The sequence below is a fragment of the Bos javanicus genome, chromosome 4 (genome assembly GCF_032452875.1).
Source record: "Bos javanicus breed banteng chromosome 4, ARS-OSU_banteng_1.0, whole genome shotgun sequence".
Lineage (NCBI taxonomy): Eukaryota > Metazoa > Chordata > Mammalia > Artiodactyla > Bovidae > Bos > Bos javanicus.
In genome coordinates this window covers 232,334-376,512 of record NC_083871.1, presented here as the reverse complement: position 1 = coordinate 376,512, position 144,179 = coordinate 232,334, and positions in this window count along the sequence as shown.

Genomic DNA, 144,179 nt, shown 5'->3' with positions numbered 1-144,179 from the left:
GATAGCCACGTGATCAGTGCGTATTCAGTCACGTGATCAGTGTGTGATTAGTTACGTGATCAGTGTATGATCATCCAATAATCAGTGCATGCGCAGTCACGTGATCAGTGCATGATAGCCACGTCATCAGTGCATGATCAACCACTTTATCAGTGCATGATCACCCACATGATCAGTGCATGATCAGTCACGTGATCAGTGCATGATCATCCACATGATCAGTGCATGATCAGCCACCTGATCATTGTATGATCAGCCATGTGATCAGTGCAGGATAGCCAGGTTATCAGTACATGATCAGCCACGTCATCAGTGCATGATCAGCCACGTGATCAGTGCATGATTAGGCACGTGTTCAGTGCATTATCAGTAATGTGATCAGTGTATGATCAGGCACGTGATGACTGCATGTACAGCCACGTGATCAGTGTATGATAAGCCACGTGATCAGTTCCTGCACAGTCACGTGATCAGTGTATGCTCAGCTTCGTGATAATTGCATGATCAGCAACGAGATCAGTGCATGGTCAGGACGTGATCAGTGCATGATTAGTCACGTCTTCAGTGCATGATCAGTCACGTGATCAGTGCATGATAGCAACGTGAACAGTGCATGATCAGCTACGTGATCAGTGCATGATAGCCAGGTGATCAGTGCATGATCAGTCACATGTTCAATGTATGATCATCCACATGATCAGTGCATGGTAGCCACGTGATCAGTGCATGATCAGTCATGTGATCAGTGCGTTATCAGGAACGTGATCAGTGCATGATCAGTCACGTGATCAGTGTATGATCAGCCTTGTGATCAGGGCATGCAGAGTCACGTGATCAGTGTATGATCAGCTTTGTGAACAGTGCATGATCAGCCACGTGATCAGTGCATGATCAGGAACGTGATCAGTGCATGATCAGTCACGTGATCAGAGCATGATCAGCCACGTAATCAGTGTATGATCAGCCACGTAATCAGTGCATCATAGCCACCTGATCAGTGCATGATAAGCAAAGTGATTAGTGCATGATCATCAATTTGATCAGAGTATGATCAGCCACGTCAGCAGTGCATGATCAGGCACATGATCAGTGCATGATCAGTCACCTAATCAGTGCATGATCAGTCACGTGATGAGTGCATGATAGCCACCTGACCACTACATGATCAGCAACGTGATTAGTGCATGATCAGCCACATGATCAGTGCATGATCAATCACGTGATCACTGTATGATCAGCCATGTCATCAGTGAATGCTCAGTCACAGGATCAGTGCATGATCAGCCACGTGATCAGTGCATGATAGCCAAATGATCATTGGCTACAGTTACGTGATCAATTCATGTGCAGTCACGTGATCTGTGCATGATAGCCACGTGATCAGTGCATGATTAGTCATGTGATCAGTGTGTGATCAGTCACGTGATCAATGTATGATCATCCAATAATCAGTGCATGCGCAGTCATGTGATCAGTGCATGATAGCCACCTGACCAGTGCATGATCAGCATCGTGATTAGTGCATGATCAGCCACATGATCAGTGCATGATCAATCACGTGATCACTGTATTATCAGGCACGTCATCAGTGCATGCTCAGTCACATGATCAGTGCATGACCAGCCACGTGATCAGTGCATGATAGCCAAGTGATCATTGCCTACAGTTACGTGATCAATTCATGCGCAGCCACGTGATCAGTGCATGATAGCCTCGTGATCAGTGCGTATTCAGTCACGTGATCAGTGTGTGATTAGTCACGTGATCAGTGTATGATCATCCAATATTCAGTGCATGCGCAGTCACGTGATCAGTGCATGATAGCCACGTCATCAGTGCATGATCAACCACTTTATCAGTGCATGATCAGCCACATGATCAGTGCATGATCAGTCACGTGATCAGTGCATGATCATCCACATGATCAGTGCATGATCAGCCACCTGATCATTGTATGATCAGCCATGTGATCAGTAATGATGGCCAGGTTATCAGTACATGATCAGCCACGTCATCAGTGCATGATCAGCCAAGTGATCAGTGTATGCACAGTCATGTGATCATTGTATGATCAGCTTCGTGATCAGTACATGATCAGACACGTGGTCAGTGCATGATCAGTCACCTGATCATTGCATGAACAGGCACAAGATCAGTGCATGAACTGCAATGTGATTAGTTCATGATCAGCCAGGTGATCAGTGTATGATCAACCACGTGATCAGTGCACGATCAGCGACATGAACAGTGCAAGATCAGCCAAATGATCAGTGCATGCAGTCACGTAATCAGTGTATGATCAGCTTCGTGATCAGTGCATGATCAGCCTCGTGATCAGTGCATGATTAGGCACGTGTTCAGTGCATTATCAGTAATGTGATCAGTGTATGATCAGGCACGTGATGACTGCATGTACAGCCACGTGATCAGTGTATGATCAGGCACGTGATCAGTTCATGCACAGTCACGTGATCAGTGTATGCTCAGCTTCGTGATAATTGCATGATCAGCCACGAGATCAGTGCATGGTCAGGACGTGATCAGTGCATGTTTAGTCACGTCTTCAGTGCATGATCAGTCACGTGATCAGTGCATGATAGCAACGTGAACAGTGCATGATCAGCTACGTGATCAGTGCATGATAGCCAGGTGATAAGTGCATGATCAGTCACATGTTCAATGTATGATCATCCACGTGATCAGTGCATGATAGCCACGTGATCAGTGCATGATCAGTCATGTGATCAGTGCGTTATCAGGAACGTGATTAGTGCATGATCAGTCACGTGATCAGTGTATAATCAGCTTTGTGATCAGTACATGATCAGCCTTGTGATCAGGGCATGCAGAGTCAGGTGATCGGTGTATGATCAGCTATGTGATCAGTGCATGATCAGCCACGTGATCAGTGCATGATCAGGAACGTGATCAGTGCATGATCAGTCACGTGATCAGAGCATGATCAGCCACGTAATCAGTGTATGATCAGCCACGTAATCAGTGCATCATAGCCACCTGATCAGTGCATGATAAGCAAAGTGATTAGTGCATGATCATCAATTTGATCAGAGTATGATCAGCCACGTCATCAGTGCATGATCAGGCACGTGATCAGTGCATGATCAGTCACCTGATCAGTGCATGATCAGTCACGTGATGAGTGCATGATAGTCACCTGACCACTACATGATCAGCAACGTGATTAGTGCATGATCAGCCACATGATCAGGGCATGATCAATCACGTGATCACTGTATGATCAGCCACGTCATCAGTGAATGCTCAGTCACAGGATCAGTGCATGATCAGCCACGTGATCAGTGCATGATAGCCAAATGATCATTGGCTACAGTTACGTGATCAATTCATGTGCAGTCACGTGATCTGTGCATGATAGCCACGTGATCAGTGCGTGATCAGTCATGTGATCAGTGTGTGATCAGTCACGTGATCAATGTATGATCATCCAATACTCAGTCCATGCGCAGTCATGTGATCAGTGCATGATAGTCACCTGACCAGTGCATGATCAGCAACGTGATTAGTGGATGATCAGCCACATGATCAGTTCATGATCAATCACGTGATCACTGTATTATCAGCCACGTCATCAGTGCATGCTCAGTCACATGATCAGTGCATGTTCAGTCACATGATCAGTGCATGATCAGCCACGTGATCAGTGCATGATAGCCCAGTGATCATTGGCTACAGTTACGTGATCAATTCATGCGCAGTCACGTGATCTGTGCATGATAGCCACGTGATCAGTGCGTGATCAGTCATGTGATCAGTGTGTGATCAGTCACGTGATCAATGCATGATCATCCAATAATCAGTGCATGGGCAGTCACGTGATCAGTGCATGATAGCCACCTGCTCAGTGCATGATCAGCACCGTGATTAGTGCATGATCAGCCACATGATCAGTTCATGATCAATCAGGTGATCACTGTATGATCAGCCACGTCATCAGTGCATGCTCAGTCACATGATCAGTGCATGACCAGCCACGTGATCAGTGCATGATAGCCAAGTGATCATTGCCTACAGTTACGTGAACAATTCATGCGCAGCCACGTGATAAGTGCATGATAGCCACGTGATCAGTGCGTATTCAGTCACGTGATCAGTGTGTGATTAGTCATGTGATCAGTGTATGATCATCCAATATACAGTGCATGCGCAGTCACGTGAGCAGTGCATGATAGCCACGTCATCAGTGCATGATCAACCACTTTATCAGTGCATGATCAGCCACATGATCAGTGCATGATCAGTCATGTGATCAGTGCATGATCATCCACATGATCAGTGCATGATCAGCCACCTGATCATTGTATGATCAGCCATGTAATCAGTGCATGATAGCCAGGTTATCAGTACATGATCAGCCACGTCATCAGTGCATGATCAGCCACGTGATCAGTGCATGATTAGGCACGTGTTCAGTGCATTATCAGTAATGTGATCAGTGTATGATCAGGCACGTGATGACTGCATGTACAGCCACGTGATCAGTGTATGATAAGCCACGTGATCAGTTCCTGCACATTCACGTGATCAGTGTATGCTCAGCTTCGTGATAATTGCATGATCAGCCACGAGATCAGTGCATGGTCAGGACGTGATCAGTGCATGATTAGTCACGTCTTCAGTGCATGATCAGTCACGTGATCAGTGCATGATAGCAACGTGAACAGTGCATGATCAGCTACGTGATCAGTGCATGATAGCCAGGTGATCAGTGCATGATCAGTCACATGTTCAATGTATGATCATCCACGTGATCAATGCATGATAGCCACCAGATAAGTGCATGATCCACCACGTGATCAGTGGATGATCAGCCTTGTGATCAGTGCATGCAGAGTCACGTGATCAGTGGATGATCAGCTTCGTGATCAGTGCATGATCAGCCACGTGATCAGTGCGTTATCAGGAACGTGATCAGTGCATGATCAGTCACGTGATCAGTATATGATCAGACACGTGATCAGTGAATGATCTGTCACGTGTCCAGTGTATGATATCCACGTGATCAGTTCTTGCGCAGTCATGTGATCAGTACATGAGAGCTAAGTGATCAGTGCCTGATCAGCCACGTGATCAGTGCAAGATCGCCACGTGATCAGTGCATGATTATTTAGGCGATCAATGTATGATTAGCCACATGATCAGTGCATGAGAGCCACGTCATCAGTGCATAATCAGTCACATGATCAGTGCATGATCAGGCAATGGTCAGTGCATGATCTGTCATGTGATCAGTGCATGCCCAGTAACGTGATCAGTGTATGCTCAGCCAGGTGTTCAGTGAATGATAGACTCGTGATCAGTGAATGATAGCCAAGTGATAAGTGCATGATCAGTCAAGTGATCATGGCATGTGCAGTCATGTGATCACTGCATGACAGCTACGCACTCAGTGCATAATCAGTCACGTGATCAGTGCATGATAGCCACGTAAACAGTGCATGAAGAGGTACGTGATCAGTTCATGCACAGTCACGTGATCAGTGCATGATAGACTCCTGATCAGTGCATGACAGCCACGTGGTCAGTGCATGATCAGTCATGTGATCAGTGCTTGTGCAGTCTCGTGTTCAGTGTATGATCAGCCACGTGATCAGGGCATGATAGCCACCTGATCAGTGCATGATAAGCAAAGTGATAAGTGCATGATCATCCACTTGATCAGAGTATGATCAGCCACGTGATCAGAGCATGATCAGCCAGGTAATCAGTGTATGATCAGCCACGTAATCAGTGCATCATAGCCACCTGATCAGGGCATGATAAGCAAAGTGATTAGTGCATGATCATCAACTTGATCAGAGTATGATCAGCCACGTCATCAGTGCATGATCAGGCACGTGATCAGTGCATGATCAGTCACGTGATCAGTGCATGATAGCCACCTGACCACTACATGATCAGCAACGTGATTAGTGCATGATCAGCCACATGATCAGTGCATGATCAATCACGTGATCACTGTATGATCAGCCACGTCATCAGTGCATGCTCAGTCACAGGATCAGTGCATGATCAGCCACGTGATCAGTGCATGATAGCCCAATGATCATTGGCTACAGTTACGTGATCAATTCATGCGCAGTCACGTGATCTGTGCATGATAGCCACGTGATCAGTGCGTGATCAGTCATGTGATCAGTGTGTGATCAGTCACGTGATCAATGCATGATCATCCAATAATCAGTGCATGCGCAGTCACGTGATCAGTGCATGATAGCCACCTGATCAGTGCATGATCAGCACCGTGATTAGTGCATGATCAGCCACATGATCAGTTCATGATAAATCACGTGATCACTGTATGATCAGCCACGTCATCAGTGCATGCTCAGTCACATGATCAGTGCATGACCAGCCACGTGATCAGTGCATGATAGCCAAGTGATCATTGCCTACAGTTACGTGAACAATTCATGCGCAGCCACGTGATAAGTGCATGATAGCCACGTGATCAGTGCGTATTCAGTCACGTGATCAGTGTGTGATTAGTCACGTGATCAGTGTATGATCATCCAATATTCAGTGCATGCGCAGTCACGTGATCAGTGCATGATAGCCACGTCATCAGTGCATGATCAACCACTTTATCAGTGCATGATCAGCCACATGATCAGTGCATGATCAGTCATGTGATCAGTGCATGATCATCCACATGATCAGTGCATGATCAGCCACCTGATCATTGTATGATCAGCCATGTGATCAGTGCATGATAGCCAGGTTATCAGTACATGATCAGCCACGTCATCAGTGCATGATCAGCCAAGTGATCAGTGCATGCACAGTCACGTGATCATTGTATGATCAGCTTCGTGATCAGTACATGATCAGACGCGTGGTCAGTGCATGATCAGTCACCTGATCATTGCATGAACAGGCACGAGATCAGTGCATGAACTGCAATGTGATTAGTTCATGATCAGCCACGTGATCAGTGTATGATCAACCACGTGATCAGTGCACGATCAGCCACATGAACAGTGCAAGATCAGCCAAATATTCAGTGCATGCAGTCACGTAATCAGTGTATGATCAGCTTCGTGATCAGTGCATGATCAGCCACGTGATCAGTGCATGATTAGGCACGTGTTCAGTGCATTATCAGTAATGTGATCAGTGTATGATCAGGCATGTGATGACTGCATGTACAGCCACGTGATCAGTGTATGATAAGCCACGTGATCAGTTCATGCACAGTCACGTGATCAGTGTATGCTCAGCTTCGTGATAATTGCATGATCAGCAACGAGATCAGTGCATGGTCAGGACATGATCAGTGCATGATTAGTCACGTCTTCAGTGCATGATCAGTCACGTGATCAGTGCATGATAGCAATGTGAACAGTGCATGATAGCCACGTGATCAGTGCGTATTCAGTCACGTGATCAGTGTGTGATTAGTTACGTGATCAGTGTATGATCATCCAATAATCAGTGCATGCGCAGTCACGTGATCAGTGCATGATAGCCACGTCATCAGTGCATGATCAACCACTTTATCAGTGCATGATCAGCCACATGATCAGTGCATGATCAGTCACGTGATCAGTGCATGATCATCCACATTTTCAGTGCATGATCAGCCACCTGATCATTGTATGATCAGCCATGTGATCAGTGCATGATAGCCAGGTTATCAGTACATGATCAGCCACGTCATCAGTGCATGATCAGCCACGTGATCAGTGCATGATTAGGCACGTGTTCAGTGCATTATCAGTAATGTGATCAGTGTATGATCAGGCACGTGATGACTGCATGTACAGCCACGTGATCAGTGTATGATAAGCCACGTGATCAGTTCCTGCACAGTCACGTGATCAGTGTTTGCTCAGCTTCGTGATAATTGCATGATCAGCCACGAGATCAGTGCATGGTCAGGACGTGATCAGTGCATGTTTAGTCACGTCTTCAGTGCATGATCAGTCACGTGATCAGTGCATGATAGCAACGTGAACAGTGCATGATCAGCTACGTGATCAGTGCATGATAGCCAGGTGATGAGTGCATGATCAGTCACATGTTCAATGTATGATCATCCACGTGATCAATGCATGATAGCCACCAGATAAGTGCATGATCAACCACGTGATCAGTGGATGATCAGCCTTGTGATCAGTGCATGCAGAGTCACGTGATCAGTGGATGATCAGCTTCGTGATCAGTGCATGATCAGCCACGTGATCAGTGCGTTATCAGGAACGTGATCAGTGCATGATCAGTCACGTGATCAGTGTATGATCAGACACGTGATCAGTGCATGATCTGTCACGTGTCCAGTGTATGATATCCACGTGATCAGTTCTTGCGCAGTCATGTGATCAGTACATGAGAGCTAAGTGATCAGTGCCTGATCAGCCACGTGATCAGTGCAAGATCGCCACGTGATCAGTGCATGATTATTTAGGTGATCAATGTATGATTAGCCACATGATCAGTGCATGAGAGCCACGTCATCAGTGCATGATCAGTAACGTGATCATGGCATGCAGAGTCATGTGATCAGTGCAGGATAACTACGAGATCAGTGCATAATCAGTCACGTGATCAGTGCATGATCAGGCAAGTGGTCAGTGCATGATCTGTCATGTGATCAGTGCATGCCCAGTAACGTGATCAGTGTATGCTCAGCCTGGTCTTCAGTGAATGATAGACTCGTGATCAGTGAATGATAGCCAAGTGATAAGTGCATGATCAGTCACGTGATCATGGCATGTGCAGTCATGTGATCACTGCATGACAGCTACGCACTCAGTGCATAATCAGTCACGTGATCAGTGCATGATAGCCACCTAAACAGTGCATGAAGAGGTACGTGATCAGTTCATGCACAGTCACGTGATCAGTGCATGATAGACTCCTGATCAGTGCATGACAGCCACGTGGTCAGTGCATGATCAGTCACGTGATCAGTGCTTGCGCAGTCTCGTGTTCAGTGTATGATCAGCCACGTGATCAGGGCATGATAGCCACCTGATCAGTGCATGATAAGCAAAGTGATAAGTGCATGATCATCCACTTGATCAGAGTATGATCAGCCACGTGATCAGAGCATGATCAGCCAGGTAATCAGTGTATGATCAGCCACGTAATCAGTGCATCATAGCCACCTGATCAGGGCATGATAAGCAAAGTGATAAGTGCATGATCATCAACTTGATCAGAGTATGATCAGCCACGTCATCAGTGCATGATCAGGCACGTGATCAGTGCATGATCAGTCACGTGATCAGTGCATGATAGCCACCTGACCACTACATGATCAGCAACGTGATTAGTGCATGATCAGCCACATGATCAGTGCATGATCATTCACGTGATCACTGTATGATCAGCCACGTCATCAGTGCATGCTCAGTCACAGGATCAGTGCATGATCATCCACATTATCAGTGCATGATAGCCAACTGATCATTGTATGATCAGCCATGTGATCAGTGCATGATAGCCAGGTAATCAGTACATGATCAGCCACGTCATCAGTGCATGATCAGCCAAGTGATCAGTGCATGCACAATCACGTGATCATTGTATGATCAGCTTCGTGATCAGTGCATGATCAGCCACGTGATCAGAGCATGATCAGCCAGGTAATCAGTGTATGATCAGCCACGTAATCAGTGCATCATAGCCACCTGATCAGGGCATGATAAGCAAAGTGATGAGTGCATGATCATCAACTTGATCAGAGTATGATCAGCCATGTCATCAGTGCATGATCAGGCACGTGATCAGTGCATGATCAGTCACGTGATCAGTGCATGATAGCCACCTGACCACTACATGATCAGCAACGTGATTAGTGGATGATCAGCATATGATCAGTGCATGATCAATCACGTGATCACTGTATGATCAGCCACGTCATCAGTGCATGCTCAGTCACAGGATCAGTGCATGATCAGCCACGTGATCAGTGCATGATAGCCAAATGATAATTGGCTACAGTTACGTGATCAATTCATGTGCAGTCACGTGATCTGTGCATGATAGCCACGTGATCAGTGCTTGATCAGTCATGTGATCAGTGTGTGATCAGTCACGTGATCAATGTATGATCATCCAATACTCAGTGCATGCGCAGTCATGTGATCAGTGCTTGATAGCCACCTGACCAGTGCATAATCAGCAACGTGATTAGTGCTTGATCAGCCACATGACCAGTTCATGATCAATCACGTGATCACTGTATTATCAGCCACGTCATCAGTGCATGCTCAGTCACATGATCAGTGCATGTTCAGTCACATGATCAGTGCATGATCAGCCACGTGATCAGTGCATGATAGCCCAATGATCATTGGCTACAGTTACGTGATCAATTCATGCGCAGTCACGTGATCTGTGCATGATAGCCACTTGATCAGTGCGTGATCAGTCATGTGATCAGTGTGTGATCAGTCACGTGATCAATGTATGATCATCCAATTATCAGTGCATGCGAAGTCACGTGATCAGTGCATGATAGCCACCTGAACAGTGCATGATCAGCAACGTGATTAGTGCATGATCAGCCTCATGATCAGTTCATGATGAATCACGTCATTACTGTATGATCAGCCACGACATCAGTGCATGCGCAGTCACGTGATCAGTGCATGATAGCCACGTCATCAGTCCATGATCAGCCACGTAATCAGTGTATGATCAGCCACGTAATCAGTGCATCATAGACAACTGATCAGTGCATGATAAGCAAAGTGATTAGTGCATGATCATCAACTTGATCAGAGTATGATCAGCCAGGTCATCAGTGCATGAACAGGCACGTGATCAGTGCATGATCAGTCACCTGATCAGTGCATGATCAGTCACGTGATCAGTGCATGATAGCCACCTGACCACTACATGATCAGCAACGTGATTAGTGGATGATCAGCCACATGATCAGTGCATGATCAATCACGTGATCACTGTATGATCAGCCACGTCATCAGTGCATGCTCAGTCACAGGATCAGTGCATGATTAGCCACGTGATCAGTGCATGATAGCCAAATGATCATTGGCTACAGTTACGTGATCAATTCATGTGCAGTCACGTGATCTGTTCATGATAGCCACGTGATCAGTGCGTGATCAGTCATGTGATCAGTGCATGATCAGCCACGTGATCAGTGCATGATAGCCAAATGATCATTGGCTACAGTTACGTGATCAATTCATGCGCAGTCACGTGATCTGTGCATGATAGACACGTGATTAGTGCATGATCAGTCATGTGATCAGTGTGTGATCAGTCACGTGATCAATGTATGATCATCCAATAATCACTGCATGCGCAGTCACCTGATCAGTGCATGATAGCCACCTGATCAGTGCATGATCAGCAACGTGATTAGTGCATTATCAGCCACATGATCAGTTCATGATCAATCACTTGATCACTGTATTATCAGCCACGTCATCAGTGCATGCTCAGTCACATGATCAGTGCATGACCAGCCACCTGATCAGTGCATGATAGCCAAGTGATCATTGCCTACAGTTACGTGATCAATTCATGCGCAGCCACGTGATCAGTGCATGATAGCCACGTGATCAGTGCGTATTCAGTCACGTGATCAGTGTGTGATTAGTCATGTGATCAGTGTATGATCATCCAATATTCAGTGCATGCGCAGTCACGTGATCAGTGCATGATAGCCACGTCATCAGTGCATGATCAACCACTTTATCAGTGCATGATCAGCCACATGATCAGTGCATGATCAGTCACGTGATCAGTGCATGATCATCCACATGATCAGTGCATGATCAGCCACCTGATCATTGTATGATCAGCCATGTGATCAGTGCATGATAGCCAGGTTATCAGTACATGATCAGCCACGTCATGAGTGCATGATCAGCCAAGTGATCAGTGCATGCACAGTCACGTGATCATTGTATGATCAGCTTCGTGATCAGTACATGATCAGACACGTGGTCAGTGCAGGATCAGTCACCTGATCATTGCATGAACAGGCACGAGATCAGTGCATGAACTGCAATGTGATTAGTTCATGATCAGCCACGTGATCAGTGTATGATCAACCACGTGATAAGTGCACGATCAGCCACATGAACAGTGCAAGATCAGCCAAATGATCAGTGCATGCAGTCACGTAATCAGTGTATGATCAGCTTCGTGATCAGTGCATGATCAGCCACGTGATCAGTGCATGATTAGGCACGTGTTCAGTGCATTATCAGTAATGTGATCAGTGTATGATCAGGCACGTGATGACTGCATGTACAGCCACGTGATCAGTGTATGATAAGCCACGTGATCAGTTCATGCACAGTCACGTGATCAGTGTATGCTCAGCTTCGTGATAATTGCATGATCAGCAACGAGATCAGTGCATGGTCAGGACGTGATCAGTGCATGATTAGTCACGTCTTCAGTGCATGATCAGTCACGTGATCAGTGCATGATAGCAACGTGAACAGTGCATGATCAGCTACGTGATCAGTGCATGATAGCCAGGTGATCAGAGCATGATCAGTCACATGTTCAATGTATGATCATCCACGTGATCAGTGCATGATAGCCACGTGATCAGTGCATGATCAGTCATGTGATCAGTGTATGATCATCCACGTGATCAAATCATGATAGACACCAGATAAGTGCATGATCAACCACGTGATCAGTGGATGATCAGCCTTGTTTTCAGTGCATTCAGAGTCACGTGATCAGTGTATGATCAGCTTCGTGATCAGTGCATGATCAGCCACGTGATCAGTGCGTTATCAGGAACGTGATCAGTGCATGATCAGTCACGTGATCAGTGTATGATCAGACACCTGATCAGTGCATGATCAGCCTTGTGATCAGTGCATGCAGAGTCACGTGATCAGTGTATGATCAGCTTTGTGATCAGTGCATGATCAGCCACTTGATCAGTGCATGATCAGGAACTTGACCAGTGCATGATCAGACACGTGATCAGAGAATGATCAGCCACGTAATCAGTGTATGATCAGCCACGTCATCAGTGCATCATAGCCACCTGATCAGTGCATGGTAAGCAAAGTGATTAGTGCATGATCATCAACTTGATCAGAGTATGATCAGCCACGTCATCAGTGCATGATCAGGCACGTGATCAGAGCATGATCAGTCACCTGATCAGTGCCTGGTCAGTCACGTGATCAGTGCATGATAGCCACCTGACCACTACATGATCAGCAACGTGATTAGTGCATGATCAGCCACATGATCAGTGCATGATCAATCACGTGATCACTGTATGATCAGCCACCTCATCAGTGCATGCTCAGTCACAGGATCAGTGCAGGATCAGCCATGTGATCAGTGTATGATAGCCAAATGATCCTTGGCTACATTTACGTGATCAACTCATGTGCAGTCACGTGATCTGTGCATGATAGCCACGTGATCAGTGCGTGATCAGTCATGTGATCAGTGTGTGATCAGTCACGTGATCAATGTATGATCATCCAATACTCAGTGCAGGCGCAGTCACGTGATCAGTGCATGATAGCCACCTGACCAGTGCATGATCAGCAACGTGATTAGTGCATGATCAGCCTCATGATCACTTCATGATCAATCACGTGATCACTGTATGATCAGCCACGTCATCAGTGCATGCGCAGTCACGTGATCAGTGCATGATAGCCACGTCATCAGTGCCTGATCAGTCACGTGATCAGTGCATGATCATCCACATGATCAGTGCATGATCAGCCACCAGATCATTGTATGATCAGCCATGTGATCAGTGCATGATAGCCAGGTTATCAGTACATGATCAGCCACGTCATCAGTGCATGATCAGCCAAGTGATCAGTGCATGCACAATCACGTGATCATTGTGTGATCAGCTTCGTGATCAGTGCATGATCAGTCACGTGATCAGAGCATGATCAGCCACGTAATCAGTGTATGATCAGCCACGTAATCAGTGCATCATAGCCACCTGATCAGTGCATGATAAGCAAAGTGATTAGTGCATGATCATCAACTTAATCAGAGTATGATCAGCCACGTCATCAGTGCATGATCAGGCACGTGATCAGTGCATGATCAGTCACCTGATCAGTCACGTGATCACTGCATGATAGCCACCTGACCACTACATGATCAGCAACGTGATTAGTGCATGATCAGCCACATAATCAGTGTATGATCAATCACGTGATCACTGTATGATCAGCCACGTCATCAGTGCATGCTCAGTCACAGGATCAGTGCATGATAGCCACGTGATCAGTGCATGATCAGTCATGTGATCCGTGTATGATCATCCACGTGATCAGTGCATGATCAGTCATGTGATCAGTGTATGATCATCCACGTGATCAATGCATGATAGCCACCAGATAAGTGCATGATCAACCACGTGATCAGTGGATGATCAGCCTTGTGATCAGTGCATGCAGAGTCACGTGATCAGTGTATGATCAGCTTCGTGATCAGTGCATGATCAGCCACCTGATCAGTGCGTTATCAGGAACGTGATCAGTGCATGATCAGTCACGTGATCAGTGCATGATCAGGAACGTGATCAGTGCATGATCAGTCACGAGATCAGTGCATGATCAGACACGTGATCAATGCATGATCAGCCTTGTGATCAGTGCATGCAGAGTCACGTGATCAGTGTATGATCAGCTTTGTGATCAGTGTATGATCAGCCACGTGATCTGTGCGTTATCAGGAACGTGATCAGTGCATGATCAGTCACGTGATCAGTGTATGATCACCCACGTGATCAATGCATGATTGCCATGTGATCAGTGCATGATCAGCCACGTAATCCGTGCATGACAGCCACCTGACCAGTGCATGATCAGCAACATGATTAGTGCATGATCAACCACATGATCAGTGCATCATCAATCACGTGATCACTGTGTGATCAGCCACGTCATCTGTGCGTGTGCAGTCAGGTGATCAGTGTATGATCAGCCACGTGATCACTGCATGATAGCCAAGTGATAATGCATGATAGTTACGTGATCAGTGCATGCTCAGTCACATGATCAGTGCATTATCAGCCAATTGATCAGTGCATGATAGCCGTGTGATCATTTCCAACAGATACATGATCAGTGCATGCACAGTCCTGTAATCAGTGCATGATTCCCACATGATCATCGCATGATCAATAACATGAACAGCAAAATTCAGACACGTTATCACTGTATGCTCAGTCACGAGATCAGTTCCTGTTCAGCCACGTGATCAGTGTATGATCATCCTCGACATCAGTGCATGCGCAGTCACATAATCAGTTCATGATAGCCACGTGATCAGTGCATGATCGGTCACGTCTTCAGTGCATGATCAGCTACGTGATCAGTGCATGATAGCCAGGTGATCAGTGCATGATCAGTCAGGTGTTCAATGTATGACCAAAAATCAGTGCATGATTTTTCACGTGATCAGTGTATGATGTCCAAGTGATCAGTTCATGCGCAGTCATGTGACCAGCACAATATAGCTATGTGATCAGTGCATGATCAGCCACGGGATCAGTGCAAGATCGCCACGTGATCAGTGCATGATAAGTTATGTGACCAATGTATGATTAGCCACGTGATCAGTGCATGTTAGCCACGTGATCAGTGCATGAACAGTCACGTGATCAGTGCGTGCGCAGTCACATGATCAGTGCATAATACCTACGCCATCAGTGCATATTCACTCACGTGGTCAGTGCATGATCAGCCACGTGATCAGTGCATGATCAGGCACGTGAAGAGTCGATGATCATTCACGTGATCAGTGTATGATAGCCAGGTTATCAGTGCATGATCAGCCACGTGATCACAGCATGCACAGTCACTTGATCAGTGTATGATCAGCCAGGTGATCAGTGCATGATCAGCCACGTGATCAGTGCATGATAGCCAAGTGATCAGTGCATGATAGCCACGTGATCAGTGCATGATAGCCACGTGATCAGTGCATGATCAGTCACGTGGTCAGTGTATGATCAACCACGTGATCAATGCATGATAGCCACCAGATCAGTGAATGATAAGTCACGTGATCAGTGCATGATCTGTCACGTGATCTGTGTATGATATCCACGTGATCAGTTCATGGGCAATCATTGATCAGTGCATGATAACTATGTGATCAGTGCATGATTAGCCACGTGATCAGTGTATGGTCAGCCAGGTGATCAGTGCATGATCAGCCACGTGATCAGTGCATGCACAGTCACGTGATCAGTGTATGATCAGCCAAATGATCAGTGCATGATCAGGTACGTGATCAGTGCATGATCAGGCATTTGATCAGTGCATGATCAGCCACGTGATCAGTGCACGATAGCCACGTGATCAGTGCATGATCAGCCACAGGATCAGGATTGATAGCCACCTTACCAATGCATGATCAGCAACGTGATTAGTGCATGATGAGCCACGTGATCAGTGCATGATCAGCCACCTGAACACTGCATGATCAGCCACGTGGTCAGTGCATGCACAGATACGTGATCAGTGTATGATCAGCTTCGTGATCAGTGCATGATCAACCACGTGATCAGTGCATGATCAGGCACGTGTAGATTCCATGATCAGTCACGTGATCAGTGTATGATAGCCAGGCTATCAGTGCATGATCAGCAAATTGATCTTAGCATGCACAGTCACGTGATCAGTGTATGATCAGCCATGTTATTAGTGCATGATCCGCAACATGATTAGTGCATGATCAGCCACGTGATCAGTGTATGCTCAGCCACGTGATCAGTGCAGGATCAGCCACGTGATCAGTGCATGATCAGCAAAGTGATCAGTGCATGTACAGTCCCGTGGTCAGTGTATGATCAGCTTGGTGATCAGTGCATATTCAGCCACGCGATCAGTGCATGATCAGTCACGTGATCAGTGAATGATCAGCCTCGTGATCAGTGTATGATCATAAACTTGATCAGTGCATGATAGGCACGTAATCAGTGCATGATAGCCAACAGATCACTGCATGATCAGCAACGTGATCAGTGCATGATAGCCAAGTGATCAATGCATGATAGCTATGTGTTCAGTGCTTGCTCAGTCATTTGATCGGTGTATGATCAGCCACGTGATCAGTGTGTTATCAGGAACGTGATCAGTGCATGATCAGTCACGTGATCAGTGTATGATCAGACACCTGATCAGTGCATGATCAGCCTTGTGATCAGTGCATGCAGAGTCACGTGATCAGTGTATGATCAGCTTTGTGATCAGTGCATGATCAGCCACTTGATCAGTGCATGATCAGGAACTTGACCAGTGCATGATCAGACACGTGATCAGAGAATGATCAGCCACGTAATCAGTGTATGATCAGCCACGTAATCAGTGCATCATAGCCACCTGATCAGTGCATGATAAGCAAAGTGATTAGTGCATGATCATCAACTTGATCAGAGTATGATCAGCCACGTCATCAGTGCATGATCAGGCACGTGATCAGAGCATGATCAGTCACCTGATCAGTGCATGGTCAGTCACGTGATCAGTGCATGATAGCCACCTGACCACTACATGATCAGCAACGTGATTAGTGCATGATCAGCCACATGATCAGTGCATGATCAATCACGTGATCACTGTATGATCAGCCACCTCATCAGTGCATGCTCAGTCACAGGATCAGTGCAGGATCAGCCATGTGATCAGTGCATGATAGCCAAATGATCATTGGCTACATTTACGTGATCAACTCATGTGCAGTCACGTGATCTGTGCATGATAGCCACGTGATCAGTGCGTGATCAGTCATGTGATCAGTGTGTGATCAGTCACGTGATCAATGTATGATCATCCAATACTCAGTGCATGCGCAGTCATGTGATCAGTGCATGATAGCCACCTGACCAGTGCATGATCAGCAACGTGATTAGTGCATGATCAGCCTCATGATCAGTTCATGATCAATCACGTGATCACTGTATGATCAGCCACGTCATCAGTGCATGCGCAGTCACGTGATCAGTGCATGATAGCCACCTGACCAGTGCATGATCAGCAACGTGATTAGTGCATGATCAGCCTCATGATCAGTTCATGATCAATCACGTGATCACTGTATGATCAGCCACGTCATCAGTGCATGCGCAGTCACGTGATCAGTGCATGATAGCCACGTCATCAGTGCCTGATCAGTCACGTGATCAGTGCATGATCATCCACATGATCAGTGCATGATCAGCCACCAGATCATTGTATGATCAGCCATGTGATCAGTGCATGATAGCCAGGTTTTCAGTACATGATCAGCCACGTCATCAGTGCATGATCAGCCAAGTGATCAGTGCATGCACAATCACGTGATCATTGTGTGATCAGCTTCGTGATCAGTGCATGATCAGTCACGTGATCAGAGCATGATCAGCCACGTAATCATTGTATGATCAGCCACGTAATCAGTGCATCATAGCCACCTGATCAGTGCATGATAAGCAAAGTGATTAGTGCATGATCATCAACTTAATCAGAGTATGATCAGCCACGTCATCAGTGCATGATCAGGCACATGATCAGTGCATGATCAGTCACCTGATCAGTCACGTGATCACTGCATGATAGCCACCTGACCACTACATGATCAGCAACGTGATTAGTGCATGATCAGCCACATAATCAGTGTATGATCAATCACGTGATCACTGTATGATCAGCCACGTCATCAGTGCATGCTCAGTCACAGGATCAGTGCATGATAGCCACGTGATCAGTGCATGATCAGTCATGTGATCCGTGTATGATCATACACGTGATCAGTGCATGATCAGTCATGTGATCAGTGTATGATCATCCACGTGATCAATGCATGATAGCCACCAGATAAGTGCATGATCAACCACGTGATCAGTGGATGATCAGCCTTGTGATCAGTGCATGCAGAGTCACATGATCAGTGTATGATCAGCTTCGTGATCAGTGCATGATCAGCCACCTGATCAGTGCGTTATCAGGAACGTGATCAGTGCATGATCAGTCACGTGATCAGTGCATGATCAGGAACGTGATCAGTGCATGATCAGTCACGAGATCAGTGCATGATCAGACACGTGATCAATGCATGATCAGCCTTGTGATCAGTGCATGCAGAGTCACGTGATCAGTGTATGATCAGCTTTGTGATCAGTGTATGATCAGCCACGTGATCAGTGCGTTATCAGGAACGTGATCAGTGCATGATCAGTCACGTGATCAGTGTATGATCACCCACGTGATCAATGCATGATTGCCATGTGATCAGTGCATGATCAGCCACGTAATCCGTGCATGACAGCCACCTGACCAGTGCATGATCAGCAACATGATTAGTGCATGATCAACCACATGATCAGTGCATCATCAATCACGTGATCACTGTGTGATCAGCCACGTCATCTGTGCGTGTGCAGTCAGGTGATCAGTGTATGATCAGCCACGTGATCACTGCATGATAGCCAAGTGATAATGCATGATAGTTACGTGATCAGTGCATGCTCAGTCACATGATCAGTGCATTATCAGCCAATTGATCAGTGCATGATAGCCGTGTGATCATTTCCAACAGATACATGATCAGTGCATGCACAGTCCTGTAATCAGTGCATGATTCCCACATGATCATCGCATGATCAATAACATGAACAGCAAAATTCAGACACGTTATCACTGTATGCTCAGTCACGAGATCAGTTCCTGATCAGCCACGTGATCAGTGTATGATCATCCTCGACATCAGTGCATGCGCAGTCACATAATCAGTTCATGATAGCCACGTGATCAGTGCATGATCGGTCACGTCTTCAGTGCATGATCAGCTACGTGATCAGTGCATGATAGCCAGGTGATCAGTGCATGATCAGTCAGGTGTTCAATGTATGACCAAAAATCAGTGCATGATTTTTCACGTGATCAGTGTATGATGTCCAAGTGATCAGTTCATGCGCAGTCATGTGACCAGCACAATATAGCTATGTGATCAGTGCATGATCAGCCACGGGATCAGTGCAAGATCGCCACGTGATCAGTGCATGATAAGTTATGTGACCAATGTATGATTAGCCACGTGATCAGTGCATGTTAGCCACGTGATCAGTGCATGATCAGTCACGTGATCAGTGCGTGCGCAGTCACATGATCAGTGCATAATACCTACGCCATCAGTGCATATTCACTCACGTGGTCAGTGCATGATCAGCCACGTGATCAGTGCATGATCAGGCACGTGAAGAGTCGATGATCATTCACGTGATCAGTGTATGATAGCCAGGTTATCAGTGCATGATCAGCCACGTGATCACAGCATGCACAGTCACTTGATCAGTGTATGATCAGCCAGGTGATCAGTGCATGATCAGCCACGTGATCAGTGCATGATAGCCAAGTGATCAGTGCATGATAGCCACGTGATCAGTGCATGATCAGTCACGTGGTCAGTGTATGATCAACCACGTGATCAATGCATGATAGCCACCAGATCAGTGAATGATAAGTCACGTGATCAGTGCATGATCTGTCACGTGATCTGTGTATGATATCCACGTGATCAGTTCATGGGCAATCATTGATCAGTGCATGATAACTATGTGATCAGTGCATGATTAGCCACGTGATCAGTGTATGGTCAGCCTGGTGATCAGTGCATGATCAGCCACGTGATCAGTGCATGCACAGTCACGTGATCAGTGTATGATCAGCCAAATGATCAGTGCATGATCAGGTACGTGATCAGTGCATGATCAGGCATTTGATCAGTGCATGATCAGCCACGTGATCAGTGCACGATAGCCACGTGATCAGTGCTTGATCAGCCACAGGATCAGGATTGATAGCCACCTTACCAATGCATGATCAGCAACGTGATTAGTGCATGATGAGCCACGTGATCAGTGCATGATCAGCCACCTGAACACTGCATGATCAGCCACGTGGTCAGTGCATGCACAGATACGTGATCAGTGTATGATCAGCTTCGTGATCAGTGCATGATCAACCACGTGATCAGTGCATGATCAGGCACGTGTAGATTCCATGATCAGTCACGTGATCAGTGTATGATAGCCAGGCTATCAGTGCATGATCAGCAAATTGATCTTAGCATGCACAGTCACGTGATCAGTGTATGATCAGCCATGTTATTAGTGCATGATCCGCAACATGATTAGTGCATGATCAGCCACGTGATCAGTGTATGCTCAGCCACGTGATCAGTGCAGGATCAGCCACGTGATCAGTGCATGATCAGCAAAGTGATCAGTGCATGTACAGTCCCGTGGTAAGTGTATGATCAGCTTGGTGATCAGTGCATATTCAGCCACGCGATCAGTGCATGATCAGTCACGTGATCAGTGAATGATCAGCCTCGTGATCAGTGTATGATCATAAACTTGATCAGTGCATGATAGGCACGTAATCAGTGCATGATAGCCAACAGATCACTGCATGATCAGCAACGTGATCAGTGCATGATAGCCAAGTGATCAATGCATGATAGCTACGTGTTCAGTGCTTGCTCAGTAATTTGATCGGTGTATGATCAGCCACGTGATCAGTGCGTTATCAGGAACGTGATCAGTGCATGATCAGTCACGTGATCAGTGTATGATCAGACACCTGATCAGTGCATGATCAGCCTTGTGATCAGTGCATGCAGAGTCACGTGATCAGTGTATGATCAGCTTTGTGATCAGTGCATGATCAGCCACTTGATCAGTGCATGATCAGGAACTTGACCAGTGCATGATCAGACACGTGATCAGAGAATGATCAGCCACATAATCAGTGTATGATCAGCCACGTAATCAGTGCATCATAGCCACCTGATCAGTGCATGATAAGCAAAGTGATTAGTGCATGATCATCAACTTGATCAGAGTATGATCAGCCACGTCATCAGTGCATGATCAGGCACGTGATCAGAGCATGATCAGTCACCTGATCAGTGCATGGTCAGTCACGTGATCAGTGCATGATAGCCACCTGACCACTACATGATCAGCAACGTGATTAGTGCATGATCAGCCACATGATCAGTGCATGATCAATCACGTGATCACTGTATGATCAGCCACCGCATCAGTGCATGCTCAGTCACAGGATCAGTGCAGGATCAGCCATGTGATCAGTGCATGATAGCCAAATGATCATTGGCTACATTTACGTGATCAACTCATGTGCAGTCACGTGATCTGTGCATGATAGCCACGTGATCAGTGCGTGATCAGTCATGTGATCAGTGTGTGATCAGTCACGTGATCAATGTATGATCATCCAATACTCAGTGCATGCGCAGTCATGTGATCAGTGCATGATAGCCACCTGACCAGTGCATGATCAGCAACGTGATTAGTGCATGATCAGCCTCATGATGAGTTCATGATCAATCACGTGATCACTGTATGATCAGCCACGTCATCAGTGCATGCGCAGTCACGTGATCAGTGCATGATAGCCACCTGACCAGTGCATGATCAGCAACGTGATTAGTGCATGATAGCCACGTGATCAGTTCATGATTAGTCATGTGATCTGTGCGTGACCAGGCACGTGATCAGTGTATGACCATCCCAGTGATCAGTGCATGATAGCCACGTGATCAGTGCATGATCAGTAACGTGATAAGTCCATGATCAGTCACGTGAGCAGTGTATGATCAGCCACGTGATTAGTGCATGATCAGCCACGTGATCAGTGCATGATTAGGCAAGTGAAGAGTCCACGATCAGTCACGTGATCAGTGTATGATAGTCAGGTTATCAGTGCATGATCAGCCAAGTGATCACAGCATGCACAGTCACGTGATCAGTTTATGATCAGCCAGGTGATCAGTGCATGATCAGCCACGTGATCAGTGCATGATACCCAAGTGATCAGTGCATGATAGCAACGTGATCAGTGCATGATAGCCACGTGATCAGTGCATGATCAGTCACGTGATCAGTGTTTGATCAACCACCTGATCAATGCATGATAGCCACCAGGTCAGTGCATGATCAGTCACGTGAACAGTGCATGATCTGTCACGTGATAAGTGTATGATATCCACGTGATCAGTTCATGGGCAGTCATGTGATCAGTGCCTGATAGCTATGTGATCAGTGCATGATCAGCCACGTGATCAGTGTATGGTCAGCGAGGTGATCAGTGCATGATCAGCCACATGATCAGTGTATGGTCAGCGAGGTGATCAGTGCATGATCAGCAACGTGATCAGTGCATGCACACTCACGTGATCAGTGTATGATCAGCCAACTGATAAGTTCATGATCAGGCACGTGATCAGTGCATGATCTGTCACGTGATCCGTGTATGATATCCACGTGATCAGTTCATGGGTAGTCAGGTGATCAGTGCATGATAGCTATGTGATCATTGCATGATCAGCCACGTGATCAGTGCAAGATGGCCACGTGATCAGTGCATGATTAGTAACGTGAGCAAAGTATGATTAGCCACGCGATCAGTGCATGATAGCCACGTGATCAGTGCATGATCAGTCACGTGAAACGTGTGTGATCAGTCACGTGATCAGTGCATGATATCCACGTGATCAGTGCATGATAGCCACGTGATCAGTGATTGATAGCCACGTTATCAGTTCATGATTAGTCACGTGATCTGTGCGTGACCAGGCACGTGATCAGTGTATGATCAGCCACGTGAGCAGTGCATGATAGCCACGTGATCAGTGCATGATCAGTCACGTGATCAGTGCATGATCAGTCACGTGATGAGTGTATGATCAACCACGTGATCAGTGCATGATCATTTACGTGATCAGTGCTTGATCAGTCACGTGACCAGTACTTGGTAGCTATGTGATCATTGCGTAATCAGCCACGTAAGGAGTGCATGACAGCCACGTGATCAGTGCATGATCAGTCACGTGAACAGTGCATGATATGTCACCTGATCAGTGCATGATCAATTACGTGAGCAGTGCATGATCACTCACGTGAGCAGTACATGGTAGCTACGTGATCATTGCATGATCAGCCACGTATCAGTGCATGATAGCCACGTGACCAGTGCATGATCAGTTTCGGGAGCAGAGTATGATCAGCCATTTGATCAGTGCATGATAGCCACGTGATCATGCATGATCTGTCACATGATCAGTGTATGATCATCCACGTGATCAGTGCATGGGCAGTCATGTGATTAGTGCATGATATAGACGTGATCAGTGCATGAACAGTCTCGTGATCAGTGTATGATCAACGACATGATCAGTGCACGATAGCCAGGTAATGAGTGCATGATAGCCAGATGATCAGTGCATGATCAGTCACGTGATCAATGTATGATCAGCCAAGTAATCAGTGCATGGTAGCCAACTGATCAGTGCATGATCAGTCACGTGATCAGTGCATGATCAGTCACGTGATCAGTGCATGATCAGTCACATGATGAGTGCATGATCATCCACGTGATCAGTGCATGTGGAGTCATGTAATCAATGCATGATAGTGCCGTGATCTGTGCATGATCAGTCACGTGATCAGTCCATGGTCAGCCATGTGATCAGTGAAAAATAGCCACGTGATCAGTGCATGATCAGTCCCGTGGTGAGTGTATGATCAGCCAAGTGATCAGTGCAAGATAGCCACGTGATCAGTGCATGATCAGTCACATGATCAGTGCATGATCAGCCACGTCATCAGTCCATTATAGCCACGTGATCAGTGCATACAGTTACGTGATCAGTGCATGCGCAATCATGTGATCAGTGCATGAGAGCCACGTGATCAGTGCATGATCAGTCACGTGATAGGTGTGTGATCAGCCATGTGAACAGTGCATGCTCAGTCACGTGATCAGGGCTGCTGAGCTGCGTGATTACTGTCTGCTCATCTGCTTGACAATTGCCAGCTGAGCTGCACGATTCCTGCATGTCATCTCCTTGACAATTGCCAGCTGTGCTGCGTAATTCCTGCCTGCTCATCTACTTGATTATTGCCAGCTGAGCAGCATGATTCCTCCCAGCTGAGTTCCATGATTATTGCCTGCTGACTGATTCCTGCCTACTCAGCTATATGTTCATTGCCTCGAGAGGCACATGATCAGTGTATGATAGCAAACATGATCAGCGCATGATCAGTCACATGATCAGCACCATTAAGTCACTTGATCACTACATGTTAGTCATGTGATCAGTCCAGGCTCAGTCACGGTATCAGTGCATGATCAGCCACGTGATCAATGCATGATAAGCCAGGTGATCAGTGCATGATCAATTATGTGATCAGTGCATGATCAGTCACGTGACCAGTACATGGTAGCTACGTGATCATTGCATGATCAGTCACGTGATCAGTGCATGATCAGTCATGTGACAAGTACAGGGTAGCTACGTGACCATTGCATGATCAGCCACGTGATCAGTGCATGATAGCCAAGTGATCAGTGCATGATCGGTCAGGTGATACGTGTGTGATCAGCCACGTGATCAGTGCATGATATCCACCTAATCAGTGCATGATAGCAACGTGATCAGTTCATGATTAGTCATGTGATCTGTGCGTGACCAGGCACGTGATCAGTGTATGATTAGCCACGTGAGCAGTGCATGATAGCCACGTGATCAGTGCATGATCAGTCACGTGATCAGTGCATGATCAGTCACTTGATCAGTGTATGATCAACCACGTGATCAGTGCATGATCATTACGTGATCAGTGCATGATCAGCCACGTGACAAGTACAGGGTAGCTACGTGATCATTGCATGGTCAGCCACGTGATCAGTGCATGATAGCCAACTGATCAGTGCATGATCAGTCACGTGAAACGTGTGTGATCAGCCAAGTGATCATTGCAGGATCAGCCACGTGAGCAGTGCATGATAGACCCGTGATTAGTGCATGATCAACTATGTGATCAGTGTATGATCGACCACGTGAAGAGTGCATGAGTGCCACGGGATCAGTGCATGATCAGACACGTGACAGCTGTGTGATCAGCCACGTGAACAGTGCAAGATCAGCCACGTGATCAGTGCATGATAGCCACGTGATCAGTGCCTGGTCAGGCACGTGATCAGTGCATGAACAATTACGTGATCAGTGCATGATGACTCACCTGCCCAGTACATGGTAGCTACGTGATCATTGTATGATCAGCCACGTGAGCAGTGAATGATTGCCATGTTTTCAGTGCGTGGTCAGTTACGTGAGCAGTGTATGATCAGCCAAGTGATCAGTGCAGGAGAGCCACGTGATCAGTGCTTGGTCAGTCACGTGATCAGTGCATGATCTGTCAGGTGATCAGTGCATGATCAGCCACGTGACCAGTACATGGTAGCTATGTAATCATTGCATGATCAGCCACGTGAGCAGTGCATGGTAGACACGTGATCAGTGCATGATCAGTCATGAGACCAGTGCATGATCAGTCACGTTATCAGTGCATGATATTTACGTTATCAGTGCATGATCAGCCACGTGATCAGTGCATGATAGCCACGAAATCAGTGCATGATAGCCACGTGATCAGTGCATGATCACTCACGTGATAAGTGTGTGATCAGCCACGTGATCAGTGGATGATATCCACGTGATCAGTGCATGATAGCCCCGAGATCAGTTCATGATTAGTCACGTGATCTGTGCATGACCAGGCATGTGATCAGTGTATGACCAGCCAAGTGATCAGTGCAGGATAGCCACGTGATCAGTGCATGATCAGTCACGTGATAAGTCCATGATCAGTCACGTGAGCAGTGTATGATCAGCCACGTGATCAGTGCATGATATCCAAGTGATCAGTGAACGATCAATCACGTGATCAGTGTATGATCAGCCACGTGAACTGTGAATGCTCAGTCAGGTGATCAGGGCCTGCTGAGCTGCGTGATTACTGTCTGCTCATCTGCTTGACAATTGCCAGCTGAGCTGCACGATTCCTGCCTGTCATCTGCTTGTCAATTGCCAGCTGTGCTGTGTAGTTCCTGCCTGCTCAGCTGCTTGATTATTGCCAGCTGAGCAGCATGATTTCTCACCGCTGAGTTCCATGATTATTGCATGCTGACTGTTTGATTCCTGCCTACTCAGCTCTTTGTTTATTGCCTCCAGAGGCACATGATCAGGGTATGATACCAAACATGATCAGCGCATGATCAGTCACATGATCAGCGCCATTAAGTCACGTGATCACTGCATGATAGTCATGTGATCAGTCCATGCTCAGTCACGGTATCAGTGCATGATCAGTCACGTAATCAGTGCATGATCAGTCACGTGATCATTGCATAATTCGACACATGATCAGTGAATGATAGCCACCAGATCAGTGAATGATAGCCACGTGATCAGTGCATTATCAGTTACGTGATCAGTGCATGAACAGCCAAGTGATCAGTGCATGATAGCCACCTGATCAGTGCCTGATCAGTCACGTGATCAGTGCATATTCAGTCACGTGGTCAGTGCATGATCAGCCACATGATCAGTGCATGATCAGTTACGTGAGCAGTGCATGAACAGCCAAGTGATCAGTGCATGATAGCCACCTGATCAGTGCCTGATCAGTCACGTGATCAGTGCATGATCAGTCACGTGGTCAGTGCATGATCAGCCACATGATCAGTGCATGATCAATTACGTGATCACTGCATGATCATTCAAGTGACCAGTACATGGTAGCTACGTAATCATTGCATGATCAACCACGAGATCATTGCATGATAGCGACGTAATCAGTGCGTGATAGCCACGTAATCAGTGCTTGATCAGTCACGTGATAAGTGTGTGATGAGCCACGTGATCAGTGGATGCTATCCACGTGATCAGTGCATGATAGCCACGAGATCAGTTCATGATTAGTCACGTGATCTCTGCATGACCAGGCACGTGATCAATGTATGACCAGCCAAGGGATCAGTGCATGATAGCCACGTGATCAGTGCATGAGCAGTCACGTGATAAGTCCATGATCAGTCACGTGAGCAGTGTATGATCAGCCACGTGATCAGTGCATGATCAATACGTGATCAGTGCATGATCATTCAAATGACCAGTACATGGTACCTATGTGATCATAGCATGATCAGCCACGTGAGCAGTGCCTGATAGCCACGTGATCAGCGCATGATCAGTCACGTGATCAGGACATGATAGCCAAGTGATCAGTGCATGATCAGTTACCTGAGCAGTGTATGATATGTAACGTGATCAGTGCATGATCAGACACGTGAACAGTGTATGATCAGCCACATGATCATTGTTTGATATCCAAGTGATCAGTGAACGATCAATCACGTGATCAGTGTATGATCAGCCACATGAACTGTGCATGCTCAGTCACGTGATCAGGGACTGCTGAGCTGTGTGATTACTGTCTGCTCATCTGCTTGACAATTACCAGCTGAGCTGCACGATTCCTGCCTGTCATCTGCTTGACAATTTCCAGCTAGGCTGCGTAATTCCTGCCTGCTCAGCTGCTTGATTATTGCCAGCTGAGCAGCATGATTCCTCATAGCTGATTTCCATGATTATAGCCTGCTGACTGTTTAATTCGTGCCTACTCAGCTCTTTGTTTATTGCCTCCAGAGGTACATGATCAGTGTATGATAGCAAACATGATAAGCGCATGATCAGTCACATGATCAGCGCCATTAAGTCACGTGATCACTACATGATAGTCATGTGATCAGTCCATGCTCAGTCACGGTATCAGTGCATGATCAGCCACGCGATCAATGCATGATAAGCCAGGTGATCAGTGCATGATCAATTACGTTTTCAGTGCATGATCAGTCACGTGACCAGTACATGGTAGCTACGTGATCATTGCATGTTCAGCTGCGTGAGCAGTGCATGATATCCACCTGATCATTGCAGGATACCCACGTGATCAGTTCATGATTAGTCATGTTATCTGTGCATGACAGACACGTGATTAGTGCATGATATCGACGTGATCAGTGCATTATAGCCACGTGATTAGTTCATGATTAGTCACGTGTGCTGTGCATGACCAGGCACCTGATCAGTGTATGATCAGCCACGTGATCAGTGCATGATAGCCACGTGATCACTGCATGATCAGTCACGTGATAGTGCATGAACAATCACGTGATCAGTGCATGATGGTCCACGTGATCAGTGCATGATTTATTTCTTGATCAGTGCATGATCAGTCATGGGACCAGTACATGGTAGCTACGTGATCATTGCAGGATCAGCCACGTAGCAGTACATGATAGCCACGTAATCAGTTCGTGATCAGTCACATGAACAGTGCATGATCAGTCACCTGATCTGTGCATGATCAATTACGTGATCAGTGCATGATCACTCACGTGACTAGTACATGGTAGCTACGTGAACATTGCATGATCAGCCACGTGAGCAGTGGATGATAGCCAGGTGATCAGTGGATGATCAGTTACGTGAGCAGTGTATGATCAGCCAAGTGATCAGTGCATGATCAGTTATGTTATCAGTGCATGATCAGCCACGTGATCAGTGCATCATCAATTACGTGATCACTGCATGATCAGTTACGTGACCAGTACATGTTAGGTACATAATCATTGCATGATCAGCCAAGTGAGCAGTGCATGATAGCCACGTGATCAGTGCATGATCAGTCATGTGATCAGTGCATGATCAGTCACGTTATCAGTGCATGATCATTTACGTGATCAGTGCCTGATCAGTCACGTGACCAGTACATGGTAAGTACGTGATCATTGCATGATCAGCCACATGAGCAGTGCATGATAGCCACGTGACGTGTGCATGATCAGTTACATGAGCATTGTATGATCAGCCACGTGATCAGTGCATGAGAGCCACGTGATCAGTGCATGATCAGTCACGTGATCAGTGCCTTATAACCACGGGATCATTGCATGATAGGCACGTGACCAGTGCATGATCAGCCAGGTGATCTGTGCATGATAGCTATGTGATCAGTTCATGATTAGTCACGTGATCTGTGCATGACCAGGCAGGTGATCAGGGTATGATCAGCCACATGAACAGTGCATGATAGCCATGGGATCAGTGCATGATCAGTCACGTAATCAGTGCATGGTCACTCATGTGATCATTGCATAATTCTACACATAATCAGTGAATGATAGCCACCAGATCAGTAAATGATAGCCACCTGATCATTGCATGATAGCCACGTGATCAGTGCATGATCAGCCACGTGACCATTGCATGATCAATTAAGTGATCAGTGCATGATCAGCCACGTGATCACTGCATGATCATCCACGTGATGAGTGCATGATATGAAACGTGATTAGTGCATGACAGCCACGTGATCAGTGCGTGATCAGTCACTTGATCATTGCATGCACAGTCAGGTGATCAGTGCATGATAGCTATGGGATCAGTGCATAATCCGTCACGTGATCAGTGCATGATCAGCCAAGATATCAGTGCATTATCAGGCACGTGAAGAGTCGATGATCAGTCACGTGATCAGTGTATGATAGCCAGGTTATCAGTGCATCATCAGCCACGTGATAAGTGCATGCAGAGTCACGTGATCAGTGCATGATCAGCCAAGTGATCAGTGCATGCACAGTCCCGTGGTCAGTGTATGATCAGCTTCGTGATCAGTGCATATTCAGCCACGTGATCAGTGCATGATAGCCAAGTGATCAGTGCATGATAGACACGTGATCAGTGCATGATAGCCACGTGATTAGTGCATGATGAGTCAGGTTATCAGTGTATGATCACCCACGTGATCAATGCATGATAGCCACCAGATCAGTGCATGATCAGTCACATAATCAGTGCATGATCAGCCACGTGATCAGTGCATGATGAGTCACGTGATCAGTGTATGATCACCCACGTGATCAATGCATGATAGCCACCAGATCAGTGCATGATCAGTCACATAATCAGTGCATCATCAGCCACGTGATCAGTGCATGCACAGTCACGTGATTAGTGTATGATCAGCTTCGTGATCAGTGCATGATTAGTTACGTGATCAATGTATGATAAGCCACGTGATCAGTGAATGATAGCCACATAAACAGTGCATGAAGAGGTACGTGATCAGTTCATCCGCATTCACATGATCAGTGCATGATAGACTCGTGATAAGGGCATGATAGCCAGGTGATCAGTGCATGAACAGTCACGTGATCAGTGCACGCGCAGTCACGTGATCAGTGTATGAGCAGGCCACGTCTTCAGTTCATGATAGACAAGTGATCAGTGAATGATAGCCAAGTGATAAGTGCATGATCAGTCACCTGATCATGGCATTCGCAGTCATGTGATCAGTGCATGACAGCTACGCAATCAGTGCATAATCAGTCACGTGATCAGTGCATGATAGACACGTAAACAGTGCATGAAAAGCTACGTGATCAGTTCATGGGCAGTCACGTGATCAGTGCATGATGGCCACGTGATCAGTGCATGATCTGTCACGTGATCATTGTATGATATCCACGTGATCAGTTCATGCACAGTCAAGTGATCAGTGCATGATAGCTACGTGATCAGTGCATGATCAGCCAGGTGATCAATGCATGATCAGTCACTTGATCAGTGTATGATCAGCCACGTGATCAATGCATGACAGCCACCAGATCAGTGCATGAACAGTCACATAAGCAGTGCATGATCTGTCACGTGAACAGTGTATGATATCCACGTGATCAGTTCATGCGCAGTCGTGTGATCAGTGCATGATAGCTATGTGATCAGTGTATGATCAGCCAGGTGATCAGTGCATGATCAGCCACGTGATCAGTGTACAATCAGACACGTGATCAGTGCATGATCAGCCACGTGATCAGTGCATGATCAATTACGTGATCAGTGCATGATCAGGCACATGATCAGTGCATGATCAGTCATGTGATCAGTTCATGATCAGTCACGATATCAGTGTATGATCAGCCAAATGATCACTGCATGATCACGTAAGTGATCAGTGCATGATCAGCCAGGTGATCAGTGCATGATCAGCAAAGTGTTCAGTGCATGATCAGCCAAGTAATCAGTGCATGCACAGTCCCGTGGTCAGTGTATGATTAGCTTCGTGATCAGTGCATATTCAGCCACACCATCAGTGCATGATCAGTCACGTGATAATTGAATGATCAGCCTCGTGATCAGTGTATGATCATCCATGTGATCAGTGCATGATAGGCACGTAATCAGTGCATGATAGCCAACAGACACCTGCATGTTCAGCCAAGTGATCAGTGCATGAGAACCACGTGATCAATGCATGATAGCCACCTGATCAGTGCATGGTCAGTCACGTGATTAGTGTATGATCAACCACGTGATCAATGCGAGATAGCCACTAGATCAGTGCATGATCAGTCAGGTAATCAGTGTATGATCTGTCACGTGATCAGTCTATGATATCCACATGATCAGTTCATGCGCAGTCATGTGATCAGTGCATTATAGCTACGTAATCATTGCCTGATCAGCCACGTGTTCAGTGTATGATCAGCCAGGTGATCAGTGCATGATCAGCCACGTGATCACTGCATGCAGAGTCACGTGATCAGTGTATGTCCGCCAAATAATCAGTGCCTGATCAGGAACATGATCAGTGCATGATCAGTCATGTGATCCGTTCATGATCAGTCACGGGATCAGTGCATAATCAGCCAGGGGATCAGTGCATGATCTGCCTCGTGATCAGTGCATGATCAGCAACGTGATCAGTGCGTGCACAGTCACGTGATCAGTGTATGACCAGTTTCGTGATCAGTGATTGATCAGCCACGTGATCAGTGCATGATCAGGCACATGATCAGTGCATGATCAGTCATGTGATCAGTGTATAATCAGCCACGAAATCAGTGCAATATCAGCAACGTGATCAGTGTATGATCAGCCACGTGATCAGTGCATGATCATCCACATGATCAATGCATGCACACTTGCGTGATCCATGTATGATCAGCTTCCTGATCAGTGCATGATCAGCCACGTGATCAGTGCATGATCAGGCACGTGATCAGTGCATGATCAGTCATGTGATCAGTGTTTGGTCAGCCACGTGTTCAGTGCATGATCAGCCAAGATATCAGTGCATGATCAGCAACGTGATCAGTGCATGATCAGCCAAGTGATCAGTGCATGCACAGTCCCGTGGTCAGTGTATGATCAGCTTCATGATCAGTGCATATTCAGCCACGTGATGAGTACATGATAGCCAGGTGATCAGTGCATGATACCCACGTGATCAGTGCATGATAGCCACGTGATCAGTGCATGATGAGTCACGTGATCAGTGTATGAACAACCACGTGATCAATGCATGATAGCCACCAAATCAGTGCATGATCAGTCACGTAATCAGTGCATGATCTGTCACGTGATCAGTGTATGATATCCACGTGATCAGTTCATGTGCAGTCAAGTGATCAGTGCATGATACCTAGGTGAACAGTGCATGATCAGCCAGGTGATCAATGCATGATCAGTCACGTGATCAGTGTATGATATCCGCGTGAGCAGTTCACGCGCAGTCATGTGATCAATGCATGATAGCTACGTGATCAGTGTATGATCAGCCAGGTGATCAGTGCATGACCAGCCACGTGATCAGTGCATGCACAGTCACGTGATCAGTGTATGACCAGCCAAATGATCAGTGCATGATCAGGTACGTGATCAGTGCATGATCAGGCATGTGATCAGTGTATGATCAGCCACGAGATTAGTGCAAGATCAGCCAAGTGCTCAGTGTATAATCAGCCACGTGATCAGTGCCTGATCAGCCATGTGATCAGTGCATGCACAGTCACGTGATCAGTGTATGATAATCTTCGTGATCAGTGCATGATCAGCCACGAGTTCAGTGCATGATCAGTCACGTGATCAACGTATGATCAGCCACGTGATCAGTGCAAGATAGCCACGTGATCAGTGCATGATCAATCACGTGATCAGTGCATGTTCAGCGACGGGATTAGTGCATTATAGCCATGTGATCAGTGCATGATAGCTACGTGATCGGTGCATGATCAGCCAGGTGATCAATGCATGCACACTTATGTGATCCGTGTATGATCAGCTTCGTGATCAGTGCTTGATCAGCCACGTGATCAGTGCCTGATCAAGCACATGATCAGTGCATGATCAGTCATGGGATCAGTGTTTGGTCAGCCACAAGATAAGTGCAAGATCAGCCAAGATATCAGTGCATGATCAGGCAATTGAAGAGTCGATTTTCAGTCACGTGATCAGTGTATGATAGCCAGGTTATCAGTGCATCATCAGCCACTTGATAAGTGCATGCAGAGTCACGTGATCAGTGCATGATAGCCAGGTGATCAGTGCATGATCAGTCAGGTGTTCAATGTATGAGCAGCCACGTGATCAGTGCATGATCAGTCAAGTGAGCAGTGTATGATCAACCACGTGATCAGTGCATGATAGCCCCCAGATCAGTGCATAATCAGTCACGTGATCAGTGCATGATTTTTCACGTGATCAGTGTATGATGTCCAGGTGATCAGTTCATGCGCAGTCATGTGATCAGTGCATGATAGCTACATGATCAGTGCATGATCAGCCAGTGATCAGTGCAAGATCACCACGTGATCAGTGCATAATCAGTCACGGAATCAGTGCATGATCAGCCACGTGATCAGTGCATGATCAGGCACGTGAAGAGTCCATGATCAGTCACGTGATCAGTGTATGATAGCCAGGTTATCAGTGCATTATCAGCCACGTGATCACAGCATGCAAAGTCACGTGATCAGTTTATGATTAGCCAGGTGACCAGTGCATGATCAGCCACGTGATCAGTGCATGATAGCCACGTGATCAGTGCATGATAGCCACGTGATCAGTGCATGATAGCCACGTGATCACTGCATGATCAGTCACGTGATCAGTGCCAGATCAGCTACGTGATCAGTGCATGATAGCCAGGTGATCAGTGCATGATCAGTCACCTGCTCAGTGTATGTTGAGCCACGTTATCAGTGCATAATAGCCACGTGATCAGTGCATGGTAAGTCCCGTGATCAGTGTATGATAAACCACGTGATCAATGCATGATAGCCACCAGATCAGTGCATGATCAGTCACGTGATTAGTGCATGATCTGTCACGAATCCAGTGTATGATATCCACGTGATCAGTTCTTGCGCAGTCATGTGATCAGTGCATGATAGCTAAGTGATCAGTGCCTGATCAGCCACGTGATCAGTGCAAGATCGCCACGTGATCAGTGCATGATTATTTAGGTGATCAATGTATGATTAGCCACATGATCAGTGTATGATCAGGGCATAATCAGACCAGTGTATGATCATCAACGTGATCAGTGCATGATCAGCCCCGTAATCAGTGCATGCACAGTCACGTGATTAGTGTATGATCAACTTCGTGATCAGTGCATGATTAGTTACATGATGAATGTATGATAAGCCACATGATCAGTGAATGATAGCCAAGTGATAAGTGCATGATCATTCAAGTGATCATGGCATGCGCAGTCATGTGATCAGTGCATGACAGCTACGCAATCAGTACATAATCAGTCACGTGATCAGTGCATGATAGCCACCTGAACACTGCATGATCAGCAACGTGATCAGTGCATGATCAGTCACATGATTAGTGCATGATCAGCCACGTGATCAATGTATGATCAGCCACGTGATCAGTGCATGATCAGCCACATTATCAGTGCCTGATCAGGGACGTGAAGAGTGCATTATCAGTCACGAGATCAGTGTATGATAGCCAGGGTATCAGGTCATGATCAGACACGTGATCAGTGCATGATCAATCATGTGATCACTGTTTGGTCAGCCACGTGTTCAGTACATGATCAGCAAAGATATCAGTGCATGATCAGGCACGTGAAGAGTCCATGATCAGTCACGTGATCAGTGTGTTATAGCCAGGTTATCAGTGCATCATCAGCCACGTGATCAGTGCATGCAGAGTCACGTGATCAGTGTATGATCAGCCATGTTACCAGTGCATGATCCGCAACGTGATTAGTGCATGATCAGCCACGTGATCAGTGCATTATCTGCCACGTGATCAGTGCATGATCAGCAACGTGATCAGTGCATGATCAGCCAAGTGATCAGTGCATGCACAGTGCCGTGGTCAGTGTATGATCAGCTTCGTGATCCGTGCATCTTCAGCCACGTGATCAGTGCATGATAGACACGTGATCAGTTCAAGATAGCCACGTGATCAGTGCATGATAGCCACGTGATCAGTGCATGATGAGTCACGTGATCAGTGTATGAACATCCACGTGATCAATGCATGATAGCCACCAGATCAGTACATGATCAGTCACGTAATCAGTGCATGATATGTCAGGTGATCAGTGTATGATATACACGTGATCAGTTCATGCGCAGTCAAGTGATCAGTGCATGATAGCTACGTGAACAGTGCATGATCATCCTGGTGATCAATTGATGATCAGTTACGTGATCAGTGCATGATATCCACCTGATCAGTGCATGATAGCCACGTGATCAGTTCATGATTAGTCATGTGATCTGTGCGTGACCAGGCACGTGATCAGTGTATGACCAGCCAAGTGATCAGTGCATGATAGCCACGTGATCAGTGCATGATCAGTCACGTGATAAGTCCATGATCAGTCACGTGAGCAGTGTATGATCAGCCACGTGATTAGTGCATGATCAGCCACGGGATCAGTGCATGATTAGGCAAGTGAAGAGTCCACGATCAGTCACGTGATCAGTGTATGATAGTCAGGTTATCAGTGCATGATCAGCCACGTGATCACAGCATGCACAGTCACGTGATCAGTTTATGATCAGCCAGGTGATCAGTGCATGATCAGCCACGTGATCAGTGCATGATAGCCAAGTGTTCAGTGCATGATAGCAAAGTGATCAGTGCATGATAGCCACGTGATCAGTGCATGATCAGTCACGTGATCAGTGTTTGATCAACCACCTGATCAATGCATGATAGCCACCAGGTCAGTGCATGATCAGTCACGTGAACAGTGCATGATCTGTCACGTGATAAGTGTATGATATCCACGTGATCAGTTCATGGGCAGTCATGTGATCAGTGCCTGATAGCTATGTGATCAGTGCATGATCAGCCACGTGAACAGTGTATGGTCAGCGAGGTGATCAGTGCATGATCAGCAACATGATCAGTGCATGCACACTCACGTGATCAGTGTATGATCAGCCAACTGATAAGTTCATGATCAGGCACGTGATCAGTGCATGATCTGTCACGTGATCCGTGTATGATATGTATAATCAGCCACGTGAGCAGTGCATGATAGCCATGTGATCAGTGTGTGATCAGTTACGTGAGCAGTGTATGATCAGCCAAGTGATCAGTGCAGGAGAGCCACGTGATCAGTGCATGATCTGTCAGGTGATCAGTGCATGATCAGCCACGCGACCAGTACATGGTAGCTATGTAATCATTGCATGATCAGCCACGTGAGCAGTGCATGGTAGACACGTGATCAGTGCATGATCAGTCATGTGATCAGTGCATGATCAGTCACGTTATCAGTGCATGATCATTTACGTTATCAGTGCATGATCAGCCACGTGATCAGTGCATGATAGCCACGAAATCAGTGCATGATAGCCACGTGATCAGTGCATGATCACTCACGTGATACGTGTGTGATCAGCCACGTGATCAGTGGATGATATCCACGTGATCAGTGCATGATAGCCCCGAGATCAGTTCATGATTAGTCACGTGATCTGTGCATGACCAGGCATGGGATCAGTGTATGACCGGCCAAGTGATCAGGGCATGATAGCCACGTGATCCGTGCATGATCAGTCACGTGATAAGTCCATGATCAGTCACGTGAGCAGTGTATGGTCAGCCACGTGACCAGTGCATGATCAATACGTGTTCAGTGCATGATAGCCACGTGATCCGTGCATGATCAGTTACCTGAGCAGTGTATGATCAGCCACGTTATCAGTGCCTGGTCAGGCACGTGATCAGTGCATGATCAATTACGTGATCAGTGCATGATGACTCACCTGCCCAGTACATGGTAGCTACGTGATCATTGTATAATCAGCCACGTGAGCAGTGCATGATAGCCATGTGATCAGTGTGTGATCAGTTACGTGAGCAGTGTATGATCAGCCAAGTGATCAGTGCAGGAGAGCCACGTGATCAGTGCTTGGTCAGTCACGTGATCAGTGCATGATCTGTCAGGTGATCAGTGCATGATCAGCCACGTGACCAGTACATGGTAGCTATGTAATCATTGCATGATCAGCCACGTGAGCAGTGCATGGTAGACACGTGATCAGTGCATGATCAGTCATGTGATCAGTGCATGATCAGTCACGTTATCAGTGCATGATCATTTACGTTATCAGTGCATGATAGCCACGTGATCAGTGCATGATCACTCACGAGATACGTGTGTGATCAGCCACGTGATCAGTGGATGATATCCACGTGATCAGTGCATGATAGCCCCGAGATCAGTTCATGATTAGTCACGTGATCTGTGCATGACCAGGCATGTGATCAGTGTATGACCAGCCAAGTGATCAGTGCAGGATAGCCACGTGATCCGTGCATGATCAGTCACGTGATAAGTCCATGATCAGTCACGTGAGCAGTGTATGATCAGCCACGTTATCAGTGCATGATATCCAAGTGATCAGTGAACGATCAATCACGTGATCAGTGTATGATCAGCCACGTGAACTGTGAATGCTCAGTCAGGTGATCAGGGCCTACTGAGCTGCGTGATTACTGTCTGCTCATCTGCTTGACAATTGCCAGCTGAGCTGCACGATTCCTGCCTGTCATCTGCTTGTCAATTGCCAGCTGTGCTGCGTAGTTCCTGCCTGCTCAGCTGCTTGATTATTGCCAGCTGAGCAGCATGATTTCTCACCGCTGAGTTCCATGATTATTGCATGCTGACTGTTTTATTCGTGCCTACTCAGCTCTTTGTTTATTGCCTCCAGAGGCACATGATCAGTGTATGATACCAAACATGATCAGCGCCATTAAGTCACGTGATCACTGCATGATAGTCATGTGATCAGTCCATGCTCAGTCACGGTATCAGTGCATGATCAGTCACGTAATCAGTGCATGATCAGTCACGTGATCATTGCATAATTCGACACATGATCAGTGAATGATAGCCACCAAATCAGTGAATGATAGCCAGCTGGTCATTGCATGACAGCCTCGTGATCATTGCATGATCAGTCACGTGATCAGTGTATGATCAGTCACGTGATCAGTGAATGATCATTTCCATGATCAGTGCATGAACAGTCATATAACCAGTACATGTTAGCTACGTGATCATTGCAGGATCAGCCACGTGAGCAGTGCATTATAGACCCGTGATCAGTGCATGATCAGCTACGTGATCAGTGTATGATCAGCCATGTGATCAGTGCATGAGAGCCACGTGATCAGTGCATGATCACTCACGTGACAGGTGTGTGATCAGCCACGTAAACAGTGCATGATCAGCCACGTGATCAGTGCATGATAGCCACGTGATCATTGCATGATAGGCACGTGATCAGTGCATGATCAGCCAGGTGATCAGTGCTTGATAGCTACGTGAACAGTGCATGACCAGCCACATGATCAGTGCCTGATAGCCACGTGATCATTGCATGATAGCCATGGGATCAGTGCATGATCAGTCACCTGATGGGTGCATGATCAGTCACGTGATCAGTGCATGATCAGTAACGTGATCAGTGCATGATAAATTATGTGATCAGTGCATGATCAGCCAAGTGATCAGTGCATGATAGTCAGGTAATCAGTGCATGATAGCCACGTGACCAGTACATGATTAGTCACGTGATATGTGCATGACCAGGCATGTGATCAGTGTATGACCAGCCAAGAGATCTGTGCGTGATAGCCACGTGGTCAGTGCATGATCAATTACGTGATCAGTGCATGATCAGTCACGTGACCAGTACATGGTAGCTACGTGATCATTGCATGATCAGCCACGTGAGCAGTGCATGATAGCCAGGTGATCAGTGCATGATCAGTCACGTGATCAGTGCATGATCAGTCACGTGATCAGTGCATGATCAGCCACGTGATCAGTGCATGATGAATTACGTGATCAATGCCTGATCAGTCACGTGACCAGTACATGGTAGCTACGTGATCATTGCATGATCAGCCACGTGATCAGTGCATGATAGACACGTGACCAGTGCATGATCAGTTTCAGGAGCAGAGTATGATCAGCCATTTGATCAGTGCATGGTAGCCACGTGATCATGCATGATCTGTCACATGATCAGTGTATGATCATCCAGGTGATCATTGCATGGGCATTCATGTGATTAGTGCATGATATAGACGTGATCAGTGCATGAACAGTCTCGTGATCAGTGTATGATCAACGACATGATCAGTGCACGATAGCCAGTTAATGAGTGCATGATAGCCAGATGATCAGTGCATGATCAGTCACGTGATCAATGTATGATCAGCCAAGTAATCAGTGCAAGATAGCTACGAGATCAGTGCATGATCAGTCACATGATCAGTGCATGATCAGCCAGGTCATCAGTCCATTATAGCCACGTGATCAGTGCATACAGTTACGTGATCAGTGTATGCGCAATCATGTGATCAGTGCATGAGAGCCACGTGATCAGTGCATGATCAGTCACGTGATAGGTGTGTGATCAGCCACGTGAACAGTGCATGCTCAGTCACGTGATCAGGGCCTGCTGAGCTGCGTGATTACTGTCTGCTCACCTGCTTGACAATTGCCAGCTGAGCTGCACGATTCCTGCATGTCATCTCCTTGACAATTGCCAGCTGTGCTGCGTAATTCCTGCCTGCTCATGTACTTGATTATTGCCAGCTGAGCAGCATGATTCCTCCCAGCTGAGTTCCATGATTATTGCCTGCAGACTGATTCCTGCCTACTCAGCTATTTGTTCATTGCCTCGAGAGGCACATGATCAGTGTATGATAGCAAACATGATCAGCGCATGATCAGTCACATGTTCAGCACCATTAAGTCACTTGATCACTACATGATAGTCATGTGATCAGTCCAGGCTCAGTCATGGTATCAGTGTATGATCAGCCATGTGATCAATGCATGATAAGCCAGGTGATCAGTGCATGATCAATTACGTGATCAGTGCATGATCAGTCACGTGACCAGTACATGGTAGCTACGTGATCATTGCATGATCAGCCACGTGAGCAGTGCATGATAGCCCCGTGATCAGTGCATGATCAGTCACGTGATCAGTGCATGATCAGTCACGTGATCAGTGCATGATCAGTCACGTGACAAGTACAGGGTAGCTACGTGATCATTGCATGATCAGCCACGTGATCAGTGCATGATAGCCAAGTGATCAGTGCATGATCGGTCACGTGATACGTGTGTGATCAGCCACGTGATCAGTGCATGATATCCACCTGATCAGTGCATGATAGCCACGTGATCAGTTCATGATTAGTCATGTGATCTGTGAGTGACCAGGCACGTGATCAGTGTATGATCAGCCACGTGAGCAGTGCATGATAGCCACGTGATCAGTGCATGATCATTACATGATCAGTGCATGATCAGTCACGTGACAAGTACAGGGTAGCTATATGATCATTGCATGGTCAGCCACGTGATCAGTGCATGATAGCCAAGTGAACAGTGCATGATCAGTCACGTGAAACGTGAGTGATCAGCCACGTGATCATTGCAGGATCAGCCACGTGAGCAATGCATGATAGACGCGTGATCAGTGCATGATCAACTATGTGATCAGTGTATGATCAGCCACGTGATGAGTGCATGAGTGCCATGTGATCAGTGCATGATCAGACACGTGACAGCTGTGTGATCAGCCACGTGAACAGTGCATGATCAGCCACGTGTTCAGTGCATGATAGCCACGTGATCAGTGCCTGGTCAGGCACGTAATCAGTGCATGATCAATTACGTGATCAGTGCATGATCAGTCACGTGACCAGTACATGGTAGCTACGTGATCATTCCATGATCAGCCACGTGATCAGTGCATGATAGCCACGAAATCAGTGCATGATAGCCACGTGAGCAGTGCATGATCATTCACGTGATACGTGTGTGATCAGCCACGTGATCAGTGGATGATATCCACGTGATCAGTGCATGATAGCCCTGAGATCAGTTCATGATTAGTCACATGTTCTGTGCATGACCAGGCATGTTATCAGTGTATGACCAGCCAAGTGATCAGTGCATGATATCCACGTGATCAGTGCATGATAGCCCCGAGATCAGTTCATGATTAGTCACGTGATCTGTGCATGACCAGGCATGTGATCAGTGTATGACCAGCCAAGTGATCAGTGCATGATCAGCCATGTTATCAGTGCATGATATCCAAGTGATCAGTGAACGATCAATCACGTGATCAGTGTATGATCAGCCACGTGAACTGTGAATGCTCAGTCACGTGATCAGGGCCTGCTGAGCTGCGTGATTACTGTCTGCTCATCTGCTTGACAATTGCCAGCTGAGCTGCACGATTCCTGCCTGTCATCTGCTTGTCAATTGCCAGCTGTGCTGCGTAGTTCCTGCCTGCTCAGCTGCTTGATTATTGCCAGCTGAGCAGCATGATTTCTCACCGCTGAGTTCCATGATTATTGCCTGCTGACTGTTTGATTCGTGCCTACTCAGCTCTTTGTTTATTGCCTCCAGAGGCACATGATCAGTGTATGATACCAAACATGATCAGCGCATGATCAGTCACATGATCAGCGCCATTTAGTCACGTGACCACTGCATGATAGTCATGTGATCAGTCCATGCACAGTCACGGTATCAGTGCATGATCAGCCACGTGATCAGTGCCTGTACATTCACGTAATCAGCGCCTTTCAGTCACGTGATCACTGCATGATAAACACGTGATCACTCCATGCTCAGTCACGGTATCAGTGCATGATCAGTCACGTAATCAGTGCATGATCAGTCACGTGATCATTGCATAATTCGACACATGATCAGTGAATGATAGCCACCAGATCAGTGAATGATAGCCACCTGGTCATTGCATGATAGCCTCGTGATCATTGCATGATCAGTCACGTGATCAGTGCATGATCAGTCACGTGATCAGTGAATGATCATTTCCATGATCAGTGCATGAACAGTCACATGACCAGCACATGTTAGCTACGTGATCATTGCAGGATCAGCCACGTGAGCAGTGCATTATAGACCCGTGATCAGTGCATGAGAGCCACGTGATTAGTGCATGATCACTCACGTGACATGTGTGTCATCAGCCACGGAAACAGTACATGATCAGCAACGTGATCAGTGCATGATAGCCACGTGATCATTGCATGAAAGCCACGTGATCAGTGCATGATCAGCCAGGTGATCAGTGCTTGATAGCTACGTGAACAGTGCATGACCAGCCACATGATCAGTGCCTGATAGCCACGTGATCATTGCATGATAGCCATGGGATCAGTGCATGATCATTCACCTGATGGGTGCATGATCAGTCACGTGATCAGTGCATTATCAGTAACGTGATCAGTGCATGATAAATTATGTGATCAGTGCATGATCAGCCAAGTGATCAGTGCATGATAGTCAGGTAATCAGTGCATGATAGCCACGTGACCAGTGCATGATTAGACACGTGATATGTGCATGACCAGGCATGTGATCAGTGTATGACCAGCCAAAAGATATGTGCATGATAGCCACGTGATCAGTGCATGATCAATTACGTGATCAGTGCATGATCAGTCATGTGACCAGTACATGGTAGCTACGTGATCATTGCATGATCAGCCACGTGAGCAGTGCATGATAGCCACGTGATCAGTGCATGATCAGTCACGTGATCAGTGCATGATCAGTCACGTGATCAGTTCATGATCAGCCACGTGATCAGTGCATGATGAATTACGTGATCAGTGCCTGATCAGTCACGTGACCAGTACATGGTAGCTACGTGATCATTGCCTGATCAGCAACGTGATCAGTGCATGATAGCCACATGATCAGTGCATGATCAGTCACGATATCAGTGTATGATCAGCCACGTGATTAGTGCATGATCAATTAAGTGATCAGTGCATGATCAGCCACGTGATCAATGCATGATCAATTACCTGATCAGTGCATGATCAGTCACGTGACCAGTACATGGGAGCTAGGTGATCATTGCATGATTAGCCTAGTGAGCAGAGCATGATAGTCACGTCATCAGTGCATGATCAGTCACGTGGTCAGTGCATGATCAATTACGTGATCAGTGCATGATCAGTCACGTGACCAGTACATGGTAGCTACGGGATCATTGCATGATCAGCCACGTGATCAGTGCATGATAGACACGTGACCAGTGCATGATCAGTTTCGGGAGCAGAGTATGATCAGCCATTTGATCAGTGCATGATAGCCACGTGATCATGCATGATCTGTCACATGATCAGTGTATGATCATCCACATGATCAGTGCATGGGCAGTCATGTGATTAGTGCATGATATAGACGTGATCAGTGCATGAACAGTCTCGTGATCAGTGTATGATCAACGACATGATCCGTGCACGATAGCCAGGTAAGGAGTGCATGATAGCCAGATGATCAGTGCATGATCAGTCATATGATCAATGTATGATCAGCCAAGTAATCAGTGCATGGTAGCCAACTGATCAGTGCATGATCAGTCACGTGATCAGTGCATGATCAGTCACGTGATCAGTGCATGATCAGTCACATGATGAGTGCATTATCATCCACGTGATCAGTGCATGTGGAGTCATGTAATCAATGCATGATAGTGCCGTGATCTGTGCATGATCAGTCACGTGATCAGTCCATGGTCAGCCATGTGATCAGTGAAAAATAGCCACGTGATCAGTGCATGATCAGTCACATGATCAGTGCATGATCAGCCACGTCATCAGTCCATTATAGCCACGTGATCAGTGCATACAGTTACGTGATCAGTGCATGCACAATCATGTGATCAGTGCATGAGAGCCACGTGATCAGTGCATGATCAGTCACGTGATAGGTGTGTGATCAGCCACGTGAACAGTGCATGCTCAGTCACGTGATCAGGGCCTGCTGACCTGCGTGATTACTGTCTGCTCATCTGCTTGACAATTGCCAGCTGAGCTGCACGATTCCTGCATGTCATCTCCTTGACAATTGCCAGCTGTGCTGCGTAATTCCTGCCTGCTAATCTACTTGATTATTGCCAGCTGAGCAGCATGATTCCTCCCAGCTGAGTTCCATGATTATTGCCTGCGGACTGATTCCTGCCTACTCAGCTATTTGTTCATTGCCTCGAGAGGCACATGATCAGTGTATGATAGCAAACATGATCAGCGCATGAACAGTCACATGTTCAGCACCATTAAGTCACTTGATCACTACATGATAGTCATGTGATCAGTCCAGGCTCAGTCATGGTATCAGTGCATGATCAGCCACGTGATCAATGCATGATAAGCCAGGTGATCAGTGCATGATCAATTACGTGATCAGTGCATGATCAGTCACGTGACCAGTACATGGTAGCTACGTGATCATTGCATGATCAGCCACGTGAGCAGTGCATGATAGCCCCGTGATCAGTGCATGATCAGTCACATTAGAAGTACAGGGTAGCTATATGATCATTGCATGGTCAGCCACGTGATCAGTGCATGATAGCCAAGTGAACAGTGCATGATCAGTCACGTGAAACGTGTGTGATCAGCCACGTGATCATTGCAGGATCAGCCACGTGAGCAATGCATGATAGACGCGTGATCAGTGCATGATCAACTATGTGATCAGTGTGTGATCAGCCACGTGATGAGTGCATGAGTGCCACGTGATCAGTGCATGATCAGACACGTGACAGCTGTGTGATCAGCCACGTGAACAGTGCATGATCAGCCACGTGTTCAGTGCATGATAGCCACGTGATCAGTGCCTGGTCAGGCACGTGATCAGTGCATGATCAATTACATAATCAGTGCATTATGACTCATGTGCCCAGTACATGGTAGCTACGTGATCATTGTATGATGAGCCACGTGAGCAGTGCATGATAGCCATGTGATCAGTGCATGATCAGTTACGTGAGCAGTGTATGATCAGCCAAGTGATCAGTGCAGGAGAGCCACGTGATCAGTGCTTGGTCAGTCACGTGATCAGTGCATGATCTGTCAGGTGATCAGTGCATGATCAGCCACGTGACCAGTACATGGTAGCTATGTAATCATTGCATGATAAGCCACGTGAGCAGTGCATGGTAGACACGTGATCAGTGCATGATCAGTCATGTGATCAGTGCATGATCAGTCACGTTATCAGTGCATGATCATTTACGTTATCAGTGCATGATCAGCCACGTGATCAGTGGATGATATCCACGTGATCAGTGCATGATAGCCCCGAGATCAGTTCATGATTAGTCACGTGATCTGTGCATGACCAGGCATGTGATCAGTGTATGACCAGCCAAGTGATCAGTGCAGGATAGCCACGTGATCAGTGCATGATCAGTCACGTGATAAGTCCATGATCCGTCACGTGAGCAGTGTATGATCAGCCACGTGATCAGTGCATGATCAATACGTGATCAGTGCATGATAGCCACGTGATCCGTGCATGATCATTTACCTGAGCAGTGTATGATCAGCCACGTTATCAGTGCATGATATCCAAGTGATCAGTGAACGATCAATCACGTGATCAGTGTATGATCAGCCACGTGAACTGTGAATACTCAGTCACGTGATCAGGGCCTGCTGAGCTGCGTGATTACTGTCTGCTCATCTGCTTGACAATTGCCAGCTGAGCTGCACGATTCCTGCCTGTCATCTGCTTGTCAATTGCCAGCTGTGCTGCGTAGTTCCTGCCTGCTCAGCTGCTTGATTATTGCCAGCTGAGCAGCATGATTTCTCACCGCTGAGTTCCATGATTATTGCATGCTGACTGTTTGATTCGTGCCTACTCAGCTCTTTGTTTATTGCCTCCAGAGGCACATGATCAGTGTATGATACCAAACATGATCAGCGCATGATCAGTCACATGATCAGCGCCATTAAGTCAAGTGATCACTGCATGATAGTCATGTGATCAGTCCATGCTCAGTCACGGTATCAGTGCATGATCAGTCACGTAATCAGTGCATGATCAGTCACGTGATCATTGCATAATTCGACACATGATCAGTGAATGATAGCCACCAAATCAGTGAATGATAGCCAGCTGGTCATTGCATGACAGCCTCGTGATCATTGCATGATCAGTCACGTGATCAGTGCATGATCAGTCACGTGATCAGTGAATGATCATTTCCATGATCAGTGCATGAACAGTCACATAACCAGTACATGTTAGCTACGTGATCATTGCAGGATCAGCCACCTGAGCAGTGCATTATAGACCCGTGATCAGTGCATGATCAGCTACGTGATCAGTGTATGATCAGCCATGTGATCAGTGCATGAGAGCCACGTGATCAGTGCATGATCACTCACGTGACAGGTGTGTGATCAGCCACGTAAACAGTGCATGATCAGCCACGTGATCAGTGCATGATCAGTTTCGGGAGCAGAGTATGATCAGCCATTTGATCAGTGCATGATAGCCACGTGATCATGCATGATCTGTCACATGATGAGTGTATGATCATCCACATGATCAGTGCATGGGCAGTCATGTGATTAGTGCATGATATAGACGTGATCAGTGCATGAACAGTCTCGTGATCAGTGTATGATCAACGACATGATCCGTGCACGATAGCCAGGTAAGGAGTGCATGATAGCCAGATGATCAGTGCATGATCAGTCACATGATCAATGTATGATCAGCCAAGTAATCAGTGCATGGTAGCCAACTGATCAGTGCATGATCAGTCACGTGATCAGTGCATGATCAGTCACGTGATCAGTGCATGATCAGTCACGTGATGAGTGCATGATCATCCACGTGATCAGTGCATGTGGAGTCATGTAATCAATGCATGATAGTGCCGTGATCTGTGCATGATCAGTCACGTGATCAGTCCATGGTCAGCCATGTGATCAGTGAAAAATATCCACGTGATCAGTGCATGATCAGTCCCGTGGTGAGTGTACGATCAGCCAAGTGATCAGTGCAAGATAGCTACGTGATCAGTGCATGATCAGTCACATGATCAGTGCATGATCAGCCACGTCATCAGTCCATTATAGCCACGTGATCAGTGCATACAGTTACGTGATCAGTGCATGCACAATCATGTGATCAGTGCATGAGAGCCACGTGATCAGTGCATGATCAGTCACGTGATAGGTGTGTGATCAGCCACGTGAACAGTGCATGCTCAGTCACGTGATCAGGGCCTGCTGACCTGCGTGATTACTGTCTGCTCATCTGCTTGACAATTGCCAGCTGAGCTGCACGATTCCTGCATGTCATCTCCTTGACAATTGCCAGCTGTGCTGCGTAATTCCTGCCTGCTAATCTACTTGATTATTGCCAGCTGAGCAGCATGATTCCTCCCAGCTGAGTTCCATGATTATTGCCTGCGGACTGATTCCTGCCTACTCAGCTATTTGTTCATTGCCTCGAGAGGCACATGATCAGTGTATGATAGCAAACATGATCAGCGCATGAACAGTCACATGTTCAGCACCATTAAGTCACTTGATCACTACATGATAGTCATGTGATCAGTCCAGGCTCAGTCATGGTATCAGTGCATGATCAGCCACGTGATCAATGCATGATAAGCCAGGTGATCAGTGCATGATCAATTACGTGATCAGTGCATGATCAGTCACGTGACCAGTACATGGAAGCTACGTGATCATTGCATGATCAGCCACGTGAGCAGTGCATGATAGCCCCGTGATCAGTGCATGATCAGTCACATTAGAAGTACAGGGTAGCTATATGATCATTGCATGGTCAGCCACGTGATCAGTGCATGATACCCAAGTGAACAGTGCATGATCAGTCACGTGAAACGTGTGTGATCAGCCACGTGATCATTGCAGGATCAGCCACGTGAGCAGTGCAAGATAGACGCGTGATCAGTGCATGATCAACTATGTGATCAGTGTGTGATCAGCCACGTGATGAGTGCATGACTGCCACGTGATCAGTGCATGATCAGACACGTGACAGCTGTGTGATCAGCCACGTGAACAGTGCATGATCAGCCACGTGTTCAGTGCATGATAGCCACGTGATCAGTGCCTGGTCAGGCACGTGATCAGTGCATGATCAATTACATAATCAGTGCATTATGACTCATGTGCCCAGTACATGGTAGCTACGTGACCATTGTATGATGAGCCACGTGAGCAGTGCATGATAGCCATGTGATCAGTGCATGATCAGTTACGTGAGCAGTGTATGATCAGCCAAGTGATCAGTGCAGGAGAGCCACGTGATCAGTGCTTGGTCAGTCACGTGATCAGTGCATGATCTGTCAGGTGATCAGTGCATGATCAGCCACGTGACCAGTACATGGTAGCTATGTAATCATTGCATGATCAGCCACGTGAGCAGTGCATGGTAGACACGTGATCAGTGCATGATCAATCATGTGATCAGTGCATGATCAGTCACGTTATCAGTGCATGATCATTTACGTTATCAGTGCATGATCAGCCACGTGATCAGTGGATGATATCCACGTGATTAGTGCATGATAGCCCCGAGATCAGTTCATGATTAGTCACGTGATCTGTGCATGACCAGGCATGTGATCAGTGTATGACCAGCCAAGTGATCAGTGCAGGATAGCCACGTGATCAGTGCATGATCAGTCACGTGATAAGTCCATGATCAGTCACGTGAGCAGTGTATCATCAGCCACGTGATCAGTGCATGATCAATACGTGATCAGTGCATGATAGCCACATGATCCGTGCATGATCATTTACCTGAGCAGTGTATGATCAGCCACGTTATCAGTGCATGATATCCAAGTGATCAGTGAACGATCAATCACGTGATCAGTGTATGATCAGCCACGTGAACTGTGAATGCTCAGTCACGTGATCAGGGCCTGCTGAGCTGCGTGATTACTGTCTGCTCATCTGCTTGACAATTGCCAGCTGAGCTGCACGATTCCTGCCTGTCATCTGCTTGTCAATTGCCAGCTGTGCTGCGTAGTTCCTGCCTGCTCAGCTGCTTGATTATTGCCAGCTGAGCAGCATGATTTCTCACCGCTGAGTTCCATGATTATTGCATGCTGACTGTTTGATTCGTGCCTACTCAGCTCTTTGTTTATTGCCTCCAGAGGCACATGATCAGTGTATGATACCAAACATGATCAGCGCATGATCAGTCACATGATCAGCGCCATTAAGTCACGTGATCACTGCATGATAGTCATGTGATCAGTCCATGCTCAGTCACGGTATTAGTGCATGATCAGTCACGTAATCAGTGCATGATCAGTCACGTGATCATTGCATAATTCGACACATGATCAGTGAATGATAGCCACCAAATCAGTGAATGATAGCCAGCTGGTCATTGCATGACAGCCTCGTGATCATTGCATGATCAGTCACGTGATCAGTGCATGATCAGTCACGTGATCAGTGAATGATCATTTCCATGATCAGTGCATGAACAGTCACATAACCAGTACATGTTAGCTACGTGATCATTGCAGGATCAGCCACCTGAGCAGTGCATTATAGACCCGTGATCAGTGCATGATCAGCTACGTGATCAGTGTATGATCAGCCATGTGATCAGTGCATGAGAGCCACCTGATCAGTGCATGATCACTCACGTGACAGGTGTGTGATCAGCCACGTAAACAGTGCATGATCAGCCACGTGATCAGTGCATGATAGCCACGTGATCATTGCATGATAGCCACGTGATCAGTGCATGATCAGCCAGGTGATCAGTGCTTGATAGCTACGTGAACAGTGCATGACCAGCCACATGATCAGTGCCTGATAACCACGTGATCATTGCATGATAGCCATGGGATCAGTGCATGATCAGTCACCTGATGGGTGCATGATCAGTCACGTGATCAGTGCATGATCAGTAACGTGATCAGTGCATGATAAATTATGTGATCAGTGCATGATCAGCCAAGTGATCAGTGCATGATAGTCAGGTAATCAGTGCATGATAGCCACGTGACCAGTACATGATTAGTCACGTGATATGTGCATGACCAGGCATGTGATCAGTGTATGACCAGCCAAGAGATCTGTGCGTGATAGCCACGTGGTCAGTGCATGATCAATTACGTGATCAGTGCATGATCAGTCACGTGACCAGTACATGGCAGCTACGTGATCATTGCATGATCAGCCACGTGAGCAGTGCATGATAGCCAGGTGATCAGTGCATGATCAGTCACGTGATCAGTGCATGATCAGTCACGTGATCAGTGCATGATCAGCCACGTGATCAGTGCATGATGAATTACGTGATCAATGCCTGATCAGTCACGTGACCAGTACATGGTAGCTACGTGATCATTGCATGATCAGCCACGTGATCAGTGCATGATAGACACGTGACCAGTGCATGATCAGTTTCAGGAGCAGAGTATGATCAGCCATTTGATCAGTGCATGGTAGCCACGTGATCATGCATGATCTGTCACATGATCAGTGTATGATCATCCAGGTGATCATTGCATGGGCAGTCATGTGATTAGTGCATGATATAGACGTGATCAGTGCATGAACAGTCTCGTGATCAGTGTATGATCAACGACATGATCAGTGCACGATAGCCAGTTAATGAGTGCATGATAGCCAGATGATCAGTGCATGATCAGTCACGTGATCAATGTATGATCAGCCAAGTAATCAGTGCATGGTAGCCAACTGATCAGTGCATGATCAGTCACGTGATCAGTGCATGATCAGTCACATGATGAGTGCATGATCATCCACGTGATCAGTGCATGTGGAGTCATGTAATCAATGCATGATAGTGCCGTGATCTGTGCATGATCAGTCACGTGATCAGTCCATGGTCAGCCATGTGATCAGTGAAAAATAGCCACGTGATCAGTGCATGATCAGTCCCATGGTGAGTGTATGATCAGCCAAGTGATCAGTGCAAGATAGCTACGAGATCAGTGCATGATCAGTCACATGATCAGTGCATGATCAGCCAGGTCATCAGTCCATTATAGCCACGTGATCAGTGCATACAGTTACGTGATCAGTGTATGCGCAATCATGTGATCAGTGCATGAGAGCCACGTGATCAGTGCATGATCAGTCACGTGATAGGTGTGTGATCAGCCACGTGAACAGTGCATGCTCAGTCACGTGATCAGGGCCTGCTGAGCTGCGTGATTACTGTCTGCTCACCTGCTTGACAATTGCCAGCTGAGCTGCACGATTCCTGCATGTCATCTCCTTGACAATTGCCAGCTGTGCTGCGTAATTCCTGCCTGCTCATGTACTTGATTATTGCCAGCTGAGCAGCATGATTCCTCCCAGCTGAGTTCCATGATTATTGCCTGCAGACTGATTCCTGCCTACTCAGCTATTTGTTCATTGCCTCGAGAGGCACATGATCAGTGTATGATAGCAAACATGATCAGCGCATGATCAGTCACATGTTCAGCACCATTAAGTCACTTGATCACTACATGATAGTCATGTGATCAGTCCAGGCTCAGTCATGGTATCAGTGTATGATCAGCCATGTGATCAATGCATGATAAGCCAGGTGATCAGTGCATGATCAATTACGTGATCAGTGCATGATCAGTCACGTGACCAGTACATGGTAGCTACGTGATCATTGCATGATCAGCCACGTGAGCAGTGCATGATAGCCCCGTGATCAGTGCATGATCAGTCACGTGATCAGTGCATGATCAGTCACGTGATCAGTGCATGATCAGTCACGTGACAAGTACAGGGTAGCTACGTGATCATTGCATGATCAGCCACGTGATCACTGCATGATAGCCAAGTGATCAGTGCATGATCGGTCACGTGATACGTGTGTGATCAGCCACGTGATCAGTGCATGATATCCACCTGATCAGTGCATGAAAGCCACGTGATCAGTTCATGATTAGTCATGTGATCTGTTAGTGACCAGGCACATGATCAGTGTATGATCAGCCACGTGAGCAGTGCATGATAGCCACGTGATCAGTGCATGATCATTACATGATCAGTGCATGATCAGTCACGTGACAAGTACAGGGTACCTATATGATCATTGCATGGTCAGCCACGTGATCAGTGCATGATAGCCAAGTGAACAGTGCATGATCAGTCACGTGAAACGTGTGTGATCAGCCACGTGATCATTGCAGGATCAGCCACGTGAGCAATGCATGATAGACGCGTGATCAGTGCATGATCAACTATGTGATCAGTGTATGATCAGCCACGTGATGAGTGCATGAGTGCCATGTGATCAGTGCATGATCAGACACGTGACAGCTGTGTGATCAGCCACGTGAACGGTGCATGATCAGCCACGTGTTCAGTGCATGATAGCCACGTGATCAGTGCCTGGTCAGGCACGTGATCAGTGCATGATCAATTACGTGATCAGTGCATGATCAGTCACGTGACCAGTACATGGTAGCTACGTGATCATTCCATGATCAGCCACGTGATCAGTGCATGATAGCCACGAAATCAGTGCATGATAGCCACGTGATCAGTGCATGATCACTCACGTGATACGTGTGTGATCAGCCACGTGATCAGTGGATGATATCCACGTGATCAGTGCATGATAGCCCTGAGATCAGTTCATGATTAGTCACATGTTCTGTGCATGACCAGGCATGTTATCAGTGTATGACCAGCCAAGTGATCAGTGCATGATATCCACGTGATCAGTGCATGATAGCCCCGAGATCAGTTCATGATTAGTCACGTGATCTGTGCATGACCAGGCATGTGATCAGTGTATGACCAGCCAAGTGATCAGTGCATGATCAGCCATGTTATCAGTGCATGATATCCAAGTGATCAGTGAACGATCAATCACGTGATCAGTGTGTGATCAGCCACGTGAACTGTGAATGCTCAGTCACGTGATCAGGGCCTGCTGAGCTACGTGATTACTGTCTGCTCATCTGCTTGACAATTGCCAGCTGAGCTGCACGATTCCTGCCTGTCATCTGCTTGTCAATTGCCAGCTGTGCTGCGTAGTTCCTGCCTGCTCAGCTGCTTGATTATTGCCAGCTGAGCAGCATGATTTCTCACCGCTGAGTTCCATGATTATTGCCTGCTGACTGTTTGATTCGTGCCTACTCAGCTCTTTGTTTATTGCCTCCAGAGGCACATGATCAGTGTATGATACCAAACATGATCAGCGCATGATCAGTCACATTATCAGCGCCATTTAGTCACGTGACCACTGCATGATAGTCATGTGATCAGTCCATGCACAGTCACGGTATCAGTGCATGATCAGCCACGTGATCAGTGCCTGTACATTCACGTAATCAGCGCCTTTCAGTCACGTGATCACTGCATGATAAACACGTGATCACTCCATGCTCAGTCACGGTATCAGTGCATGATCAGTCACGTAATCAGTGCATGATCAGTCACGTGATCATTGCATAATTCGACACATGATCAGTGAATGATAGCCACCAGATCAGTGAATGATAGCCACCTGGTCATTGCATGATAGCCTCGTGATCATTGCATGATCAGTCACGTGATCAGTGCATGATCAGTCACGTGATCAGTGAATGATCATTTCCATGATCAGTGCATGAACAGTCACATGACCAGCACATGTTAGCTACGTGATCATTGCAGGATCAGCCACGTGAGCAGTGCATTATAGACCCGTGATCAGTGCATGAGAGCCACGTGATTAGTGCATGATCACTCACGTGACATGTGTGTCATCAGCCACGGAAACAGTGCATGATCAGCAACGTGATCAGTGCATGATAGCCACGTGATCATTGCATGAAAGTCACGTGATCAGTGCATGATCAGCCAGGTGATCAGTGCTTGATAGCTACGTGAACAGTGCATGACCAGCCACATGATCAGTGCCTGATAGCCACGTGATCATTGCATGATAGCCATGGGATCAGTGCATGATCATTCACCTGATGGGTGCATGATCAGTCACGTGATCAGTGCATTATCAGTAACGTGATCAGTGCATGATAAATTATGTGATCAGTGCATGATCAGCCAAGTGATCAGTGCATGATAGTCAGGTAATCAGTGCATGATAGCCACGTGACCAGTGCATGATTAGACACGTGATATGTGCATGACCAGGCATGTGATCAGTGTATGACCAGCCAAAAGATATGTGCATGATAGCCACGTGATCAGTGCATGATCAATTACGTGATCAGTGCATGATCAGTCATGTGACCAGTACATGGTAGCTACGTGATCATTGCATGATCAGCCACGTGAGCAGTGCATGATAGCCACGTGGTCAGTGCATGATCAGTCACGTGATCAGTGCATGATCAGTCACGTGATCAGTTCATGATCAGCCACGTGATCAGTGCATGATGAATTACGTGATCAGTGCCTGATCAGTCACGTGACCAGTACATGGTAGCTACGTGATCATTGCCTGATCAGCAACGTGATCAGTGCATGATAGCCACATGATCAGTGCATGATCAGTCACGATATCAGTGTATGATCAGCCACGTGATTAGTGCATGATCAATTAAGTGATCAGTGCATGATCAGCCACGTGATCAATGCATGATCAATTACCTGATCAGTGCATGATCAGTCACGTGACCAGTACATGGGAGCTAGGTGATCATTGCATGATTAGCCTAGTGAGCAGAGCATGATAGCCACGTCATCAGTGCATGATCAGTCACGTGGTCAGTGCATGATCAATTACGTGATCAGTGCATGATCAGTCACGTGACCAGTACATGGTAGCTACGGGATCATTGCATGATCAGCCACGTGATCAGTGCATGATAGCCACGTGACCAGTGCATGATCAGTTTCGGGAGCAGAGTATGATCAGCCATTTGATCAGTGCATGATAGCCACGTGATCATGCATGATCTGTCACATGATCAGTGTATGATCATCCACATGATCAGTGCATGGGCAGTCATATGATTAGTGCATGATATAGACGTGATCAGTGCATGAACAGTCTCGTGATCAGTGTATGATCAACGACATGATCAGTGCACGATAGCCAGGTAAGTATGCATGATAGCCAGATGATCAGTGCATGATCAGTCACGTGATCAATGTATGATCAGCCAAGTAATCAGTGCATGGTAGCCAACTGATCAGTGCATGATCAGTCACGTGATCAGTGCATGATCAGTCACGTGATCAGTGCATGATCAGTCACGTGATGAGTGCATGATCATCCACGTGATCAGTGCATGTGGAGTCATGTAATCAATGCATGATAGTGCCGTGATCTGTGCATGATCAGTCACGTGATCAGTCCATGGTCAGCCATGTGATCAGTGAAAAATAGCCACGTGATCAGTGCATGATCAGTCCCGTGGTGAGTGTATGATCAGCCAAGTGATCAGTGCAAGATAGCTACGTGATCAGTGCATGATCAGTCACATGATCAGTGCATGATCAGCCACGTCATCAGTCCATTATAGCCATGTGATCAGTGCATACAGTTACGTGATCAGTGCATGCACAATCATGTGATCAGTGCATGAGAGCCACGTGATCAGTGCATGATCAGTCACGTGATAGGTGTGTGATCAGCCACGTGAACAGTGCATGCTCAGTCACGTGATCAGGGCCTGCTGACCTGCGTGATTACTGTCTGCTCATCTGCTTGACAATTGCCAGCTGAGCTGCACGATTCCTGCATGTCATCTCCTTGACAATTGCCAGCTGTGCTGCGTAATTCCTGCCTGCTAATCTACTTGATTATTGCCAGCTGAGCAGCATGATTCCTCCCAGCTGAGTTCCATGATTATTGCCTGCGGACTGATTCCTGCCTACTCAGCTATTTGTTCATTGCCTCGAGAGGCACATGATCAGTGTATGATAGCAAACATGATCAGCGCATGAACAGTCACATGTTCAGCACCATTAAGTCACTTGATCACTACATGATAGTCATGTGATCAGTCCAGGCTCAGTCATGGTATCAGTGCATGATCAGCCACGTGATCAATGCATGATAAGCCAGGTGATCAGTGCATGATCAATTACGTGATCAGTGCATGATCAGTCACGTGACCAGTACATGGTAGCTACGTGATCATTGCATGATCAGCCACGTGAGCAGTGCATGATAGCCCCGTGTACAGTGCATGATCAGTCACATTAGAAGTACAGGGTAGCTACGTGATCATTGCATGATCAGCCACGTGATCAGTGCATGATACCCAAGTGAACAGTGCATGATCAGTCACGTGAAACGTGTGTGATCAGCCACGTGATCATTGCAGGATCAGCCACGTGAGCAGTGCATGATAGACGCGTGATCAGTGCATGATCAACTATGTGATCAGTGTGTGATCAGCCACGTGATGAGTGCATGAGTGCCACGTGATCAGTGCATGATCAGACACGTGACAGCTGTGTGATCAGCCAGGTGAACAGTGCATGATCAGCCACGTGTTCAGTGCATGATAGCCACGTGATCAGTGCCTGGTCAGGCACGTGATCAGTGCATGATCAATTACATAATCAGTGCATTATGACTCATGTGCCCAGTACATGGTAGCTACGTGATCATTGTATGATCAGCCACGTGAGCAGTGCATGATAGCCATGTGATCAGTGCATGATCAGTTACGTGAGCAGTGTATGATCAGCCAAGTTATCAGTGCAGGATAGCCACGTGATCAGTGCTTGGTCAGTCACGTGATCAGGGCATGATCTGTCAGGTGATCAGTGCGTGATCAGACACGTGACCAGTACATGGTAGCTACGTAATCATTGCATGAGCAGCCACGTGAGCAGTGCATGATAGACACGTGATCAGTGCATGATCAGTCATGTGATCAGTGCATGATCAGTCACGTTGTCAGTGCATGATCATTTTCGTGATCAGTGCATGATCAGTTACGTGACCAGTACATGGTAGCTACCTGATCATTCCATGATCAGCCACGTGATCAGTGCATGATAGCCACGAAATCAGTGCATGATAGCCACGTGATCAGTGCATGATCACTCACGTGATACGTGTGTGATCAGCCACGTGATCAGTGGATGATATCCTCGTGATCAGTGCATGATAGCCCCGAGATCAGTTCATGATTAGTCACGTGATCTGTGCATGACCAGGCATGTGATCAGTGTATGACCAGTCAAGTGATCACTGCATGATCAGCCATGTTATCAGTGCATGATATCCAAGTGATCAGTGAACGATCAATCACGTGATCAGTGTATGATCAGCCACGTGAACTGTGCATGCTCAGTCACGTGATCAGGGCCTGCTGAGCTGCGTGATTACTGTCTGCTCATCTGCTTGACAATTGCCAGCTGAGCTGCACGATTCCTGCCTGTCATCTGCTTGTCAATTGCCAGCTGTGCTGCGTAGTTCCTGCCTGCTCAGCTGCTTGATTATTGCCAGCTGAGCAGCATGATTTCTCACCGCTGAGTTCCATGATTATTGCCTGCTGACTGTTTGATTCGTGCCTACTCAGCTCTTTGTTTATTGCCTCCAGAAGCACATGATCAGTGTATGATACCAAACATGATCAGCGCATGATCAGTCACAATATCAGCGCCATTTAGTCACGTGACCACTGCATGATAGTCATGTGATCAGTCCATGCTCAGTCACGGTATCAGTGCATGATCAGCCACGTGATCAGTGCCTGTACATTCACGTAATCAGCGCCTTTCAGTCACGTGATCACTGCATGATAAACACGTGATCACTCCATGCTCAGTCACGGTATCAGTGCATGATCAGTCACGTAATCAGTGCATGATCAGTCACGTGATCATTGCATAATTCGACACATGATCAGTGAATGATAGCCACCAGATCAGTGAATGATAGCCACCTGGTCATTGCATGATAGCCTCATGATCATTGCATGATCAGTCACGTGATCAGTGCATGATCAGTCACGTGATCAGCGAATGATCATTTCCATGATCAGTGCATGAACAGTCACATGACCAGTACATGTTAGCTACGTGATCATTGCAGGATCAGCCACGTGAGCAGTGCATTATAGACCCGTGATCAGTGCATGAGAGCCACGTGATCAGTGCATGATCACTCACGTGACAGGTGTGTGATCAGCCACGTAAACAGTGCATGATCAGCCACGTGATCAGTGCATGATAGCCACGTGATCATTGCATGATAGCCACGTGATCAGTGCATGATCAGCCAGGTGATCAGTGCTTGATAGCTACGTGAACAGTGCATGACCAGCCACATGATCAGTGCCTGATAGCCACGTGATCATTGCATGATAGCCATGGGATCAGTGCATGATCATTCACCTGATGGGTGCATGATCAGTCACGTGATCAGTGCATTATCAGTAACGTGATCAGTGCATGATAAATTATGTGATCAGTGCATGATCAGCCAAGTGATCAGTGCATGATAGTCAGGTAATCAGTGCATGATAGCCACGTGACCAGTGCATGATTAGACACGTGATATGTGCATGACCAGGCATGTGATCAGTGTATGACCAGCCAAAAGATATGTGCATGATAGCCACGTGATCAGTGCATGATCAATTACGTGATCAGTGCATGATCAGTCATGTGACCAGTACATGGTAGCTACGTGATCATTGCATGATCAGCCACGTGAGCAGTGCATGATAGCCACGTGGTCAGTGCATGATCAGTCACGTGATCAGTGCATGATCAGTCACGTGATCAGTTCATGATCAGCCACGTGATCAGTGCATGATGAATTACGTGATCAGTGCCTGATCAGTCACGTGACCAGTACATGGTAGCTACGTGATCATTGCCTGATCAGCAACGTGATCAGTGCATGATAGCCACATGATCAGTGCATGATCAGTCACGATATCAGTGTATGATCAGCCACGTGATTAGTGCATGATCAATTAAGTGATCAGTGCATGATCAGCCACGTGATCAATGCATGATCAATTACCTGATCAGTGCATGATCAGTCACGTGACCAGTACATGGGAGCTAGGTGATCATTGCATGATTAGCCTAGTGAGCAGAGCATGATAGCCACGTCATCAGTGCATGATCAGTCACGTGGTCAGTGCATGATCAATTACGTGATCAGTGCATGATCAGTCACGTGACCAGTACATGGTAGCTACGGGATCATTGCATGATCAGCCACGTGATCAGTGCATGATAGCCACGTGACCAGTGCATGATCAGTTTCGGGAGCAGAGTATGATCAGCCATTTGATCAGTGCATGATAGCCACGTGATCATGCATGATCTGTCACATGATCAGTGTATGATCATCCACATGATCAGTGCATGGGCAGTCATATGATTAGTGCATGATATAGACGTGATCAGTGCATGAACAGTCTCGTGATCAGTGTATGATCAACGACATGATCAGTGCACGATAGCCAGGTAAGTATGCATGATAGCCAGATGATCAGTGCATGATCAGTCACGTGATCAATGTATGATCAGCCAAGTAATCAGTGCATGGTAGCCAACTGATCAGTGCATGATCAGTCACGTGATCAGTGCATGATCAGTCACGTGATCAGTGCATGATCAGTCACGTGATGAGTGCATGATCATCCACGTGATCAGTGCATGTGGAGTCATGTAATCAATGCATGATAGTGCCGTGATCTGTGCATGATCAGTCACGTGATCAGTCCATGGTCAGCCATGTGATCAGTGAAAAATAGCCACGTGATCAGTGCATGATCAGTCCCGTGGTGAGTGTATGATCAGCCAAGTGATCAGTGCAAGATAGCTACGTGATCAGTGCATGATCAGTCACATGATCAGTGCATGATCAGCCACGTCATCAGTCCATTATAGCCATGTGATCAGTGCATACAGTTACGTGATCAGTGCATGCACAATCATGTGATCAGTGCATGAGAGCCACGTGATCAGTGCATGATCAGTCACGTGATAGGTGTGTGATCAGCCACGTGAACAGTGCATGCTCAGTCACGTGATCAGGGCCTGCTGACCTGCGTGATTACTGTCTGCTCATCTGCTTGACAATTGCCAGCTGAGCTGCACGATTCCTGCATGTCATCTCCTTGACAATTGCCAGCTGTGCTGCGTAATTCCTGCCTGCTAATCTACTTGATTATTGCCAGCTGAGCAGCATGATTCCTCCCAGCTGAGTTCCATGATTATTGCCTGCGGACTGATTCCTGCCTACTCAGCTATTTGTTCATTGCCTCGAGAGGCACATGATCAGTGTATGATAGCAAACATGATCAGCGCATGAACAGTCACATGTTCAGCACCATTAAGTCACTTGATCACTACATGATAGTCATGTGATCAGTCCAGGCTCAGTCATGGTATCAGTGCATGATCAGCCACGTGATCAATGCATGATAAGCCAGGTGATCAGTGCATGATCAATTACGTGATCAGTGCATGATCAGTCACGTGACCAGTACATGGTAGCTACGTGATCATTGCATGATCAGCCACGTGAGCAGTGCATGATAGCCCCGTGTACAGTGCATGATCAGTCACATTAGAAGTACAGGGTAGCTACGTGATCATTGCATGATCAGCCACGTGATCAGTGCATGATACCCAAGTGAACAGTGCATGATCAGTCACGTGAAACGTGTGTGATCAGCCACGTGATCATTGCAGGATCAGCCACGTGAGCAGTGCATGATAGACGCGTGATCAGTGCATGATCAACTATGTGATCAGTGTGTGATCAGCCACGTGATGAGTGCATGAGTGCCACGTGATCAGTGCATGATCAGACACGTGACAGCTGTGTGATCAGCCAGGTGAACAGTGCATGATCAGCCACGTGTTCAGTGCATGATAGCCACGTGATCAGTGCCTGGTCAGGCACGTGATCAGTGCATGATCAATTACATAATCAGTGCATTATGACTCATGTGCCCAGTACATGGTAGCTACGTGATCATTGTATGATCAGCCACGTGAGCAGTGCATGATAGCCATGTGATCAGTGCATGATCAGTTACGTGAGCAGTGTATGATCAGCCAAGTTATCAGTGCAGGATAGCCACGTGATCAGTGCTTGGTCAGTCACGTGATCAGGGCATGATCTGTCAGGTGATCAGTGCGTGATCAGACACGTGACCAGTACATGGTAGCTACGTAATCATTGCATGAGCAGCCACGTGAGCAGTGCATGATAGACACGTGATCAGTGCATGATCAGTCATGTGATCAGTGCATGATCAGTCACGTTGTCAGTGCATGATCATTTTCGTGATCAGTGCATGATCAGTTACGTGACCAGTACATGGTAGCTACCTGATCATTCCATGATCAGCCACGTGATCAGTGCATGATAGCCACGAAATCAGTGCATGATAGCCACGTGATCAGTGCATGATCACTCACGTGATACGTGTGTGATCAGCCACGTGATCAGTGGATGATATCCTCGTGATCAGTGCATGATAGCCCCGAGATCAGTTCATGATTAGTCACGTGATCTGTGCATGACCAGGCATGTGATCAGTGTATGACCAGTCAAGTGATCACTGCATGATCAGCCATGTTATCAGTGCATGATATCCAAGTGATCAGTGAACGATCAATCACGTGATCAGTGTATGATCAGCCACGTGAACTGTGCATGCTCAGTCACGTGATCAGGGCCTGCTGAGCTGCGTGATTACTGTCTGCTCATCTGCTTGACAATTGCCAGCTGAGCTGCACGATTCCTGCCTGTCATCTGCTTGTCAATTGCCAGCTGTGCTGCGTAGTTCCTGCCTGCTCAGCTGCTTGATTATTGCCAGCTGAGCAGCATGATTTCTCACCGCTGAGTTCCATGATTATTGCCTGCTGACTGTTTGATTCGTGCCTACTCAGCTCTTTGTTTATTGCCTCCAGAAGCACATGATCAGTGTATGATACCAAACATGATCAGCGCATGATCAGTCACAATATCAGCGCCATTTAGTCACGTGACCACTGCATGATAGTCATGTGATCAGTCCATGCTCAGTCACGGTATCAGTGCATGATCAGCCACGTGATCAGTGCCTGTACATTCACGTAATCAGCGCCTTTCAGTCACGTGATCACTGCATGATAAACACGTGATCACTCCATGCTCAGTCACGGTATCAGTGCATGATCAGTCACGTAATCAGTGCATGATCAGTCACGTGATCATTGCATAATTCGACACATGATCAGTGAATGATAGCCACCAGATCAGTGAATGATAGCCACCTGGTCATTGCATGATAGCCTCATGATCATTGCATGATCAGTCACGTGATCAGTGCATGATCAGTCACGTGATCAGCGAATGATCATTTCCATGATCAGTGCATGAACAGTCACATGACCAGTACATGTTAGCTACGTGATCATTGCAGGATCAGCCACGTGAGCAGTGCATTATAGACCCGTGATCAGTGCATGAGAGCCACGTGATCAGTGCATGATCACTCACGTGACAGGTGTGTGATCAGCCACGTAAACAGTGCATGATCAGCCACGTGATCAGTGCATGATAGCCACGTGATCATTGCATGATAGCCACGTGATCAGTGCATGATCAGCCAGGTGATCAGTGCTTGATAGCTACGTGAACAGTGCATGACCAGTCACATGATCAGTGCCTGATAGCCACGTGATCATTGCATGATAGCCATGGGATCAGTGCATGATCATTCACCTGATGGGTGCATGATCAGTCACGTGATCAGTGCATGATCAGTAACGTGATCAGTGCATGATAAATTATGTGATCAGTGCATGATCAGCCAAGTGATCAGTGCATGATAGTCAGTTAATCAGTGCATGATAGCCACGTGACCAGAGCATGATTAGTCACGTGATATGTGCATGACCAGGCATGTGATCAGTGTATGACCAGCCAAAAGATATGTGCATGATAGCCACGTGATCAGTGCATGATCAGTCACGTGATCAGTGCATGATCAGTCACGTGATCAGTTCATGATCAGCCACGTGATCAGTGCATGATGAATTACGTGATCAGTGCCTGATCAGTCACGTGACCAGTACATGGTAGCTACGTGATCATTGCGTGATCAGCAACGTGATCAGTGCATGATAGCCACATGATCAGTGCATGATCAGTCACGATATCAGTGTATGATCAGCCACGTGATTAGTGCATGATCAATTAAGTGATCAGTGCATGATCAGCCACGTGATCAATGCATGATCAATTACCTGATCAGTGCATGATCAGTCACGTGACTAGTACATGGGAGCTAGGTGATCATTGCATGATCAGCCTAGTGAGCAGAGCATGAAAGCCACGTCATCAGTGCATGATCAGTCACGTGGTCAGTGCATGATCAATTACATGATCAATGCATGACCAGTCACCTGACCAGTACATGGTATCCACGTGATCATTGCATGATCAGACACATGACAGCTGTGTGATCAGCCACGTGAACAGTGCATGATCAGCCACGTGTTCAGTGCATGATAGCCAAGTGATCAGTGCCTGGTCAGGCACGTGATCAGTGCATGATCAATTACGTGATCAGTGCATTATGACTCACGTGCCCAGTACATGGTAGCTACGTGATAATTGTATGATCAGCCACGTGAGCAGTGCATGATAGCCATGTGATCAGTGCATGATCAGTTACGTGAGCAGTGTATGATCAGCCAAGTTATCAGGCAGGATAGCCACGTGATCAGTGCTTGGTCAGTCACGTGATCAGGGCATGATCTGTCAGGTGCTCAGTGCATGATCAGACACACGACCAGTACATGGTAGCTACGTAATCATTGCATGAGCAGCCACGTGAGCAGTGCATGATAGACACGTGATCAGTGCATGATCAGTCATGTGATCAGTGCATGATCAGTCACGTTCTCAGTGCATGATCATTTACGTGATCAGTGCATGATCAGTCACGTGACCAGTACATGGTAGCTACGTGATCATTCCATGATCAGCCACCTGATCAGTGCATGATAGCCATGAAATCAGTGCATGATAGCCACGTGATCAGTGCATGATCACTCACGTGATACATGTGTGATCAGCCACGTGATCAGTGGATGATATCCACGTGATCAGTGCATCATAGCCCCGAGATCAGTTCATGATTAGTCACGTGATCTGTGCATGACCAGGCATGTGATCAGTGTATGACCAGCCAAGTGATCAGTGCATGATATCCACGTGATCAGTGCATGATAGCCCCGAGATCAGTTCATTATTAGTCACGTGATCTGTGCATGACCAGGCATGTGATCAGTGTATGACCAGCCACGTGATAAGTGCATGATAGCCACGTGATCTGTGCATGACTAGGAACGTGGTCATTGTATGATCAGCCACGTGATCATTGCATGATATGCAAGTGATCAGTGCATGATCAATCACGTTCTCAGTGCATGATCATTTACGTGATCAGTGCATGATCAGTCACGTGACCAGTACATGGTTGCTACGTGATCATTGCATGATCAGCCACGTGAGCAGTGCATGATAGCCCCGTGATCAAGGCATGATCAGTCACGTGATCAGTGCATGAGCAGTCACGTGATCAGTGCATGAGCAGTCACGTGATCAGTGCATGATCATTTACGTGATCTGTGCATGATCAGTCACGTGACAAGTACATGGTAGCTACGTGATCATTGCATGACCAGCCACGTGAGCAGTGCATGATAGCCACGTGATGTTTACCTGATCAGTTCCGTGAGCCGAGTATAATCAGCCACCTGATAAGTGCAGGAAGGCCACGTGATCAGTACATGTTCAGTAACGTGAGCAGTGCATGATCATTTACATGATCAGTGCATGTGCAGTCACGTGATCAGTGCATGATAGCCACGTGATCAGTGCATGATCAGTCACGTTACAAGTACAGGGTAGCTATATGATCATTGCATGGTCAGCCACGTGATCAGTGCATGATAGCCACGTGATCAGTGCATGATCAGTCACGTGACCAGTACAAGGTAGTTATGTGATCATTGCATGATCAGCCCCGTGATCAGTACATGATAGCCACGGGATCAGTGCATGATCAGTTACGTAAGCAGTGTATGATCAGCCACATGATCAGTGCATGTGTATAAATTTTTTTTAATATTATTAGAAAAAAAAAATAATGGTGTGAATTTATTAAAAAAAAAAAGAAAAGAAAAGATACAGGTAAAAAAAAAGAAAAAAAAAAAACAGTGAATGATAGACACCTGATCAGTGCATTATAGCCAGGTGATCAGTGCATGATCAGTCACGTAATCAGTGCATGATCAGTCACGTGATCATTGCATAATTCGACACATGATCAGTGAATGATAGGCACCAGATCAGTGAATGATAGCCAACTGATCATTGCATGATAGCCACGTGAACAGTTTATGATCAGTCACGTGATCAGTGCATGATCAGCCACTTGATCAGTGCATGATCAGACACTTCAACAGTGAATGATAGACACCTGATCAGTGCATTATAGCCAGGTGATCAGTGCATGATCAGTCACGGAATCAGTGCATGATCAGTCACGTGATCATTGCATAATTCTACACATGATCAGTGAATGATAGCCACCAGATCAGTGAATGATAGCCAACTGATCATTGCATGATAGCCACGTGATCAGTGCATGATCAGTCACGTGATCAGTGCATGATCAGTCACGTGATCAGTGCATGATCATTTATGTGATCAGTGCATGATCAGTCACGTGACCAGTATATGGTAACTGCGTGATCATTGCATGATCAGCCCAGTGATCAGTACATGATAGCCACGTGATCAGTGCATGATCAGTTACGAGAGCAGTGTATGATCAGCCACGTGATCAGTGCATGACCAGGCACGTGATCAGTGCATGATCAGTCATGTGATAGGTGTATGATCAGCCACATGATCAGTGCGTTATATCCACGTGATCAGTGCATGATAGCCACGTGATCAGTTCATGATTAGTCACGTGATCTGTGCATGACCAGGCACGTGATCATTGTATGATCAGCCACGTGATCAGTGCATGAATACCACGTGATCATTGCATGATCAGTCAAGTTATCAGTGCGTGAACAGTCACGTGATCAGTGCATGATCCACCACGGGATCAGTGCATGATCAGTCACGTGGTCAGTGCATGATCAGTCACGTGATCAGTGCATGATCAATTACGTGATCATTGCATCACCAGTCACCTGACCAGTACATGGTAGCCACGTGATCATTGCGTGATCATTGCATGATCAGCCACGTGACCTGTGCATGAGAGCCACGTGATCAGTGCATGATCAGTCACGTGATAGGTGTATAATCAGCCATGTGATCAGTGCATGATATCCACGTGATCAGTTCATGACACCTACGTGATCAGTTCATGATTATCACGTGATCTGTGCATGACAGGCATGTAATCAGTGCATGATATCCACGTGATCAATGCATTATAGCCACGTGATCAGTTCATGATTAGTCACGTGATCTGTGCATGACCAGGCAGGTGATCAGTGTATGATCAGCCACGTGATCAGTGCATGATAGCCACGTGATCAGTGCATGAACAGTCACGTGACCAGTACCTTGTAGCTATGTGAACATTGCATGATCAACCACGTGAGCAGTGCATGATAGCCACATGATCATTGCATGATCACTTCCATGAGCAATGTATGATCAGCCAGGTGATCAGTGCATGATCAGTCAAGTTATAAGTGCGTGAACAGCCACGTGATCAGTGCATGATGAGCCACGTGATCAGTGCAGGATCAATTACGTGATCAGTGCATGATCAGTCACGTGACCAGTACATGGTTGCTACGTGATCATTGCATGATCAGCCACGTGAGCAGTGCATGATAGCCCCGTGATCAATGCATGATCAGTCACGTGATCAGTGCATGAGCAGTCACGTGATCAGTGCATGAGCAGTCACGTGATCAGTGCATGATCATTTACGTGATCTGTGCATGATCAGTCACGTGACAAGTACATGGTAGCTACGTGATCATTGCATGACCATCCACGTGAGCAGTGCATGATAGCCACGTGATGTTTACCTGATCAGTTCCGTGAGCCGAGTAAAATCAGCCACCTGATAAGTGCATGAAGGCCACGTGATCAGTACATGTTCAGTAACGTGAGCAGTGCATGATCATTTACATGATCAGTGCATGTGCAGTCACGTGATCAGTGAATGATAGCAACAGGTTCAGCGAATGATCAGCCACTTGATCACTGCATGATATCCACGTGATTAGTGCATGATCATTCACATGATCAGTGCATGGTCAACCACGTGACCAGTGAAGGATAGACACCTGATCAGTGCATGATAGCCAGGTGATCAGTGCATGATCAGTCACGTAATCAGTGCATGATCAGTCACGTGATCATTGCATAATTCGACACATGATCAGTGAATGATAGCCACCAGATCAGTGAATGATACCCACCAGATCATTACATGATAGCCACGTAATCAGTGCATGATCAGTCACGTGATCAGTGCATGATCAGTCACGTGATCAGAGCATGATCATTTCCGTGATCAGTGCATGATCAGTCACATGACCAGTACATGGTAGCTTCGTGATCATTGCATGATCAACCCGGTGATCAGTACATGATAGCCATGTGATAAGTGCATGATCAGTTACGTAAGCAGTGTATGATGAGCCACGTGATCAGTGCATGATAGCCACGTGATCAGTGCATGATCAGTCACGTAATAGGTGTATGATCAGCCACGTGATCAGTGCAAGATATCCACGTGATCAGTGCATGATCAGTGCATGATCAGTCACGTGATAGCTGTATGATCAGCCACGTGATCAGTGCATGATATCCACGTGATCAGTGCATGATCAATTTCGTGATCAGTGCATAATCAGTCACATAACCAGTACATGGTAGCTACGTGATCATTGCATGGTCATTCACGTGAGCAGTCCATGATAGTCACGTAATCAGTGCGAGATCAGTTACGGGAACAGTGCATGATCAGTCACCTGATCAGTGCATGGTCAATTACGTGATCACTGCATGATCACTCACGTGACCAGTACATGGTAGCTACGTGATCATTGCATGATCAGCCACGTGAGGAGTGCATGAGAGCCACGTGATCAATGTATGATCAGTCACGTGACAGGTGTGTGATCAGCCACGTGAACACTGCAGGTTCAGCCACGTGATCAGTGCATGATAGCCACGTGATCAGTGCATGATCAGTCACGTGACCAGTACAAGGTAGTTATGTGATCATTGCATGATCAGCCCTGTGATCAGTACATGATAGCCACGGGATCAGTGCATGATCAGTTACGTAAGCAGTGTATGATCAGCCACATGATCAGTGCATGATAGCCACGTGATCAGTGCATGATCAGTCACGTGATACGTGTATGATCAGCCACGTGAGCAGTGAATGATAGCCACGTGATAAGTGCATGATAGCCACGTGATCAGTTCATGATTAGTCACGTGATCTGTGCATGACCAGGCCCGTGATCAGTGTATGATCATTTACGTGATCAGTGCATGATCAGTCACGTGAACAGTGTGTGATATCCACGTGATCAATGCACGATAGCCACGTGATCAGTTCATGATTAGTCACGTGATCTCTGCATGACCAGGCACGTGATCAGTGTATGATCATTTACGTGATCATTGCATGATCAGCCACTTGTGCAGTGCATGGTAGCCACGTGATCATTGCATGATCAGCCACGTGAGCAGTGCATGATAGTCACGTGATCAGTGCATGATCAGTCACGTGATCAGTGCATGATCATTTATGTGATCTGTGCATGATTAATCATGTGACCAGTACATGGTAGCTACGAGATCATTGCATGTCCAGCCACTTGAGCAGGCATGATAGCCACGTGATGTGTGCATGATCAGTTACGTGAACAGAGTATGATCAGCCACGTGATTAGTGCCTGAGAGCCACGTGATCAGTGCATGATCAGTCACGTGACACGTGTGTGATCAGCCACGTGAACAGTGCATTTTCAGACACGTGATCAGTGCATGATAGCCACGTGATCAGGGCATGATCAATTATGTGAATAGTGTATGATCAGCCACGTGATCAGTGCATGATCAGACACTTCAACAGTGAATGATAGACACCTGATCAGTGCATTATAGCCAGGTGATCAGTGCATGATCAGTCACGTAATCAGTGCATGATCAGTCATGTGATCATTGCATAATTCGACACATGATCAGTGAATGATAGCCACCAGATCAGTGAATGATAGCCAACTGATCATTGCATGATAGCCACGTGATCAGTGTATGATCAGTCACGTGATCAGTGCATGATCAGCCACGTGATCAGTGCATGATCAGACACTTCAACAGTGAATGATAGACACCTGATCAGTGCATTATAGCCAGGTGATCAGTGCATGATCAGTCACGGAATCAGTGCATGATCAGTCACGGGATCATTGCATAATTCGACACATGATCAGTGAATGATAGCCACCAGATCAGTGAATGATAGCCAACTGATCATTGCATGATAGCCACGTGATCAGTGCATGATCAGTCACGTGATCAGTGCATGATCATTTATGTGATCAGTGCATGATCAGTCACGTGACCAGTATATGGTAACTGCGTGATCATTGCATGATCAGCCCAGTGATCAGTACATGATAGCCACGTGATCAGTGCATGGTCAGTTACGAGAGCAGTGTATGATCAGCCACGTGATCAGTGCATGACCAGGCACGTGATCAGTGCATGATCAGTCATGTGATAGGTGTATGATCAGCCACATGATCAGTGCGTTATATCCACGTGATCAGTGCATGATAGCCACGTGATCAGTTCATGATTAGTCACGTGATCTGTGCATGACCAGGCACGTGATCATTGTATGATCAGCCACGTGATCAGTGCATGAATACCACGTGATCATTGCATGATCAGTCAAGTTATCAGTGCGTGAACAGTCACGTGATCAGTGCATGATCCGCCACGTGATCAGTGCATGATCAATTACGTGATCAGTGCATGATCAGTCACTTGACCAGTACATGGTAGCTACCTGATCATTGCATGATCAGCCTTGTGAGCAGGGCATGATAGCCACGTGATCAGTGCATGATCAGTCACGTGGTCAGTGCATGATCAGTCACGTGATCAGTGCATGATCAATTACGTGATCATTGCATGACCAGTCACCTGACCAGTACATGGTAGCCACGTGATCATTGCGTGATCATTGCATGATCAGCCACGTGACCTGTGCATGAGAGCCACGTGATCAGTGCATGATCAGTCACGTGATAGGTGTATAATCAGCCATGTGATCAGTGCATGATATCCACGTGATCAGTTCATGACACCTACGTGATCAGTTCATGATTATCACGTGATCTGTGCATGACAGGCATGTAATCAGTGCATGATATCCACGTGATCAATGCATTATAGCCACGTGATCAGTTCATGATTAGTCACGTGATCTGTGCATGACCAGACAGGTGATCAGTGTATGATCAGCCACGTGATCAGTGCATGATAGCCACGTGATCAGTGCATGAACAGTCACGTGACCAGTACCTTGTAGCTATGTGAACATTGCATGATCAACAACGTGAGCAGTGCATGATAGCCACATGATCATTGCATGATCACTTCCATGAGCAATGTATGATCAGCCAGGTGATCAGTGCATGATCAGTCAAGTTATAAGTGCGTGAAGAGCCATGTGATCAGTGCATGATGAGCCACGTGATCAGTGCAGGATCAATTACGTGATCAGTGCATGATCAGTCACGTGACCAGTACATGGTTGCTACGTGATCATTGCATGATCAGCCACGTGAGCAGTGCATGATAGCCCCGTGATCAAGGCATGATCAGTCACGTGATCAGTGCATGAGCAGTCACGTGATCAGTGCATGATCATTTACGTGATCTGTGCATGATCAGTCACGTGACAAGTACATGGTAGCTACGTGATCATTGCATGACCAGCCACGTGAGCAGTGCATGATAGCCACGTGATGTTTACCTGATCAGTTCCGTGAGCCGAGTATAATCATCCACCTGATAAGTGCATGAAGGCCACGTGATCAGTACATGTTCAGTAACGTGAGCAGTGCATGATCATTTACATGATCAGTGCATGTGCAGTCACGTGATCAGTGAATGATAGCAACATGTTCAGCGAATGATCAGCCACTTGATCACTGCATGATATCCACGTGATTAGTGCATGATCATTCACATGATCAGTGCATGGTCAACCACGTGACCAGTGAAGGATAGACACCTGATCAGTGCATGATAGCCAGGTGATCAGTGCATGATCAGTCACGTAATCAGTGCATGATCAGTCACGTGATCATTGCATAATTCGACACATGATCAGTGAATGATAGCCACCAGATCAGTGAATGATACCCACCAGATCATTACATGATAGCCACGTAATCAGTGCATGATCAGTCACGTGATCAGTGCATGATCAGTCACGTGATCAGAGCATGATCATTTCCGTGATCAGTGCATGATCAGTCACATGACCAGTACATGGTAGCTTCGTGATCATTGCATGATCAACCCGGTGATCAGTACATGATAGCCATGTGATAAGTGCATGATCAGTTACGTAAGCAGTGTATGATGAGCCACGTGATCAGTGCATGATAGCCACGTGATCAGTGCATGATCAGTCACGTAATAGGTGTATGATCAGCCACGTGATCAGTGCAAGATATCCACGTGATCAGTGCATGATCAGTGCATGATCAGTCACGTGATAGCTGTATGATCAGCCACGTGATCAGTGCATGATATCCACGTGATCAGTGCATGATCAATTTCGTGATCAGTGCATAATCAGTCACATAACCAGTACATGGTAGCTACGTGATCATTGCATGGTCATTCACGTGAGCAGTCCATGATAGTCACGTAATCAGTGCGAGATCAGTTACGGGAACAGTGCATGATCAGTCACCTGATCAGTGCATGATCAATTACGTGATCACTGCATGATCACTCACGTGACCAGACATGGTAGCTACGTGATCATTGCATGATCAGCCACGTGAGGAGTGCATGAGAGCCACGTGATCAATGTATGATCAGTCACGTGACAGGTGTGTGATCAGCCCCGTGAACACTGCATGTTCTGCCACGTGATCAGTGCATGATAGCCACGTGATCAGTGCATGATCAGTCACGTGACCAGTACAAGGTAGTTATGTGATCATTGCATGATCAGCCCCGTGATCAGTACATGATAGCCACGGGATCAGTGCATGATCAGTTACGTAAGCAGTGTATGATCAGCCACATGATCAGTGCATGATAGCCACGTGATCAGTGCATGATCAGTCACGTGATACGTGTATGATCAGCCACGTGAGCAGTGAATGATAGCCACGTGATAAGTGCATGATAGCCACGTGATCAGTTCATGATTAGTCACGTGATCTGTGCATGACCAGGCCCGTGATCAGTGTATGATCATTTACGTGATCAGTGCATGATCAGTCACGTGAACAGTGCGTGATATCCACGTGATCAATGCACGATAGCCACGTGATCAGTTCATGATTAGTCACGTGATCTCTGCATGACCAGGCACGTGATCAGTGTATGATCATTTACGTGATCATTGCATGATCAGCCACTTGTGCAGTGCATGGTAGCCACGTGATCATTGCATGATCAGCCACGTGAGCAGTGCATGATAGTCACGTGATCAGTGCATGATCAGTCACGTGATCAGTGCATGATCATTTATGTGATCTGTGCATGATTAATCATGTGACCAGTACATGGTAGCTACGAGATCATTGCATGTCCAGCCACTTGAGCAGGCATGATAGCCACGTGATGTGTGCATGATCAGTTACGTGAACAGAGTATGATAAGCCACGTGATCAGTGCATGATAGCCACGTGATCAGGGCATGATCAGTTACGTGAATAGTGTATGATCAGCCACGTGAACAGTGCATGTTCAGACACGTGATCAGTGCATGATAGCCACGTGATCAGGGCATGATCAGTTACGTGAATAGTGCATGATCAGTCACGTAATCAGTGCATGATCAGTCACGTGATCATTGCATAATTCGACACATGATCAGTGAATGATAGCCACCAGATCAGTGAATGATAGCCAACTGATCATTGCATGATAGCCACGTGATCAGTGTATGATCAGTCACGTGATCAGTGCATGATCAGCCACGTGATCAGTGCATGATCAGACACTTCAACAGTGAATGATAGACACCTGATCAGTGCATTATAGCCAGGTGATCAGTGCATGATCAGTCACGGAATCAGTGCATGATCAGTCACGGGATCATTGCATAATTCGACACATGATCAGTGAATGATAGCCACCAGATCAGTGAATGATAGCCAACTGATCATTGCATGATAGCCACGTGATCAGTGCATGATCAGTCACGTGATCAGTGCATGATCATTTATGTGATCAGTGCATGATCAGTCACGTGACCAGTATATGGTAACTGCGTGATCATTGCATGATCAGCCCAGTGATCAGTACATGATAGCCACGTGATCAGTGCATGATCAGTTACGAGAGCAGAGTATGATCGGCCACGTGATCAGTGCATGACCAGGCACGTGATCAGTGCATGATCAGTCATGTGATAGGTGTATGATCAGCCACATGATCAGTGCGTTATATCCACGTGATCAGTGCATGATAGCCACGTGATCAGTTCATGATTAGTCACGTGATCTGTGCATGACCAGGCACGTGATCATTGTATGATCAGCCACGTGATCAGTGCATGAATACCACGTGATCATTGCATGATCAGTCAAGTTATCAGTGCGTGAACAGTCACGTGATCAGTGCATGATCCGCCACGTGATCAGTGCATGATCAATTACGTGATCAGTGCATGATCAGTCACTTGACCAGTACATGGTAGCTACCTGATGATTGCATGATCAGCCTTGTGAGCAGGGCATGATAGCCACGTGATCAGTGCATGATCAGTCACGTGGTCAGTGCATGATCAGTCACGTGATCAGTGCGTGATCAATTACGTGATCATTGCATGACCAGTCACCTGACCAGTACATGGTAGCCACGTGATCATTGCGTGATCATTGCATGATCAGCCACGTGACCTGTGCATGAGAGCCACGTGATCAGTGCATGATCAGTCACGTGATAGGTGTATAATCAGCCATGTGATCAGTGCATGATATCCACGTGATCAGTTCATGACACCTACGTGATCAGTTCATGATTTTCACGTGATCTGTGCATGACAGGCATGTAATCAGTGCATGATATCCACGTGATCAATGCATTATAGCCACGTGATCAGTTCATGATTAGTCACGTGATCTGTGCATGACCAGGCAGGTGATCAGTGTATGATCAGCCACGTGATCAGTGCATGATAGCCACGTGATCAGTGCATGAGCAGTCACGTGACCAGTACCTTGTAGCTATGTGAACATTGCATGATCAACCACGTGAGCAGTGCATGATAGCCACATGATCATTGCATGATCACTTCCATGAGCAATGTATGATCAGCCAGGTGATCAGTGCATGATCAGTCAAGTTATAAGTGCGTGAACAGCCACGTGATCAGTGCATGATGAGCCACGTGATCAGTGCAGGATCAATTACGTGATCAGTGCATGATCAGTCACGTGACCAGTACATGGTTGCTACGTGATCATTGCATGATCAGCCACGTGAGCAGTGCATGATAGCCCCGTGATCAATGCATGATCAGTCACGTGATCAGTGCATGAGCAGTCACGTGATCAGTGCATGAGCAGTCACGTGATCAGTGCATGATCATTTACGTGATCTGTGCATGATCAGTCACGTGACAAGTACATGGTAGCTACGTGATCATTGCATGACCATCCACGTGAGCAGTGCATGATAGCCACGTGATGTTTACCTGATCAGTTCCGTGAGCCGAGTAAAATCAGCCACCTGATAAGTGCATGAAGGCCACGTGATCAGTACATGTTCAGTAACGTGAGCAGTGCATGATCATTTACATGATCAGTGCATGTGCAGTCACGTGATCAGTGAATGATAGCAACAGGTTCAGCGAATGATCAGCCACTTGATCACTGCATGATATCCACGTGATTAGTGCATGATCATTCACATGATCAGTGCATGGTCAACCACGTGACCAGTGAAGGATAGACACCTGATCAGTGCATGATAGCCAGGTGATCAGTGCATGATCAGTCACGTAATCAGTGCATGATCAGTCACGTGATCATTGCATAATTCGACACATGATCAGTGAATGATAGCCACCAGATCAGTGAATGATACCCACCAGATCATTACATGATAGCCACGTAATCAGTGCATGATCAGTCACGTGATCAGTGCATGATCAGTCACGTGATCAGAGCATGATCATTTCCGTGATCAGTGCATGATCAGTCACATGACCAGTACATGGTAGCTTCGTGATCATTGCATGATCAACCCGGTGATCAGTACATGATAGCCATGTGATAAGTGCATGATCAGTTACGTAAGCAGTGTATGATGAGCCACGTGATCAGTGCATGATAGCCACGTGATCAGTGCATGATCAGTCACGTAATAGGTGTATGATCAGCCACGTGATCAGTGCAAGATATCCACGTGATCAGTGCATGATCAGTGCATGATCAGTCACGTGATAGCTGTATGATCAGCCACGTGATCAGTGCATGATATCCACGTGATCAGTGCATGATCAATTTCGTGATCAGTGCATAATCAGTCACATAACCAGTACATGGTAGCTACGTGATCATTGCATGGTCATTCACGTGAGCAGTCCATGATAGTCACGTAATCAGTGCGAGATCAGTTACGGGAACAGTGCATGATCAGTCACCTGATCAGTGCATGGTCAATTACGTGATCACTGCATGATCACTCACGTGACCAGTACATGGTAGCTACGTGATCATTGCATGATCAGCCACGTGAGGAGTGCATGAGAGCCACGTGATCAATGTATGATCAGTCACGTGACAGGTGTGTGATCAGCCACGTGAACACTGCAGGTTCAGCCACGTGATCAGTGCATGATAGCCACGTGATCAGTGCATGATCAGTCACGTGACCAGTACAAGGTAGTTATGTGATCATTGCATGATCAGCCCTGTGATCAGTACATGATAGCCACGGGATCAGTGCATGATCAGTTACGTAAGCAGTGTATGATCAGCCACATGATCAGTGCATGATAGCCACGTGATCAGTGCATGATCAGTCACGTGATACGTGTATGATCAGCCACGTGAGCAGTGAATGATAGCCACGTGATAAGTGCATGATAGCCACGTGATCAGTTCATGATTAGTCACGTGATCTGTGCATGACCAGGCCCGTGATCAGTGTATGATCATTTACGTGATCAGTGCATGATCAGTCACGTGAACAGTGCGTGATATCCACGTGATCAATGCACGATAGCCACGTGATCAGTTCATGATTAGTCACGTGATCTCTGCATGACCAGGCACGTGATCAGTGTATGATCATTTACGTGATCATTGCATGATCAGCCACTTGTGCAGTGCATGGTAGCCACGTGATCATTGCATGATCAGCCACGTGAGCAGTGCATGATAGTCACGTGATCAGTGCATGATCAGTCACGTGATCAGTGCATGATCATTTATGTGATCTGTGCATGATTAATCATGTGACCAGTACATGGTAGCTACGAGATCATTGCATGTCCAGCCACTTGAGCAGGCATGATAGCCACGTGATGTGTGCATGATCAGTTACGTGAACAGAGTATGATCAGCCACGTGATTAGTGCCTGAGAGCCACGTGATCAGTGCATGATCAGTCACGTGACACGTGTGTGATCAGCCACGTGAACAGTGCATTTTCAGACACGTGATCAGTGCATGATAGCCACGTGATCAGGGCATGATCAATTATGTGAATAGTGTATGATCAGCCACGTGATCAGTGCATGATCAGACACTTCAACAGTGAATGATAGACACCTGATCAGTGCATTATAGCCAGGTGATCAGTGCATGATCAGTCACGTAATCAGTGCATGATCAGTCATGTGATCATTGCATAATTCGACACATGATCAGTGAATGATAGCCACCAGATCAGTGAATGATAGCCAACTGATCATTGCATGATAGCCACGTGATCAGTGTATGATCAGTCACGTGATCAGTGCATGATCAGCCACGTGATCAGTGCATGATCAGACACTTCAACAGTGAATGATAGACACCTGATCAGTGCATTATAGCCAGGTGATCAGTGCATGATCAGTCACGGAATCAGTGCATGATCAGTCACGGGATCATTGCATAATTCGACACATGATCAGTGAATGATAGCCACCAGATCAGTGAATGATAGCCAACTGATCATTGCATGATAGCCACGTGATCAGTGCATGATCAGTCACGTGATCAGTGCATGATCATTTATGTGATCAGTGCATGATCAGTCACGTGACCAGTATATGGTAACTGCGTGATCATTGCATGATCAGCCCAGTGATCAGTACATGATAGCCACGTGATCAGTGCATGGTCAGTTACGAGAGCAGTGTATGATCAGCCACGTGATCAGTGCATGACCAGGCACGTGATCAGTGCATGATCAGTCATGTGATAGGTGTATGATCAGCCACATGATCAGTGCGTTATATCCACGTGATCAGTGCATGATAGCCACGTGATCAGTTCATGATTAGTCACGTGATCTGTGCATGACCAGGCACGTGATCATTGTATGATCAGCCACGTGATCAGTGCATGAATACCACGTGATCATTGCATGATCAGTCAAGTTATCAGTGCGTGAACAGTCACGTGATCAGTGCATGATCCGCCACGTGATCAGTGCATGATCAATTACGTGATCAGTGCATGATCAGTCACTTGACCAGTACATGGTAGCTACCTGATCATTGCATGATCAGCCTTGTGAGCAGGGCATGATAGCCACGTGATCAGTGCATGATCAGTCACGTGGTCAGTGCATGATCAGTCACGTGATCAGTGCATGATCAATTACGTGATCATTGCATGACCAGTCACCTGACCAGTACATGGTAGCCACGTGATCATTGCGTGATCATTGCATGATCAGCCACGTGACCTGTGCATGAGAGCCACGTGATCAGTGCATGATCAGTCACGTGATAGGTGTATAATCAGCCATGTGATCAGTGCATGATATCCACGTGATCAGTTCATGACACCTACGTGATCAGTTCATGATTATCACGTGATCTGTGCATGACAGGCATGTAATCAGTGCATGATATCCACGTGATCAATGCATTATAGCCACGTGATCAGTTCATGATTAGTCACGTGATCTGTGCATGACCAGACAGGTGATCAGTGTATGATCAGCCACGTGATCAGTGCATGATAGCCACGTGATCAGTGCATGAACAGTCACGTGACCAGTACCTTGTAGCTATGTGAACATTGCATGATCAACAACGTGAGCAGTGCATGATAGCCACATGATCATTGCATGATCACTTCCATGAGCAATGTATGATCAGCCAGGTGATCAGTGCATGATCAGTCAAGTTATAAGTGCGTGAAGAGCCATGTGATCAGTGCATGATGAGCCACGTGATCAGTGCAGGATCAATTACGTGATCAGTGCATGATCAGTCACGTGACCAGTACATGGTTGCTACGTGATCATTGCATGATCAGCCACGTGAGCAGTGCATGATAGCCCCGTGATCAAGGCATGATCAGTCACGTGATCAGTGCATGAGCAGTCACGTGATCAGTGCATGATCATTTACGTGATCTGTGCATGATCAGTCACGTGACAAGTACATGGTAGCTACGTGATCATTGCATGACCAGCCACGTGAGCAGTGCATGATAGCCACGTGATGTTTACCTGATCAGTTCCGTGAGCCGAGTATAATCATCCACCTGATAAGTGCATGAAGGCCACGTGATCAGTACATGTTCAGTAACGTGAGCAGTGCATGATCATTTACATGATCAGTGCATGTGCAGTCACGTGATCAGTGAATGATAGCAACATGTTCAGCGAATGATCAGCCACTTGATCACTGCATGATATCCACGTGATTAGTGCATGATCATTCACATGATCAGTGCATGGTCAACCACGTGACCAGTGAAGGATAGACACCTGATCAGTGCATGATAGCCAGGTGATCAGTGCATGATCAGTCACGTAATCAGTGCATGATCAGTCACGTGATCATTGCATAATTCGACACATGATCAGTGAATGATAGCCACCAGATCAGTGAATGATACCCACCAGATCATTACATGATAGCCACGTAATCAGTGCATGATCAGTCACGTGATCAGTGCATGATCAGTCACGTGATCAGAGCATGATCATTTCCGTGATCAGTGCATGATCAGTCACATGACCAGTACATGGTAGCTTCGTGATCATTGCATGATCAACCCGGTGATCAGTACATGATAGCCATGTGATAAGTGCATGATCAGTTACGTAAGCAGTGTATGATGAGCCACGTGATCAGTGCATGATAGCCACGTGATCAGTGCATGATCAGTCACGTAATAGGTGTATGATCAGCCACGTGATCAGTGCAAGATATCCACGTGATCAGTGCATGATCAGTGCATGATCAGTCACGTGATAGCTGTATGATCAGCCACGTGATCAGTGCATGATATCCACGTGATCAGTGCATGATCAATTTCGTGATCAGTGCATAATCAGTCACATAACCAGTACATGGTAGCTACGTGATCATTGCATGGTCATTCACGTGAGCAGTCCATGATAGTCACGTAATCAGTGCGAGATCAGTTACGGGAACAGTGCATGATCAGTCACCTGATCAGTGCATGATCAATTACGTGATCACTGCATGATCACTCACGTGACCAGACATGGTAGCTACGTGATCATTGCATGATCAGCCACGTGAGGAGTGCATGAGAGCCACGTGATCAATGTATGATCAGTCACGTGACAGGTGTGTGATCAGCCCCGTGAACACTGCATGTTCTGCCACGTGATCAGTGCATGATAGCCACGTGATCAGTGCATGATCAGTCACGTGACCAGTACAAGGTAGTTATGTGATCATTGCATGATCAGCCCCGTGATCAGTACATGATAGCCACGGGATCAGTGCATGATCAGTTACGTAAGCAGTGTATGATCAGCCACATGATCAGTGCATGATAGCCACGTGATCAGTGCATGATCAGTCACGTGATACGTGTATGATCAGCCACGTGAGCAGTGAATGATAGCCACGTGATAAGTGCATGATAGCCACGTGATCAGTTCATGATTAGTCACGTGATCTGTGCATGACCAGGCCCGTGATCAGTGTATGATCATTTACGTGATCAGTGCATGATCAGTCACGTGAACAGTGCGTGATATCCACGTGATCAATGCACGATAGCCACGTGATCAGTTCATGATTAGTCACGTGATCTCTGCATGACCAGGCACGTGATCAGTGTATGATCATTTACGTGATCATTGCATGATCAGCCACTTGTGCAGTGCATGGTAGCCACGTGATCATTGCATGATCAGCCACGTGAGCAGTGCATGATAGTCACGTGATCAGTGCATGATCAGTCACGTGATCAGTGCATGATCATTTATGTGATCTGTGCATGATTAATCATGTGACCAGTACATGGTAGCTACGAGATCATTGCATGTCCAGCCACTTGAGCAGGCATGATAGCCACGTGATGTGCATGATCAGTTACGTGAACAGAGTATGATAAGCCACGTGATCAGTGCATGATAGCCACGTGATCAGGGCATGATCAGTTACGTGAATAGTGTATGATCAGCCACGTGAACAGTGCATGTTCAGACACGTGATCAGTGCATGATAGCCACGTGATCAGGGCATGATCAGTTACGTGAATAGTGCATGATCAGTCACGTAATCAGTGCATGATCAGTCACGTGATCATTGCATAATTCGACACATGATCAGTGAATGATAGCCACCAGATCAGTGAATGATAGCCAACTGATCATTGCATGATAGCCACGTGATCAGTGTATGATCAGTCACGTGATCAGTGCATGATCAGCCACGTGATCAGTGCATGATCAGACACTTCAACAGTGAATGATAGACACCTGATCAGTGCATTATAGCCAGGTGATCAGTGCATGATCAGTCACGGAATCAGTGCATGATCAGTCACGGGATCATTGCATAATTCGACACATGATCAGTGAATGATAGCCACCAGATCAGTGAATGATAGCCAACTGATCATTGCATGATAGCCACGTGATCAGTGCATGATCAGTCACGTGATCAGTGCATGATCATTTATGTGATCAGTGCATGATCAGTCACGTGACCAGTATATGGTAACTGCGTGATCATTGCATGATCAGCCCAGTGATCAGTACATGATAGCCACGTGATCAGTGCATGATCAGTTACGAGAGCAGAGTATGATCGGCCACGTGATCAGTGCATGACCAGGCACGTGATCAGTGCATGATCAGTCATGTGATAGGTGTATGATCAGCCACATGATCAGTGCGTTATATCCACGTGATCAGTGCATGATAGCCACGTGATCAGTTCATGATTAGTCACGTGATCTGTGCATGACCAGGCACGTGATCATTGTATGATCAGCCACGTGATCAGTGCATGAATACCACGTGATCATTGCATGATCAGTCAAGTTATCAGTGCGTGAACAGTCACGTGATCAGTGCATGATCCGCCACGTGATCAGTGCATGATCAATTACGTGATCAGTGCATGATCAGTCACTTGACCAGTACATGGTAGCTACCTGATGATTGCATGATCAGCCTTGTGAGCAGGGCATGATAGCCACGTGATCAGTGCATGATCAGTCACGTGGTCAGTGCATGATCAGTCACGTGATCAGTGCGTGATCAATTACGTGATCATTGCATGACCAGTCACCTGACCAGTACATGGTAGCCACGTGATCATTGCGTGATCATTGCATGATCAGCCACGTGACCTGTGCATGAGAGCCACGTGATCAGTGCATGATCAGTCACGTGATAGGTGTATAATCAGCCATGTGATCAGTGCATGATATCCACGTGATCAGTTCATGACACCTACGTGATCAGTTCATGATTTTCACGTGATCTGTGCATGACAGGCATGTAATCAGTGCATGATATCCACGTGATCAATGCATTATAGCCACGTGATCAGTTCATGATTAGTCACGTGATCTGTGCATGACCAGGCAGGTGATCAGTGTATGATCAGCCACGTGATCAGTGCATGATAGCCACGTGATCAGTGCATGAGCAGTCACGTGACCAGTACCTTGTAGCTATGTGAACATTGCATGATCAACCACGTGAGCAGTGCATGATAGCCACATGATCATTGCATGATCACTTCCATGAGCAATGTATGATCAGCCAGGTGATCAGTGCATGATCAGTCAAGTTATAAGTGCGTGAACAGCCACGTGATCAGTGCATGATGAGCCACGTGATCAGTGCAGGATCAATTACGTGATCAGTGCATGATCAGTCACGTGACCAGTACATGGTTGCTACGTGATCATTGCATGATCAGCCACGTGAGCAGTGCATGATAGCCCCGTGATCAAGGCATGATCAGTCACGTGATCAGTGCATGAGCAGTCACGTGATCAGTGCATGAGCAGTCACATGATCAGTGCATGATCATTTACGTGATCTGTGCATGATCAGTCACGTGACAAGTACATGGTAGCTACGTGATCATTGCATGACCAGCCATGTGAGCAGTGCATGATAGCCACGTGATGTTTACCTGATCAGTTCCGTGAGCCGAGTATAATCAGCCACCTGATAAGTGCATGAAGGCCACGTGATCAGTACATGTTCAGTAACGTGAGCAGTGCATGATCATTTACATGATCAGTGCATGTGCAGTCACGTGATCAGTGAATGATAGCAACATGTTCAGCGAATGATCAGCCACTTGATCACTGCATGATATCCACGTGATTAGTGCATGATCATTCACATGATCAGTGCATGGTCAACCACGTGACCAGTGAAGGATAGACACCTGATCAGTGCATGATAGCCAGGTGATCAGTGCATGATCAGTCACGTAATCAGTGCATGATCAGTCACGTGATCATTGCATAATTCGACACATGATCAGTGAATGATAGCCACCAGATCAGTGAATGATACCCACCAGATCATTACATGATAGCCACGTAATCAGTGCATCATCAGTCACGTGATCAGTGCATGATCAGTCACGTGATCAGAGCATGATCATTTCCGTGATCAGTGCATGATCAGTCACATGACCAGTACATGGTAGCTTCGTGATCATTGCATGATCAACCCGGTGATCAGTACATGATAGCCATGTGATAAGTGCATGATCAGTTACGTAAGCAGTGTATGATGAGCCACGTGATCAGTGCATGATAGCCACGTGATCAGTGCGTGATCAGTCACGTAATAGGTGTATGATCAGCCACGTGATCAGTGCAAGCTATCCACGTGATCAGTGCATGATCAGTGCATGATCAGTCACGTGATAGCTGTATGATCAGCCACGTGATCAGTGCATGATATCCACGTGATCAGTGCATGATCAATTTCGTGATCAGTGCATAATCAGTCACGTAACCAGTACATGGTAGCTACGTGATCATTGCATGGTCATTCACGTGAGCAGTCCATGATAGTCACGTAATCAGTGCGAGATCAGTTACGGGAACAGTGCATGATCAGTCACCTGATCAGTGCATGATCAATTACGTGATCACTGCATGATCACTCACGTGACCAGTACATGGTAGCTACGTGATCATTGCATGATCAGCCACGTGAGGAGTGCATGAGAGCCACGTGATCAATGTATGATCAGTCACGTGACAGGTGTGTGATCAGCCACGTGAACACTGCAGGTTCAGCCACGTGATCAGTGCATGATAGCCACGTGATCAGTGCATGATCAGTCACGTGACCAGTACAAGGTAGTTATGTGATCATTGCATGATCAGCCCCGTGATCAGTACATGATAGCCACGGGATCAGTGCATGATCAGTTACGTAAGCAGTGTATGATCAGCCACATGATCAGTGCATGATAGCCACGTGATCAGTGCATGATCAGTCACGTGATAGTGTATGATCAGCCACGTGAGCAGTGAATGATAGCCACGTGATAAGTGCATGATAGCCACGTGATCAGTTCATGATTAGTCACGTGATCTGTGCATGACCAGGCCCGTGATCAGTGTATGATCATTTACGTGATCAGTGCATGATCAGTCACGTGAACAGTGCGTGATATCCACGTGATCAATGCACGATAGCCACGTGATCAGTTCATGATTAGTCACGTGATCTCTGCATGACCAGGCACGTGATCAGTGTATGATCATTTACGTGATCATTGCATGATCAGCCACTTGTGCAGTGCATGGTAGCCACGTGATCATTGCATGATCAGCCACGTGAGCAGTGCATGATAGTCACGTGATCAGTGCATGATCAGTCACGTGATCAGTGCATGATCATTTACGTGATCTGTGCATGATTAATCATGTGACCAGTACATGGTAGCTACGAGATCATTGCATGTCCAGCCACTTGAGCAGGCATGATAGCCACGTGATGTGTGCATGATCAGTTACGTGAACAGAGTATGATCAGCCACGTGATTAGTGCCTGAGAGCCACGTGATCAGTGCATGATCAGTCACGTGACACGTGTGTGATCAGCCACGTGAACAGTGCATGTTCAGACACGTGATCAGTGCATGATAGCCACGTGATCAGGGCATGATCAGTTACGTGAATAGTGTATGATCAGCCACGTGATCAGTGCATGTTCAGACACGTGATCAGTGCATGATAGCCACGTGATCAGGGCATGATCAGTTACGTGAATAGTGCATGATCAGTCACGTAATCAGTGCATGATCAGTCACGTGATCATTGCATAATTCGACACATGATCAGTGAATGATAGCCACCAGATCAGTGAATGATAGCCAACTGATCATTGCATGATAGCCACGTGATCAGTGTATGATCAGTCACGTGATCAGTGCATGATCAGCCACGTGATCAGTGCATGATCAGACACTTCAACAGTGAATGATAGACACCTGATCAGTGCATTATAGCCAGGTGATCAGTGCATGATCAGTCACGGAATCAGTGCATGATCAGTCACGGGATCATTGCATAATTCGACACATGATCAGTGAATGATAGCCACCAGATCAGTGAATGATAGCCAACAGATCATTGCATGATAGCCACGTGATCAGTGCATGATCAGTCACGTGATCAGTGCATGATCATTTATGTGATCAGTGCATGATCAGTCACGTGACCAGTATATGGTAACTGCGTGATCATTGCATGATCAGCCCAGTGATCAGTACATGATAGCCACGTGATCAGTGCATGATCAGTTACGAGAGCAGAGTATGATCGGCCACGTGATCAGTGCATGACCAGGCACGTGATCCGTGCATGATCAGTCATGTGATAGGTGTATGATCAGCCACATGATCAGTGCGTTATATCCACGTGATCAGTGCATGATAGCCACGTGATCAGTTCATGATTAGTCACGTGATCTGTGCATGACCAGGCACGTGATCATTGTATGATCAGCCACGTGATCAGTGCATGAATACCACGTGATCATTGCATGATCAGTCAAGTTATCAGTGCGTGAACAGTCACGTGATCAGTGCATGATCCGCCACGTGATCAGTGCATGATCAATTACGTGATCAGTGCATGATCAGTCACTTGACCAGTACATGGTAGCTACCTGATGACTGCATGATCAGCGTTGTGAGCAGGGCATGATAGCCACGTGATCAGTGCATGATCAGTCACGTGGTCAGTGCATGATCAGTCACGTGATCAGTGCGTGATCAATTACGTGATCATTGCATGACCAGTCACCTGACCAGTACATGGTAGCCACGTGATCATTGCGTGATCATTGCATGATCAGCCACGTGACCTGTGCATGAGAGCCACGTGATCAGTGCATGATCAGTCACGTGATAGGTGTATAATCAGCCATGTGATCAGTGCATGATATCCACGTGATCAGTTCATGACACCTACGTGATCAGTTCATGATTTTCACGTGATCTGTGCATGACAGGCATGTAATCAGTGCATGATATCCACGTGATCAATGCATTATAGCCACGTGATCAGTTCATGATTAGTCACGTGATCTGTGCATGACCAGGCAGGTGATCAGTGTATGATCAGCCACGTGATCAGTGCATGATAGCCACGTGATCAGTGCATGAACAGTCACGTGACCAGTACCTTGTAGCTATGTGAACATTGCATGATCAACCACGTGAGCAGTGCATGATAGCCACATGATCATTGCATGATCACTTCCATGAGCAATGTATGATCAGCCAGGTGATCAGTGCATGATCAGTCAAGTTATAAGTGCGTGAACAGCCACGTGATCAGTGCATGATGAGCCACGTGATCAGTGCAGGATCAATTACGTGATCAGTGCATGATCAGTCACGTGACCAGTACATGGTTGCTACGTGATCATTGCATGATCAGCCACGTGAGCAGTGCATGATAGCCCCGTGATCAAGGCATGATCAGTCACGTGATCAGTGCATGAGCAGTCACGTGATCAGTGCATGAGCAGTCACGTGATCAGTGCATGATCATTTACGTGATCTGTGCATGATCAGTCACGTGACAAGTACATGGTAGCTACGTGATCATTGCATGACCAGCCACGTGAGCAGTGCATGATAGCCACGTGATGTTTACCTGATCAGTTCCGTGAGCCGAGTATAATCAGCCACCTGATAAGTGCATGAAGGCCACGTGATCAGTACATGTTCAGTAACGTGAGCAGTGCATGATCATTTACATGATCAGTGCATGTGCAGTCACGTGATCAGTGAATGATAGCAACATGTTCAGCGAATGATCAGCCACTTGATCAGTGCATGATATCCACGTGATTAGTGCATGATCATTCACATGATCAGTGCATGGTCAACCACGTGACCAGTGAAGGATAGACACCTGATCAGTGCATGATAGCCAGGTGATCAGTGCATGATCAGTCACGTAATCAGTGCATGATCAGTCACGTGATCATTGCATAATTCGACACATGATCAGTGAATGATAGCCACCAGATCAGTGAATGATACCCACCAGATCATTACATGATAGCCACGTAATCAGTGCATGATCAGTCACGTGATCAGTGCATGATCAGTCACGTGATCAGAGCATGATCATTTCCGTGATCAGTGCATGATCAGTCACATGACCAGTACATGGTAGCTTCGTGATCATTGCATGATCAACCCGGTGATCAGTACATGATAGCCATGTGATAAGTGCATGATCAGTTACGTAAGCAGTGTATGATGAGCCACGTGATCAGTGCATGATAGCCACGTGATCAGTGCATGATCAGTCACGTAATAGGTGTATGATCAGCCACGTGATCAGTGCAAGATATCCACGTGATCAGTGCATGATCAGTGCATGATCAGTCACGTGATAGCTGTATGATCAGCCACGTGATCAGTGCATGATATCCACGTGATCAGTGCATGATCAATTTCGTGATCAGTGCATAATCAGTCACATAACCAGTACATGGTAGCTACGTGATCATTGCATGGTCATTCACGTGAGCAGTCCATGATAGTCACGTAATCAGTGCGAGATCAGTTACGGGAACAGTGCATGATCAGTCACCTGATCAGTGCATGATCAATTACGTGATCACTGCATGATCACTCACGTGACCAGTACATGGTAGCTACGTGATCATTGCATGATCAGCCACGTGAGGAGTGCATGAGAGCCACGTGATCAATGTATGATCAGTCACGTGACAGGTGTGTGATCAGCCACGTGAACACTGCAGGTTCAGCCACGTGATCAGTGCATGATAGCCACGTGATCAGTGCATGATCAGTCACGTGACCAGTACAAGGTAGTTATGTGATCATTGCATGATCAGCCCCGTGATCAGTACATGATAGCCACAGGATCAGTGCATGATCAGTTACGTAAGCAGTGTATGATCAGCCACATGATCAGTGCATGATAGCCACGTGATCAGTGCATGATCAGTCACGTGATACGTGTATGATCAGCCACGTGAGCAGTGAATGATAGCCACGTGATAAGTGCATGATAGCCACGTGATCAGTTCATGATTAGTCACGTGATCTGTGCATGACCAGGCCCGTGATCAGTGTATGATCATTTACGTGATCAGTGCATGATCAGTCACGTGAACAGTGCGTGATATCCACGTGATCAATGCACGATAGCCACGTGATCAGTTCATGATTAGTCACGTGATCTCTGCATGACCAGGCACGTGATCAGTGTATGATCATTTACGTGATCATTGCATGATCAGCCACTTGTGCAGTGCATGGTAGCCACGTGATCATTGCATGATCAGCCACGTGAGCAGTGCATGATAGTCACGTGATCAGTGCATGATCAGTCACGTGATCAGTGCATGATCATTTACGTGATCTGTGCATGATTAATCATGTGACCAGTACATGGTAGCTACGAGATCATTGCATGTCCAGCCACTTGAGCAGGCATGATAGCCACGTGATGTGTGCATGATCAGTTACGTGAATAGAGTATGATCAGCCACGTGATTAGTGCCTGAGAGCCACGTGATCAGTGCATGATCAGTCACGTGACACGTGTGTGATCAGCCACGTGAACAGTGCATGTTCAGACACGTGATCAGTGCATGATAGCCACGTGATCAGGGCATGATCAGTTACGTGAATAGTGTATGATCAGCCACGTGATCAGTGCATGTTCAGACACGTGATCAGTGCATGATAGCCACGTGATCAGGGCATGATTAGTTACGTGAATAGTGCATGATCAGTCACGTAATCAGTGCATGATCAGTCACGTGATCATTGCATAATTCGACACATGATCAGTGAATGATAGCCACCAGATCAGTGAATGATAGCCAACTGATCATTGCATGATAGCCACGTGATCAGTGTATGATCAGTCACGTGATCAGTGCATGATCAGCCACGTGATCAGTGCATGATCAGACACTTCAACAGTGAATGATAGACACCTGATCAGTGCATTATAGCCAGGTGATCAGTGCATGATCAGTCACGGAATCAGTGCATGATCAGTCACGGGATCATTGCATAATTCGACACATGATCAGTGAATGATAGCCACCAGATCAGTGAATGATAGCCAACTGATCATTGCATGATAGCCACGTGATCAGTGCATGATCAGTCACGTGATCAGTGCATGATCATTTATGTGATCAGTGCATGATCAGTCACGTGACCAGTATATGGTAACTGCGTGATCATTGCATGATCAGCCCAGTGATCAGTACATGATAGCCACGTGATCAGTGCATGATCAGTTACGAGAGCAGAGTATGATCGGCCACGTGATCAGTGCATGACCAGGCACGTGATCAGTGCATGATCAGTCATGTGATAGGTGTATGATCAGCCACATGATCAGTGCTTTATATCCACGTGATCAGTGCATGATAGCCACGTGATCAGTTCATGATTAGTCACGTGATCTGTGCATGACCAGGCACGTGATCATTGTATGATCAGCCACGTGATCAGTGCATGAATACCACGTGATCATTGCATGATCAGTCAAGTTATCAGTGCGTGAACAGTCACGTGATCAGTGCATGATCCGCCACGTGATCAGTGCATGATCAATTACGTGATCAGTGCATGATCAGTCACTTGACCAGTACATGGTAGCTACCTGATGATTGCATGATCAGCCTTGTGAGCAGGGCATGATAGCCACGTGATCAGTGCATGATCAGTCACGTGGTCAGTGCATGATCAGTCACGTGATCAGTGCGTGATCAATTACGTGATCATTGCATGACCAGTCACCTGACCAGTACATGGTAGCCACGTGATCATTGCGTGATCATTGCATGATCTGCCACGTGACCTGTGCATGAGAGCCACGTGATCAGTGCATGAACAGTCACGTGACCAGTACCTTGTAGCTATGTGAACATTGCATGATCAACCACGTGAGCAGTGCATGATAGCCACATGATCATTGCATGATCACTTCCATGAGCAATGTATGATCAGCCAGGTGATCAGTGCATGATCAGTCAAGTTATAAGTGCGTGAACAGCCACGTGATCAGTGCATGATGAGCCACGTGATCAGTGCAGGATCAATTACGTGATCAGTGCATGATCAGTCACGTGACCAGTACATGGTTGCTACGTGATCATTGCATGATCAGCCACGTGAGCAGTGCATGAGCAGTCACGTGATCAGTGCATGAGCAGTCACGTGATCAGTGCATGATCATTTACGTGATCAGTGCATGAGCAGTCACGTGATCAGTGCATGAGCAGTCACGTGATCAGTGCATGATCATTTACGTGAGCAGTGCATGAGCAGTCACGTGAGCAGTGCATGATAGCCCCGTGATCAAGGCATGATCAGTCACGTGATCAGTGCATGAGCAGTCACGTGATCAGTGCATGAGCAGTCACGTGATCAGTGCATGATCATTTACGTGATCTGTGCATGATCAGTCACGTGACAAGTACATGGTAGCTACGTGATCATTGCATGACCAGCCACGTGAGCAGTGCATGATAGCCACGTGATGTTTACCTGATCAGTTCCGTGAGCCGAGTATAATCAGCCACCTGATAAGTGCATGAAGGCCACGTGATCAGTACATGTTCAGTAACGTGAGCAGTGCATGATCATTTACATGATCAGTGCATGTGCAGTCACGTGATCAGTGAATGATAGCAACATGTTCAGCGAATGATCAGCCACTTGATCACTGCATGATATCCACGTGATTAGTGCATGATCATTCACATGATCAGTGCATGGTCAACCACGTGACCAGTGAAGGATAGACACCTGATCAGTGCATGATAGCCAGGTGATCAGTGCATGATCAGTCACGTAATCAGTGCATGATCAGTCACGTGATCATTGCATAATTCGACACATGATCAGTGAATGATAGCCACCAGATCAGTGAATGATACCCACCAGATCATTACATGATAGCCACGTAATCAGTGCATGATCAGTCACGTGATCAGTGCATGATCAGTCACGTGATCAGAGCATGATCATTTCCGTGATCAGTGCATGATCAGTCACATGACCAGTACATGGTAGCTTCGTGATCATTGCATGATCAACCCGGTGATCAGTACATGATAGCCATGTGATAAGTGCATGATCAGTTACGTAAGCAGTGTATGATGAGCCACGTGATCAGTGCATGATAGCCACGTGATCAGTGCATGATCAGTCACGTAATAGGTGTATGATCAGCCACGTGATCAGTGCAAGATATCCACGTGATCAGTGCATGATCAGTGCATGATCAGTCACGTGATAGCTGTATGATCAGCCACGTGATCAGTGCATGATATCCACGTGATCAGTGCATGATCAATTTCGTGATCAGTGCATAATCAGTCACATAACCAGTACATGGTAGCTACGTGATCATTGCATGGTCATTCACGTGAGCAGTCCATGATAGTCACGTAATCAGTGCGAGATCAGTTACGGGAACAGTGCATGATCAGTCACCTGATCAGTGCATGATCAATTACGTGATCACTGCATGATCACTCACGTGACCAGTACATGGTAGCTACGTGATCATTGCATGATCAGCCACGTGAGGAGTGCATGAGAGCCACGTGATCAATGTATGATCAGTCACGTGACAGGTGTGTGATCAGCCACGTGAACACTGCAGGTTCAGCCACGTGATCAGTGCATGATAGCCACGTGATCAGTGCATGATCAGTCACGTGACCAGTACAAGGTAGTTATGTGATCATTGCATGATCAGCCCCGTGATCAGTACATGATAGCCACGGGATCAGTGCATGATCAGTTACGTAAGCAGTGTATGATCAGCCAAATGATCAGTGCATGATAGCCACGTGATCAGTGCATGATCAGTCACGTGACACGTGTGTGATCAGCCACGTGAACAGTGCATGTTCAGACACGTGATCAGTGCATGATAGCCACGTGATCAGGGCATGATCAGTTACGTGAATAGTGTATGATCAGCCACGTGATCAGTGCATGATCAGACACTTCAACAGTGAATGATAGACACCTGATCAGTGCATTATAGCCAGGTGATCAGTGCATGATCAGTCACGTAATCAGTGCATGATCAGTCACGTGATCATTGCATAATTCGACACTTGATCAGTGAATGATAGCCACCAGATCAGTGAATGATAGCCAACTGATCATTGCATGATAGCCACGTGATCAGTGTATGATCAGTCCCGTGATCAGTGCATGATCAGCCACGTGATCAGTGCATGATCAGACACTTCAACAGTGAATGATAGACACCTGATCAGTGCATTATAGCCAGGTGATCAGTGCATGATCAGTCACGGAATCAGTGCATGATCAGTCACGGGATCATTGCATAATTCGACACATGATCAGTGAATGATAGCCACCAGATCAGTGAATGATAGCCAACTGATCATTGCATGATAGCCACGTGATCAGTGCATGATCAGTCACGTGATCAGTGCATGATCATTTATGTGATCAGTGCATGATCAGTCACGTGACCAGTATATGGTAACTGCGTGATCATTGCATGATCAGCCCAGTGATCAGTACATGATAGCCACGTGATCAGTGCATGATCAGTTACGAGAGCAGTGTATGATCGGCCACGTGATCAGTGCATGACCAGGCACGTGATCAGTGCATGATCAGTCATGTGATAGGTGTATGATCAGCCACATGATCAGTGCGTTATATCCACGTGATCAGTGCATGATAGCCACGTGATCAGTTCATGATTAGTCACGTGATCTGTGCATGACCAGGCACGTGATCATTGTATGATCAGCCACGTGATCAGTGCATGAATATCACGTGATCATTGCATGATCAGTCAAGTTATCAGTGCGTGAACAGTCACGTGATCAGTGCATGATCTGCCACGTGATCAGTGCATGATCAATTACGTGATCAGTGCATGATCAGTCACTTGACCAGTACATGGTAGCTACCTGATCATTGCATGATCAGCCTTGTGAGCAGGGCATGATAGCCACGTGATCAGTGCATGATCAGTCACGTGGTCAGTGCATGATCAGTCACGTGATCAGTGCGTGATCAATTACGTGATCATTGCATGACCAGTCACCTGACCAGTACATGGTAGCCACGTGATCATTGCGTGATCATTGCATGATCAGCCACGTGACCTGTGCATGAGAGCCACGTGATCAGTGCATGATCAGTCACGTGATAGGTGTATAATCAGCCATGTGATCAGTGCATGATATCCACGTGATCAGTTCATGACACCTACGTGATCAGTTCATGATTTTCACGTGATCTGTGCATGACAGGCATGTAATCAGTGCATGATATCCACGTGATCAATGCATTATAGCCACGTGATCAGTTCATGATTAGTCACGTGATCTGTGCATGACCAGGCAGGTGATCAGTGTATGATCAGCCACGTGATCAGTGCATGATAGCCACGTGATCAGTGCATGAACAGTCACGTGACCAGTACCTTGTAGCTATGTGAACATTGCATGATCAACCACGTGAGCAGTGCATGATAGCCACATGATCATTGCATGATCACTTCCATGAGCAATGTATGATCAGCCAGGTGATCAGTGCATGATCAGTCAAGTTATAAGTGCGTGAACAGCCACGTGATCAGTGCATGATGAGCCACGTGATCAGTGCAGGATCAATTACGTGATCAGTGCATGATCAGTCACGTGACCAGTACATGGTTGCTACGTGATCATTGCATGATCAGCCACGTGAGCAGTGCATGAGCAGTCACGTGATCAGTGCATGAGCAGTCACGTGATCAGTGCATGATCATTTACGTGATCAGTGCATGAGCAGTCACGTGATCAGTGCATGAGCAGTCACGTGATCAGTGCATGATCATTTACGTGAGCAGTGCATGAGCAGTCACGTGAGCAGTGCATGATAGCCCCGTGATCAAGGCATGATCAGTCACGTGATCAGTGCATGAGCAGTCACGTGATCAGTGCATGAGCAGTCACGTGATCAGTGCATGATCATTTACGTGATCTGTGCATGATCAGTCACGTGACAAGTACATGGTAGCTACGTGATCATTGCATGACCAGCCACGTGAGCAGTGCATGATAGCCACGTGATGTTTACCTGATCAGTTCCGTGAGCCGAGTATAATCAGCCACCTGATAAGTGCATGAAGGCCACGTGATCAGTACATGTTCAGTAACGTGAGCAGTGCATGATCATTTACATGATCAGTGCATGTGCAGTCACGTGATCAGTGAATGATAGCAACATGTTCAGCGAATGATCAGCCACTTGATCACTGCATGATATCCACGTGATTAGTGCATGATCATTCACATGATCAGTGCATGGTCAACCACGTGACCAGTGAAGGATAGACACCTGATCAGTGCATGATAGCCAGGTGATCAGTGCATGATCAGTCACGTAATCAGTGCATGATCAGTCACGTGATCATTGCATAATTCGACACATGATCAGTGAATGATAGCCACCAGATCAGTGAATGATACCCACCAGATCATTACATGATAGCCACGTAATCAGTGCATGATCAGTCACGTGATCAGTGCATGATCAGTCACGTGATCAGAGCATGATCATTTCCGTGATCAGTGCATGATCAGTCACATGACCAGTACATGGTAGCTTCGTGATCATTGCATGATCAACCCGGTGATCAGTACATGATAGCCATGTGATAAGTGCATGATCAGTTACGTAAGCAGTGTATGATGAGCCACGTGATCAGTGCATGATAGCCACGTGATCAGTGCATGATCAGTCACGTAATAGGTGTATGATCAGCCACGTGATCAGTGCAAGATATCCACGTGATCAGTGCATGATCAGTGCATGATCAGTCACGTGATAGCTGTATGATCAGCCACGTGATCAGTGCATGATATCCACGTGATCAGTGCATGATCAATTTCGTGATCAGTGCATAATCAGTCACATAACCAGTACATGGTAGCTACGTGATCATTGCATGGTCATTCACGTGAGCAGTCCATGATAGTCACGTAATCAGTGCGAGATCAGTTACGGGAACAGTGCATGATCAGTCACCTGATCAGTGCATGATCAATTACGTGATCACTGCATGATCACTCACGTGACCAGTACATGGTAGCTACGTGATCATTGCATGATCAGCCACGTGAGGAGTGCATGAGAGCCACGTGATCAATGTATGATCAGTCACGTGACAGGTGTGTGATCAGCCACGTGAACACTGCAGGTTCAGCCACGTGATCAGTGCATGATAGCCACGTGATCAGTGCATGATCAGTCACGTGACCAGTACAAGGTAGTTATGTGATCATTGCATGATCAGCCCCGTGATCAGTACATGATAGCCACGGGATCAGTGCATGATCAGTTACGTAAGCAGTGTATGATCAGCCAAATGATCAGTGCATGATAGCCACGTGATCAGTGCATGATCAGTCACGTGACACGTGTGTGATCAGCCACGTGAACAGTGCATGTTCAGACACGTGATCAGTGCATGATAGCCACGTGATCAGGGCATGATCAGTTACGTGAATAGTGTATGATCAGCCACGTGATCAGTGCATGATCAGACACTTCAACAGTGAATGATAGACACCTGATCAGTGCATTATAGCCAGGTGATCAGTGCATGATCAGTCACGTAATCAGTGCATGATCAGTCACGTGATCATTGCATAATTCGACACTTGATCAGTGAATGATAGCCACCAGATCAGTGAATGATAGCCAACTGATCATTGCATGATAGCCACGTGATCAGTGTATGATCAGTCCCGTGATCAGTGCATGATCAGCCACGTGATCAGTGCATGATCAGACACTTCAACAGTGAATGATAGACACCTGATCAGTGCATTATAGCCAGGTGATCAGTGCATGATCAGTCACGGAATCAGTGCATGATCAGTCACGGGATCATTGCATAATTCGACACATGATCAGTGAATGATAGCCACCAGATCAGTGAATGATAGCCAACTGATCATTGCATGATAGCCACGTGATCAGTGCATGATCAGTCACGTGATCAGTGCATGATCATTTATGTGATCAGTGCATGATCAGTCACGTGACCAGTATATGGTAACTGCGTGATCATTGCATGATCAGCCCAGTGATCAGTACATGATAGCCACGTGATCAGTGCATGATCAGTTACGAGAGCAGTGTATGATCGGCCACGTGATCAGTGCATGACCAGGCACGTGATCAGTGCATGATCAGTCATGTGATAGGTGTATGATCAGCCACATGATCAGTGCGTTATATCCACGTGATCAGTGCATGATAGCCACGTGATCAGTTCATGATTAGTCACGTGATCTGTGCATGACCAGGCACGTGATCATTGTATGATCAGCCACGTGATCAGTGCATGAATATCACGTGATCATTGCATGATCAGTCAAGTTATCAGTGCGTGAACAGTCACGTGATCAGTGCATGATCTGCCACGTGATCAGTGCATGATCAATTACGTGATCAGTGCATGATCAGTCACTTGACCAGTACATGGTAGCTACCTGATCATTGCATGATCAGCCTTGTGAGCAGGGCATGATAGCCACGTGATCAGTGCATGATCAGTCACGTGGTCAGTGCATGATCAGTCACGTGATCAGTGCATGATCAATTACGTGATCATTGCATGACCAGTCACCTGACCAGTACATGGTAGCCACGTGATCATTGCGTGATCATTGCATGATCAGCCACGTGACCTGTGCATGAGAGCCACGTGATCAGTGCATGATCAGTCACGTGATAGGTATATAATCAGCCATGTGATCAGTGCATGATATCCACGTGATCAGTTCATGACACCTACGTGATCAGTTCATGATTTTCACGTGATCTGTGCATGACAGGCATGTAATCAGTGCATGATATCCACGTGATCAATGCATTATAGCCACGTGATCAGTTCATGATTAGTCACGTGATCTGTGCATGACCAGACAGGTGATCAGTGTATGATCAGCCACGTGATCAGTGCATGATAGCCACGTGATCAGTGCATGAGCAGTCACGTGACCAGTACCTTGTAGCTATGTGAACATTGCATGATCAACCACGTGAGCAGTGCATGATAGCCACATGATCATTGCATGATCACTTCCATGAGCAATGTATGATCAGCCAGGTGATCAGAGCATGATCAGTCAAGTTATAAGTGCGTGAACAGCCACGTGATCAGTGCATGATGAGCCACGTGATCAGTGCAGGATCAATTACGTGATCAGTGCATGATCAGTCACGTGACCAGTACATGGTTGCTACGTGATCATTGCATGATCAGCCACGTGAGCAGTGCATGATAGCCCCGTGATCAAGGCATGATCAGTCACGTGATCAGTGCATGAGCAGTCACGTGATCCGTGCATGAGCAGTCACGTGATCAGTGCATGATCATTTACGTGATCTGTGCATGATCAGTCACGTGACAAGTACATGGTAGCTACGTGATCATTGCATGACCAGCCACGTGAGCAGTGCATGATAGCCACGTGATGTTTACCTGATCAGTTCCGTGAGCCGAGTATAATCAGCCACCTGATAAATGCATGAAGGCCACGTGATCAGTACATGTTCAGTAACGTGAGCAGTGCATGATCATTTACATGATCAGTGCATGTGCAGTCACGTGATCAGTGAATGATAGCAACATGTTCAGCGAATGATCAGCCACTTGATCACTGCATGATATCCACGTGATTAGTGCATGATCATTCACATGATCAGTGCATGGTCAACCACGTGACCAGTGAAGGATAGACACCTGATCAGTGCATGATAGCCAGGTGATCAGTGCATGATCAGTCACGTAATCAGTGCATGATCAGTCACGTGATCATTGCATAATTCGACACATGATCAGTGAATGATAGCCACCAGATCAGTGAATGATACCCACCAGATCATTACATGATAGCCACGTAATCAGTGCATGATCAGTCACGTGATCAGTGCATGATCAGTCACGTGATCAGAGCATGATCATTTCCGTGATCAGTGCATGATCAGTCACATGACCAGTACATGGTAGCCGTGATCATTGCATGATCAACCCGGTGATCAGTACATGATAGCCATGTGATAAGTGCATGATCAGTTACGTAAGCAGTGTATGATGAGCCACGTGATCAGTGCATGATAGCCACGTGATCAGTGCATGATCAGTCACGTAATAGGTGTATGATCAGCCACGTGATCAGTGCAAGATATCCACGTGATCAGTGCATGATCAGTGCATGATCAGTCACGTGATAGCTGTATGATCAGCCACGTGATCAGTGCATGATATCCACGTGATCAGTGCATGATCAATTTCGTGATCAGTGCATAATCAGTCACATAACCAGTACATGGTAGCTACGTGATCATTGCATGGTCATTCACGTGAGCAGTCCATGATAGTCACGTAATCAGTGCGAGATCAGTTACGGGAACAGTGCATGATCAGTCACCTGATCAGTGCATGATCAATTACGTGATCACTGCATGATCACTCACGTGACCAGTACATGGTAGCTACGTGATCATTGCATGATCAGCCACGTGAGGAGTGCATGAGAGCCACGTGATCAATGTATGATCAGTCACGTGACAGGTGTGTGATCAGCCACGTGAACACTGCAGGTTCAGCCACGTGATCAGTGCATGATAGCCACGTGATCAGTGCATGATCAGTCACGTGACCAGTACAAGGTAGTTATGTGATCATTGCATGATCAGCCCCGTGATCAGTACATGATAGCCACGGGATCAGTGCATGATCAGTTACGTAAGCAGTGTATGATCAGCCACATGATCAGTGCATGATAGCCACGTGATCAGTGCATGATCAGTCACGTGATACGTGTATGATCAGCCACGCGAGCAGTGAATGATAGCCACGTGATAAGTGCATGATAGCCACGTGATCAGTTCATGATTAGTCACGTGATCTGTGCATGACCAGGCCCGTGATCAGTGTATGATCATTTACGTGATCAGTGCATGATCAGTCACGTGAACAGTGCGTGATATCCACGTGATCAATGCACGATAGCCACGTGATCAGTTCATGATTAGTCACGTGATCTCTGCATGACCAGGCACGTGATCAGTGTATGATCATTTACGTGATCATTGCATGATCAGCCACTTGTGCAGTGCATGGTAGCCACGTGATCATTGCATGATCAGCCACGTGAGCAGTGCATGATAGTCACGTGATCAGTGCATGATCAGTCACGTGATCAGTGCATGATCATTTACGTGATCTGTGCATGATTAATCATGTGACCAGTACATGGTAGCTACGAGATCATTGCATGTCCAGCCACTTGAGCAGGCATGATAGCCACGTGATGTGTGCATGATCAGTTACGTGAACAGAGTATGATCAGCCACGTGATTAGTGCCTGAGAGCCACGTGATCAGTGCATGATCAGTCACGTGACACGTGTGTGATCAGCCACGTGAACAGTGCATGTTCAGACACGTGATCAGTGCATGATAGCCACGTGATCAGGGCATGATCAGTTACGTGAATAGTGTATGATCAGCCACGTGATCAGTGCATGATCAGACACTTCAACAGTGAATGATAGACACCTGATCAGTGCATTATAGCCAGGTGATCAGTGCATGATCAGTCACGGAATCAGTGCATGATCAGTCATGGGATCATTGCATAATTCGACACATGATCAGTGAATGATAGCCACCAGATCAGTGAATGATAGCCAACTGATCATTGCATGATAGCCACGTGAACAGTTTATGATCAGTCACGTGATCAGTGCATGATCAGCCACGTGATCAGTGCATGATCAGACACTTCAACAGTGAATGATAGACACCTGATCAGTGCATTATAGCCAGGTGATCAGTGCATGATCAGTCACGGAATCAGTGCATGATCAGTCACGGGATCATTGCATAATTCGACACATGATCAGTGAATGATAGCCACCAGATCAGTGAATGATAGCCAACTGATCATTGCATGATAGCCACGTGATCAGTGCATGATCAGTCACGTGATCAGTGCATGATCATTTATGTGATCAGTGCATGATCAGTCACGTGACCAGTATATGGTAACTGCGTGATCATTGCATGATCAGCCCAGTGATCAGTACATGATAGCCACGTGATCAGTGCATGGTCAGTTACGAGAGCAGTGTATGATCAGCCAGGTGATCAGTGCATGACCAGGCACGTGATCAGTGCATGATCAGTCATGTGATAGGTGTATGATCAGCCACATGATCAGTGCGTTATATCCACGTGATCAGTGCATGATAGCCACGTGATCAGTTCATGATTAGTCACGTGATCTGTGCATGACCAGGCACGTGATCATTGTATGATCAGCCACGTGATCAGTGCATGAATACCACGTGATCATTGCATGATCAGTCAAGTTATCAGTGCGTGAACAGTCACGTGATCAGTGCATGATCCGCCACGTGATCAGTGCATGATCAATTACGTGATCAGTGCATGATCAGTCACTTGACCAGTACATGGTAGCTACCTGATGATTGCATGATCAGCCTTGTGAGCAGGGCATGATAGCCACGTGATCAGTGCATGATCAGTCACGTGGTCAGTGCATGATCAGTCACGTGATCAGTGCGTGATCAATTACGTGATCATTGCATGACCAGTCACCTGACCAGTACATGGTAGCCACGTGATCATTGCGTGATCATTGCATGATCTGCCACGTGACCTGTGCATGAGAGCCACGTGATCAGTGCATGAACAGTCACGTGACCAGTACCTTGTAGCTATGTGAACATTGCATGATCAACCACGTGAGCAGTGCATGATAGCCACATGATCATTGCATGATCACTTCCATGAGCAATGTATGATCAGCCAGGTGATCAGTGCATGATCAGTCAAGTTATAAGTGCGTGAACAGCCACGTGATCAGTGCATGATGAGCCACGTGATCAGTGCAGGATCAATTACGTGATCAGTGCATGATCAGTCACGTGACCAGTACATGGTTGCTACGTGATCATTGCATGATCAGCCACGTGAGCAGTGCATGAGCAGTCACGTGATCAGTGCATGAGCAGTCACGTGATCAGTGCATGATCATTTACGTGATCAGTGCATGAGCAGTCACGTGATCAGTGCATGAGCAGTCACGTGATCAGTGCATGATCATTTACGTGAGCAGTGCATGAGCAGTCACGTGAGCAGTGCATGATAGCCCCGTGATCAAGGCATGATCAGTCACGTGATCAGTGCATGAGCAGTCACGTGATCAGTGCATGAGCAGTCACGTGATCAGTGCATGATCATTTACGTGATCTGTGCATGATCAGTCACGTGACAAGTACATGGTAGCTACGTGATCATTGCATGACCAGCCACGTGAGCAGTGCATGATAGCCACGTGATGTTTACCTGATCAGTTCCGTGAGCCGAGTATAATCAGCCACCTGATAAGTGCATGAAGGCCACGTGATCAGTACATGTTCAGTAACGTGAGCAGTGCATGATCATTTACATGATCAGTGCATGTGCAGTCACGTGATCAGTGAATGATAGCAACATGTTCAGCGAATGATCAGCCACTTGATCACTGCATGATATCCACGTGATTAGTGCATGATCATTCACATGATCAGTGCATGGTCAACCACGTGACCAGTGAAGGATAGACACCTGATCAGTGCATGATAGCCAGGTGATCAGTGCATGATCAGTCACGTAATCAGTGCATGATCAGTCACGTGATCATTGCATAATTCGACACATGATCAGTGAATGATAGCCACCAGATCAGTGAATGATACCCACCAGATCATTACATGATAGCCACGTAATCAGTGCATGATCAGTCACGTGATCAGTGCATGATCAGTCACGTGATCAGAGCATGATCATTTCCGTGATCAGTGCATGATCAGTCACATGACCAGTACATGGTAGCTTCGTGATCATTGCATGATCAACCCGGTGATCAGTACATGATAGCCATGTGATAAGTGCATGATCAGTTACGTAAGCAGTGTATGATGAGCCACGTGATCAGTGCATGATAGCCACGTGATCAGTGCATGATCAGTCACGTAATAGGTGTATGATCAGCCACGTGATCAGTGCAAGATATCCACGTGATCAGTGCATGATCAGTGCATGATCAGTCACGTGATAGCTGTATGATCAGCCACGTGATCAGTGCATGATATCCACGTGATCAGTGCATGATCAATTTCGTGATCAGTGCATAATCAGTCACATAACCAGTACATGGTAGCTACGTGATCATTGCATGGTCATTCACGTGAGCAGTCCATGATAGTCACGTAATCAGTGCGAGATCAGTTACGGGAACAGTGCATGATCAGTCACCTGATCAGTGCATGATCAATTACGTGATCACTGCATGATCACTCACGTGACCAGTACATGGTAGCTACGTGATCATTGCATGATCAGCCACGTGAGGAGTGCATGAGAGCCACGTGATCAATGTATGATCAGTCACGTGACAGGTGTGTGATCAGCCACGTGAACACTGCAGGTTCAGCCACGTGATCAGTGCATGATAGCCACGTGATCAGTGCATGATCAGTCACGTGACCAGTACAAGGTAGTTATGTGATCATTGCATGATCAGCCCCGTGATCAGTACATGATAGCCACGGGATCAGTGCATGATCAGTTACGTAAGCAGTGTATGATCAGCCAAATGATCAGTGCATGATAGCCACGTGATCAGTGCATGATCAGTCACGTGACACGTGTGTGATCAGCCACGTGAACAGTGCATGTTCAGACACGTGATCAGTGCATGATAGCCACGTGATCAGGGCATGATCAGTTACGTGAATAGTGTATGATCAGCCACGTGATCAGTGCATGATCAGACACTTCAACAGTGAATGATAGACACCTGATCAGTGCATTATAGCCAGGTGATCAGTGCATGATCAGTCACGTAATCAGTGCATGATCAGTCACGTGATCATTGCATAATTCGACACTTGATCAGTGAATGATAGCCACCAGATCAGTGAATGATAGCCAACTGATCATTGCATGATAGCCACGTGATCAGTGTATGATCAGTCCCGTGATCAGTGCATGATCAGCCACGTGATCAGTGCATGATCAGACACTTCAACAGTGAATGATAGACACCTGATCAGTGCATTATAGCCAGGTGATCAGTGCATGATCAGTCACGGAATCAGTGCATGATCAGTCACGGGATCATTGCATAATTCGACACATGATCAGTGAATGATAGCCACCAGATCAGTGAATGATAGCCAACTGATCATTGCATGATAGCCACGTGATCAGTGCATGATCAGTCACGTGATCAGTGCATGATCATTTATGTGATCAGTGCATGATCAGTCACGTGACCAGTATATGGTAACTGCGTGATCATTGCATGATCAGCCCAGTGATCAGTACATGATAGCCACGTGATCAGTGCATGATCAGTTACGAGAGCAGTGTATGATCGGCCACGTGATCAGTGCATGACCAGGCACGTGATCAGTGCATGATCAGTCATGTGATAGGTGTATGATCAGCCACATGATCAGTGCGTTATATCCACGTGATCAGTGCATGATAGCCACGTGATCAGTTCATGATTAGTCACGTGATCTGTGCATGACCAGGCACGTGATCATTGTATGATCAGCCACGTGATCAGTGCATGAATATCACGTGATCATTGCATGATCAGTCAAGTTATCAGTGCGTGAACAGTCACGTGATCAGTGCATGATCTGCCACGTGATCAGTGCATGATCAATTACGTGATCAGTGCATGATCAGTCACTTGACCAGTACATGGTAGCTACCTGATCATTGCATGATCAGCCTTGTGAGCAGGGCATGATAGCCACGTGATCAGTGCATGATCAGTCACGTGGTCAGTGCATGATCAGTCACGTGATCAGTGCATGATCAATTACGTGATCATTGCATGACCAGTCACCTGACCAGTACATGGTAGCCACGTGATCATTGCGTGATCATTGCATGATCAGCCACGTGACCTGTGCATGAGAGCCACGTGATCAGTGCATGATCAGTCACGTGATAGGTATATAATCAGCCATGTGATCAGTGCATGATATCCACGTGATCAGTTCATGACACCTACGTGATCAGTTCATGATTTTCACGTGATCTGTGCATGACAGGCATGTAATCAGTGCATGATATCCACGTGATCAATGCATTATAGCCACGTGATCAGTTCATGATTAGTCACGTGATCTGTGCATGACCAGGCAGGTGATCAGTGTATGATCAGCCACGTGATCAGTGCATGATAGCCACGTGATCAGTGCATGAGCAGTCACGTGACCAGTACCTTGTAGCTATGTGAACATTGCATGATCAACCACGTGAGCAGTGCATGATAGCCACATGATCATTGCATGATCACTTCCATGAGCAATGTATGATCAGCCAGGTGATCAGAGCATGATCAGTCAAGTTATAAGTGCGTGAACAGCCACGTGATCAGTGCATGATGAGCCACGTGATCAGTGCAGGATCAATTACGTGATCAGTGCATGATCAGTCACGTGACCAGTACATGGTTGCTACGTGATCATTGCATGATCAGCCACGTGAGCAGTGCATGATAGCCCCGTGATCAAGGCATGATCAGTCACGTGATCAGTGCATGAGCAGTCACGTGATCCGTGCATGAGCAGTCACGTGATCAGTGCATGATCATTTACGTGATCTGTGCATGATCAGTCACGTGACAAGTACATGGTAGCTACGTGATCATTGCATGACCAGCCACGTGAGCAGTGCATGATAGCCACGTGATGTTTACCTGATCAGTTCCGTGAGCCGAGTATAATCAGCCACCTGATAAATGCATGAAGGCCACGTGATCAGTACATGTTCAGTAACGTGAGCAGTGCATGATCATTTACATGATCAGTGCATGTGCAGTCACGTGATCAGTGAATGATAGCAACATGTTCAGCGAATGATCAGCCACTTGATCACTGCATGATATCCACGTGATTAGTGCATGATCATTCACATGATCAGTGCATGGTCAACCACGTGACCAGTGAAGGATAGACACCTGATCAGTGCATGATAGCCAGGTGATCAGTGCATGATCAGTCACGTAATCAGTGCATGATCAGTCACGTGATCATTGCATAATTCGACACATGATCAGTGAATGATAGCCACCAGATCAGTGAATGATACCCACCAGATCATTACATGATAGCCACGTAATCAGTGCATGATCAGTCACGTGATCAGTGCATGATCAGTCACGTGATCAGAGCATGATCATTTCCGTGATCAGTGCATGATCAGTCACATGACCAGTACATGGTAGCTTCGTGATCATTGCATGATCAACCCGGTGATCAGTACATGATAGCCATGTGATAAGTGCATGATCAGTTACGTAAGCAGTGTATGATGAGCCACGTGATCAGTGCATGATAGCCACGTGATCAGTGCATGATCAGTCACGTAATAGGTGTATGATCAGCCACGTGATCAGTGCAAGATATCCACGTGATCAGTGCATGATCAGTGCATGATCAGTCACGTGATAGCTGTATGATCAGCCACGTGATCAGTGCATGATATCCACGTGATCAGTGCATGATCAATTTCGTGATCAGTGCATAATCAGTCACATAACCAGTACATGGTAGCTACGTGATCATTGCATGGTCATTCACGTGAGCAGTCCATGATAGTCACGTAATCAGTGCGAGATCAGTTACGGGAACAGTGCATGATCAGTCACCTGATCAGTGCATGATCAATTACGTGATCACTGCATGATCACTCACGTGACCAGTACATGGTAGCTACGTGATCATTGCATGATCAGCCACGTGAGGAGTGCATGAGAGCCACGTGATCAATGTATGATCAGTCACGTGACAGGTGTGTGATCAGCCACGTGAACACTGCAGGTTCAGCCACGTGATCAGTGCATGATAGCCACGTGATCAGTGCATGATCAGTCACGTGACCAGTACAAGGTAGTTATGTGATCATTGCATGATCAGCCCCGTGATCAGTACATGATAGCCACGGGATCAGTGCATGATCAGTTACGTAAGCAGTGTATGATCAGCCACATGATCAGTGCATGATAGCCACGTGATCAGTGCATGATCAGTCACGTGATACGTGTATGATCAGCCACGTGAGCAGTGAATGATAGCCACGTGATAAGTGCATGATAGCCACGTGATCAGTTCATGATTAGTCACGTGATCTGTGCATGACCAGGCCCGTGATCAGTGTATGATCATTTACGTGATCAGTGCATGATCAGTCACGTGAACAGTGCGTGATATCCACGTGATCAATGCACGATAGCCACGTGATCAGTTCATGATTAGTCACGTGATCTCTGCATGACCAGGCACGTGATCAGTGTATGATCATTTACGTGATCATTGCATGATCAGCCACTTGTGCAGTGCATGGTAGCCACGTGATCATTGCATGATCAGCCACGTGAGCAGTGCATGATAGTCACGTGATCAGTGCATGATCAGTCACGTGATCAGTGCATGATCATTTACGTGATCTGTGCATGATTAATCATGTGACCAGTACATGGTAGCTACGAGATCATTGCATGTCCAGCCACTTGAGCAGGCATGATAGCCACGTGATGTGTGCATGATCAGTTACGTGAACAGAGTATGATCAGCCACGTGATTAGTGCCTGAGAGCCACGTGATCAGTGCATGATCAGTCACGTGACACGTGTGTGATCAGCCACGTGAACAGTGCATGTTCAGACACGTGATCAGTGCATGATAGCCACGTGATCAGGGCATGATCAGTTACGTGAATAGTGTATGATCAGCCACGTGATCAGTGCATGATCAGACACTTCAACAGTGAATGATAGACACCTGATCAGTGCATTATAGCCAGGTGATCAGTGCATGATCAGTCACGGAATCAGTGCATGATCAGTCATGGGATCATTGCATAATTCGACACATGATCAGTGAATGATAGCCACCAGATCAGTGAATGATAGCCAACTGATCATTGCATGATAGCCACGTGAACAGTTTATGATTAGTCACGTGATCTGTGCATGACCAGGCAGGTGATCAGTGTATGATCAGCCACGTGATCAGTGCATGATAGCCACGTGATCAGTGCATGATAGCCACGTGATCAGTGCATGAACAGTCACGTGACCAGTACCTTGTAGCTATGTGAACATTGCATGATCAACCACGTGAGCAGTGCATGATAGCCACATGATCATTGCATGATCACTTCCATGAGCAATGTATGATCAGCCAGGTGATCAGTGCATGATCAGTCAAGTTATAAGTGCGTGAACAGCCACGTGATCAGTGCATGATGAGCCACGTGATCAGTGCAGGATCAATTACGTGATCAGTGCATGATGAGTCACGTGACCAGTACATGGTTGCTACGTGATCATTGCATGATCAGCCACGTGAGCAGTGAAGGATAGACACCTGATCAGTGCATGATAGCCAGGTGATCAGTGCATGATCAGTCACGTAATCAGTGCATGATCAGTCACGTGATCATTGCATAATTCGACACATGATCAGTGAATGATAGCCATCAGATCAGTGAATGATACCCACCAGATCATTACATGATAGCCACGTAATCAGTGCATGATCAGTCACGTGATCAGTGCATGATCAGTCACGTGATCAGAGCATGATCATTTCCGTGATCAGTGCATGATCAGTCACGGACCAGTATATGGTAACTGCGTGATCATTGCATGTTCAGCCCAGTGATCAGTACATGATAGCCACGTGATCAGTGCATGATCAGTTACGAGAGCAGTGTATGATCAGCCACGTGATCAGTGCATGACCAGGCACGTGATCAGTGCATGATCAGTCATCTGATAGGTGTATGATCAGCCACATGATCAGTGCGTTATATCCACGTGATCAGTGCATGATAGCCACGTGATCAGTTCATGATTAGTCACGTCATCTGTGCATGACCAGGCACGTGATCATTGTATGATCAGCCACGTGATCAGTGCATGAATACCACGTGATCATTGCATGATCAGTCAAGTTATCAGTGCGTGAACAGTCACGTGATCAGTGCATGATCTGCCACGTGATCAGTGCATGATCAATTACGTGATCAGTGCATGATCAGTCACTTGACCAGTACATGGTAGCTACCTGATCATTGCATGATCAGCCTTGTGAGCAGGGCATGATAGCCACGTGATCAGTGCATGATCAGTCACGTGGTCAGTGCATGATCAGTCACGAGATCAGTGCATGATCAATTACGTGATCATTGCATGACCAGTCACCTGACCAGTACATGGTAGCCACGTGATCATTGCGTGATCATTGCATGATCAGCCACGTGATCAGTGCATGACCAGGCACGTGATCAGTGCATGATCAGTCATGTGATAGGTGTATAATCAGCCATGTGATCAGTGCATGTTATCCACGTGATCAGTTCATGACACCTACGTGATCAGTTCATGATTATCACGTGATCTGTGCATGACAGGCATGTAATCAGTGCATGATATCCACGTGATCAATGCATTATAGCCACGTGATCAGTTCATGATTAGTCACGTGATCTGTGCATGACCAGGCAGGTGATCAGTTTATGATCAGCCACGTGATCAGTGCATTATAGCCACGGGATCAGTGCATGATCAGACAAGTTATCAGTGCGAGAACAGCCACGTGATCAGTGCATGATGAGCCACGTGATCAGTGCATGATCAGTCACGTGACAGGTGTGTGATCAGCCACGTGAACAGTGCATGTTCAGCCACGTGATCAGTGCATGATAGCCACGTGATCAGTGCATGATCAGTTACGTGAGCAGTGTATGATCAGCCACGTGATCAGTGCATATCATACACGTGAACAGTGTATGATCAGCCTCGTGATCAGTGCATATCACAAGTGAACAATGTATGATCAGCCACGTGATCATTGCATGATATGCTGTGATCAGTGCATGATCAGCCACGTGAACAGTGCATGCTCAGTCACGTGATCAGTACATGGTAGCTTCGTGATCATTGCATGATGAGCCAGGTGATTAGTACATGATAGCCCTGTTATCAGTGCATGATCAGTGAAGTAAGCAGTGTATGATCAGCCACGTGATCAGTGCATGATATCCTCGTGATCAGTGCATTATCAATTTCGTGATCAGTGCATGATCAGTCACGTGACCAGTACATGGTAGCTAGGTGATCATTGCAAGATCATCCACGTGAGTAGTCCATGATAGCCACGTAATCAGTGCGTGATAAGTCAGGTGAACAGTGCATGATCAGTCACCTGATCAGTGCATTATGAATTACATGATCAGTGCATGATCACTCACATGACCAGTATATGGTAGCTACGTGATCATTACATGATCAGCCACGTGAGCAGTGCCTGATAGCCATGTGATCAGTGCATGATCAATTACGTGAGCAGTGTGTGATCAGCCAAGTGATAAGTGCATGAGAGTCACGTGATCAGTGCATAATCAGCCACGTGATCAGTGAATGATATCCACCTGATAAGTGCATGAAGGCCACGTGATCAGTATATGTTCAGCCACGTGAGCAGTGCCTGATAGCCATGTGATCAGTGCATGATCAATTACGTGAGCAGTGTGTGATCAGCCAAGTGATAAGTGCATGAGAGTCACGTGATCAGTGCATAATCAGCCACGTGATCAGTGAATGATATCCACCTGATAAGTGCATGAAGGCCACGTGATCAGTATATGTTCAGCAACGTGAGCAGTGCATGATCATTTACGTGATCAGTGCATGTGCTGTCACGTGATCAGTGAATGATAGCCACGAGATCAGTGCATGATAGCAACATGTTCAGTGCATGATCTGCCACTGGATCAGTACATGATAGCCATGTGATCAGTGCATGATCAGTTACCTAAGCAGTGTATGATCAGCCACGTGATAAGTGCATGATATCCACGTGATCAGTGCATGATCAGTGCATGATCAGTCACGTGATAGGTGTATGATCAGCCACGTGATCAGTGCATGATATCCACGTGATCAGTGCATGATCAGTTTCGTGATCAGTGCATAATCAGTCACGTGACCAGTACATGGTAGCTACGTAATCATTGCATGATCATCCACGTGAGCAGTCCATGATAGCCATGTAATCAGTGCGTGATCAGTCTCGTGAACAGTGCATGATCAGTCACCTGATCAGTGCATGATCAATTACGTGATCAGTGCATAACCAGTCACGTGACCAGTACATGGTAGCCACGTGATGACTGCATGATCAGCGACGTGACAAGTGCATGATAGCCACGTGATCAGTGCATGATCCGTTACGAGAGCAGTGTATGATCAGCCACATGATCAGTGCATGATAGCCACGTGATAGGTGTATGATCAGCCACGTGATCAGTGCATGATATCCACGTGATCAGGGCATGTTTAATTTCGTGATCAGTGCATGCTCAGTCACGTGATCAGTACATGGTAGCTTCGTGATCATTGCATGATGAGCCAAGTGATCAGTACATGATAGCCATGTTATCAGTGCATGATCAGTTAAGTAAGCAGTGTATGATCAGCCACGTGATCAGTGCATGATATCCTCGTGATCAGTGCATTATCAATTTCGTGATCAGTGCATGATCAGTCACGTGACCAGAACATGGTAGCTAGGTGATCATTGCAAGATCATCCACGTGAGTAGTCCATGATAGCCACGTAATCAGTGCGTGATAAGTCAGGTGAACAGTGCATGATCAGTCACCTGATCAGTGCATTATGAATTTCATGATCAGTGCATGATCACTCACATGACCAGTACATGGTAGCTACGTGATCATTACATGATCAGCCACGTGAGCAGTGCCTGATAGCCACGTGATCAGTGCATGATCAATTACGTGAGCAGTGTGTGATCAGCCAAGTGATAAGTGCATGAGAGTCACGTGATCAGTGCATAATCAGCCACGTGATCAGTGAATGATATCCACCTGATAAGTGCATGAAGGCCACGTGATCAGTACATGTTCATTAACGTGAGCAGTGCATGATCATTTACGTGATCAGTGCATGTGCTGTCACGTGATCAGTGAATGATAGCCACGAGATCAGTGCATGATAGCAACATGTTCAGTGCATGATCTGCCACTGGATCAGTGCGTGATAGCCACGTGATTAGTGCATGATCATTCACATGATCAGTGCATGATCAGCCACGTGACCAGTGAAGGATAGACAACTGATCAGTGCATGATAGCCAGGTGATCAGTGCATGATCAGTCACGTAATCAGTGCATGATCAGTCACGTGATCATTGCATAATTCGACACATAATCAGTGAATGATAGACACGAGATCAGTGAATGATAGCCACCTGATCATTACATGATAGCCACGTAATCAGTGCATGATCAGTCACGTGATCAGTGCATGATCAGTCACATGATCAGTGCATGATCATTTCCGTGATCAGTGCATGATCAGTCACGTGACCAGTACATGGTAGCTTCGTGATCATTGCATGATCAGCCAGGTGATCAGTACATGATAGCCATGTGATCAGTGCATGATCAGTTACCTAAGCAGTGTATGATCAGCCACGTGATAAGTGCATGATATCCACGTGATCAGTGCATGATCAGTGCATGATCAGTCACGTGATAGGTGTATGATCAGCCACGTGATCAGTGCATGATATCCACGTGATCAGTGCATGATCAATTTCGTGATCAGTGCATAATCAGTCACGTGACCAGTACGTGGTAGCTACGTAATCATTGCATGATCATCCACGTGAGCAGTCCATGATAGCCATGTAATCAGTGCGTGATCAGTCTCGTGAACAGTGCATGATCAGTCACCTGATCAGTGCATGATCAATTACGTGATCAGTGCATAACCAGTCACGTGACCAGTACATGGTAGCCACGTGATCACTGCATGATCAGCGACGTGACAAGTGCATGATAGCCACGTGATCAGTGCATGATCCGTTACGAGAGCAGTGTATGATCAGCCACATGATCAGTGCATGATAGCCACGTGATCAGTGCATGATCAGTCACGTGATAGGTGTATGATCAGCCACGTGATCAGTGAATGATATCCACCTGATAAGTGCATGAAGGCCACGTGATCAGTACATGTTCAGTAACGTGAGCAGTGCATGATCATTTACGTGATCAGTGCATGTGCTGTCACGTGATCAGTGAATGATAGCCACGAGATCAGTGCATGATAGCAACATGTTCAGTGCATGATCTGCCACTGGATCAGTGCATGATAGCCACGTGATTAGTGCATGATCATTCACATGATCAGTGCATGATCAGCCACGTGACCAGTGAAGGATAGACACCTGATCAGTGCATGATAGCCAGGTGATCAGTGCATGATCAGTCACGTAATCAGTGCATGATCAGTCACGTGATCATTGCATAATTCGACACATGATCAGTGAATGATAGACACGAGATCAGTGAATGATAGCCACCTGATCATTATATGATAGCCACGTAATCAGTGCATGATCAGTCACGTGATCAGTGCATGATCAGTCACATGATCAGTGCATGATCATTTCCGTGATCAGTGCATGATCAGTCACGTGACCAGTACATGGTAGCTTCGTGATCATTGCATGATCAGCCAGGTGATCAGTACATGATAGCCATGTGATCAGTGCATGATCAGTTACCTAAGCAGTGTATGATCAGCCACGTGATAAGTGCATGATATCCACGTGATCAGTGCATGATCAGTGCATGATCAGTCACGTGATAGGTGTATGATCAGCCACGTGATCAGTGCATGATATCCACGTGATCAGTGCATGATCAATTTCGTGATCAGTGCATAATCAGTCACGTGACCAGTACATGGTAGCTACGTAATCATTGCATGATCATCCACGTGAGCAGTCCATGATAGCCATGTAATCAGTGCGTGATCAGTCTCGTGAACAGTGCATGATCAGTCACCTGATCAGTGCATGATCAATTACGTGATCAGTGCATAACCAGTCACGTGACCAGTACATGGTAGCCACGTGATCACTGCATGATCAGCGACGTGACAAGTGCATGATAGCCACGTGATAAGTGCATGATCCGTTACGAGAGCAGTGTATGATCAGCCACATGATCAGTGCATGATAGCCACGTGATCAGTGCATGATCAGTCACGTGATAGGTGTATGATCAGCCACGTGATCAGTGCATGATATCCACGTGATCAGTGCATGTTTAATTTCGTGATCAGTGCATGATCACTCACGTGACCAGGATATGTTAGCTACGTGATCATTGCATGATCAACCACGTGAGCAGTGCATGATAGCCATGTGATCAGTGCATGATCAGTTACGTGAGCAGTGTATGATCAGCCAAGTGATCAGTGCATGATAGCCACGTGATCAGTGCCTGATCAGTCACGTGATCAGTGCAGGATCAGTCACGTGATCAGTGCATGAGCAGCCACATGATCAGTGAATGATAGCCACCTGATAAGTGCATGAATGCCACGTGATCAGTACATGTTCAGTAACGTGAGCAGTGCAGGATCATTTACATGATCAGTGCATGTGCAGTCACGTGATCACTGAATGATAGCCACGAGTTCAGTGCATGATAGCAACATGTTCAGCGAATGATCAGCCACTGGATCAGTGCATGATATCCACGAGATTAGTGCATGATCATTCACATGATCAGTGCATGGTCAACCACGTGACCAGTGAAGGATAGACACCTGATCAGTGCATGATAGCCAGGTGAACAGTGCATGATCAGTCACGTAATCAGTGCATGATCAGTCACGTGATCAGTGCATGATCAATTACGTGATCAATGCTTGACCAGTCACCTGACCAGTACATGGTAGCCAGGTGATCATTGCATGATCAGCCACGTGACCTGTGCATGATAGCCACGTGATCACTGCATGATCAGCACGTGACCTGTGCTTGAGAGCCACGTGATCAGTGCATGATCAGTCACGTGATAGGTGTATGATCAGCCATGTGATCAGTGCATGATATCCACGTGATCAATTCATGACACCTTTGTGATCAGTTCATGATTATCACGTGATCTGTGCATGACAGGCATGTAATGAGTGAATGATATCCACGTGATCAATGCATTATAGCCACGTGATCAGTTCATGATTAGTCACGTGATCTGTGCATGACCAGGCAGGTGATCAGTTTATGATCAGCCACGTGATCAGTGCATTATAGCCACGGGATCAGTGCATGATCAGTCAAGTTATCAGTGCGTGAACAGCCACGTGATCAGAGCATGATGAGCCACGTGATCAGTGCATGATCAGTCACGTGACAGGTGTGTGATCAGCCTCGTGAACAGTGCATTTTCAGCCACGTGATCAGTGCATGATAGCCACGTGATCAGTGCATGATCAGTTACGTGAGCAGTGTATGATCCGCCACGTGATCAGTGCATGATAGCCACGTGATTAGTGCATGATCAGTCACGTGATAGGTGTATGATCAGCCACGTGATCAGTGCATGATATCCACGTGATCAGTGCATGTTTAATTTCGTGATCAGTTCATGATCACTCACGTGACCAGTACATGTTACCTAAGTGATCATTGCATGATAAGCCACGTGAGCAGTGCATGATAGCCATGTGATCAGTGCATGATCAGTTACGTGAGCAGTGTATGATCAGCCAAGTGATCAGTGCATGATAGCCACGTGATCAGTGCCTGAGCAGTCACGTGATCAGTGCATGGTCAGCCACAGGATCCGTGAATGATAGCCACCTGATAAGTGCATGAAGGCCACGTGATCAGTACATGTTCAGTAACGTGAGCAGTGCATGATCATTTACATGATCAGTCATGTGCAGTCACGTGATCAGTGAATGATAGCCACAAGATCAGTGCATGATAGCAACATTTTCAACGAATGATCAGCCACTTGATCAGTGCATGATAGCCACGTGATTAGTGCATGATCATTCACATGATCAGTGCATGGTCAACCACGTGACCAGTGAAGGATAGACACCTGATCAGTGCATGATAGCCAGGTGATCAGTGCATGATCAGTCACGTAATCAGTGCATGATCAGTCACGTGATCATTGCATAATTGGACACATGATAAGTGAACGATAGCCACGAGATCAGTGAATGATAGTACCAGATCATTACATGATAGCCACGTAATCAGTGCATGATCAGTCACGTGATCAGTGCATGATCAGTCACGTGATCAGAGCATGATCATTTCCGTGATCAGTGCATGATCAGTCACATGACCAGTACATGGTAGCTTCGTGATCATTGCATGATCAACCAGGTGATCAGTACATGATAGCCATGTGATAAGTGCATGATCAGTAACGTAAACAGTGTATGATGAGCCACGTGATCAGTGCATGATAGCCACGTGATCAGTGCATGATAAGTCACGTAATAGGTGTATGATCAGCCACGAGATCAGTGCATGATAGCCACGTGATCAGTGCATGATCAGTGCATGATCAGTCACGTGATAGGTGTATGATCAGCCACGTGATCAGTGCATTATAGCCACGTGATCAGTGCATGATCAGTCAAGTTATCAGTGCGTGAACAGCCACGTGATCAGTGCATGATGAGCCACGTGATCAGTGCAGGATCAATTACGTGATCAGTGCATGATCAGTCACGTGACCAGTACATGGTTGCTACGTGGTCATTGCATTATCAGCCACGTGAGCTGTGCATGATAGCCACGTGATCAGGGCATGAGTAGTCACCTGATCAGTGCATGAGCAGTCACGTTATCAGTGCATGAGCAGTCATGTGATCAGTGCATGATCATTTAGGTGATCTGTGCATGATCAGTCACGTGACCAGTACATGGTAGCTACGTGATCATTGCATGACCAGCCACGTGAGCAGTGCATGATAGCCACGTGATGTGTACATGATCAGTTCTGTGAGCCGAGTATAATCAGCCACGTGATCAGTGCATGAGAGCCACGTGATCAGTGCATGATCAATCACGTGACAGGTGTGTGATCAGCCACGTGAACAGTGCATGTTCAGGCACGTGATCAGTGCATGATAGCCACGTGATCAGTGCATGATCAGTCACGTGACCAGTACATGGTAGTTATGTGATCATTGCATGATCAGCCCCGTGATCAGTACATGATAGCCACGGGATCAGTGCATGATCAGTTACGTAAGCAGTGTATGGTCAGCCACATAATCAGTGCATGATAGCCACGTGATCAGTGCATGATCAGTCACGTGATAGGTGTATGATCAGCCACGTGATCAGTGCGTGATATCCACGTGATCAGTGCATGATAGCCACGTGATCAGTTCATGATTAGTCACGTGATCTGTGCAAGACCAGGCACGTGATCAGTGTATGATCATTTACGTGATCAGTGCATGATCAGTCACGTGAACTGTGCGTGATATCCACGTGATCAATGCAGGATAGCCACGTGATCAGTTCATGATTAGTCACGTGATCTCTGCAAGACCAGGCACGTTATCAGTGTATGAACGTTTACGTGAACATTGCATGATCAGCCACATGCGCAGTGCATGGTAGCCACGTGATCATTGCATGATCAGCCACGTGGGCAGTGCATGATAGCCACGTGATCAGTGCATGATCAGTCACGTGATCAGTGCATGATCATTTACGTGATCTGTGCATGATTAATCATGTGACCAGTACATGGTAGCTACGAGATCATTGCATGTCCAGACACGTGAGCAGGCATGATAGCCACGTAATGTGTGCATGATCAGTTACGTGAACAGAGTATGATCAGCCACGTGATTAGTGCCTGAGAGCCACGTGATCAGTGCATGATCAGTCACGTGACAGGTGTGTGATCAGCCACGTGAACAGTGCATGTTCAGACACGTGATCAGTGCATGATAGCCAACTTATCAGTGCATGATCAGTTACGTGAATAGTGTATGATCAGCCACGTGATCAGTGCATGATCAGACACTTCAACAGTGAATGATAGACACCTGATCAGTGCATTATAGCCAGGTGATCAGTGCATGATCAGTCACGTAATCAGTGCATGATCAGTCAAGTGATCATTGCATAATTCGACACATGATCAGTGAATGATAGCCACCAGATCAGTGAATGATAGCCAACTGATCATTGCAAGATAGTCACGTGATCAGTGCATGATCAGTCACGTGATCAGTGCATGATCATTTATGTGATCAGAGCATGATCAGTCACGTGACCAGTATATGGTAACTGCGTGATCATTGCATGATCAGCCCAGTGATCAGTACATGATAGCCACGTGATCAGTGCATGATCAGTTACGAGAGCAGTGTATGATCAGCCACGTGATCACTGCATGACCAGGCAAGTGATCAGTGCATGATCAGTCATGTGATAGGTGTATGATCAGCCACATGATCAGTGGGTTATATCTAGGTGATCAGTGCATGATAGACACGTGATCAGTTCATGATTAGTCACGTGATCTGTGCACGACCAGGCACGTGATCAGTGTATGATCATCCACGTGATCAGTGCATGAATACCACGTGATCAGTGCATGATCAGTCAAGTTATCAGTGCATGAACAGTCACGTGATCAGTGCATGATCTGCCACGTGATCAGTGCATGATCAATTACGTGATCAGTGCATGATCAGTCACGTGACCAGTATATGGTAGCTACATGATCATTACATGATCAGCCTTGTGAGCAGGGCCTGATAGCCACGTGATCAGTGCATGACCAGCCACGTGACCTGTGCATGAGAGCCACGTGATCAGTGCATGATCAGTCACGTGATAGGTGTATGATCAGCCATGTGATCAGTGCATGATATACACGTGATCAGTTCATGACACCTACGTGATCAGTTCATGATTATCACGTGATCTGTGCATGACAGGCATGTAATCAGTGCATGATATCCACGTGATCAATGCATTATAGCCACGTGATCAGTTCATGATTAGTCACGTGATCTGTGCATGACAAGGTAGGTGATCAGTTTATGATCAGCCACGTGATCAGTGCATTATAGCCACGGGATCAGTGCATGATCAGTCAAGTTATCAGTGCGTGAAGAGCCATGTGATCAGAGCATGATGAGGCACGTGATCAGTGCATGATCAGTCAGGTGATAGGTGTGTGATCAGCCACGTGAACAGTGCATGTTCAGCCACGTGATCAGTGCATGATAGCCACGTGATCAGTGCATGATCAGTTACGTGAGCAGTGTATGATCAGCCACGTGATCAGTGCATATCACACACGTGAACAGTGTATGATCAGCCACGTGATCATTGCATGATATGCAAGTGATCAGTGCATGATCAATCACGTGATCACTGTACGTTCAGCCACGTGAACAGTGCATGCTCAGTCACGTGATCAGGGCCTGCTGAGCTGCGTGACTGTCTGCTCATCTGCTTGGCAATTGCCAGCTGAGCTGCACGATTCCTGCCTGTCATCTGCTTGACAATTGCCAGCTGTGCTGTGTAATTCCTGCCTGCTCAGCTGCTTGATTATTGCCAGCTGAGCAGCATGATTCCTCACAGCTGAGTTCCATGATTATTGCCTGCTGACTGTTTGATTCGTGCCTACTCAGCTCTTTGTTTATTGCCTCCATAGGCACATGATCAGTGTATGATAGCAAACATGATCAGTGCATGATCAGTCACATGGTCAGCGCCATTAAGCCACGTGATCACTACATGATAGTCATGTGATCAGTCCATGCTCAATCACGGTATCAGTGCATGATCAGCCATGTGATCAGTGCCTGCACATTCACATAATCAGCGCCTTTCAGTCACGTGATCACTGCATGATAAAGACATGATCAGTGCGTGATCAGCCACATGATCAGTGCGTGCGCAGTCTCGTGTCAATGCATGATAACCACGTGTTCAGTGCATGATCAGTCACATGATCGTTCCCTGATTAGTCAGGTTATCAGTGCAAGATCAGCCACGTGATCAGTGAATGATCATCCACATGATCAGTGCATGCACAGTCACGTAATCAATTCATGATACCCAGGTGATCAGTGCATGATCAGTCACATGATCAGTGTATGATCAGCCACGTGAACAGTGCGTGCTCAGTCACGTGATCAGGGCCTGCTGAGCTGCGTAATTCCTCTCTGCTCACCTGCTTGACAATTGCCGGCTGAGCTGCACGATTCCTGCCTGTCATCTGCTTGACAATTGCCAGCTGTGCTGTGTAATTCCTGCCTGCTCAGCTGCTTGATTATTGACACCTGAGCAGCATGATTCCTCACAGCTGAGTTCCATGATTATTGCCTGCTGACTGTTTGATTCGTGCCTACTGAGCTCTTTGTTTATTGCCTCCAGAGGCACATGATCAGTGTATTATAGCAAAGATGATCAGCAGCGCATGATCAGTCACATGATCAACACCATTAAGTCACGTGATCACTACATGATAGTCATGTGAACAGTCCATGCTTTGTCACGGTATCAGTGCATGATCAGTCACGTAATCAGTGCATGATCAGTCACGTGATCAGTGCATGATCAGTCACGTTGTCAGAGATGATCATTTCCGTGATCAGTGCATTATCAGTCACATGACCAGTACATGGTAGCTTCGTGATCATTGCATGATCACCAAGGTGATAAGTACATGATAGCCATGTGATCAGTGCATGATCAGTCAAGTAATAGGTGTATGATCAGCCACGTGATCAGTGCATGATATCCACGTGTACAGTGCATGATCAGTGCATGATCAGTCACGTGATAGGTGTATGATCAGCCACGTGATCAGTGCATTATCAATTTCGTGATCAGTGCATAATCAGTCACGTGACCACTACATGGTAGCTACGTGATCATTGCATGATCATCCACGTGAGCAGTCCATGAAAGTCAACTAATCAGTGCGTGATCAGTTACGTGAACAGTGCATGATCAGTCACCTGATCAGTGCATGATCACTCACGTGACCAGTACATGGTAGCTACGTGATCATTGCATGATCAGCCACGTGAGCAGTGCAGGATAGCCACGTGATCAGTGCATGATCAGTTACGGGAGCAGTGTATGAACAGCCAACTGATTAGTGCATGATAGCCACGTGATCAGTGCCTGATCAGTCACGTGATCAGTGCATGATCAGTCACGTGATCAGTGCATGATCAGCCACGTGTTCAGTGAATAATAGCCACCTGATAAGTGCATGAGGGCCACGTGATTAGTACATGTTCAGTAACGTGAGCAGTGCATTGTCATTTACATGATCAGTGCATGTGCAGTCACGTGATCAGTGAATCATAGCCACGAGATCAGTGCATGATATCAACGTGTTCAGTGCATGATCAGCCTTGTGAGCAGGGCATGATAGCCACGTAATCAGTACATGATCAGTCACCTGGTCAGTGCCTGATCAGTCACATTATCAGTGCATGATCAGTTACGAGATCAGTGCATGACCAGGCACTTGACCAGTACATAGTAGCCACGTGAACATTGCATGATCAGCCACGTGACCAGTGCATGATAGCCACGTGATCAGTGCATGATCAGTTACGAGAGCTGTGTATATTCAGCCACGTGATCAGTGCATGACAGCCACGTGATCAGTGCATGATCAGTCACGTGACCAGTACATGGTTGCTACGTGATCATTGCATGATCAGCCACGTGAGCAGTGCATGATAGCCACGTGATCAAGGCATGATCAGTCACGTGATCAGTGCATGAGCAGTCACGTGATCAGTGCATGAGCAGTCACGTGATCAGTGCATGATCATTTACGTGATCTGTGCATGATCAGTCACGTGACAAGTACATGGTAGCTACGTGATCATTGCATGACCAGCCACGTGAGCAGTGCATGATAGCCACGTGATGTTTACCTGATCAGTTCCGTGAGCCGAGTATAATCAGCCACCTGATAAGTGCATGAAGGCCACGTGATGAGTACATGTTCAGTAACGTGAGCAGTGCATGATCATTTACATGATCAGTGCATGTGCAGTCACGTGATCAGTGAATGATAGCAACATGTTCAGCGAATGATCAGCCACTTGATCAGTGCATGATATCCACGTGATTAGTGCATGATCATTCACATGATCAGTGCATGGTCAACCACGTGACCAGTGAAGGATAGACACCTGATCAGTGCATGATAGCCAGGTGATCAGTGCATGATCAGTCACGTAATCAGTGCATGATCAGTCACGTGATCATTGCATAATTCGACACATGATCAGTGAATGATAGCCACCAGATCAGTGAATGATAGCCACCAGATCATTACATGATAGCCAAGTAATCAGTGCATGATCAGTCACGTGATCAGTGCATGATCAGTCACGTGATCAGAGCATGATCATTTCCGTGATCAGTGCATGATCAGTCACATGACCAGTACATGGTAGCTTCGTGATCATTGCATGATGAACCCGGTGATCAGTACATGATAGCCATGTGATCAGTGCATGATCAGTTACGTAAGCAGTGTATGATGAGCCACGTGATCAGTGCATGATAGCCACGTGATCAGTGCATGATCAGTCACGTAATAGGTGTATGATCAGCCACGTGATCAGTGCAAGATATCCACGTGATCAGTGCATGATCAGTGCATGATCAGTCACGTGATAGCTGTATGATCAGCCACGTGATCAGTGCATGATATCCACGTGATCAGTGCATGATCAATTTCGTGATCCGTGCATAATCAGTCACGTAACCAGTACATGGTAGCTACGTGATCATTGCATGGTCACCACGTGAGCAGTCCATGATAGTCATGTAATCAGTGGGAGACAGTTACGGGAACAGTGCATGATCAGTCACCTGATCAGTGCTTGATCAATTACGTGATCACTGCATGATCACTCACGTGACAAGTACATGGTAGCTACGTGATCATTGCATGATCACCCACGTGAGTAGTGCATGAGAGCCACGTGATCAATGTATGATCAGTCACGTGACAAGTGTGTGATCAGCCACGTGAACACTGCATGTTCAGCCACGTGATCAGTGCATGATAGCCACGTGATCAGTGCATGATTAGTCACGTGACCAGTACAAGGTAGTTATGTGATCATTGCATGATCAGCCCCATGATCAGTACATGATAGCCACGGGATCAGTGCATGATCAGTTACGTAAGCAGTGTATGATCAGCCACATGATCAGTGCATGATAGCCAAGTGATCAGTGCATGATCAGTCACGTGATAGGTGTATGATCAGCCACGTGATCAGTGCGTGATATCCACGTGATCAGTGCATGATAGCTACGTGATCAGTTCAAGATTAGTCACGTGATCTGTGCATGACCAGGCACGTGATCAGTGTATGATCATTTACGTGATCAGTGCATGATCAGTCACGTGAACAGTGGGTGATATCCACGTGATCAATGCACGATAGCCACGTGATCAGTTCATGATTAGTCACGTGATCTCTGCATGACCAGGCACGTGATCAGTGTATGATCATTTACGTGATCATTGCATGATCAGCCACATGCGCAGTGCATGGTAGCCAAGTGATCATTGCATGATCAGCCACGTGAGCAGTGCATGATAGCCACGTGATCAGTGCATGATCAGTCACGTGATCAGTGCATGATCATTTACGTGATCTGTGCATGATTAATCATGTGACCAGTACATGGTAGCTACGAGATCATTGCATGTCCAGCCACGTGAGCAGGCATGATAGCCACGTGATGTGTGCATGATCAGTTACGTGAACAGAGTATGATCAGCCACATGATTAGTGCCTGAGAGCCACGTGATCAGTGCATGATCAGTCACGTGACAGGTGTGTGATCAGCCACGTGAACAGTGCATGTTCAGACACGTGATCAGGGCATGATAGACACGTTATCAGTGCATGATCAGTTACGTGAATAGTGTATGATCAGCCACCTGATCAGTGCATGATCAGACACTTCAACAGTGAATGATAGACACCTGATCAGTGCATTATAGGCAGGGGATCAGTGCATGATCAGTCACGTAATCAGTGCATGATCAGTCACGTGATCATTGCATAATTCGACACATGATCAGTGAATGATAGCCACCAGATCAGTGAATGATAGCCAACTGATCATTGCATGATAGCCACGTGATCAGTGCATTATCAGTCACGTGATCAGTGCATGATCAGCCACGTAATCAGTGCATGATCAGACACTTCAACAGTGAATGATAGACACCTGATCAGTGCATTATAGCCAGGTGATCAGTGCATGATCAGTCACGGAATCAGTGCATGATCAGTCACGTGATCATTGCATAATTCGACACATGATCAGTGAATGATAGCCACCAGATCAGTGAATGATAGCCAACTGACCATTGCATGATAGCCACGTGATCAGTGCATGATCAGTCACGTGACCAGTATATGGTAACTGCGTGATCATTGCATGATCAGCCCAGTGATCAGTACATGATAGCCACGTGATCAGTGAATGATCAGTTACGAGAGCAGTGTATGATCAGCCACGTGATCAGTGCATGACCAGGCACGTGATCAGTGCATGATCAGTCATGTGATAGGTGTATGATCAGCCACATGATCAGTGCGTTATATCCACGTGATCAGTGCATGATAGCCACGTGATCAGTTCATGATTAGTCACGTGATCTGTGCATGACCAGGCACGTGATCAGTGTATGATCAGCCACGTGATCAGTGCATGAATACCACGTGATCATTGCATGATCAGTCAAGTTATCAGTGCGTGAACAGTCACGTGATCAGTGCATGTTCCGCCACGTGATCAGTGCATGATCAATTACGTGATCAGTGCATGATCAGTCACGTGACCAGTACATGGTAGCTACATGATCATTGCATGATCAGGCTTGTGAGCAGGGCATGATAGCCACGTGATCAGTGCATGATCAGTCACGTGCTCAGTGCATGATCAGTCACGTGATCAGTGCATGATCAATTACATGATCAATGCATGACCAGTCACGTGACCAGTACATGGTAGCCACGTGATCATTGCATGATCAGCCACGTGACCTGTGCATGATAGCCACGTGATCATTGCATGATCAGCCACGTGACCTGTGCAAGAGAGCCAAGTGATCAGTGCATGATCAGTCACGTGATAGGTGTATGATCAGCCATGTGATCAGTGCATGATATCCACGTGATCAGTTCATGACACCTACGTGATCAGTTCATGATTATCACGTGATCTGTGCATGACAGGCATTTAATGAGTGCATGATATCCACGTGATCAATGCATTATAGCCACGTGATCAGGTCATGATTAGTCACGTGATCTGTGCATGACCAGGCAGGTGATCAGTTTATGATCAGCCACGTGATCAGTGCATTATAGCCACGGGATCAGTGCATGATCAGACAAGTTATCAGTGCCTGAACAGCCACGTGATCAGTGCATGATGAGCCACGTGATCAGTGCATGATCAGTCACGTGACAGGGGTGTGGTCAGCCAGGTGAACAGTGCATGTTCAGCCACGTGATCAGTGCATGATAGCCACGTGATCAGTGCATGATCAGTTACGTGAGCAGTGTATGATCAGCCACGTGATCAGTGCATATCACACACGTGAACAGTGTATGATCAGCCACGTGATCAGTGCATATCACACACGTGAACAGTGTATGCTCAGCCACGTGATCTTTGCATGATATGCAAGTGATCAGTGCATGATCAATCACGTGATCAGTGTATGATCAGCCACGTGAACAGTGCATGCTCAGTCACGTGATCAGTACATGGTAGCTTCGTGATCATTACATGATGAGCCAGGTGATCAGTACATGATAGCCATGTGATCAGTGCATGATCAGTTAAGTATGCAGTGTATGATCAGCCACGTGATCAGTGCATGATATCCACGTGATCAGCGCATTATCAATTTCGTGATCAGTGCATGATCAGTCACGTGACCAGTACATGGTAGCTACGTGATCATTGCAAGATCATCCACGTGAGTAGTCCATGATAGCCACGTAATCAGTGCGTGATAAGTCAGGTGAACAGTGCATGATCAGTCACCTGATCAGTGCATTATGAATTACATGATCAGTGCATGATCACTCACATGACCAGTACATGGTAGCTACGTGATCATTGCATGATCAGCCACGTGAGCAGTGCCTGATAGCCACGTGATCAGTGCCTGAACAGTTACGTGAGTAGTGTGTGATCAGCCAAGTGATAAGTGCATGAGAGTCACGTGATCAGTGCATAATCAGCCACGTGATCAGTGAATGATAGCCACCTCATAAGTGCATGAAGGCCACGTGATCAGTACATGTTCAGTAACGTGAGCAGTGCATGATCATTTACGTGATCAGTGCATGTGCTGTCACGTGATCAGTGAATGATAGCCACGAGATCAGTGCATGATAGCAACATGTTCAGTGCATGATCTGCCACTTGATCAGTGCATGATAGCCACGTGATTAGTGCATGATCATTCACATGATCAGTGCTTGATCAGCCACGTGACCAGTGAAGGATAGACACCTGATCAGTGCATGATAGCCAGGTGATCAGTGCATGATCAGTCACGTAATCAGTGCATGATCAGTCAAGTGATCATTGCATAATTCGACACATGATCAGTGAATGATAGACACGAGATCAGTGAATGATAGCCACCTGATCATTACATGATAGCCACGTAATCAGTGCATGATCAGTCACGGGATCAGTGCATGATCAGTCACGTGATCAGTGCATGATCATTTCCGTGATCAGAGCATGATCAGTCACCTGACCAGTATATGGTAGCTTCGTGATCATTGCATGATCAGCCAGGTGATCAGTACATGATAGCCATGTGATCAGTGCATGATCAGTTACCTAAGCAGTGTATGATCAGCCACGTGATAAGTGCATGATATCCACGTGATCAGTGCATGATTAGTGCATGATCAGTCACGTGATAGGTGTATGATCAGCCACGTGATCAGTGCATGATATCCACGTGATCAGTGCATGATCAATTTCGTGATCAGTGCATAATCAGTCACGTGACCAGTACATGGTAGCTACGTGATCACTGCATGATCATCCACGTGAGCAGTCCATGATAGCCATGTAAACAGTGCGTGATCAGTCACGTGAACAGTGCATGATCAGTCACCTGATCAGTGCATGATCAATTACGTGATCAGTGCATAACCAGTCACGTGACCAGTACATGGTAGCCACGTGATCACTGCATGATCAGCGGCGTGACCAGTGCATGATAGCCACGTGATCAGCGCATGATCAGTCACGTGATAGGTGTATGATCAGCCACATGATCAGTGCATGATAGCCACGTGATCAGTGCATGATCAGTCACGTGATAGGTGTATGATCAGCCACGTGATCAGTGCATGATATCCACGTGATCAGTGCATGTTTAATTTCGTGATCAGTGCATGATCACTCACGTGACCAGGACATGTTAGCTACATGATCATTGCATGATCAGCCACGTGAGCAGTGCATGATAGCCATGTGATCAGTGCATGATCAGTTACGTGAGCAGTGTATGATCAGCCAAGTGATCAGGGCATGATAGCCACGTGATCAGTGCCTGATCAGTCACGTGATCAGTGCAGGATCAGTCACGTGATCAGTGCATGAGCAGCCACATGATCAGTGAATGATAGCCACCTGATAAGTGCATCAATGCCACGTGATCAGTACAAGTTCAGTAACGTGAGCAGTGCATGATCATTTACATGATCAGTGCATGTGCAGTCACGTGATCAGTGCATGATAGCAACATGTTCAGCGAATGATCAGCCACTGGATCAGTGCATGATATCCACGTGATTAGTGCATGATCATTCACATGATCAGTGCATGGTCAACCACGTGACCAGTGAAGGATAGACACCTGATCAGTGCATGATAGCCAGGTGATCAGTGCATGATCAGTCACGTAATCAGTGCATGATCAGTCACGTGATCATTGCATAATTCGACACATGATCAGTGAATGATAGCCACCAGATCAGTGAATGATAGCCAACAGATCATTACATGATAGCCACGTAATCAGTGCATGATCAGTCACGTGATCAGTGCATGATCAGTCACGTCATCAGAGCATGATCATTTCCATGATCAGTGCATGATCATTCCCATGACCAGTACATGGTAGCTTCGTGATCATCGCTTGATCAACCAGGTAATCAGTACATGATAGCCATGTGATCAGTGCATGATCAGTTACGTAAGCAGTGTATGATGAGCCACGTGATCAGTGCATGATAGCCACGTGATCAGTGCATGATCTGTCACGTTATAGGTGTATGATCAGCCACGTGATCAGTGCATTATATCCACGTGATCAGTGCATGATCAGTGCATGATCAGTCACGTGATAGGTGAATGATCAGCCACGTGATCAGTGGATGATATCCACATGATCAGTGCATGATCAATTTCGTGATCAGTGCATAATCATTCACGTGACCAGTACATGGTAGCTAGGTGATCATTGCATGATCATTCACGTGAGCAGTCCATGATAGTCACGTAATCAGTGCGTGATCAGTTATGTGAACAGTGCATGATAAGTCACCTGATCAGTGCATGATCAATTATGTGATCAGTGCATGATCACTCACGTGACCAGTACATGGTAGCTACGTGATCATTGCATGATCAGCCACGTGAGCAGTGCATGATAGCCACGTGATCAGTGCATGATCAGTTACGGGAGCAGTGTATGATCAGCTAACTGAGCAGTGCATGATCAGTCACGTGATCAGTGCATGATCAGCCACGTGATCAGTGAATGATAGCCACCTGATAAGTGCATGAGGGCCAGGTGATCAGTACATGTTCAGTAACGTTAGCAGTGCATGATCATTTACATGATCAGTGCATGTGCAGTCACGTGATCAGTGAATGATAGCCACGAGATCAGTGCATGATATCAACGTGTTCAGTGCATGATCAGCCTTGTGAGCAGGGCATGATAGCCACGTGATCAGTACATGATCAGTCACGTGGTCAGTGCATGATCAATTACGAGATCAGTGCATGACCAGTCACGTGACCAGTACATGGTAGCCACGTGAACATTGCATGATCAGCCACGTGACCAGTGCTTGATAGCCACGTGATCAGTGCATGATCAGTTAGGAGAGCTGTGTATATTCAGCCACGTGATCAGTGCATGACAGCCACGTGATCAGTCATGATCAGTCTCGCGATAGGTGTATGATCAGCCATGTGATCAGTGCATGATATCCACGTGATCACTGCATGACACCTACGTGATCAGTTCATGATTATCACGTGATCTGTGCATGACAGGGACGTAATCAGTGCATGATATCCACGTGATGAATGCATTATAGCCACGTGATCAGTTCATGATTAGTCACGTGATCTGTGCATGACCAGGCAGGTGATCAGTGTATGATCAGCCACGTGATCAGTGCATTATAGCCACGTGATCAGTGCATGATCAGTCAAGTTATAAGTGCGTGAACAGCCACGTAATCAGTGCATGATGAGCCACGTGATCAGTGCAGGATCAATTACGTGATCAGTGCATGATCAGTCACGTGACCAGTACATGGTTGCTACGTGATCATTGAATGATCAGCCACGTTAGCAGTGCATGATAGCCACGTGATCAGGACATGATCAGTCACGTGATCAGTGCATGAGCAGTCACGTGATCAGTGCATGATCATTTACGTGATCTGTGCATGATCAGTCACGTGACCAGTACATGGTAGCTACGTGATCATTGCATGACCAGCCACGTGAGCAGTGCATGATAGCCACGTGATGTGTACATGATCAGTTCCGTGAGCCGAGTATAATCAGCCACGTGATCAGTGCATGATCAGTCACGTGACAGGTGTGTGATCAGCCACGTGAACAGTGCATGTTCAGCCACGTGATCAGTGCATGATAGCCACGTGATCAGTGCATGGTCAGTCACGTGACCAGTACAAGGTAGTTATGTGATCATTGCATGATCAGCCCCGTGATCAGTACATGATAGCCACGGGATCAGTGCATGATCAGTCAAGTTATCAGTGCGTGAACAGCCACGTGATCAGAGCATGATGAGCCACGTGATCAGTGCATGATCAGTCACGTGACAGGTGTGTGATCAGCCTCGTGAACAGTGCATTTTAAGCCACGTGATCAGTGCATGATAGCCACATGATCAGTGCATGATCAGTTACGTGAGCAGTGTATGATCAGCCACGTGATCAGTGCATGATAGCCACGTGATTAGTGCATGATCAGTCACGTGATAGGTGTATGATCAGCCACGTGATCAGTGCATGATATCCACGTGATCAGTGCATGTTTAATTTCGTGATCAGTGCATGATCACTCACGTGACAGGAAATGTTAGCTACGTGATCATTGCATGATCAGCCACGTGAGCAGTGCATGATAGCCACGTGATCAGTGCATGATCAGTTACGTGAGCAGTGTATGATCAGCCAAGTGATCAGTGCATGATAGCCACGTGATCAGTGCCTGATAAGTCACATGATCAGTGCATGATCAGTCACGTGATCAGTGCATGATCAGCCACATGATCAGTGAATGATAGCCACCTGATAAGTGCATGAAGGCTACGTGATCAGTACATGTTCAGTAACGTGAGCATTGCATGATCATTTAAATGATCAGTCATGTGCAGTCACGTGATCAGTGAATGATAGCCACGAGATCAGTGCATGATAGCAACATTTTCAGCGAATGATCAGCCACTTGATCAGTGCATGATAGTCACGTGATTAGTGCATGATCATCCACATGATCAGTGCATGGTCAACCACGTGACCAGTGAAGGATAGACACTTAATCAGTGCATGATAGCCAGGTGATCAGTGCATGATCAGTCACGTAATCAGTGCATGATCAGTAACGTAATCATTGCATAATTCGACACATGTTCAGTGAATGATAGCCACCAGATCACTGAATGATAGCCAACTGATCATTGCATGATAGCCATGAGATCAGTGAATGATAGTACCAGATCATTACATGATAGCCACGTAATCAGTGCATGATCAGTCACGTGATCAGAGCATGATCATTTCCGTGATCAGTGCATGATCAGTCACATGACCAGTACATGGTAGCTTCGTGATCATTGCATGATCAACCAGGTGATCAGTACATGATAGCCATGTGATCAGTGAATGATCAGTTACGTAAACAGTGTATGATGAGCCGCGTGATCAGTGCATGATAGCCACGTGATCAGTGCATGATCAGTCACGTAATAGGTGTATGATCAGCCACGTGATCAGTGCATGATATCCACGTGATCAGTGCATGATCAGTGCATGATTAGTCACGTGATAGGTGTATGATCAGCCACGTGATCAGTGCATGATATCCACGTGATCAGTGCATGATCAGTGCATGATCAGTCACGTGATAGGTGTATGATCAGCCACGTGATCAGTGCATTATAGCCACGTGATCAGTGCATGATCAGTCAACTTATCAGTGCGTGAACAGCCACGTGATCAGTGCATGATGAGCCACGTGATCAGTGCAGGATCAATTACGTGATCAGTGCATGATCAGTCACGTGACCAGTACATGGTTGCTATGTGATCATTGCATGATCAGCCACGTGAGCAGTGCATGATAGCCACGTGATCAGGGCATGAGTAGTCACGTGATCAGTGCATGAGCAGTCACGTTATCAGTGCATGAGCAGTCATGTGATCAGTGCATGATCATTTACGTGATCTGTGCATGATCAGTCACGTGACCAGTACATAGTAGCTACGTGATCATTGCATGACCAGCCACGTGAGCAGTGCATGATAGCCACGTGATGTGTACATGATCAGTTCCGTGAGCCGAGTATAATCAGCCACGTGATCAGTGCATGATCAGTCACGTGACAGGTGTGTGATCAGCCACGTGAACAGTGCATGTTCAGCCACGTGATCAGTGCCTGATAGCCACGTGATCAGTGCATGATCAGTCACGTGACCAGTACATGGTAGTTATGTGATCATTGCATGATCAGCCCAGTAATCAGTACATGATAGCCACGTGATCAGTGCATGATCAGTTACGAGAGCAGTGTATGATCAGCCACGTGATGACTGCATGACCAGGCACGTGATCAGTGCATGATCAGTCATGTGATAGGTGTATGATCAGCCACATGATCAGTGCGTTATATCCACGTGAGCAGTGCATGATAGCCACGTGATCAGTTCATGATTAGTCACGTGATCTGCGCATGACCAGGCAGGTGATCAGTGTATGATCAGCCACGTGATCAGTGCATTATAGCCACGTGATCAGTGCATGATCAGTCAAGTTATAAGTGCGTGAACAGCCACGTGATCAGTGCATGATGAGCCACGTGATCAGTGCAGGATCAATTACGTGATCAGTGCATGATCAGTCACGTGACCAGTACATGGTTGCTATGTGATCATTGCATGATCAGCCACGTGAGCAGTGCATGATAGCCACGTGATCAAGGCATGATCAGTCACGTGATCAGTGCATGAGCAGTCAAGTGATCAGTGCATGAGCAGTCACGTGATCAGTGCATGATCATTTACGTGATCTGTGCATGATCAGTCACGTGACAAGTACATGGTAGCTACGTGATCATTGCATGACCAGCCACGTGAGCAGTGCATGATAGCCACGTGATGTTTACCTGATCAGTTCCGTGAGCCGATTATAATCAGCCACCTGATAAGTGCATGAAGGGCACGTGATCAGTACATGTTCAGTAACGTGAGCAGTCCATGATCATTTACGTGATCAGTGCATGTGCAGTCACGTTATCAGTGAATGATAGCAATATGTTCACCCAATGATCAGCCACTTGATCAGTGCATGATATCCACGTGATTAGTGCATGATCATTCACATGATCAGTGCATGGTCAACCACGTGACCAGTGAAGGATAGACACCTGATCAGTGCATGATAGCCAGGTGATCAGTGCATGATCAGTCACGTAATCAGTGCATGATCAGTCACGTGATCAATGCATAATTCGACACATGATCAGTGAATGATGGCCACCAGATCAGTGAAAGATAGCCACCAGATCATTACATGATAGCCAGGTAATCAGTGCATGATCAGTCACGTGATCAGTGCATGATCAGTCACGTGATCAGAGCATGATCATTTCCGTGATCAGTGCATGATCAGTCACATGACCAGTACATGGTAGCTTCGTGATCATTGCATGATCAACCCGGTGATCAGTACATGATAGCCATGTGATAAGTGCATGATCAGTTACGTAAGCAGTGTATGATGAGCCACGTGATCAGTGCATGATAGCCACGTGATCAGTGCATGATCAGTCACGTAATAGGTGTATGATCAGCCACGTGATCAGTGCAAGATATCCACGTGATCAGTGCATGATCAGTGCATGATCAGTCACGTGATAGCTGTATGATCAGCCACGTGATCAGTACATGATATCCACATGTTCAGTGCATGATCAATTTCGTGATCAGTGCATAATCAGTCACGTAACCAGTACATGGTAGCTTCGTGATCATTGCATGGTCATCCACGTGAGCAGTCCATGATAGTCACGTAATCAGTGCGAGATCAGTTACGGGAACAGTGCATGATCAGTCACCTGATCAGTGCATGATCAATTACGTGATCACTGCATGATCACTCACGTGACCAGTACATGGTAGCTACGTGATCATTGCATGATCACCCACGTGAGCAGTGCATGAGAGCCACGTGATCAATGTATGATCAGTCACGTGACAGGTGTGTGATCAGCCACGTGAACACTGCATGTTCAGCCACGTGATCAGTGCATGATAGCCACGTGATCAGTGCATGATCAGTCACGTGACCAGTACAAGGAAGTTATGTGATCATTGCATGATCAGCCCCGTGATCAGTGCATGATAGCACGTGATCAGTTCATGATCAGTCACGTGATCAGTGCATGATCAGTCACGTGATCAGTGCATGATCAGCCACGTGATCAGTGCATGATAGCCACGAAATCAGTGCATGATAGCCACGTGATCAGTGCATGATCACTCACGAGATACGTGTGTGATCAGCCACGTGATCAGTGGATGATATCCACGTGATCAGTGCATGATAGCCCCGAGATCAATTCATGATTAGTCACGTGATCTGTGCATGACCAGGCATGTGATCAGTGTATGACCAGCCAAGTGATCAGTGCATGATAGCCACGTGATCAGAGCATGATCAGTCACGTGATAAGTCCATGATCAGTCACGTGAGCAGTGTATGATCAGCCACGTGATCAGTGCATGATCAAACGTGATCAGTGCAAGATAGCCACGTGATCCGTGCATGATCAGTTACCTGAGCAGTGTATGATCAGCCACGTTATCAGTGCATGATATCCAAGTGATCAGTGAACGATCAATCACATGATCAGTTTATGATCAGCCACGTGAACTGTGAATGCTCAGTCACGTGATCATGGCCTGCTGAGCTGCGTGATTACTGTCTGCTCATCTGCTTGACAATTGCCAGCTGAGCTGCATGATTCCTGCCTGTCATCTGCTTGTCAATTGCCAGCTGTGCTGCGTAGTTCCTGCCTGCTCAGCTGCTTGATTATTGCCAGCTGAGCAGCATGATTTCTCACCGCTGAGTTCCATGATTATTGCATGCTGACTGTTTGATTCGTGCCTACTCAGCTCTTTGTTTATTGCCTCCAGAGGCACATGATCAGTGTATGATAGCAAACATGATCAGCGCATGATCAGTCACATGATCAGCGCCATTAACTCACGTGATCACTGCATGATACTCATGTGATCAGTCCATGCTCAATCACGGTGTCAGTGCATGATCAGTCACGTAATCAGTGCATGATCAGTCACGTGATCATTGCATAATTCGACACATGATCAGTGAATGATAGCCACCAAATCAGTGAATGATAGCCAGCTGGTCATTGCATGACAGCCTCGTGATCATTGCATGATCAGTCACGTGATCAGTGCATGATCAGTCACGTGATCAGTGAATGATCATTTCCATGATCAGTGCATGAACAGTCACATAACCAGTACATGTTAGCTACGTGATCATTGCAGGATCAGCCCCGTGAGCAGTGCATTATAGACCCGTGATCAGTGCATGATCAGCTACGTGATCAGTGTATGATCAGCCATGTGATCAGTGCATGAGAGCCACGTGATCAGTCCATGATCACTCACGTGACAGGTGTGTGATCAGCCATGGAAACAGTGCATGATCAGCCACGTGATCAGTGCATGATAGCCACGTGATCATTGCATGATAGCCACGTGATCAGTGCATGATCAGCCAGGTGATCAGTGCTTGATAGCTACGTGAACAGTGCATGACCAACCACATGATCAGTGCCTGATAGCCACGTGATCATTGCATGATAGCCATGGGATCAGTGCATGATCAGTCACCTGATGGGTGCATGATCAGTCACGTGGTCAGTGCATGATCAGTAACGTGATCAGTGCATGATAAATTATGTGATCAGTGCATGATCAGCCAAGTGATCAGTGCATGATAGTCAGGTAATCAGTGCATGATAGCCACGTGACCAGTACATGATTAGTCACATGATATGTGCATGACCAGGCATGTGATCAGTGTATGACCAGCCAAGAGATCTGTGCGTGATAGCCACGTGGTCAGTGCATGATCAATTACGTGATCAGTGCATGATCAGTCACGTGACCAGTACATGGTAGCTACGTGATCATTGCATGATCAGCCACGTGAGCAGTGCATGATAGCCACGTGATCAGTGCATGATCAGTCACGTGATCAGTGCATGATCAGTCACGTGACTAGGGCATGAACAGTCACGTGATCAGTGCATGATGATCCACGTGATGAGTGCATGATCAATTTCGTGATCAGTGCATGATCAGTCACGTGACCAGTACATAGTAGCTACGTGATCATTGCATGATCAGCCACATGAGCAGTGCATGATAGCCACGTAATCAGTGCATGATCATTCACGTGAACAGTGCGTGATCAGTCACCTGATCAGTGCATGATCAATTACGTGATCAGTGCATGATCACTCACGTGACCAGTACATGGTAGCTACGTGATCATTGTATGATCAGCCACGTGAGCAGTGCCTGATAGCCACGTGATCAGTGCATGATCTGTTATGTGAGCAGTGTATGATCAGCCAAGTGATCAGTGCATGATAGCCACGTGATCAGTGACTGATCAATTACGGGATCACTGCATGATCACTCACGTGACCAGTACATGGTAGCTACGTAATCATTGCATGATCAGCCAGGTGAACAGTGCATAAGAGCTACATGATCAGTTCATGATTACTCACGTGATCTGTGCATGACCAGGCAGGTGAAGAGTGTATGATCAGCCCCGTGAACAGTGCATGATAGCCACGTGTTCAGTCCATAATCAGTCACCTTATGGGTGCATGATCAGTCCCTGGATCAGTGCATGTTCAGTCACGTGATCAGTGCATGATCAATTATGTGAGCAGTGCGTGATCAGCCACGTGATCAGTGCTTGATACCCACGTAATCAGTGCGTGATAGCCACGTGATCAGTGCATGATACCCACGTAATCAGTGCATGATATCCACGTGAGCAGTGCATGATACCCACGTAATGAGTGCATGATCAGTCACGGGATGAGTGCATGATCAGCCACGTGATCACTGCATGATCAGCCACGTGCGCAGTGCATGATAGCCACGTGATCATTGCTTGATCAGTTACGTGAGCAGTGTATGATCAGCCACGTGATCAGTGCATGATCATCCACGTGAGCAGTCCATGATAGCCAAGTTATCAGTGGGTGATCAGTCACGTGAACAGTGCATGATCATTCACCTGATCAGTGCATGATCAATTACGTGATCAGTGCATAATCACTCACGTGACCAGTACATGGTAGCTACGTGAACATTGCATGATCAGCCACGTGAGCAGTGCATGACAGCCACGTGATCAGTGAATGATCAGTTACGTGAGCTCTGTATGATCAGCCACGTGATCAGTGCATGATCAATTACGTGATCAGTGCATGATCAGTCACGTGACCAGTACATGGTAGCTACGTGATCATTGCATGGTCAGCCACGTGAGCAGTGCATGATAGCCACATGATCAGTGCATGATCAGTCACGATATCAGTGTATGATCAGCCACGTGATTAGTGCATGATCAATTAAGTGATCAGTGCATTATCAGCCACGTGATCAATGCATGATCAATTACGTGATCAGTGCATGATCAGTCACGTGACCAGTACATGGGAGCTAGGTGATCATTGCATGATCAGGCTAGTGAGCAGAGCATGATAGCCACGTCATCAGTGCATGATCAGTCACGTGGTCAGTGCATGATCAATTACGTGATCAGTGCATGATCAGTCACGTGACCAGTACATGGTAGCTACGTGATCATTGCATGATCAGCCACGTGATCAGTGCATGATAGCCACGTGACCAGTGCATGATCAGTTTCGGGTGCAGAGTATGATCAGCCATTTGATCAGTGCATGATAGCCACGTGATCATGCATGATCTGTCACATGATCAGTGTATGATCATCCACGTGATCAGTGCATGGGCAGTCATGTGATTAGTGCATGATATAGACGTGATCAGTGCATGAACAGTCTTGTGATCAGTGTATGATCAACGACATGATCAGTGCACGATAGCCAGGTAATGAGTGCATGATAGCCAGATGATCAGTGCATGATCAGTCACGTGATCAATGTATGATCAGCCAAGTAATCAGTGCATGGTAGCCAACTGATCAGTGCATGATCAGTCAGGTGATCAGTGCATGATCAGTCACGTGATCAGTGCATGATCAGTCACATGATGAGTGCATGATCATCCACGTGATCAGTGCATGTGGAGTCATGTAATCAATGCATGATAGTGCCGTGATCTGTGCAGGATCAGTCACGTGATCAGTCCATGGTCAGCCATGTGATCAGTGAAAAATAGCCACGTGATCAGTGCATGATCAGTCCCGTGGTGAGTGTATGATCAGCCAAGTGATCAGTGCAAGATAGCTACGTGATCAGTGCATGATCAGTCACATGATCAGTGCATGATCAGCCACGTCATCAGTCCATTATAGCCACGTGATCAGTGCATACAGTTACGTGATCAGTGCATGCGCAATCATGTGATCAGTGCATGAGAGCCACGTGATCAGTGCATGATCAGTCACGTGATAGGTGTGTGATCAGCCACGTTAACAGTGCATGCTCAGTCACGTGATCAGGGCCTGCTGAGCTGCGTGATTACTGTCTGCTCATCTGCTTGACAATTGCCAGCTGAGCTGCACGATTCCTGCATGTCATCTTCTTGACAATTGCCAGCTGTGCTGCGTAATTCCTGCCTGCTCATCTACTTGATTATTGCCAGCTGAGCAGCATGATTCCTCCCAGCTGAGTTCCATGATTATTGCCTGCTGACTGATTCCTGCCTACTCAGCTATTTGTTCATTGCCTCGAGAGGCACATGATCAGTGTATGATAGCAAACATGATCAGCGCATGATCAGTCACATGTTCAGCACCATTAAATCACGTGATCACTACATGATAGTCATGTGATCAGTCAAGGCTCAGTCATGGTATCAGTGCATGATCAGCCACGTGATCAATGCATGATAAGCCAGGTGATCAGTGCATGATCAATTACGTGATCAGTGCATGATCAGTCACGTGACCAGTACATGGTAGCCACGTGATCATTGCATGATCAGCCACGTGAGCAGTGCATGATAGCCACGAAATCAGTGCATGATAGCCATGTGATCAATGCATGATCACTCACGAGATACGTGTGTGATCAGCCACGTGATCAGTGGATGATATCCACGTGATCAGTGCATGATAGCCCCGAGATCAGTTCATGATTAGTCACGTGATCTGTGCATGTCCAGGCATGTGATCAGTGTATGACCAGCCAAGTGATCAGTGCATGATAGCCACGTGATCAGTGCATGATCAGTCACGTGATAAGTCCATGATCAGTCACGTGAGCAGTGTATGATCAGCCACGTGGTCAGTGCATGATCAATACGTGATCAGTGCATGATAGCCACGTGATCCGTGCATGATCAGTTACCTGAGCAGTGTATGATCAGCCACGTTATCAGTGCATGATATCCAAGTGATCAGTGAACGATCAATCACGTGATCAGTGTATGATCAGCCACGTGAACTGTGAATGCTCAGTCACGTGATCAGGGCCTGCTGAGCTGCGTGATTACTGTCTGCTCATCTGCTTGACAATTGCCAGCTGACTGCACGATTCCTGCCTGTCATCTGCTTGTCAATTGCCAGCTGTGCTCCGTACTTCCTGCCTGCTCAGCTGCTTGATTATTGCCAGCTGAGCAGCATGATTTCTCACCGCTGAGTTCCATGATTATTGCATGCTGACTGTTTGATTCGTGCCTACTCAGCTCTTTGTTTATTGCCTCCAGAAGCACATGATCAGTGTATGATAGCAAACATGATCAGCGCATGATCAGTCACATGATCAGCGCCATTAAGTCACGTGATCACTGCATGATAGTCATGTGATCAGTCCATGCTCAATCACGGTATCAGTGCATGATCAGTCACGTAATCAGTGCATGATCAGTCAAGTGATCATTGCATAATTCGACACATTGTCAGTGAATGATAGCCACCAAATCAGTGAATGATAGCCAGCTGGTCATTGCATGACAGCCTCGTGATCATTGCATGATCAGTCACGTGATCAGTGCATGATCAGTCACGTGATCAGTGAATGATCATTTCCATGATCAGTGCATGAACAGTCACATAACCAGTACATGTTAGCTACGTGATCATTGCAGGATCAGCCCCGTGAGCAGTGCATTATAGACCCGTGATCAGTGCATGATCAGCTACATGAACAGTGTATGATCAGCCATGTGATCAGTGCATGAGAGCCACGTGATCAGTGCATGATCACTCACGTGACAGGTGTGTCATCAGCCACGGAAACAGTGCATGATCAGCCACGTGATCAGTGCATGATAGCCACGTTATCATTGCATGATAGCCATGGGATCAGTGCATGATCAGTCACCTGATGGGTGCATGATCAGTCACGTGATCAGTGCATGATCAGTAACGTGATCAGTGCATGATAAATTATGTGATCAGTGCATGATCAGCCAAGTGATCAGTGCATGATAGTCAGTTAATCAGTGCATGATAGCCACGTGACCAGTGCATGATTAGTCACGTGATATGTGCATGACCAGGCATGTGATCAGTGTATGACCAGCCAAGAGATATGTGCATGATAGCCACGTGATCAGTGCATGATCAATTACGTGATAAGTGCATGATCAGTCACGTGACCAGTACATGGTACCTACGTGATCATTGCATGATCAGCCACGTGAGCAGTGCATGATAGCCACGTGATCAGTGCATGATCAGTCACGTGATCAGTGCATGATCAGTCACGTGATCAGTTCATGATCAGCCACGTGATCAGTGCATGATGAATTACGTGATCAGTGCCTGATCAGTCACGTGACCAGTACATGGTAGCTATGTGATCATTGCGTGATCAGCAACGTGATCAGTGCATGATAGCCACATGATCAGTGCATGATCAGTCACGATATCAGTGTATGTTCAGCCACGTGATTAGTGCATGATCAATTAAGTGATCAGTGCATGATCAGCGACGTGATCAATGCATGATCAATTATGTGATCAGTGCATGATCAGTCACGTGACCAGTACATGGGAGCTAGGTGATCATTGCATGATCAGCCTAGTGAGCAGAGCATGATAGCCACGTCATCAGTGCATGATCAGTCACGTGGTCAGTGCATGATCAATTACGTGATCAGTGCATGATCAGTCACGTGACCAGTACATGGTAGCTACGTGATCATTGCATGATTAGCCACGTGATCAGTGCATGATAGCCACGTGACCAGTGCATGATCACTTTCGGGTGCAGAGTATGATCAGCCATTTGATCAGTGCATGATAGCCACGTGATCATGCATGATCTGTCACATGATCACTGTATGATCATCCACGTGATCAGTGCATGGGCAGTCATGTGATTAGTGCATGATATAGATGTGATCAGTGCATGAACAGTCTCGTGATCAGTGTATGATCAACGACATGATCAGTGCACGATAGCCAGGTAATGAGTGCATGATAGCCAGATGATCAGTGCATGATCAGTCACGTGATCAATGTATGATCAGCCAAGTAATCAGTGCATGGTAGCCAACTGATCAGTGCATGATCAGTCAGGTGATCAGTGCATGATCAGTCACGTGATCAGTGCATGATCAGTCACATGATGAGTGCATGATCATCCACGTGATCAGTGCATGTGGAGTCATGTAATCAATGCATGATAGTGCCGTGATCTGTGCATGATCAGTCACGTGATCAGTCCATGGTCAGCCATGTGATCAGTGAAAAATAGCCACGTGATCAGTGCATGATCAGTCCCGTGGTGAGTGTATGATCAGCCAAGTGATCAGTGCAAGATAGCTACGTGATCAGTGCATGATCAGTCACATGATCAGTGCATGATCAGCCACGTCATCAGTCCATTATAGCCACGTGATCAGTGCATACAGTTACGTGATCAGTGCATGCGCAATCATGTGATCAGTGCATGAGAGCCACGTGATCAGTGCATGATCAGTCACGTGATAGGTGTGTGATCAGCCACGTGAACAGTGCATGCTCAGTCACGTGATCAGGGCCTGCTGACCTGCGTGATTACTGTCTGCTCATCTGCTTGACAATTGCCAGCTGAGCTGCACGATTCCTGCATGTCATCTCCTTGACAATTGCCAGCTGTGCTGCGTAATTCCTGCCTGCTCATCTACTTGATTATTGCCAGCTGAGCAGCATGATTCCTCCCAGCTGAGTTCCATGATTATTGCCTGCTGACTGATTCCTGACTACTCAGCTATTTGTTCATTGCCTCGAGAGGCACATGATCAGTGTATGATAGCAAACATGATCAGCGCATGATCAGTCACATGTTCAGCACCATTAAGTCACTTGATCACTACATGATAGTCATGTGATCAGTCCAGGCTCAGTCATGGTATCAGTGCATGATCAGCCACGTGATCAATGCATGATAAGCCAGGATTCAGTGCATGATCAATTACGTGATCAGTGCATGATCAGTCACGTGACCAGTACATGGTAGCTACGTGATCATTGCATGATCAGCCACGTGAGCAGTGCATGATAGCCCCGTGATCAGTGCATGATCAGTCACGTTACAAGTACAGGGTAGCTATATAATCATTGCATGGTCAGCCACGTGATCAGTGCATGATAGCCAAGTGAACAGTGCATGATCAGTCACGTGAAACATGTGTGATCAGCCACGTGATCATTGCAGGATCAGCCACGTGAGCAGTGCATGATAGACGCGTGATCAGTGCATGATCAACTATTTGATCAGTGTATGATCAGCCACGTGATGAGTGCATGAGTGCCACGTGATCAGTGCATGATCAGACACGTGACAGCTGTGTGATCAGCCACGTGAACAGTGCATGATCAGCCACGTGTTCAGTGCATGATAGCCACGTGATCGGTGCCTGGTCAGGCACGTGATCAGTGCATGATCAATTACGTGATCAGTGCATTATGACTCACGTGCCCAGTACATGGTAGCTACGTGATCATTGTATGATCAGCCACGTGAGCAGTGCTTGATAGCCAAGTGATCAGTGCATGATCAGTTACGTGAGCAGTGTATGATCATCCAAGTTATCAGTGCAGGATAGCCACGTGATCAGTGCTTGGTCAGTCACGTAATCAGGGCATGATCTGTCAGGTGATCAGTGCATGATCAGCCACGTGACCAGTACATGGTAGCTACGTAATCATTGCATGAGCAGCCACGTGAGCAGTGCATGATAGACACGTGATCAGTGCATGATAGCCCCGAGATCTGTTCATGATTAGTCACGTAATCTGTGCATGACCAGGCATGTGATCAGTGTATGACCAGCCAAGTGATCAGTGCATGATATCCACGTGATCAGTGCATGATAGCCCCGAGATCAGTTGATGATTAGTCATGTGATCTGTGCATGACCAGGCATGTGATCAGTGTATGACCAGCCAAGTGATCAGTGCATGATCAGCCACGTTATCAGTGCATGATATCCAAGTGATCAGTGAACGATCAATCACGTGATCAGTGTATGATCAGCCACGTGAACTGCGCATGCTCGTCACGTGATCAGGGCCTGCTGAGCTGCGTGATTACTCTCTGCTCATCTGCTTGACAATTGCCAGCTGAGCTGCACGATTCCTGCCTGTCATCTGCTTGTCAATTGCCAGCTGTGCTGCGTAGTTCCTGCCTGCTCAGCTGCTTGATTATTGCCAGCTGAGCAGCATGATTTCTCACCGCTGAGTTCCATGATTATTGCCTGCTGACTGTTTGATTCGTGCCTACTCAGCTCTTTGTTTATTGCCTCCAGAGGCACATGATCAGTGTATGATAGCAAACATGATCAGCGCATGATCAGTCACATGATCAGCGCCATTTAGTCACGTGACCACTGCATGATAGTCATGTGATCGGTCCATGCTCAGTCACGGTATCAGTGCATGATCAGCCACGTGATCAGTGCCTGTACATTCACGTAATCAGCGCCTTTCAGTCACGTGATCACTGCATGATAAACACGTGATCACTCCATGCTCAGTCACGGTATCAGTGCATGATCAGTCACGTAATCAGTGCATGATCAGTCACGTGATTATTGCATAATTCGACACATGATCAGTGAATGATAGCCACCAGATCAGTGAATGA